We start from the raw sequence: 144,179 nt of genomic DNA, 5'->3' as shown, positions 1-144,179 counted from the left end.
TTTTTGCAAGGCAAATGGAGATAAGTGGTTTGCCCAAGGCTACACAGCTAGGTAATTAAATGTCTGAGATCTTATTTGAGCTCAGGTACTCCTCACTCCCAGGCCAGTGCTATATCCACGGCGCCACCTAGCCGCCCCCAGGCTTTTCTTTAGATAGTTGAAAATAGCTATTATGTTCCTCTAAATTTTTAAATTTAAAATTTTTAAAAGAATAAAATTAAATTCATTGGATTATAAAGGAAACTAATTATACAGGAATCGATATGTAGTTTTTAAAATTGATAGATCCAGGTTAAAAACTGCCCTAAAGTCATCTGTTTGCCAAATTAAACATGCTGAATTCCTTCCACAATCTTCATGTGGCATTATCCTAGTGTTCAACATTCTAGTCATTTTAACCTAGATACCTTCTTTACTACTGATATTGTCTGATTGGTGAAGGGCCTATCATATTCCTAATGCTGGTGACTAAATCCTCTTTTAATGCAGCCTAATATTGCATCAGCTTTTTTAGTTACTGTAATACCCTGTTAATTCACAATAATGAGCTTTCAATCCACTAAAATATCTAGACTATTTTCAGAAGTGCTCTTTAAACAGAATTCCATATTGTAGTTGTGGTCAATCTTTAACTAAAATAATTATTTCTGTAGACCACCAAAATCAATTTTTATAACTTTTATTGGGGGGGAGCAATCAGGGTTAAGTGACAAGCTTAGGGTCACATAGGAAGTGTGAGGCTGGATTGGAACTTCAGGAACAATGCTCTATTCACTGTACCAGCTATATCCACTACCTCTAAAATTATTTTTATGGGAAATTCTCATTTTAAATCATTTTCATTTCAACTTTCTCCATTCTCCTTCTCCAGAAAAATAAATTAAACATTTCTGAGTTTCAGCTATCTCATGTATAAAATGAAGGGGCTGGCCAACTGATCTTTAAAGTCCTTCATACTTCTAAATCTTATGTTGTATGAGTAATATAGTATAGTAATATTGTAAAATGTTTAATTTAAGAGAACTTCAACCAAAAAAAGTTATACCTGTTTAAATAAAATACAGATAATTTCTTCTAGATCTAACAATAGGTTATGTTTTTTAAAATCTATTATAAATTTTTATCTGCTTTTAATATTCACTATGGAGGATTTGGGAAGGGTATCCTGGAAGCTTTCAGATAGCTGGGAAGATGGCAGAAGAACCCCACCTTCTTCTGAAAGCCTTTCCTGGTCAACATTCCCCTCTTTGGTATGAGATTTGATATGAAAGTTAAGAGTAAGAAAAGTTAAAAAATAATGCAAGATTTCAAATGGGAGACAAAGTGAATGATGATATCACAGAAGTGGCAAAATCAAGTAACAAAGCAGATTTGGAGGGGAAAGATAATTGCCAATTTTCAAAGGAAGAAATTCAAGCTATCAACAGTCATATTAAAAAAAGTTCCAAATCATTAATAAGAGAAATGCAAATTCAAGAAACTCCTTCCAACTACCAAATATCAATCAATTTGTTAAAGACAACAAAGAGGAATGACAAATAGGGAAGCTGTATGAAAAGCAGGCAGTGGAGTTGATAATGTTGAACATAACATTGGGAAAAACTAGAGTTATGAAGTGCTCTGGTCATTTGGGAAAGCAATTTATAACTAGCCCTCTTCCACCACCCCGACCCCCAAATCACTAAATTGTCCATGCCCATTGACCCAGTGGTTCTTACTCTAGTACAAGAAGGCTTATTCCCCTAAAAGAGTTCAAAGAAAGAGGAAATGGCCCATTTGGACAAAAATATTTATAGCTTCTCTTTTTGGAGTGGTGAAGAAACAAAAGCTATGGTACATAAAGGAATGGAATATTATTGTACTTAAAGACTTGTTTGAACTGATGAAGATTACAAAGCAGGAAACAAGAACAATTTATATTTTAAAAAACTGGAAAAAAACTGAAAAAACTTGATAATTCTGATCAATGCAATGACCAACTCCAATTCCAGAGGACTGATAAGAAAGCATGTGATTCATCCATCTCCACACAGAGAAGCAGACTCAAAATGTAGAATGAGACATTCATTTTTAGACATGGACAGTATGGGAACTTATTTTTGCCAGGTATCTGATTTTTGCTTTGTTTTTTCCTTTGGGATGGGGAGAGGCAAGATTTAAAAAGAAAAATGGGGGTGGCTAGGTGGCACAGTGGATAAAGCACCAGCCCTGGAGTCAGGAATACCTGGGTTCAAATCCGGCCTAAGATGCTTAATAATTACCTAGCTGTGTGGCCTTGGGCAAGTCACTTAACCCCGTTTGCCTTGCAGAGAGAGAAAGAGAGAGAGAGAGAGAGAGAGAGAGAGACTTGCCCCAGCTAGGTAATTAATTATTCAGTGTCTGAGACCAAATCTGAACTCAGGTATTCCTGATTCCAGGGCTGGTGCTCTCCCTACTGCACCATCAAGCTGCCCCAATCTGATCCTTTTTGTTCAAAAGACTAAGACATTGATTTTTGAATGTATACCTAGGATTTGCTAGGATTCCTAGCAGTTTTTCCAATTGAGGATTCCCTCTTGATCTTATCTTCAGTCCCTCCCCATTAACTTAGTACTTTACCATAGCTTAGAAACTTTCTCAGGTGTCTCATTCTTTTTTTTTTTTGCAAGGCAAACGGGGTTAAGTGGCTTGCCCAAGGCCACACAGCTAGGTAATTATTAAGTGTCTGAGACCAGATTTGAACCCAGGTACTCCTGACTCCAGGGCTGGTGCTTTATCCACTACGCCACCTAGCCGCCCCCAGGTGTCTCATTCTTAAAAAAAACCTTTACTAGATCCGTTATACTCCCTAACCTTCCTTCTACTGCCAAATTCCTACTTTCTCCTCTCATTCATTACCTATTCACTTCTCAGTACTTGGCAGTCTGGTTGCTGATCCTCCCTCCCTATTTGCTCTATAGAAACCTCTTTTTCAGGTTCATCAATGATCTCTGTGCAATGGATATAAAGCCCTGGACCCCTCCCCCATCACCTGTAGCTGGTGAACATCTAGAGCATGCTTAGAGTTGTACCCCTTCTAACCACAAAGGATGTCCTTGGAACTAGGTCCTTTTCTAGTGTGCCAGTATCTTTTACCTTTGTGGGAGAGCCTCATTATTTCCATTGTCACACTCACCCAAATATGCCAGGCTATCTATATTTATATTTGTGTCTCTCTGACAATCTATAGGTAGATATTAAAATATTTGTGTGTGTATATATATATATATATATATATATATATATATATACATGACAGTAGGTACACACATATACATATCTTATTTGTACACAACTCTGTACATATATATATATTTTATTATTATATATATTATTTCCTCCATTAGATAGTGAGCTCTTGAAGTTCAAGCCTTGTTTTGTATCCCTAGTACTCAGCAGAGTGCTTCAAGCAATAAATACTTGCTGACATGACCTCTCTGGGCCTCAGTTTCCTGGTTTGTTAAACAAGGTTTAAACTAGATGGCCTCTGAGCTCCCTCCCAGCTCTAACTCTTTGATCCTGACTTCAAAATACACCTACTGCCTTCCTCAAACATCTTGACCTCCCAATTCCCCAAGTTCTCCACGGTACATAACCTACTCTATTATTCCAACCCAGGGACACAGAGTAATGATCATAGACTAGATTTTATCGCTGTCCAAATGTATTTCAATACCATGATCAAAGCTCTGGCTTTCCTTTTCATTTCATCTCTCCTCTACTCATTCTTATCCTCACGGAGACCTCCAATTCCTGTACGATTAGATCTCTTCTGCCTTGATTTCATTTTCCTTTCCTTTTTCCCAAACTGGACCCCCAACTCTACTGACCTCTACACTAGAAGTCCATACCCCCCGTTCTATTGCTGCTAAGGCCTTGCCAAATCCCAAATCAGGATGATTCCTACCCTCCACCCCCTTCAATCCTACTCAGGTGCTTTAGAGTGACACTAGAAGTCACCCAACCCAGATGATTGGATCTTCTAGAAATTTTTGTTATCTAAACATAAATTTTCCCCAAACTTCCTCTTCTTTCCTTGACCCAATTCCCTTATCTCAGGACCATTACCAAGAAAAGAGCTTAACCCTGAGCTTCCTCTTCCTCTTCCCTTTATTTCAAAACACCTTGACATCATTCTTTACTCCTTTACCCTAGTCTCCGATAATGAGTGGTCCTTCTCCTCAAAAAAGGACAGCACTTCTACATGTGCCCTTTATTCTTTCTCCTATCTTCTCCCAGTATATTGTTCCCTCAATAACCACCTTTTTCTCACTAATCTTTCATATCTACCTTTCTACTAGTTCTGACCCTGCCTACAAACATTCCTAATTCTCCTTAAAAATATTTACTATACCCTACCATTCCCACTCAAGTTTCTCAGCTAAACTGGACAAAGTTCTTTTCACTTTACCTTCACTTCCTCACATCACTCACTTCTCAAACCTCTTCTACACTCATCAGACTATAAAATTGGTGGCTGTTTCTCAGGCTTCATCCTCCTTGATCTCTGTGGCATTTAACACTGTTGATCAACTTACCCCTGTATCTCTCCCCTCTGATGATGTTTATTTATTTTTTTTTAAATTACTACCCTCTGGTTCTCCTATCTGTCTGATGGTTTTTCAGTTTCCTTTGCTAGCTCATCATTCATATTACCTCAAGGCTATGTCTTGGGCCCTTTTCTCTTAATTTCCTTTCTAATCATTTTGAAGACTTTAAATATCACCTCTAGACTATCTACAGAGGTATATATATATATATATATATATATATATATATATATATATATATATATCCAGTCCCTGTCTCTCAATTACCAATTGACTATTGAACAATTAAAAGTGGATGTTCTAAACCAATTAGCAGATCAAGAAATACTCTGTCAGATCTATGGAAAAGGGAGAATTTTATGACCAAGCAAGAAATAGTGTACATTCTAAATTGCAAAATGGATGATTTTGACTACATTAAAAATTTTTTGCACTAATAAAACCAATGCTGCCCAAATTAGAAGGGGAAAAAAGCTGAGAAACAGTTTTCACAGCTAGGGCTTTTGATAAAGGTCCTATTTAATCAAATTTATAAGGTTATAAGTCATTTCCCAATTGATTAATGGTCAAAGAATGAGAACAAAGAGTTTTTGAATGAAGAAATTAAAGCTATATATAATCTTATGATATTCTCAACTTTTTGTTCCTCCATATGAATTTAGTTATCATTTTTTCCAGATGACTAATTTTTTCTAAGTTTGATTGATATGACACTAAATAAGTAATTTAATTTATGTAGAATTGTCGTTTTTATTATATTAGTTGCTACCTACCTTCTTTATGAGAAGAGGTCTTTCCTGATTCCACCAGTTGTTAGTGTTGCCTGCCCAAATCACTTATTTTATACATATTCTGAATACCAGTAGATTGCAAGCTCCATAAAGGCAGGGACTTTCACCTTTGCATTTAAATCCCAATATCTAGCACAATTCCTGGGATATGTGCTTAATAAGTGCTTGTTTACTTGTATTCATGTTAAAGAAAATTTCAAATATATTCCATGATTTTTTATTTTTTAGTGGGGGAAATTTGGTTCAAAAAGAGGTCTCACAGTACAGCAGAAATAATTACTAAGTGTTGGAAATGGTTTCTAGTCCCAGTGCTATCCATCTATGTGAAACTAGGGAATTCAAAATCTCTCCAGACCTGTTCCTTTTTCACATATAAAATGATGAGGGTGCATTAAATTACCTTGGAGGGGTTTTTTTTGGTAACACAGCTTGTAAGTATCAAGTGTCTGAAGGTAGATTTGAACTCAGGTCTTCATGGTTCCAGGGTAGGTGCTCTATCCATTTCTCTTCCATGAAGTTCTCTTTCAATTCTCTTGAACTGATCTGACAAATAGTCCCAAGAAACAGTTCTCGTGGCTTCTCTGTTTTTTTTAATCTCTTTGTTGTTATTCCTCTCCCCCCCATACATCCCTCCCCTTCCCTTCCCCTATTTAGTGAGGCATCCCTTGTAACAAAGATTTATAAACGAATACATAGAATTTGAGAGCAGGCAGCCATCTGATCCAAGTAACACACAAAAGGAATCTCTACTCTAAGGATCAGACAAGTGGTCCTGCAGCCTGGTTGAAGAGGTGTGAAGGGTGGGGAGTAAGGAACTCACTTACCACTTCCCAAGGCAGCCCTCCCCATTTCTGAATAGCTCCAAATGTTAAGAAGTTTCTTTTGACTTTGATTTTTTTTCAATTTTTACCTTATATTTACTTCTGCAATTTTTACTTAACGGGTTTATTGCTGAATCTCTCCAACAAGACTATGTTCTTAGAGGCTTCTCTTCCATGAAGTTTCTTTACAAGAAGAAATCATCTCAGCAAAAGTAACCAATATCACTCAGAAAAGATGCAGCTCCAGCAAAACCTTTATTACAGGAAGCATTTCTTGATTCTCTCCACCACCCTCTACCTCTACCTTCCTCCGCCAAACTATCTTACTGTAACCATGGCACATATTTCTATGGTGTATTGTCTCCAGCCGAGTTGCAGTTTCCAAGGTAAACACCTTTTTTTTTTATCTCTAGTACATGTTTAGTCATTTTTTTTTCCAGTCCTGGTCTTCATGTTCCCAATTTGGGGTTTTCTTGGCAAAAATATTGGAGTGGTTTGCTTTTTTCTTCCAAGTTCATTTTACAGATGAGAAAACAGAGACACACAGGGTTAAGTGATTTGTACAGGGTCACACAGCTAGTGAGTGACTGAGGTCAGATATGAATTCAGGAAAACGAGTTTCACTCTTGGTCTGGCTTTCTAGCCAGGAGGTGTTTAATAAATGTCAGCTGATAGTTTATCCAACATTCCACATGCAGTCTCTTGCCTCTGCTATGAGAGGAAAGTGTTTTACTTACTTTCTGGATCCAAGCTTGGTCATTACAATTCTGTGGTATTTTCCTTTACATTTACACATTTTGAAGCACTGACATCTCTTATTCCTGGTTCTGTTATTTTTCCCCATGATATCAGTTCCAGAATTTCCACATTATCTATGAACTCATGTTTCTTTTTTCAAACATTTGTTGGCAAAACTTTTACATCTTTACAGAGCATCATTTTGACTAAACCTGGCTCAACTACATCCCTGTTTGGACAGCATCAATTTAACACTGAAATGCCCTTTATTCCTTCCAATAGATTCAATTGCCATTTCTTTGTGGGTCAGTCTTGCAACTTTTGTGATGTTTCTCTTCCTAATTTTGCTCTACATCTCCTGATTTGGCTCAATTCCAATACAGTAAAGTCATTTATGGTAAGTGAGCTCAGGTAGATAAATTAATATCAGTAGAGTTACAATCATTCTATGGGGTAGCTGTCATGCTAGTGAGAATGAAGTTAACTTGGGCATCATTAATGGTTTTCAAAATTCCTGTGTGCATACAACACTATAGTAAGTTCTTTATCCAGAAATGGGTGTTCAGTAGACTAAGCTAGAGTCAGAAACTCAAGGGCTAAAAATTCTAAAATCTGATATCCTGTGTATAGATACTTCTCCCCAGGCCTACTTTATAGGGCATCCATAGACAGACAAAAGTCAGAAATTTGAAGGCAATGGAGAAGTTATTGTTTTTAATAATATTTTTATTAAACAGGCAAATATGCTATGCTTTCTAATCATTTCATACAAATTATTAGTCATTAGACAGGATCCCATTTAGAATGCTCTTCAACATTATGAAAAGTGAAATTTGTCCTCAGGTTAGTGCATAATAGGAGTAGGAAGGGTGAAGAGAGAAGGACCTGGAATTATCAAGTGTCTGGTAGAAGGTAAAGAAAGAATAGAACTATGGCTATGAACATCAAGCCAGCTTTGCTTGAGCAACAGAAAAATCTTGAGGAAAGGAGAAATTGTTTGACTTTTTTATGAGCCCATAACATATAATAAAAGCACTAAGCAAATAACTATTTACAGTAATGTGACTCAATAATATGAACTTAGACAAATCGATTGTGGTGACCAATTGCATCTCTAGACATAAACCAGGTAAACCTCAACACTTTGTATCTTTAGAAAAATAGGTCTCCCCTCCATCCCATCCCTCCCTATGTTTTTTAATTTTCTAAAGGAAAAATATTCTTTCAATGAAAGTAAAACCCCTTTGATGGATGGGTAAGATCAATATTTATTTAAAATGCTTTTGAGGGAGCAGTTGGGTGGCACAGTAGATAGAGCACATGCCCTGGAGTCAGGAGGATGAGCAAGTCCATCAAGGCTGACCATCACCTCCATGTTGCTGTTAGGGTGTACACTGTTTTTCTGGTTCTGCTCATCTCACTCAGCATCAGTTCATGCAAATCCCTCCAGACTTCCCTGAATTCCCATCCCTCCTGGTTTCTAATAGAACAATAGTGTTCCATGACATACATATACCACAGTTTGCTAAGCCATTCCCCAACTGAAGGACATTTACTTAATTTCCAATTCTTTGCCACCACAAACAAGGGCTGCTATGAATATTTTTGTATAAGTGATGTTTTTACCCTTTTTTCATCATCTCCTCAGGGTACAGACCCAGTAATGGTATTGCTAGAGAAAAAGGTTATGCACAATTTTGTTGCCCTTTGGGTGTAGTTCCAAAAGAAATACACATTTTAAGCTTTGGAAATCACTTTACGGAGGTGATCACATTTGATTATAAAAATAATCTTGTAGGGGGCAGCTAGATGGCACAGTGAGTCAGGAGGACCTGAGCTCAAATCCAACCTCAGATACTTAGTAATTGCCTAGCTGTGTGATCTTAGGCACTTAACTTCATTGACTTAAATAAATAAAAATAACCTCCTGAAGTAAAAACTATTATCATCTTAATGGGCTTGCTCATTTCATGAGTGCAACAACCAGGGTCAATTTTAGGGTATCTGAGATGGAGAATACCATCTGCATTGAAAGAAAGAATTGTGGAGCTTAAACAAAGACCAAAGACTATTACCTTTAATTAAAAAAAAAGGTATCTTATGTATAAAAAAAAGGTATCTTATGTATTATATAATTTTGCCATCTCTTATATTTTATTTTTTCCTTAAGGATATGATTTTGTTCTCAACACGTTCAATTTTGAGCAATGTATAGCATGGAAACAATGTAAAGACTATCAGACTGCCTTCTTTTGTGGGGGAGGGAAGTGAGATGGGGGGGAAATTTTAAAATTTAAAAAAAAATCTTAAAAATTACTATTATCATCTGATTCCAATACAGGATTCCAGTTACTGTTGAAAGGGAGATTAACCAAGCTTGCCTATAGCATCCTTGATTCACAAAAACTGGTCTTTTGATGGCTTTGTGAACTGTCCCAAAAATTTTGGAGAATAATTTGGAAAGGATACCTAAAAGGCTTTCAAATTGTATATACTCTTTGACCCAGCAATACCTCTATTAGGTCTATATCCCAAAGAGATCAAAGAAAAAGGAAGAGGACTTCAAGCACAAAAATATTTAGAATAGTTCTTTAGAAATTGAGGGGAGGCCTATCAATTCGGGAGTGACTGAACAAGTTGTGTATATTATTATGATGGAAAAATATTGTATTATAAGAAATGACAAGCAGAGTGGGTTCAGAAAATCCTGAGGAAACTGAAACAAACTCATATAACATGAAATAACAGAACCAGAAAGCACTGTATATAGTAACACCAATATTGTAGGATGATCACCTGGGAAATTCTTAGCTATTCTGATCATCAAGGACTTATAATGAAAAATGCAATCCATCTCCAGAGAGAGAGAGAGAGAGAGAACTGCGAAACTCTGAACACAGATTGAAGAATATTTTTGCAAATTTATCTTCTTTTTTGTAACATGACCAACACAGAAATATGCTTTGCACCACTTCAAATTTTAAAGCAATATCATATAGCTGCCTCCTAAAGGGATGTGGCTCCAAGAGTAAGGATGGAAAAAATTTGTAACTCAAGATTTCAAAAAATTAATGCTAAAATTTTTTACATGTTACAGCAAAGGACTTAACCAAATAGAATAGAAAAACACCATTAAGAAGATGCAACATGGGCACACAGCCAGCAGCAAGTGGCCAAGGCAGTCCAGATTCAGGAAACAGAAGCAGGTGGAGCTGGTAAGCAAGAGCCCCCAGGGCATGAGCCCATTGAACCTAGGGAGGGGAGTGAAGAGAGAGAGACTGCAGAGCTCTGTCCTCTGCTCCTAGAACAGGACTCTGGGGCTCTGAACACATTCAGATCCTGATTGCAGTCTAGGCTCCCCCACAGCACAGCAGGACCCCCCCCCCACTTCAGGCCTGTGGCAGAGGGAGACACATATGGTCATCCACAGACCAGGAGGGAGGACAGAGCCTCACACACTGAGACCCTTGTGGGAGTGTCCCAAAAGCTCAGGAAGCACCCAAAAACAGGCTAAGACTGGGAAAATGAGCAAGCATAGAAACAAGAGGAACACCATTGAGAAATATTTTGCCTGTGAGCCTAAGAAGGATCAAAACACTCAATCTGAAGATGAGAAAGTCCAAGATCCTGCATCTAAACCAAGAAAAACAGAAATTGGGCTCAGGCCATGACAGAGCTCAAAAAAGACTTTGAAAATCAAATGAGGGAGTTAGAAGAAAAACTGGGAAAAGAAATGAGAGAGATGCAGGAAAAAAACATGAAAATGAAGTCAGCAGCTCAGTCAAGGAAATCCAAAAAAATGCTGAAGAAAATAGCATGCTAAAAAACAGCTTAGGTCAAATGGATAAAACAGTTCAAAAAGTTATTGAGGAGAAGAATGCTTTAAAAAAGCAGAATTGACCAGATGGAAAAAAGAGATAAGAAAGCTCTCTGAGGAAAACAAATCCTTCAGACAAAGAATAGAACTTGGGGAGATTGATGAATTTATGAGAAATCAGGACTCAATACTTCAAAACCAAAAAGAATGAAAAATTCGAAGAAAATGTGAAACATCTCATTGAAAAAACAACTGATATGGAAAAGTGACTTAGTGTTGTGTCATATGTATTCCAGGCTAAGAGCTATGAAGGGTTAACACAGAAATAGTTATGTGCTTTAACAAGCAAGATGTGCTTCAGAGCTTAGATAAGGGAGTAGCTGTATATCTGAGCTAACTAGGTGTATTCCCAGGCTCAGATAGATAGGGCATTCTGAGATAATTACCTTCTGCACTTTGTTTATCAAATCACTGTTTGGTTCTCAAAACAATCTTCACTCTGTTTATCAAAACACTGTTTGGTTCTCAAAACAATCACCTAAGACATACACAAGATATGCATGTGAAAAAAAATGCTTGCTAAAACGCTTATGTAATTGGTTACGTAAATGTAGAGTATAAAAGTATGTATCCTGTGATCAATAAACAAACCAGCTTATGCATCATATTGATGTCGGCCTGAGTTCCCTCCTTTGGACTCGACAGACTTAGGAAAGATAATTTAAAAATTTTTGGAATACCTGAAAGTCATGATCAGGAAAAGAGCCTTGACATCATTTTCAAAGAATTACTACAAGAAAATTGCCCTGATATCCTAGAAGCAGAGGGCAAAATAGAAATGGAGAGAATCCACAGATTCCCCCAAGAAAGAGATCCCAAGAAACCAACCCCCAGGAATTATAGCCAAGTTCCAGAACTCCCAAGTCAAAGAGATAATATTACAAGCAGCCAGAAGAACACAATTCAAATACCATGGAGTTGCAATCAGGATCTCACAGGACTTAGCAGCAACTACATTAAAAGCTCATAGGGCTTGGAATATAATATATCGGAAGGCAAAAGAGCTTAGAATGCAATCGAGAATCAACTACCCAGCAAGGCTGAATGTCCTCTTCCAGGGAAAAAGATGGACTTTCAATGAATCAGGGGAGTTTCAAATGTTCCTGTTGGAATGGCCAGAGCTGAACAGGTTTGATCTTCAAATACAGGACTCAGGTGAAGCATGGAGATTGGAGGAGAGGGGGGGAAATATGAGGGACTTAATGAGGATGAACTGCATGTATAGAAAAATGATACTGAGAATATTCATATGAACCTTCTCAGTTAATAGAGCAGGTAGAGGGAGCTTTTATAGTTGAAGCACAGGAGAAAGCTGAATTCGAAGATAAAATATGGTGTAAAAATGGAGTCAATAGGAAAAAAAAGGGAAATGGAATGGGAGAAAGAAAAAGGAGAGGGGGAATAGTCCAAGATATTTCACATAATAAGATTTTTTTTTATTACAATGAGCTATTGCAATGATATGGAAGGGGGGAGGCAAGGGGGGAATGAGGGAACCTTTGCTCTCATCAGAGATGGCTAGGAGAGGAAACAGCAAATATACTCAATGGGGTGTAGACAACTGGAGTAAGAAGGAGGGGGGGAGCAGGGGGAAGGGGTGGGGATGTGAATAAAGGAGGAGAGGATGGACCATGGGGGGACAGTGGTCAGATATAACACATTTTCTTTTTTACTTCTTGCAAGGGGCTGGGATTGGATGGCCTGCCCAGGACCATAGGGCCAGGTGGATTCTGGGCCTAAGGGGTGGTATGGGGGCTCAGGGCTTCTTGGCCCTAGGACCAGGGATCTGTCTGCTGTGCCACTCAGAGACCCTACAGCAGAGTCAGAGTGAAAGGAGAGAGAAAATATAGTACATGGTAGTGGAGAAATAAGAAAGGAGGGAGTTGCGATGAGCAATGGCAACACTGGAAAAATATGGAAGTAACTTTTGTGATGGACTTATCATAAAGAATGTGATCCACTCACAACAGAGTTGATGGTGTTGGAACAAAGACTGAAGCACATTTTTTGTTATTATTATTTGGGGGAGGGTGCAGGGCAAGTGGGGCTGGGTGGCCTGCCTGGGGCCACATAACAGGGTGATCTTTGCGTGTCTGGGGCTGGATTCGGACCCAGGTGCTCCTGGCTCAAGGGCCAATGCTCTGTCTGCCACCCAGCCATCCCTACTATTATTACTATTTTATTTTATTTTGGGTCTTTTTTTCCTTCTTTTTGGTTTTTGCAGGGCAGTGGGGATCAGGTAGCTTGCATGTCACATGGCTGGGTGATTATTGGGTTTAATGTAAAAAAATATTTGTACAAAATGAGAATAAAAAATAAATTTAAAAAAAATTTAAAAAATACAAGCTTAAGAAAGTGGGTAATGGCTAACAAATTATGGCATATAAAAGAATGGAATATTACTGTTCGGCAAGAAGTATATAAAGTTATAGTTTCATAAAAAATATGGAATGACTTGTATGAACTGATGTAGAGAACAATTAATATAACAAAAACGCTGAAAATAATAACTGGAAAAACTTGAGAATTCTAATCAATACAATGAGCAAGTCCAATTCAGAGGATTGATAATAATGTGTGCTTTCCATTCACCTCCTCACAAAAAAGCAATGACTCAAAATGTAGAAGGAGAAATTTATTTTTGCATCTGGCCAATATGGGAACTCATTTTGCCTGACTTTTTTTGCTTTTTTTTCCTTTGGGGGCGAGGAGAGGCAAGATTAAAAAAATGCTTGCTATATGCAAAAAAGAGAAGAAAAATTGTGAAAAAATGATAATTGTCAACTTTTCATTTTGAGATTAGTTGGCTAGAACTGGCCAAACATACTTTCTGGGACATAATCTTTATTCTTGTTTTTTTTTCCATTTAAAAAGATATAGCTGGGGAAAAAAAAACAGATATAGCTGGGGCAGGTAGGTGGAACAGTGGATAGAACACCAGCCCTGGAGTCAGGAGTACCTGAGTTCAAATCCAGCCTCAGACACTTAATAATTACCTAGCTGTGTGGTCTTTGGCAAGCCACTTAACCCCATTTGCCTTGCAAAAAGCCTAAATAAACAAATAAAAGCTACTAAAAATTTTATAGCCTCCCTACTTCCAGGCAATGGAAAAAACATGAGAAATGCATTTAAAATCTATATTAAACTCATGAGATGGTCTTTTTTATTCAAGCTAAGCTTTTGATTTCACTGCTTTAGGAAATCTGTTCTAACAATGTAGATTATCCCCTTCTCTGCAATTTATATTCTTAGAACTTGAGATAATAAGTGTTCACATAATATTTTTCAGAGTTGAAACTTGAATCCAAGTCTTCCTGACTCTGAAGCCAGCCTTCTATGACATCATGCCTTAATAAGGTATTATAGAACAAGTAAGGAATCTTTTATATAGAATGAGGTGAACTATGATTTATCTTATATTTCATTCTAACTGACTCTCCAGAAGACCCTCACTACAAATGTTGTGTGCCTGCCGGATAGCTTATCTTTCCTCATAACCTATTATTTGACTCAGTTCAGCTGTAGTCAAGTTCTCAGGTGAACACTGAAGAAGCGAGAGACAAAGATGACAAGTTCTCTAAATTTCACAGAAATACAAGAGCTTAAATATCCCTTTAGTCCCTGGTTTATTCCCAATTCACATGACTTCTCCAATTACCCAAATAAACAATGCCTCTGTACTCAGTAGACAGCAGATGGTAAAGTTTACTTCCTCAGGCTAGCACTCCCACACAATATTGCTATCCCAGGCTTAGTGTTTACACACAATCCTCCAGAAAGTGCCAAAACACAAGGAGCAGATAATATCTGGAGAGCAACCTAGGTGAGTAGGCCATTGATGCCCATGGGCAAGAGGACCTTTAAGTGATTCCCAATCAAGCAATGACCTTCCTGTGATCCTCAACAGTCTCTTACATACAAATCTTTTAACAATTGCCTCATTAACTCTTTTTTTTCTTTCATTTTTCTTTTATTAAAGATTTTATTTGAGTTTTACAGTTTTCCCCCCAATTTTATTTCCCTCCCCCCCACACCACCATGGAAAGCAATCTATCAGTCTTTACTTTGTTCCCATGTCGTACATTGATCCAAATTGAATGTGATAAGAGAAAAATCATATCCTTAAGGAAGAAACAAAAAGTAAAAGAGATAACAAGATCAGACAATAAGATATCAGGTTTTTTTTCTAAATTAAAGGACCAGTAGTCCTTGGTCTTTGTTCAAACTCCACAGTTGTTTCTCTGGATACAAATGGTATTCTCCACTGCAGAGAGCCCCAAATTGTCCCTGATTGTTGCACTGATGGAATGAGCGAGTCCATCAAGGTGGATCGTTGCCCCATGTTGCTGATAGTGTGTACAGTTTTTCTGGTTCTGCTCATCTCACTCAGCATCAGTTCATGCAAATCCCTCCAGGCTTCCCTGAATTCCCATCCCTCCTGGTTTCTAATATAACAATAGTGTTCCATGACATACATATGCCACAGTTTGCTAAGCCATTCCCCAATTGAAGGACATTTATTTGATTTCCAATTCTTTGCCACCACAAACAGGGATGCTGTAAATATTTTTGTACAAGTGATATCTTTACCCTTTTTCATCATCTCTTCCATGTATAGACCCAGTAGTGATATCGCTGGATCAAAGGGTATGCTCATTTTTGTTGCCCTTTGGGCATAGTTCCAAATAAGAAATTTTCTTTTAACATTTACTGTCATATGTCCAGTTATAGGGAGTTCATTAAAAAAATATTTCTTGGGGTGGCTAGGTGACACAATGAATAGAGCACCAGCCTTGGAGTCAGGAGCACCTGGGTCCAAACCTGACCTCAGACACCCAAAAATTATATAGCCATGTGGCCTTGAGCAAGCCACTCAACCCCATTGCCTTGAAAAATCTAAAAAAATATATTTCTTGTACTTCCAGAGTGAGATAGATTCCACAATCTAAGATGGCATCAGAACTTCCCGTTTTGGGGCACATGCCATTCTCTGCCAGCCCATTCAGTCTTTTTTTAAAATTTATTTTATATTCTCATTTTGTACAAATGTTTTTCTTTACATTAATAAAATATACTTGTTTACAAGTAAACAAAATACCCCTCCCCACATTGAATATAGATAGGCTTGCTTGGGCAAAAAAAGTAAAGGGGGGAGAAAAAAATTAAAATAAAAAAAAATAATAGTAATAATTGTAGGTATGGCCAGGTGGTGCAATGGATGAAGCATCAGCCCTGGAGCCACAAGCACCTGAGTCCATATCCAGCCTTGTAAACCCAATAATCACCCAGCCATGTGACATGCAAGCTACCCGATCCCCACTGCCTTGCAAAAACCAAAAAGAAGAAAAAAAAAAGACCCAAAATAAAATAAAATAGTAATAATAGTAGGGGTGGCTGGGTGGCAGACAGAGCATTGGCCCTTGAGCCAGGAGCACCTGGGTCCGAATCTGGCCCCAGACACCAAACGATCACCCTGTTATGTGGCCCCAGGCAGGCCACCCAGCCCCACTTGCCCTGCACCCTCTCCCAAATAATAATAACAAAAAATGTGTTTCAGTCTTTGTTCCAACACCATCAACTCTGTTGTGAGTGGATCACATTCTTTATAAGTCCATCACAAAAGTTACTTCCATATTTTTCCAACATTGCCATTGCTGATCGCAACTCCCTCCTTTCTTATTTCTCCACTATCATGTACTATATTTTCTCTCTCCTTTCACTCTGACTCTGATGCAAGGTCGCTGAGTGGTGCAGCAGACAGATCCCTGGTCCTGGGGCCAAGAAGCCCTGAGCCCCCATACCACTCCTTAGTCCCAGAATCCACCTGGCCCTATGGTCCTGGGCAAGCCTTCCAATCCCAAACCCTTGCAAGAAGTAAAAAAAGAAAATGTGTTATATCTGACCACTGTCCCCCCATGGTCCATCCTCTCCTCCTTTATTCACATCCCCACCCCTTCCCCCTGCTCGCCCCTCCTTCTTACTCCAGTTGTCTATACCTCATTGAGTATATTTGCTGTTTCCTCTCCTAGCCATCTCTGATGAGAACAAGGGTTCCCTCATTCCCCCTTGCCTCCCCCTTCCATATCATTGCAATAGCTCATTGTAATAAAAAAAATCTTATTATGTGAAATATCTTGGACTATTCCCCCTCTCCTTTTTCTTTCTCCCATTCCATTTCCCTTTTTTTCTATTGACTCCATTTTTACACCATATTTTATCTTCGAGTTCAGCTTTCTCCTGTGCTTCAACTATAAAAGCTCCCTCTACCTGCTCTATTACCTGAGATGGTTCATATGAATATTATCAGTATCATTTTTCTATACATGCAGTTCATCCTCACTAAGTCCCTCATATTTCCCCCCTCTCCTCCAATCTCCATGCTTCACCTGAGTCCTGTATCTGAAGATCAAACCTTCTGTTCAGCTCTGGCCATTCCAAAAGGAACTTTTGAAATTCCCCTGGTTCATTGAAAGTCCATCTTTTTCCCCTGGAAGAGGACATTCAGCCTTTCTGGGTAGTTCATTCTTGGCTGCATTCTAAGCTCTTTTGCCTTCTGGTATATTGTATTCCAAGCCCTATCAGCTTCCAATGTAGCTGCTGCTAAGTCCTGTGTGATCCTGACTGCAGCTCCACGATATTTGAACTGTGTCCTTCTGGCTGCTTGTAATATTTTCTCTTTGACTTGGGCCTTCTGGAACTTGGCTATAATGTTCCTGGGGGTTGGTTTTTTGGGATCTCTTTCTCGGGGGAATCGGTGGATTCTCTCCATTTCTATTTTGCCCTCTGCTTCTAGAATATCAGGGCAATTTTCCTGTAGTAATTCTTTGAAAATGATGTCAAGGCTCTTTTCCTGATCATGACTTTCAGGTATTGCAATAATTTTCAAATTATCTTTCCTAAGTCTGTTTTCCATATCAGTTGTTTTTTCAATGAGATATTTCACATTTTCTTCTAATTTTTCATTTTTTTTGTTTTGAAGTATTGATTCCTGATTTCTGGTAAATTCATCAATCTCCCTGAATTCTATTCTTTGTCTGAAAGATTTATTCTCCTCAGAGAGTTTTCTTATGTCTTTTTCCATCTGGCCAATTTTGCTTTTTAAAGCATTTTTCTCCTCAATAACTTTTTGAACCGTTTTATCCATTTGACCTAAGCTGGTTTTTAGCATGCTATTTCCTTCAGCATTTTTTTGGATTTCCTTGACTAAGCTGCTGACTTCATTTTCATGTTTTTCCTGCATCTCTCTCCTTTCTTTTCCCAGTTTTTCTTCTAACTCCCCCATTTGATTTTCAAAGTCTTTTTTGAACTCTATCATAGCCTGAGCCCAATTTCTGTTTTTCTTGGAGTCTTTAGATGCAGGAGCTTGTGCTTCCTCATCTTCAGACTGAGTATTTTGATCCTTCTTGGACTCATTTGCAAAATATTTCTCAATGGTCTTCCTCTTGTTTCTTTGTTTGTTCATTTTCCCAGCCTAAACCTGTTTTTTGGGGGTGCTTCCTGAGCTTTTGGGATACTCCCACAAGGGTCTCAGTGTGTGAGGTTCTGTCCTCCCTCCTGGTCTGTGAATGACCATAAGTGCCCCCCTCTGCCATGGGGCTGAGGTGGAGGGGGCCCTGCTGTTCTGTGGGGGGGGGCCTAGACTGGGATCAGGATCTGAATGTGGTCAGAGCTCCAGAGTCCTGTTCCAGGGGCAGAGGACAGAGCTTGGCAGTCTCTCTCTCTTCAGTCCTCTCCCTCAGCTCAATGGGCTCATGCCCTGGGGGCTCCTGCTTACCGGCTCCGCCTGCTTCTGTTTCTCTCTGGGCTGTGAAAGACCAGGCTGCTGGCTGTGTGCCCTGAGGGCTGGGCTCCACGTGCTCGCTCTGGGAGAGGTCCCCGGCTGTTCCCCCACTTTGTGCTGGTGCTCCCTGGGTGCTGCTCAGGAGACTCCCCTGCTGCTGTGAGCTGAGGCTCCCAGCGCAGCGCCTTGGGGCTGCCTCCGGGAGGCTGAAGTTCTTTGGCTCTGGCAGGCTACCCCTCTGACCCCAGAGAACAGAGCCTTTCTGCTCTTTTCCAGGTTACCTTGAGTAGGAGAACTGCCTCACTGGGTCCCTTTGTGGGTTCTCTCTCTCGAAAGTTTAGGTAGAGTCCTTAGTTTATGAGTTTTTATCAGAGAGCTCCTAAGACTCGATCCCTTCATGTCGCCATCTTGGCTCCGCCTCATTAACTTTTTAACTCATTAACCACACAGTCTATATGAAGTCTTTCAAAACCTCCTAAACTCCACAATATCACTCCACTTCTTACCAGATGATCCTTCCATTTTATGAAAAAAAATCAAGACTGTCCATCATAAACTCCTTAATCTTTTTTACATGCCACACTTCAATCCTTTTCTGCATCTTTGCCCCAGTCCTCTTTGTTCAAAAGAATGACAATGATTTTTGAATGGTTCAATTTCATTCTAGGATTCCTAGCAATTTTTCCAATTGATGATTACCTCTTGATCTTATGATAATCCCTTCCCATTAACTTGCTACTTTTCTGGCTTAGAAATATTCTCATTGTCTGGTCTCATACTATCATACTCCTCACCCTCAAGCTAGCCTCCCTTTTACTGCCAAATTCCTTCTATCTCTGCTCATTCATCACCTATTCATTTCTTTTTTTGTTTGTTTTTTTTTATAAGGCAAATGGGGTTAAGTGGCTTGCCCAAGGTCACACAGCTAGGCAATTATTAAGTGTCTACATGAATTTAAAAGAAAAAAAGGAGTATTTAGCACACTCCTGTCTCAGTGTAGTCTTATTCACTTCACTTTAACTTCCTTTACTTTTCAGGATAACGCTGTCTCTCAGGTTCTTTGACCACCTATAGAACTACTCCTTCTTAATCTCTTTTTCTGGATCATCATTTATTAGGATTCTCTAAAAGTGAATATCTCTCTCCCTGCTCTCCCCCAGAGCTTTATCCCAGACCATCTCAATGCATATGATTGAAATCTACTTATCCAGTCTTAATTTTTCTCTTGAACCATAATTCCAAACTTTCATCTTCCTATTAGATTTCTCTGCCAGAATTTTCTGTCAACATCAGAAAATGAATGTATACAAAACTGAAATAATCTTTTTACCTATATCTAAATTTTTGTTTCTACTTAAGACTACCACCTTCCTTCCAGATAGTTTACACCTTAGAGACAATATCTATTAGTTCTACTTCAGCAACTGCTGCCCCATTCATCCCCCTCTATCCACTTGACATAGTGACCACTTGAATTCAATCCCTCTGGCCTGAATTGCTGCATTAACTCCCAACCAACCTTCCTTTCGGTCTCTCCTCTTACCCCTCTCCCTTTTCAATCAAAACAATCTTCCTAAGAAGGACACATGGTAGGTGCTTCAAACTTTAGTACTCTTTATCCATTAAGTAGTATGATATAAATATTTAACTAGACTTCCAGGTCAGGAGGGTGCTGAAGCCACTTCAAACTGGCTCAGGAGAGTCCATTCTTAAATATTCGGTGGGTGCATTTACAAATCAGGACTTGACATCAGTTAGTAATCATTCATTGAGCACCTACTATATGCAATCACTGTGCTAAACACCTGACATCAAAAAAGGAAAAAGGCAGTCCCTGCCCTCAGAGCTCACAGTCTAATGGAGGAAAGAACAAGCAAACAGACAAGTATGAACAAGCTATCTACTGGAAAAATGAGAAATAATTAAGAAAAGTCCTTGAGAAAGGTTTTCTGTAGAAGATGGAATTTTAATTGGAACTTAAAGGTATCCAGGGAAACCAATAGATGAAGATGAAAAAAGAGAGCCTTCTTGACATGGAAAATGGTAAGAGATAATAGCTGGAGCTAAGAGATAAAGGTTCTTGTTCATGGAAAAGCCAAGAGGCTGATGTCACTGGTCAGAAGAGTATGTGGAAGAGAATATGATAGGAAAGGTAGAAAGAGGGTAGGTTATAAGGGACTTTGAATGCCCTACAGTGATTTTGTATTTTATCCTAGAGGCCAATAGAGAGCCACTGTACCATTGAGTAGTGGGTGACATGTTCAACTCCATGGGCTTTTTAGGAAAATCACTTTGGTAGCTGGATGGAGGTTGAATGGGAGTGGGGAGAAACAAGTCAGGCTGACACATCAGCTGACTATTGCACTAGTTCCAGCATAAGGTGGTCAGTGCCTGTGCCAATGCAGTGACAGTGACAGAGATGTGAAGGGGCCTGATCAAGAGATGTCAACATGAAATGGAGTGACAATGGAGGGTGAGAGCTAGGAGTCAAGAATGACACTTAAGATTTAATGCAGCTAGTGGATAGAGCACAAGCCCTGGAGCCAGGACCTGAGTTCAAATAGGGCCTCAGACACTTAATAATTGCCTAGCTGTGTGACCTTGGGAAAGTCACTTAACCCCATTGCCTTAAATTAATTAAAAATTTAATAATATATATTTAAATATATTTATATAATATAATATAAAATATATATTAAAAAATAAATTTAGGAATGACATTTAAGGTAGAAGCTTACAGGACTAGCAGGATGGTATTGGGAAGGGGGGTGGGAGGTATTAGATAAGGAATTTGGCTTTGGACATGTTGAGTGTAAGATGTCTATTAGTAGATAGGCCATTCAAGATATCTGAAAGGTAATTGGATATGTGAGACTGGCAGTCATCAGAGAATTTGGAGCAGGATAGGCAGATTTGAGAATCATCAGCAGAGATAGTAATTAACTCCATGGTATCTCATGAGATAACCAAGTTAAGAGGGAGAAGGGAACAAAGCCTTTGATGAACCTTATGGAATATCTATGGTTGAAGGGTGTGATTGGATGAGGATTCAGCAAAAGAGACCATGGAGCTGTCAGATATGTAGGAGAAGAACCAGGAATGAATGAGTATGGAAACATTGTGAATTATCTTCACCTGGTGTCCTTGAGCATCTGAATCTTATCTTACTAAGTGCTATGGGAGCGGGAGTGGATTAGAGACTGGAAAGGTATTTAGGCCCTGGTGTTGTGGTGAATGAACACAGCACTTGGAGATCTTGATGGAGTACTTGTCTCTTTTTGTCATCCTTGTCTCCCACCCCTCCAAAGCTCTCCTGGAGAAATTGAGGGAGTCCAGAAGTGGGATTCAACAAGAGAATAGTGTCCTGAAAACCTAGAGAAAAGAGTTTTAAAGAGAAGGTGGTGATCAATTGTGTCAAAAGCTACAGAGATGGGGCGGCTAGGTGGTGTAGTGGATAAACCACCAGCCCTGGAGTCAGGAGTATCTGGGTTCAAATCTGGTCTCAGACACTTAATAATTACCTAGCTGTGTGGCCTTGGGCAAGGCACTTAACTCCATTTGCCTTGCAAAAAAAAAAAAACAACCTAAAAAAAAAGCTACAGAGACATCAAGGAAAATGAGAATTGAGTAAAGGTCATTGAATGTGGCATTTAAGATTTGGTGGCTTTAGAGAGAGCAGTTTTGTTGGAATGAGACCAGAGCTACATTGTAAGGGGTTGAAAAGAAGCAGTCTCTTGGAGCAAATGGGATGGAATGGGTTTGCCAGTGGAGGTAGAGGAGTTGGTCTTGATAAGTAGTAATCTCTTTGTAAGAGAAATGGGTTAAAAAGGAGATAGTGGCAAAAAGATATATGAGTGATATGAGGTGAAGAGAAGAGAGAAGAATGCAAATAGGCTGATTTTTTTTTCCTGTAATTTATGAGACATCCTCATATCAGGTATAGAAGGATTATTGGGTAGCTAGGTGGCTCAGAGCACAGAGTGCCAGATTTAGAGTCTGACTCATCTTCCTAAAGTCAAATTTTGCCTCAGACACTAAGTGTATGACCCTGGACAAATTACTCAATTTTATTTGTAAAATGTAACTGAAAAATGATCTGGAGAAAGAAATGGCAACCCCCCCCCCATCTTTGCCAAGAAAACCCTAAATGGGGCCACAAAAAGTAAGATGTGACTGGGGAAAAAACTCAATAACCAAAGGATTTTTTTTTTTTTAGGATTTTGCAAGGCAAATGGGGTTAAGTGGCTTGCCCAAGGCCACACAGCTAGGTAATTATTAAGTGTCTGAGACCAGATTTGAACCCAGATACTCCTGACTCCAGGGCTGGTGGTTTATCCACTACACCACCTAGCCGTCCCCAGCACTTTTTATTTCAATAATCTAATTGGTCTTCTTGCCTTGTGCTTTCATACAGCTGCCAAAGTCATTTTTCTAAAGAGTAATCATGGTACCATGAATCATATCACTTTCCTACTTGACAAATTGCTGTGGTTCCCTATTGGACTCTAAGATCAAATGTATTCTTCTCTTCTATTACTGAATACCCTCTTAAACCTAGACCTATCTTTTGGGCTTTATTTTAAATTACTCCCTTTCTTGTGCTAAACTGCTTTTCTTGCTGTTCCTGAGATACACAGTTTGGCATTCTCCCATTCCTGAAAAGCACTCCCTACTTCCCTCTGCTTCTTAGAATCCTTTGCTTCCTTCAGAACTATCTTCCATATGAAACTTTTCCTAATTCTTCCGGGACTCCCAGATCTGTCCCCTTTTCTCCTCAAATTACCTTATATTTATTTGTAGCTATTCAGTATGTAGGCAGCAGGTGGTGCTAGTAAGCAAGGCTGATTGTACAGAAGCCATGGGGAACTTTCTTCTATATAGAGATGTGACTCAAATCCCTACTCACTCATGGGGATGGTTTTCCTTTCAAGCTGTCCTACCAAGAATGATAGCCAAGTGTTCAAAAGAGAGGGAAAAACATTTATATGGCACCTACCAGGTGCCAAACACCAAGCTAAGTTCTTTAGAAGCATTGTCTTAGATTATCACAACAACCCTTTAGGTTCCGTATACAGTGCCACCAACTGCCTCAGGTAAAGACCTTCCCTTAACATTTTCTCTGTCCCTTTCCTTTTCCTCCTCCTGGCTTGATGCTGCCAACTATACTACTTCAGGAAGGAATTCAGAGATTGATCCATTTAAGTTCTTGAGCCCTCTCTGTCTTTCCTAGTGACAATGAATTGAACCCTTCTAGCCCCACACCTTTTACCAGGTGGACATAGTTGCTTCTATATGGATTCTGAAGGAATCACCAAGTACAGTATTTCCTGTGGGCTGCAAAATTTCCAGACCTTGTTATCTACTTTGTCACTCCATCCTCTAGTCCACTGAGTCATAAGCTCCTTGAAGGGAGGACCTGCCTTTTGCTGTTTTTTTGGATCTAGTATTTATTAAATGTTTATTGAATTGTGAATTGGATTACCAAGCTGTCTTACCACTTATCCTCACTGAACAACCAGAAATTGCTATCTCACCTTTCTTTTGCTTAGGGTGGGATCATTTTATACATTAAAAACATCAAATAATATCAATTAATTAAGAGAAAACAGTGCTGATTTTTAATTGGAGGAAAGATTGAGGACTTTTCAGGTTTGAAGTGGGAGAGTAAACATGTAATTCCTTGAATTCAGAAAAAGATGTCCCACTCTCTCCAAGGGTGTAAGTAAACAAAGGAGCACGAACATAATAATTGATTGTTCAGGGTAGGGTCTGTTTTCAGATAAGATATAGGTTGCCTGAGATGTACAATTGTGAAAAAATTCTTTGAATCAATCTTTGGATTTGACTGGTTTCTGGTGAGCATTAACTTAGGTCCTTGGTTAGAGGTCTCTAAACAGTTGGTAGGGATGGTCCAGTTTACCAGTCATGCAGGGCTATGTTCAAACAATACAATTCCCACTTCCTGCCTTCACTTTGCTATCTTTGTTCTGCCCCAATTTTCTCCCAATTCCCACAATTGAATAAAGTTTTCTCACAAGACAGAATCTGAACTAGACCCACAACTGAATTGAAAGAATTATCTCCAGAATCAGGATGGTGTCAGTGTGGTTAAGTCACTTCCACAATTAACCACTTGCTGACTTAATCCCCTCAATTTTCTCACTGATAGATCAATTCACAATCAAAACAAGTCTCATGGATTATCTTTTTTGGCAGTTGGCAACTTCCATGGTCAGTTTTCGGCATTTTTTTGACTTGCCCAGGTCTCATGCCTAACTCTAGCTAAAACATCTTTTTACTTTTTCCTAAAGGTGAGGGGAGACTTTGCAGTCCATCCAGTAGTCAACCCTTCCCTTGCCCCAAAGAAAGATTACATGTATGTGCTTATTTATGTGCCTCCAATCTCCCATAATAGTATGTAAATTCCTTGAGGTCAGGGACTGTTTCATTTAGCAATTAGTAGGTGCTTCTTGAAAGATTTATGGATTAATCACTGCAAGGTATTTCTGAATTGATGTGGTCTCAGATCTGTTTGAGGGATTCAGTTCCTTGGTTTCAACATCTACAAACTTAACTGAATGCTTACGCTCATGTAACACTCATAATATGGTAAGATATGTATATATGAAAATTATGTTAGAAGAAAGGTAATACACAGCACAGACATTTACGTAATTCTATTATTAGAAAAATAACATCAAATATTGTTGCAATATAAAGATTTCATTATGAAAATTTTTTTTGTAAGTTCTACCAAAACAAGCACGCAAAAAACCCAAAACACTTTTCCTCCAAAAAGTTTGATAATGTCTATATTTTCTCTATGCAGATTATGTTATAGGTTCTCTCTCCTGGCAAAGTAACAAAGTTATTAACCTTAAATATGTTATGCAGTTTTCTTTTACAAAAGACAAGTGTCTTAAGTTTGCTGAATTTTTCCTGTATGAACACATAGCTATCAGTTATATACTAACAAGAGACCTTTTTTTTTTAGTCTTTTGCAAGGCAAATGGGGTTAAGTGGCTTGCCCAAGGCCACACAGCTAGGTAATTAGTAAGTGTCTGAGACCGGATTTGAACCCAGGTACTCCTGACTCCAGGGCCAGTGCTCTATCTACTGAGCCACCTAGCTGCCCCAACAAGAGACTTTTTAAAAACACACACACACATTTAATGTATGCCTTCAAGAAAAAGATGAAATGGGTAGTTAGTACAGTGGATGGTTATTTAGATTTGGAGCCAGGAAGACCTGAGTTCAAGTCTAGCCTTCAACTTTTTCTAGGTGTGTGACCCCAAGGAAGTCATTTAACAGCCTCAGATTATTCATTTATAAAACAAGCATAATAATTTAGCATCTACTTCCTAGGAAATTGTGGGATAAGGTGAGATAAAGTGTTTTGCAAATCTTAAAGTGATATATAAATACTAGCTTTTACTATATAAAATTTTTAATCACTTTTAATCACTTACCCCCCAAACTGTCTCTCCCCTTCTTTACACAGAAAGTCATTCATTAAAATAAGAAATAAAATAGAAAGAAGGAACATCAGTTAAGTCTGACATCAGGTATGATGTTCCCTGTCCACCGTCATCTGTCTTGACAAAGAAGGCAGGCAGATGCTTTCTAATATCCTTTGGAGGGGTTGAGATCGGTTATTATTATTATACAGCATTCATATTTGTTGCTTTGCTGTTTTTAATATTTACATTGTTACAGCTATCATTTATGCTGCCTTCTTGGCTCTCCTTACTTTGTAAATCTTTTCATCTCTCCTTATATTATTTCATGCTCATTATTTCATACAGTACAGTAATATTCCTTCACATTCATGTACCACGATCTCTTTAGCCATTCCACAATCAATGAATATCCATCTACTTGTTTTCAGCACTTTGCTACCACAAAAAGTGCTGTTATAAAGATTTTGTTGTATATTGGCACTTACTTTCTTTGAAGTGGGAACTCAAAATCAAAGGATGTGTACATACATATGTGTATGTACAAGTATGTACATACACATGTGTATATAATGTTAATCATTGTCTTAGCTTGATTCCAAGTTACTTTCTGGCATGATTGGTCTAATATACAGATCCATCAACAATGTTAATGTGGCTATCTTTCCAGGACCCCTACAACATTTACCTTTCACATCTTTTGTCATCTTCACTAAGTTGCTGCATGTTAACTGAAAATTTTGCAGTTACTTTGAATTGCATTTATCTTATTACTAGTGATTTAGACCAATCTTTCATACAATTGTTAATAGTTTGCAATTTTTTAGATAAGTTTTTGTTGGTCTTTTTTCAATACATTACCAAAATTTTTCACCATTTTCCTCCTCTTCTCCCTCAACTATATCCTTTTCTTTTGAGAACTGTTGTTCATATTCTTTGACCTACTTATCTACTGGGGGATAATTTTTGGTGTTACATATTTGTTAGCTCTTTATACATACATACATACATATATATATATATATATATATATATATATACACATATATATTAGAAATAGAAAAAAAGGCAATTTTTAGGACTCAGTGCAAAAGTAATGTTTTTTTGAAAGAAGAGCATACTACCAAAGAGCCTTTTGGAAATAGATATTTGGAAGTATTGATGTCATTATATACTTTTTTTTTGCTCCAAATGATGTCGTCCATAAATACTGGAATTTTCTAATTAATTTTAAAACCTTTCAAATGAAGATTTTGAAAAAGTAACATCTGACCAAGGTGGCGCAGTGGATAAAGCACCGGCCCTGGAGTCAGGGTTCAAATCTGGTCTCAGACACGTAATAATTACCTAGCTGTGTGGCCTTGGGCAAGCCACTTAACCCCATTTGCCTTGCAAAAACCTTAAAAAAAAAGAACAACTGACCAAGATGCAAGAAGATATTGCTAATAAAATTTCAAACAAATCCTTCATTGTATAATTGGAGGATGAAATTAATAATGCCTATCTTGATTTAGTAAATATAATTATTGGTACATTCTTCCATATGAAGGTAGAAATCCTTGTGATGCAACATTTTTTTTAGCAATGACAGCCATTAAAACCAAGTATCTAAATAAATTGAACCGTATACATAAGTATAATTTATAAATAAGTGAATATACATATTTATGATTGAAGTGCATGTTAATTTTTTTAATTAACAAGAATATAGAACCTAAAAATTTTGTATATAATTGTGGAAGGAGAATGAGTAAGTATACTCATGATAGTGCACAGTACTACATCACATCAAAATACAGTTAATGATAGTGCACAGAGGACATCACATCAAAATACAGTTAATGAGGACAAAATATTTCATTAGCTGGTGATATTGAAGAAAACTTCATAGAAGAGGTATCAGTATAAAGTATGTGTAGGATTTTAACAAATGACACAGGGGGGAAAAAAGGTAGAGACTTAGTATAGAGGAGTAGAAAAAAAGACTGGACTTGATATCAGGAAGCAGAGTTCAAATCCTGGTTCTGATACTAATCTGTGTGGCCTTGAGCAAGTCATTTACGTTTTCTCACCTTGACTTTTCTTTTATGTAAAATTAGGGATAATATTAATATTTGTTCTGCCTACTTTATGGAAGTGATATTGGATAAATGCTAGATAGCAAAGGTGTGAACAAAGGTGGAAGTGGTAAGCTATGAGCCCTCAATCCTCATATAGCTCATGACTTCCTACTAGTGCACTTAATTTTAAAAGTCTGTCAGATATAAAAATATAAAAACAAAGGCTAAATTTTACTAAGCTAGCATAGTAACAAGAATAGCCACTAAATATTCTTCCTCCTTGCCAAACCTAAGGCACCCTCTTTAGTAGATATATACATTTGTGTGAAGTCTGGGCACAGACTTAGAATGCAGTAGCAATGGAACACATTTGCATGGAATATGTGTGGTTCCATACAATTTATTTCTCTGTGATTGTAGGCTCCCAAATGTCCTTCTCTTGGAATCCTGCTTCTCTCTACACTGTCCACCTGCCTTGCCCACTTCCAGTACAGTTTCTGGGTGGATAGGTCATTCCCTGGTTCTGTTCTTCTTTGCAGCTTACTTTCAAGTTTGGAGTCCTTTTTTTCTCTCCACATCACAGTAAGCTCTTTTCTCTGTGGCCAGAAGTTTACTCTTTAAAGCTGCTTCCTTTCTGAGCATGTTACTCTTCTCCCTTTAGGATATGACTCCTCTATGACCTGAATTCTCTCAAACTGTTGGATTCAAGGTTTTCTACCAGAGAAGGGGCTCTGCTGCCTGGTACCACAGCTGATGGAAAACTACTTCTCCTATCTATTAGTAGTACAGAGGTCAAACTCCACAGAGCTCACCTATGCCTTGATATCTCACCTAACCTTAGAATCTGAAAGATTTGTTTTTTTATTTTTGTTTTTTGTTTGGTTTTTGCAAGGCAATGGGGTCAAGTGACTTCCCCAAGGTCACACAGCTAGGATCTCTGAATCTGTACTTGAACTCAGGTCCTCCTGATTCCAGGGTCGGCGTTCTATCCACTGCGCCACTTAGTTGTCCCAAGATTTGCTCTCTAAAGGCTTTCAGGAAGCTCCCAAGGGCACACTACTATACAAATTAGTTTATTGTTAGGCACATAAAGACAAACACCCAGTTTCTCATGATTATTGATCATTACTTCCTCAAATTCAGGCTTGGCTTTCTTTCCCCCTCTTGGACTGACCATCTAATGTTAACACAGCTCTGTTTCTACTATTCTCACAGGATTGGTAGAATGCCTGAAACTGATGTAGCTGGGCAGTGCCTACTTTGTAAACAAACCATCATTTGTTACTTTCTAAAAGTAAGCCTTTTAATTTTGTGGAACATCATGTCCCATTCCCTGGAGCTGAAAGGTTTTATTTTTTCAGGCTAACAAATGGTGGTTTTTAGCCTCCCCCAGAGCTGCTGCAATCTCCTTAGATTTTGTCAGCAACTAATAGTTTCATCCTGATTGCAGTGGCTGTGGCATATACATTGGACTTGATGTCTCTTTTCAGTTTAGTTTACTCCACCAGAGCTAAGCTTTAGTTTAGCAAATGAAGTGGTGTATTATATAGAGTTGGAGAATTTTAGGAGTGTGTGCGATGATGACCACCAGAATCAAGGATTCGGAATCTCAGTCAGACAGTAGAAAAGGTCTTTATTCTTTCTCATGGGAAAGGGGCACAGTCTCCATTGCTCAAGCAGCATCAGCTAGGGAGTGCCAAATACATTGGCTTGCAGGCTTCATTTGCCCTAGTCCTAATCCCACCTCTAAATTCTGTCTTATTCCACCATTGACTGGTTAGACAAGCTCACAGTCTTTTCACTAATACTAATCAACTGGTGCAAAGCAATTCCAATACTCATTATCCTAATTATTCATGACTATTCTCTATCCTATCTCAAAGTTATATTTTCAATCCCTTACTACTCTTATTACCATTACAATTATTCACAACTGATCTGTATCCTACCGGCACAAAGCAATTTAGAAAACCTCATTATGAATCTCCCTTCACCAAATTTAGAGGTGTCCAATCAAAGAGGAAGCTAGTTTGATACTCTTTAAAATTACCTCATTTCTAGGAAAACATGGATTATTATGGAACCGAGACTAAGCCATTTTCCAAAGTTTAGAAAAGAGTTAAGAATATATTTGAGGAAACTTCACTGAAGGTAATCTCTCTCAATTCCCCCCTATTCTTTTATTCACTTTGAAGTTTTCTCACACCATTCTTGATATACCTCATCAAGTTTTTCTAACAAAACTTTCATGTTTGTTCCCATCCATATTTTTGAGAGGGGGCCATCCTTGTGTTTTCATAATCATAATCTTCATCACTTCCTATAAAATCTTCTTTTCTTGATTGGTGATGATCTCTATCACTGCCCATACTCTTTTTAGTCTGTTGGGAGGAGAAATGGAGTTTGATAGTCCCACCTCTCCTCCTCGTTCTTCCAGGCAATGGGCAGGCAACAAACATAAAATTTAACTGCAAGGAGAAGGCATGAGTAAGGGTGGCACATTTACAGAGTCATGAGGAAAATTACAGATAACAAAGGGGCAGATACCTGTGACCAAACAACCTGTCCACAAGATGGAGAAGATGAACTGGTCCAGTCTCTCTCTTTCCCCTAGAGACATCCAATATCTTTCTGTATCTTCAGAGTCTGTTCCAAGAAGTCCTTTCCAGCTCAGGTGACTTGTTGAGATCTTCTCATCTGGTAAAGGAACTTCTTAACACATCGTATCAAATCAAAACTCATATTTTCATCATTAGACAATAAAATTATAGAGCTATTACAATGTACATTTTGTCATTGTCATGTCAATATACATACTTCACTCTAAGAAAGTAGACTTCCATAATTGTGTCACTACACTAGTGAATTTGTTGAAAATTATCAGATTAATTTGAACTTGTAGCATATACATTAGATGATCATCTTAGTACAGAGTTCAGTAAGTGACTTACAAATAGTCTTAACTTTTTACTTCTATTAAAATAATAACTTATACACTGTTAACAAAAATGAATTTCTCTTCTCAAAATATTTCTAAATATACTATATGTTATTCTTCTGATATACTCAGTTGACTCACATTCCTTTCTTTAAAGCAGATTAGAAACTGCTATTGCACAAATCATATCTTGAGATTACCAAAAAAGCTTTTTTATTCTTCTTACTTAAAAATCCCCTTTAACATAAAAATTAAGGGATCCTAATTCTTTTTTTTTGTTTGTTTTTGCAAGGCAATGGGGTTAAGTGACTTGCCCAAGGTCATACAGCTAGGTAATTATTAAGTGTCTGAGGCTGGATTGGAATTCAGATCCTCCTAACTTCAAGGCTGGTGCTCTATCCACTGCATCACCTAGCTGCCCCAAGGGATCTTAATTCTTGTCAGAATATATAGCTAACATCAGATGTCAAAACCACACACTAGCCTATCTGGCTATTAAACTCCAATTGACCTAAATTTTCTATATCAGATTTGTTTATAGTGGTTGACTATAAAGATTCAGGACATCAAAGGAAAATTCCTTTATAGATATAATTTTGAATGTCAGTTTCCAGGCACAGGTCATGTGAGTAGTCAAATGCCTTAAGTCAAATTTTAAATCTAACCAGTGAGATATTATCTGAATGTCACTTTTGAGAAATCAAATGAGAAAGGGGCCAACCTCAGACTGTACTGAAAAGCTGTCTCTTCAACTGTTTATCCCAGCACAACTGTCTCCTGTAGTCCTCAAGCATCCATTGGGCCTCCTGACTTCAGAAGAGCATTGACCCAACATCATTTCCTTTGCTGATTATATTTGGTATGAGATACAGAACAGAAACCAATTTAAGAGTTCTATATGATCTTAAATAGTAACTCCATCTAATTAGGCCTCCAAGTGAACCCAGTTCACCAGGACAAAATACCAACTATATCTTGATGGAGTCCCAATCCCCACCACTCAGAGCTACTCTGAGCTTCCCTCCTGGGTCCCTGTCATCAGAATACGCTAGATAGATTTTCTTCCAAACCCATGCAAAGAGCAGTCAAGTTCCCCCAGCATCTGGAATATTCCCTGACCTATAAAAACCCCTTCACAAGTTATTTTTTATAACTCAAAGAGAAGGTCTGGCCCTCTGGTCACACCAACCCCTGGAATTCATTCCCAGACCTTCTAGGCAGTTTTCATCCCCATCATTCTCATATCACAATTAGCTAGAGATTATCATAGCAAATATCAAATTATTGCTCCTATTACTTTTTATCTTTCTCATGTTTTTCTCAGGTGCTTTTATTTGAAAATCAATCTTTTGGCTGATAGAAATCCTACAGTTTGGGGATATATATATCCACCATAATCCCAATTTACATATATATATATATATATATATATACCATCACTGATCAATATTTCTTCATTATTAAATTAACATTTACATAGCAATTGCTTTCATGTCAAACATCTCACATTATGGGGTTTATCACTGTCCAGTCAATTCATTGCCAGATGTTGCAAAAGTGGCAATCTAATACTGTTTTCAAATTACCCCAATCTCATTTAAGAGCACATCTCTAGTCTAAATCTGGGTTATGTAAAACCAGAAGACATTCCCTAGCTAATCAATTGACTTATAGCTCTTTATACTCTTTCTCTTCTTACATTGATTTATAAATTAATTTTCAAAGTTCTCAAAATCAATTTTTTTTACTGATCCAAAGTTAAAATTGCTCATAACTTCTTTCTATATGGTTTAACTAAGTTCCATAAATTTGATCTACTTCAAATACCCAACCTTCTCTATGTCTTTTAATTTTTCCTTGCAATCCTTTAATTATTATCTTCATAGATCATTCAAACTCATTATTCAGACTGCACAACTTGCATTTTCCCTTAATATACTGTTTATCCATATTTCACACTGTATTCACTATTCTTTTCTTTTTCTACTTGATTTTAGTAAGCCTATTCTTAACCAGTTCAAATGACATATTTAAAAACCTTACTTTTACAGATATATAAGCCATATTGCAATTCCACTTTTCATAATACATCTTTCCATTCAAGTCTTAATTTCTAATACTCCTTGATTTTAACTATTATAATGTTTGAAAAAGCAAACAGCCACTCAAAAATCCCACAACCTAATTGAAATATCCCTTGTTTCCCCCCTCAGACAGACTAAAGCAAATAGCTTCTCTTATATGGGGACAGACCTAAATCTTTTCCAGGGTCTCTTCTGTTCTTAGATTCCCCAATTGTTCCATTATTTTCTGTAATATTTTGGAAATGAAATGACTAACATTGCCAGAATCTATATTTTTCACTAATAAATTCCTTAAATGATAATGTTACCATAGGGTAAACTTCAACTCACCCTATTAAATGATCAACTATTACCAGTACATGCTTCAGTCTCCCTATTTTGGGCATTTCTATATAATCAACTTATATACTTTTGAATGGACCAAGACATGACTCTTGTCTTCCTTGAATTTGAATCCTCAACGCTTTCTTAATGTAAAATAGAGTTTCTCTCTTGATTTGTTTATTTATCATATCTTTCCTATCTTTCCTTTCTTTCTGTTTCTATAGCTCTTAATGTTGTTAGATTCCTCTTTTCTTGTTCAGGGAATGTTGGCACAACTTCAATTTTAGGGACCTGAGGAATCCTGACATGCTTTTGACTGAGGAGATAAAGTAGCTTCTGTAGCCATTTTTTCAGCTAATCTGTTTCTTTTAGCTTCAAATGAATTCCCTTTTTGGTGTCTCTTCCCATGCACAATTGCAATTCATTTGGTAACATTTATTTTACCAAGCCTTTGTGAAACAATTCCCTCTCTCTACTATTAATTAGTCCTCTTTCATATCAGATTTTTTCCAACACATTAGACTATACCTTAGGCATATTTGGAAGCAGTGTAAATGATTCTCTCCTATTCATGAATTAACATCAAAGGCCAATTTGGAGCAAATACTCGCAAGTCTGAGCTGACCAGTGGTTTGGCATTCTTTCAGACTCTCTTATTATTCCCATCAACTTTCACATACTAGTTGTGTTTTTACCCCCCTTCTATTGCCCTTAGATCCTTGAAGACTCTTCAGTGAAAAGGTCGTGCCCCTCATGAGAAGGATGTCCCAAATCAGGATGCACCTTCATTTGATATTCAATGTGTCAGACAATTATATCTAAGCCCTCATTCTCAGTTCCTCCCTTCTACTCCTCTTTCAGGTGGCAAGATAGGAGTAGAGGCAAACTGTAGAGGAAAGCAGGTGGAAGGGAGGGGAATTTGGCAGCAGAGAGTTATAGGGAGGAAGCTGGGGAGACAAAGTTAGCAAGAAATCCTGTAGGTGAGAGGGTTTTTTTTTTTAGGTTTTTTGCAAGGCAAATGGGATTAAGTGGCTTGCCCAAGGCCACACAGCTAGGTAATTATTAAGTGTCTGAGACAGGATTTGAACCCAAGTACTCCTGACTCCAGGGCCAGTGCTTTATCCACTGCACCACCTAGCTGCCCTGAGAGGGTTTTTCAGTTTCATTTACATAAATTATTAAAATCTAGCTTACCCAATCTTCATCATCTGTGCCCTAATGGGTAATCTTGAGGTATTTGTGGAAAGGGGGGGGGGATTAATCACCTAATTTTGACTGAGGGTTCCCATCTCAGACCCTAATTCCACTCATGAGCAAAGAACAGATTTGTTCCTTCCTTGTTTCTTGTCAGTAAAACACCAGATCTCTGAACTCAGTCGCATCAGCTGGAATCCTTTATGAGATGCATGCCTCTACCAGACCAACAAAGCATTGACTCTTGTTTCTTGCCCTGGGTGTCTTAGTGCCAAGCCCTAAGGTGCCAAGAAACCCCTGTTAGGGACACTCTCAGATCATGTACTTGGTCTCCTCAACACAAAGGACTCAACAGGACCTGCCCTGCCCATACAATCACCCAGGTACATAGACAACCTTACCTGTGTCTGTGCACAGTCTCATGTGACTTCAATTATTCACCCTCTTTGTAAGTGGGTTCTATTTCCCCCTTGGTCGTTTTCTGCTCTCAGCTCCAGCCCTCCTTTGGGCCTCACTCTTGTCAGAGGAGAGTCATTCCCCAGCCCCACCAATTTGTTTCCTCTTCAGAGAAGAGTCCAGGAACCTCAGTGGGACTTCCAAATTGTGTGAGATGGGGACCACCAGAATCAAGAGTTCAGAGTCTGAGTTAGAGAGCAGAAAAGGTCTTTGTTCTCAAGAAAAAGGGGCACAGCCCTCAGGGCTCAAGCAGCATCAGCCAGAAAGTGCCAAATACAGAGGCTTGCAGGCTTCTTTTATTCTAATCACACCTCTAAATTCTGTCTCATCCCACCATTGGCTGGTGAGACAAGCTCATTAATTTTTTCACTAATACTAACCAACTGGTGAAAAGCAATTCCAATCTTCATCCTAATTATTCATGACTAATCTCTATCCTATCAGAAAGTTATGGTTTCAGTCTCTTATTATCCTTATTACACAATTACCATTACCCTTATTACCAATACAATTATTCATAGTTACTCTGTGTCCTATAGGCACAAAGCAGTTTACAAAACTTCATTATGCATTTTCTTTTACCAAATTTGGAGGCATCCAACCATAAAGGAAGCTATTCTGCTTCCCTTTGAAACTTCCTCATTCTGGAAAATCATGGGTTACTATAGGGAAATGAATGAGCCTAAGCCTTTTTTCCAAAGTGTAGAAAAGAGATGAGTGTATTCATGAGGAAACTTTACTGAAGGTCATCTCACAGGAGACAGGGAACTCCTTGATATTGTCCATGATAAATATTTAAGAAGAATGATGACTTTGTTTAAAAAGATTATCTAAAGCCTTTAAAGAAACTAGGATTCTTATCACAATTTTTATTCTCCCAGGTGAGTTGGGTCCCCAAAAAGGCATATCTCCTTCTCTGAGATATAGGGGTACCCCAAAGGGTTAGTAATATCTTTTTTTTGTAAGGTAATGGGGTTAAGGGGCTTACCCAAGGCCATACAGCTAGGTAATTATTAAGTGTCTGAAGCCAGATTTGAACTTAGGTACTGCTGACTCCAGGGCCGCTGCTCTATCCACTGTGCAACCTAGCCACCCCTAGTAAGATCTTTTTTAATGTCATTTGCTCAAGCCCTCATCTCAAAATCAATTGCCAGTCACTTCTTTGCCAGAGACTAATTGCTAGTCCTCTTATATCATCAATACCTTCCAGTGAAGTAACCCAAGTACTGTTTAAACAATTTGCCAAGGGATATTTCCATGAAGATAAATGATAAGAGAAATACAAGAATATATAGCCTCATACTCAGGGAGTACTATGGCCTCTGGAAAGGGTGGGCTTAAACTTAAAGCTGTTTTCTATAAAGCATCTTCCCCCAAATTAAGCGCTATATCCTTCCCAAGGCAGGGCAGTCAATGCTATTTCTTCTAGTCTACCTTCAGTCTACTGCTATGCTGAACTTGGCTTCTCATTAGGCTTGGCTGCAAGTTCATGCAAAATATGGCATGACTTAACTCCCCTATTTCTAATGGTTCCCTCTCCTGTCCTTTTAAACTTTACAAAGTCACAGCCTAATTGGATATTCCTTCATCTCAGATCAGAAAAGAACAAATATAAAGAGGCAAAGAACAGAGACTCATATTCACAGGTCATATGCCAGCTCAGACGAAGTATATTCCCATTTAGAAGCTTACAGCATGCTTTTTTTACTTGAACCAGTCAGTTCTTCCCAAAGAAGAACTGAATCGTGCACTCCAATGCTTTCAACATTTATTAAACTCTTACTGTATGCTAGGTACTGTATTAAGTGCTGGGGACACAATCAATAAAAAGAGAATCCACACCCTAAAAGAGCTTACAGTGTAGGGGAGGAAACAATACCAAAAATAAAAAGAAAACAGGAAAGGAGGAGGAGAGGAATCAGACACTAGGGGGTGTATTGTTCATGTGGAGTTGAAACCAGGCAGGCCAACAGATAATCTAAATCCAGTTTCTGCCTTCTGTAACAGAAGCCATTGAGAGGAGATTAGTGTTCCACCCTACAGTCCCCCATTCAGAAAGAAGAGGCTGATGAAGTTGGTATCAATCAAGGCTTGAGTTGATCAGTTCTATGAAGACCTACAATGGCTCAAAAAATTAAACTAAAATAGATAGCTCATTCATTGGAATGCTAAAGTAGGTAATCAAAAGATAATTGGAATAAGGGGCAAGTTAGGTCTTAGATTACCAAATGAAGTATGGCAGAGAATAATAGAGTTTTGTCAAGATAATTCAGTGATCAATTCTGGAGGACTTGATGAATACCCAGAGAAAGAGCTAATGGTGTCTGAGTACAGATTGAAGCACACCCTCTTATACTTAATTTTTCTTGAGGTTTGGTGTAAGGGAAAATGTCTATGTTTTCTTTGACAACATTTAAATGTTTTACATGACTATATATTTATAGTGTATTGTCTCAGTAAGGCAGGGTGGGGAGGGTGCAAGAGAGACAATTTGGAGCTAAAGTTTTAAAAACAAATATTAAAAGCTGTTTTTACATGTTGCTGACTAAAAATAAAATACTAAATAAACACATTTTTAAAAAGATAACTCACTGGTCATAGAAAATATTTTTCCAACAACCCAAAGGTTACTCTGCACATGAACATCACCAGTTAAGTCAATATAGAAATCAGATTGATTACGTACTTTGCCACCAAAGGAGGAGCAGCTCTATGCAGTCAGTTAAAACAATACCTGGAATTGATTGTAAATCATAAGATTCTTGTTGCAAAATTCAGATTTAAGTGGAGAAAATATGCATGACCTAAATAACATTCCTTATGAATATGAAGTGGAGGTGATGAATCTATTTTAGGGATTATTTCTAGTGGATCGAATGCCTAAAGAACAGACAGAAGTTTGCAGTATTATCTAAGAGGCAGCAAACAAAAACATTTCCAAGAAAAAGAAGAGCATGAAAGCAAAACAACTGTCTGATAAGGCTTCACAAATAACTGAGGAAAGAAGGAAAGTGAAAAGGAAAGGAAAAAGGACAAGCTATACCCAAATGAATACAGAATTCCAGAGAATAGCAAGAAGAGTAAGATTTTCTTAAATGAGAAATATTAAAGAAATAGAAGAAAACAATATAATGTGGAAGACCAGATCTCTTCAAGAAAATTAGAGATATAGAAGGAGTATTTTATGCAAAAAGGGGCATGATAATAGACAAAAATGGTAGAGGCTTAACAGAAGTAGAAGAGATTATGAAAGTGTGGCAAGAATACACAAGAGAATGAAGTCAAGTGGACCTTCTGAAGCACTGCCAACAATAAGGCTAATCAATGGTGCTCTTATAGTGCTGCATTCTATATGCCAACAAATTTGGAAAACTCAGCAGTGGCCACTGGATTGGGAAAGATCAGTTAATATGCTCAAATTCCTGAACAATCACATTCATTTCACACACAACAAGATTATACTTAAGAGTCTGAAAGCTAGACTTCATCAATATATGAACCAAGAATTACCAGAACAGACTCTTAAGTATAATCTTGTTGCGTGGTTTTCAGAGGCAAAGGAACTAGAGACCAAATTGTCAACCTTTGCTGAATTATGGAGAGATCAAGGCAGTTCCAGAAAAGTAGCTACTTCTGGTTCATTAACTATACTAAAGGCTTTGATTCTTGCTTTGCAACAAAATGTGACAAATCTTCAAAGAGAAGGGAGTACTGCCAGATCATCTTAACTTTTTTCATGAGGAATTTATATGTTAGACAAGAAGCAACAGTTAGAACAGAACAAGGAACAATTGGAGCAACCAAAAGTATTTACCCTCTCTTTGCATTAGACCTGAGACCAGGGCCCCTGTTTTCTTGTTACTCATTCCTCCCTCCTAGAAGCTAAATTGCCTATAGTCTTCCTCTTTGCTCTGGACACAAACCTTCACTTAGAGGGTTTTCATAGGTTGTTCCCTATGACTAGAACTCTTTAAATCTCAACTAAAGTCTTACCTTCTGCAATTAGCCTGTCCCAGTCCTACTTAGGTTTACTGTATTCCCTTTGAAATTACCCCTCAATGGATCCTGCATGTCTGTTGTTTGCACAAAATTGTTCACACATTCTCTTTCCCTTTAGATTGTGAGTTTCTTGAAAACAAGGACTGGTTTTTTTAGCCTTTCTTTGTATCCCTAGTGCTGACATAACACAGTGTCTGACTTGTAGGAGGTGCTTAATAAATATTTGTTTACTGAATGAGTGCCATTTTAGGAGATTGGAATGCTAAAGTAGGTAATCAAAAGATAATTGGAATAAGAGGGAGGTCTTCTCCCTCTAGAGAACCTCAGGTATAGTGATAATTACAAAAGAGTAGATTATTGAAGATCTTTTAAAGGAAAATCCCCAGTGAAAATGATCACAAAGATCTTAGTAGCAGACAGAGACTGAGGAGTCCCAAAAGAAGCAATACATCTGGGAGACTCTCCAGGAAGATTCTAAATAACTGTGCTACTCATGGTTAAGTATCATTATTAGTTGAGTGGTAAGTAAATATGTTCATTTTTTTCCTTACACAATGGGGTTAAGTCACTTACCCAAAGTCACAAAGTTAGCAAGTTTCAAACATCTGCAACTAGATTTGAACTCAGGTCCTCGGGACTTCAGGGCCGGTGCACTATCCACTGGACCACCTAGCTGCCCCATTATGTTCATTCTTTAAGGTATGTAAACTGTATCCTTTCAAGGGAAGTTGGTAACAGCATTCTAAGGGGTGACAAATTGTGATGTTCCCAGATTAATCTATATGAGGGCAACAACTCAGAGAAGTAAGAAGGGTTCTTATGTCTCTGTCTTATGAAAGTTTCAGAGCCAAGGAACACATTCATCATTTGAGGCTTTTCAAGATGAATAGAGGTGGAATGATCACAATATTAAAAGATTTAGAGCTGGAAGGTACCTGAGATAGAGCTGCCTTATTTTAAAGATGAGGAAACAGACCCAGAGAAGGAGAGGACAAGTGATAGCGGTTATTAGTTTAAACCCCCAATTCAATTACAACATAAAGAATAAGCAGGATATGGAATGAGGAGAAAGGAAATCTAAAAGATTTTTGTTCATTTTAAAAGTTTCAGGGCAGCTAAGTGGCGAAGTGGATAGAGCACCGGCCCTGGAGTCAGGAGTACCTGAGTTCAAATCCAGCCTCAAACACTTAATAATTACCCAGCTGTATGGCCTTGGGCAAGCCACATAACACCGTTTGCCTTGCAAAAACAAACAAAAAAAAGTTTCAAAAATCATTAAAGAATATTTTAAAACTACTGAGTATTGTCTTTTATTTAGCCAGTTCTCTTCTCAATTGGAGAAAGTTGGGGGAGGGGTTGGGATGAGGAAGGGGATCTAGTCAAAAGTATGAGAATTGTGATTCCAACAAGAAATAACCACTGACAACCATATGATGTGTGTGACTGGACCATCCATCTCTTCTGGGCTGCACACCAGTGTAAACAGAGAGAACACCAGGGGACTATTGGTCTGGAAAACAAGGCCTCGATGAGTTTCGAAACTCTTTTCCTTTCTCTCCCTTACCCCCCCCCCCCCCCCCCGCCCCGTTTCCTCAGTCCTGACTCGGGGCTCCCAAGTTCCCTCTCTTTTAATTTTAGCCAAGTTCTCTCTAATGTGAACTTGGTGAGGGGGCGGCTGGGTGGCACAGTGGCTGGAGCCCTGGCCCTGGAGTCAGGAGGACATGAGTTCAAATTCAGCCTCGGACTCTTAATACTTGCATAGCTGTGTGAACTTGGACAAATCACTTAACCCCATTGCCTTGGAAAAACCAAAACCAAAAAGGGAAAAAAAGGTGAAGCAGTAGAGATAGCAGCTGCCACAGAGGCAGCCTCTAGACTGCCGCACTGAGCACCTTACACACTTGGCAGCCTTGCTCAGGGCTTGGGAACACAACGTGACTAAACTCCCCGTCGGTGGTCTGTCTGTCTGTCTGTCCCACTAGAACTAGTTCTGCCCCAAAAGGTTGGGGTCTAGCGGGTCAAAAGCCACAAAACACGTCCACATTGCCATCTGCCAATCACACCACTGTGTCTCACACACACGTATGTGAATATGCGTGTGTAAGAGTGCGTGAGTGTGTGTGCGTGTGAGGCGGCGTGGGACGGACAGGGCAGCTGGAGGCTCCTTCTGCAGCTTTCCGCGCCCTTCCTCGGAGCCGGCAGAAGCGGCGCGCCTGGCGCCAGGCCGGCTCGCCTCTCTCGGACCCGGCTGCCCGGTCCCGTCCCGTCCCGTCCCTCCCGGGCCGGCGGGCGGGCATGCGCCTGAAGCCCCGGCCCTCGCTTGCCTCCTCGCCCAGAAGTGCGTCACGGCTCCCCAACTGGAGACGGGGCGCGCTGGGCTGGCCGGGGCTGCGCCCCCTCGGAGGGAAGGGGGGCCCGGGCCCGGGGCGCTCCTGGCGCGGCTTCGCTTCAGCTGCTCAGTCGAAGCAGTTCTTTCCTTTTTCCTCTGCTTTAGAAACCCCGCATCTGCTCCTCCTCCTCCTCTTGCCCCCCCGCCCTTCCTCTCCTCTCGCCCGGCGGCCAGTCGCTGCTTTTTCCTCCCGAGGAAGTGCGGTGCGCGGCTCCCCGGGGCCCCCTTGTCTCGGAGCCCCGGCCGGGCCCGAAGTGAGGAGGGAGGGTCCCGCGCCGGCGGGGGGGCGAGCCCGAGGGGGCTGGGAGGGGAGCGGCTGGCCCCCGGCCCTCCCGCCATGTGACCCGCCCCCCGCGGCGGCCCGCCCTCCCCGCGCCGGCTCCCACTCTCCGCTCGCCCCGCACCATGTCCCGGCGGCTCCGGGGGCGGCGGGGAGAGCCCGGGCTCCTGCTTCGCCTCTTCTGCTGCACCTTCCTGGTGTGCGCCAAGGAGACCGCCGGCCTGGCCGACTTCTCCGGTAAGAGGCGCGCTCCGCCCTGTCATTCTGCGGCCACCTGCCTCCCTCGGAGCCGCAGGTGGGCCGGGGGGGGGCGCGGGGGGGCGCTCCGGGGTCCCTGCAACCCAGAAAGCCTGCCTCTGTTGGCCGGGAAGAGCCCCGGCCCCCTCGCTGCCACGGAGGACAGAAGCGGAGCCGGACCGAGAGCGGCGCCAGCCCGGGGCCGCGGAGACCCATTTTAGGAAGTTCACGGCCGTGGCCCATTACGGGGAGAGTCGGGGAGGGGGCGGGGGCGTCTCTGTCAAGCCCTGCAGCCGGGGTCCGACTCTGTCTCGGGGCAGAGGGGCAGGGCAGGGCAGGGGGCATCATTAGCACCTAAGGGGCAGCAACGGCCGCCGAGGCCGAGCGCTTGGACCGCGGGGCTGGGTCTGGGGGCTTCGGGGGCTGAGCCGCTCCGCCAAAGCGGAGCCAGAAGCGCCCGAGCCTGGCGGAGGGCTGGGTGACAGCCTCGGTCCAGAGCCAAGGCCCGGCGGCGGGGGACAGAACACCCCGGAGGACCTGACTGTGCGCTGGAAGTCTAGGCTTGGAGATCTTATTTACTTGGAGAGAATGTGTCATTGTTAAGTGAGAGAACTCGGGCCGGTGATTCTTCGCTTTGAATATTTAATACCAACTTAATGTTCCCACGTGGCAGTAACCCTGGCTGAGGAAGCCAAGAGATGCCTATTTGGCAAGAAAGCCACGGCCCTCAAAATCAAACAGAAAAGGCAAGATAGCGTCGCTAAATGGCTTGGCAAAGTGTACCGCGTATTTTTTCAAGAATTATTGACTTAAAAAAAAAACCTCTTAGTTGCAAAAAAAAAAAGTTCTGCTCCTGTCGCTGGCTTGAGCTAGGGTAAGCACTTAAGTTTAAAAATACATAGGTGGCAGAGCTAATCAGCCCGCGGTGATGACAGAATTGAAACTGGACAAATCTTTTAGGTAAACTGGGTCTCCATCCTTAGATTGTTCTCATAGATTCCAAGTGAAGATTACTATCTTGGTGGGGTTTTTTTCCATATCATCAAACTAATGGCAGAAAAAAATTATTTTTATAGGAGAGCTATAAAGTTTTGAATCATAATGATTGTCAAATTCACTACAGAAAGTGTATATTGAAGAGAATAGAAAATGAAAATAGAGAATCCATCCTGTCAGAGCCATTACTGGAGTGCTATGATGAGAGTTTTGATAAAGGCAGCCAAAATTTCAAGGGTACAGAAATTGAAATAATGATTTGAAAAGCCTGAGCACTTTAAAAGCCTATTACATTAGTTTTTTTTTATAGCACATTCACTCTTTCAGCAGTGTGGAAAGACTCCAAAGAAGTATGTTGAGAGAGAATAGATTTGTTTCCCTTCTCCCCCAGCTAGCTGAGGTCTTCACAGAAAGTAAGGGACACATTCCATATTTGTCAATAGAGTACAGTGTTTATTCCTTTACAGTGTGTGAAAAAGGTCTGAGTGAATCCAAAGGGGAGCTTGGCCATCAGTTGGAGAAAAGATTGGTTATGTCCCTGGTGAGCTTTAAAAAACAAAGCCTGCCAAACCTGGGGACAGTTGGAGAGTTCAAGATAGGGGGCAGCTTTGTAGAATATGAACTCAGTGATTCCATTAGAAGGTTGGAAGGCAGAGATCTTTCTTCTTTATCCATCCCATCTCTTTCAGCAAAGTTTTCTACTCATTAGGAAACATGCAACCAACATGGAACAGTTTGGAGAGTTACACAGTTTGAGGCAAGGAGCAGAGACTTATACTCCCTAGACAGATACAGCCCCCAAAATACATACAAAAGGAATGGGGGGGGGTTACAGGAGTCCTCAGCCCCTCCAACTGGGCACACACACACACATACACACAGACAGGTTTCCAAGGAATCATTTTTGTGTTGTCTGTCCTATTAGAGTGTGACCTCCTCAAGAGTAGAGACAGTCTATTACCTTCCTTTGAATCCCCAGCACTTACCACAATGTTTAGCATATAGGAGTAAAAGATATTTATTGACTGTCAACATAGTGACTACTCCTATCTGCATTCAATATTATTAGTCTGTTTGTCTATCCTCTTTGAATATAATACATGAGCCCCCCACTGGGGAGTTTGTTATTGTGGTGTCATTTTTCAGTCTTGTCCTATTCTTCATGATCTCATTTGGGATTTTCTTGGTAAAGATACTGGAGTGGTTTGTCATTTCCTTCTCCAGATCATTTTACAGATGAGAAATGGAGGCAAACAAGGGTAAATGACTTGTCCAGGGTCACACAGCTAGAATGGGTTTGAACAAGAGTCTTGACTCCTGACCTGACAATCTATCCACTGGCACCTAGCTGCTCCTAAACTGCTGAGTTTACCTTGGGTAAATGTCAGACAATAGACACAATTAACTCAAAACAAAGCTGTTTACTAAAATGACATACTAAGAACACCAGTTACAGTACAAAGAGTAGACATGAACTCAGACAACAGCAGCAGATATCATAACATTTTAAAATAAGAAACTTTTTCACCAGTAAGCTGCTGGTGATGCCTTCCTCATATTCTCCCCAAGTAACACCAGATATAGAGGCCCTCCTCTGTGCCCCACCCTTTCTTCCCATGGGGAAGTGTCTGGTGTCTCTCAAGATATTTTCCTATGGGTCAGCATCAGTCTTCCCTATATTCCCCAAACCCCTCCTTCTCGGTCAGTTGATTCAGGGGTTAATTTAGTGTTGTTTGCCCAGACCTCATTTCATCTGTTCAACTCCAGTGCTGAAAATGGTACTTAGGGCTCTATATGATGCAAAAAAACTCGTGATTTTTTTTTCATCTAAATCTAAATGATTTTCCCTCTCCATCATATCCCAGCTTTGAGAGTGAAATATATGCTGGTTCAGGGAAGACTGTGACTAAGGCTGAAGCAGATAAACTCTAGCAGCCCAGGCTGGGTGGCAATACTCTCAGCTCTTGTTCCATCCAATGGGACAATTCAGAAATCTTCAGAGAAGCGAAAAAGTTGTGTGTGTTTTACATATACTTCAAGAAGTGGGTGGGAAAACTCATTCCCTAAAACATATAAAGTAGATTTAAATTTTAAAGCAATTCATGTAAAACAACCAGAAAATAAAATGGAAGGGGGAAAATTTGTAGAAACCTCAAGGAATAAGATTAGGCCTGAAATTGTCCTGATCTGTCCTAATCTAATATCTATTCTGATCCAGCCCCTCTCACACAAATCCAATACCCATGTTTTCAGATAAGAATTTGAGTGTTTTTTTGGGGATGGGAAGGTTTTGATTCTGACTGAAGAACTGCAAATTCTGCTTGAACTTCAAAGCTCCAGTCATTCTTCAGGGCAGGACCTCTAGTTTCCTTTTTATAAGCTTGGCAGGGTTTTTAAGTTGCATGCTATAAAGAAACCTTGCAGCCTTCCCCACTGAGAGAGCCCTGTACTAATAACTGGGCCTTTGTGACCTGCTTATACATTTGTTTTGCTAAATAAGGACTACATTAAAAAAAAAAGGAGTCTGAAGAGGGAGGAGGACAGAGGGAACAAGCCCCTCTCCTTTATCTTTTTTCCCCAGAGGTGGAAGAATCACATCAAAAGGCAGCAGCAGAAGGTCAAGAGGTCACAACCAACTTTGTGGAGCATCCAACAAAGCAAGGTTTTTGGAAGGAACTTTCCCTAGTTTTTTTCTTGTTTTTTGTTATTCTTTCTTAAACTGCAATGATTGTCAGCTGAAACATTTTTTTCCTGCTTTTCTTGCTTTGGGTGATTTTAGCATCACATTCTAGCTCCCTGCCTTTTCCCCTTTCTGCCCCTCCCCCGACTCAGTTAATTTATATTTCCCCCCCTTGATTTTTCCACATAGACTCACATGCTGGTAACTATTCCTGAGTTTGGTTTGAGACCCTATGTAAAATCCCACACCCACTTTTCTTCATTAAATATATTATAAAGGTGCTGCCAGAGTTAACTAGAAAACTTTCATCACTCCATTAAAAATGTATCCCAGGGAATCCAAGAGAATTTCAGGTAAAATTGGTACTTCTGTTCTTTAATCCTATACTCAGAGGTATTTGGACTTCATCCATTTTCCTCTTCTCAAACTTATTCTGTCCTTTTGAAAGCATTCCTGATCTGAGAACTGAGCTCAAGAAGTCCAAACTTTTCATTGACTTTTCCCCTAAGACAAGTTAACATCATTTCCAAAAATCCTTTCTGTTGAGAGAGCAGTCCTATGAAGAAGGGTCCTAGTTATAGCATGAGAGAGAAAGATAACCAAGACCCACCCTTTTGGTATCCCTTTTAAACTTTTCACTCCTTAAGGCTGAGATTGAGACAGCATCTCCAGCTTGGAATTCCTAAAATAAGCACATAAAGAAGGGAAGCAGTTGATGACTTAAATTACCATTCTCCTTTGGAGGGAGCAGACTTCTTCCTTTTCCTTATGTTCCTCTCCTCATCCCTTTCCTTTTCCCTCTGGCTTTACTGAAGCTCTAAGTAGTTAGTGAGATTGTGGTTGCTCTGGGAGGAGAGTTTTTCCAGATTCTCTTTTCCCTTCCTCAAACAGAGTGTAATTTCTGTGCCCCCCCTTAACTGAATGCAGATAAATTATAGTAAAGATGGTCCTCAATCTTCACTCTTCTCTCCAGGTAGTTGCCAGATCTTGTCAATTTAACATCCACAACATCTCTCATAGCTGTCCACTTCTCTCCAGTCACATGGACACCACTTACACTTCAGGCTCTCATCTTCTCTTCCCCTGGACTATTCAGTATCCTTTCTATCTCTCAGCTTCATATGTCTTCCCTCTCCAGCATAACATGGCTATCTTCCACACACATGTGAAAATGATATTCCTAAAACAGGGATTTGACTATGACACTCATGTTCTCATTAAACTAGAGACATCTTATTTATTCTAAGATTAAAAACAATCTCTTTGGCCATTTAAAGTTCTTCAAATCTGTGCTCTAAGCTATTGTTCCAATCATATTATATATTACCCTTTTTTACATAGATGTAGCTAAATGATGCAGTGGATCATGTCCTAGCCCTGAATCCAAATGTGGCCTTAGGTATTTACTAGCAAGGTGACCATGAGCAAATAATTTTATTTGCCTCAGTTTCCTCAACTGTCAAATTAGTGCAGTGGATAGAGCACTGGCATTGGAGTCAGAAGGACTGGAGTTCAAATCTAGCCTCAGACACTAGCTAAGGGCAAGGCATTTATATCTGATTGCTTCACTTCCAGGACCATCTCCAGTTGTCCTGGTTTATAGCTGGCCTCTGAACCTAGATGATTGGAGGGGAAAGTTAGGCTGGTGACTTAGCCCAGCTCCCCTCACACAAATCCAATTCATGTGCTTGTCATGGCATCACCTCCCTGATGTCATGGTCTTCTTGGAGAAGGAAGGACAAACATCACATCATCAAAATGGGAATAACGACTTTACTTGCTTTCTTTCTGGGGTTGTTATGAGATGGAAGTGAAATAATATGTATTTATTTGTATATGTTTTTGCATATGTTTAGGTATACTTATCCTTTAGAATTTAAGTTCCTTGAAGACAGAAACTGATTCATTAGTCTCTATATCACCACTGCTTAGAACAGGGCACAATACAAAATAGGTTTCTTGACTGATTCAATTTTGCCCTAGTTCATTCAGTATAGTAGACAGGGGACAGTATGATTATTGAGGCTCTCATTTTGCAGAAAAGGTTCCTTCTAACTCAAAGAAAAGTTTCTAGGTGGTAGTACTGTTGTTTTTTTTTTTTCAGGGCCAAGCAAAGGATACTTAATGTAGCAGGAGCTGATTGGGAAATCCCAGATCAATTAGATCTAGTCATCTGACTGATAAAATTAAGTGTCAAATTTTGATTTTGAGTACATTGGCTGCATATGAAAGGACAATAGATTTGCCCCAAGGTGCATTTTATGCACCCTTCCATTGATTTTGGGCAAACTGCTCAGACTGGGAGTTTTAAATTAGTGAAACTGATCCTATTGAAGACAATGAGTTCTTAGGATCTCTTCTAAAAGTATCAGCAAGAGAATAGGGAGGAGATTTTTTTTTTTTGCTTCCCTCATAAGCAGGAGCATCTTGCAATCTTGTTCTTGAATTTTCTTGAACACTGGATTTAGGCACTTGTTTCCCAGAGACATACACTTCTGTTATATTTGAGCCTGGAAATTATATTAATTTCCAAATAAATAGTTATACTCGTTCAATAAAGAAACTATATACAAAATTCTCAAAAGTTGTCATTTGTCTTTGTAGATGTAAAACTTGCCCCAATCAAAAAAGAATTAGAAAATATATTTAAGCGATAAGAAAATGGAAATAGGAGTGGGGGATGGAGAAATTACCTTTTGTTCTTAGAGTTCAAAAATGATACCAAGTGAGTTCCTAGAGCATGTAATACTTTTCCAACAGGTAGTGGGGGGGGGCTGAGATCCCCCCCCCCACACACACACACACTGTTCTAAGAATACAAATTATCCTGGGTGAAAATTCCCAGTAGTGTAGAATTCTTTTTGGCTGCTGGACTACTCTTGTGGTTCATCTTATGTCTAGATTATTGCACTGAACTTCAGACACTTGCCACTTATTAGCTGTGTGATCTTGGGCAAGTCACTTAATCCTGATTGCCTTGAATCCGAGACCATCCCCAGTCATTCTGATTCTAATCTGGCCCCTGGGCTCAGATGACTCTAGAGGAGAAAATGAGGCTGGTGACTTAGCTCAGCATCCCTTTAACTCAAAATCCAATTCATGTGTTTGTCATGACTTCACCTCCCCTGATGTCATGGTCTTAAGGACAAACATCATCATCACATCATCAATATTCCAGCAACCTGAGTTTGACTATCTCAAGTCTCTCCCCTCCAAATCATTCTCCATTCAACCCCCAAAGTGATTTTCTTAAAGCACAGTTCCCACCAAGACCCTTCCCTACTCAATAAACTCCAGTGGCTCCCTATTGCTTACAGGATCCTAGGACCCTCCTATATTTCCAGTCTTTTTTTAAAATTTTTTTTTTAATTTTATAATTTTCCCCCCAATCTCACTTCCCTTCCCCACCCCCCACAGAAGGCAGTCTGATAGTCTTTACATTGTTTCTATACATTGATCAAAATTGAATGTGTTGAGAGAGAAATTGTGTCCTTAAGGAAAAAATAAAATAAAAGAGATGGCAATATTATGTAGTACATAATAATAACTTTTTTGTTTCAAATTGAAGGTAATAGTCTTTGGTCTTTGTTTAAATTCCACAATTCTTTCTTTGGATACAGATGATATTCTTCATTGCAAATACCCTAAAATTGTTCCCTGATTGTTGCACTGATGAAATGAGCAAGTCCATTAAGGTTGATCATTGCCCCCATGTTGTTGTTAGGGTGTACAGTGTTCTTCTGGTTCTGCTCATCTTGCTCAGCATCAGTTCATGCAAATACTTCCAGGTTTCTCTGAGTTCCCATCCCTCCTGGTTTCTAATAGAACAATGGTGTTCCATTACACACATATACCACAATTTGTTCAGCCATTCCCCAATTGATGAACATTCATTCAATTTCTTTGCCACCACAAACAGGGCTACTATGCATATTTTGTACAAATGATGTTTTTACCCTTTTTCATGATCTCTTCAGGATATTTCCAGTTTTTTGGCACCTTACTTTCCCCTATGTAGACTCATAGACACAGGGATGCTGGTCATTTTTGCACAAACAAGATGGGCTGTCACCCTTCTCATCTTTGCCTGCTAACTCTCATGACTTCCTTGAAGTCCCAGCTAATATTCCATTTCTACAGGAAGCTTTTCCCAACCCTTTTCCCTTCTAGTATCTTCCCTCTCAATTATTTCCTATTAATCCTATATAAATTTTATTTGTACATATCTATTTGCTTGTTGTTTCCTCCATTAAATTGTGAGCTCTTGGTGAAGGGTTTGTCTTCTTTTTGTAGCCCTAGTTCTTAATTTAGTCCTTTCACCTAGTAGGAGTTTAATGTTTATTGACTATTTGACTATTTCCCCCTTTCACTTTCTAGTTAAGCCTCCCTGGAGGCAGGAGTATTCTACTTTGAGTACTTTTTGAGTCCCACATTAGCCCCTTCCTACCTGAGACTAGTTGTATTGCTTTATTGAATTTAGCTTGGCCAGTTAGTCACAATTTCCTTGGTGCTGGCTAAACTGAATTCTGACTAAGCACAAAAAACTAGAACTTTTATCTAAGGATCAAGTGGAATGTCTTCTCAGTTGCTCTGTCTGTCTGTCTCTCTGTCTCTCTTCTTTCTCTCTTTCTCTCTCTGTCTCTCTCTTTCTCTCTCTGTCTCTCTCTGTCTCTTTCTGTCTCTCTCTGTCTCTCTCTGTCTCTCTCTGTCTCTCTCTCTCTCTCTCTCTCTCTCTCTCTCTCTCTCTCTCTCTCTCTCTCCCTTCCTCCCTTTCCCTCCCTCTCTTGACAAACTTAGATTTTAGAAAGCAATATCCTTGGGCAGCTAGGTAGTACAGTGTATAGAGAACCGACCCTGGAGTCAGGAGTACCTGAGTTCAAATCTGGCCTCAGACACTTAATAATTACCTGGCTGTGTGACCTTGGGCAAACCACTTAACCTCATTTGCCTTGCAAAAAAAAAAAAAAGAAACCTAACAAAAAAAATGAAAGCAATATCCTTGAATTCCCCTCTCATATTGAGTATAAACATATCTTTTATTGTTTCATGCTTCTACTACAAGATGCCATTGTATGGGAAGGTATGAGAAATCTTCCCTTCTTTGCTGCTTTGAACTCTATATAGATAGAGCACCAGCCCCAGAGGCAGAAGGACCTGAGTTCAAGTCCAGACTCAAACATTTAATACTTACTTGGCTGTGTGACCTTGGGTAAGTCACTTAACCCCATAGCCTAACAAAAAACAAACTGTCTTTTTCTTTAATTTGCCTGTCTACATGAGTGGGTGTATAAAAAGCCTCATGACCGTTCTTGGGACTATTTCATTGTTTCTGTCAGTCCCCAGTAGAGTTTTCTGATCCTTTAAGATACAAAAGGACTGCTAAAATCAAACACCCTTAATTTCCTCAAGTGGGTCAGATCTCTTGCTCAGACTCACCCTTCCTATTACAAGCATAGCCAGGACACTATCTCTTCTATATTTTAGCCTGAACAAGTCTGCTGATGTTCTCAACATTTCGAGATGTTACCAATGATCTCTTAATTTCCAGCTCTAATGGATTCTTAATTCTCATCCTTTTTTACTTTTCTTCAGCATTTGATATTATTAATCACTCTCTTGTCCTATACTGATTCCTTACTGATTCTGATTCTCCTGACAACTCCTTCACCATTTTCTATTGCATATTCATTATTCATTTCATGATGATGATGATAATGTTTGGCCTTCATTTTCAAAGACCTTGACATCCAGGAAGTGATGCCATGACAAGCACATGAACTGGTTTTGAATGGGGAGGTGATGTGCTGAGTTACCAGCCCCACATTCTCTTCCAGAGCCATCTGTCTGGGTCCAGTGGTCAAATATGAGTGAACACAACTGGAGATTGTCCTGGATGCAAGGCAATCAGAGTTAAGTGACTTGTCCAAGTCTAGTAAGTATTAAGTGTCTAAGGCTGGATTCAAACTCTGGTTTTCCTGACACTGTGGCCTGTTTTCTATCCACTGCACCACATAGCTGCTCTTTCCAGAATCTTCTTTTTTTTCCTCTGTTGTCACTCATATGATGTCTCATTTAGATCTGATTAGGTCCATTACTCTCAAATTTGTATATTTTGCTCTAGTCTCTCTCCTGAGCTCAAACCTATTAGAAACTTCCCATGGATGTTTCAAACCAAATGCGTTATAGTTTTCCTAGAACAGAACTCATCTTTTCCCTAAAACTCATTTTGTTACAGACTTTCCTATTATTGCTTAGGATACCACTATCCTTTCAGTCAGCCAGGCGCTCAGCTTTGGTATCATCCTTGACTCCTTACTTTTATCCAACACACATACCAACCAGTTACCAACCAGTTGTTCTTTGTCCACATCTCTTGCATCCATCCTTCCTCACCACTCATACAGTTGCCCCCATCTTTCAAGTCCTCATCATGATTTGGTTGGACTACTTCAGTTGTTTTCTATTTGGTTTCCCTACTTCAAGCTTCTCCAACATTACCTCCACACAGTTGTCAAAGGGATTTACTCCAAGGTTAGGTCTTCTACCCTAAATATGCCTTTTCTCTCAATCTACCACATTTCCCTATGTATAACACACCCTTTTTCAAAAAATTTGGGGTCTGAAAACTGGGAGTGCCTTATACAGTGGTTGTAGATTTTTTTACTTGCATTTCCTGCTTTGTTGTCTTTGCACTCATTGTTTTGCATTCGTTACTGGTATATTAGGTTACATTTTGCCATGTTCTGCCCAGAAAAGGCTCAGAAAAGATTTTCTTACAGTGCTGAATTCAAGTTAAAAGTGATCCAGTTTGCAAAAGTGAATGGAAATCCTGCTGCTGAAGGTAAGCTTGGTCCTCCTCTACTGAGAAAACAATATGAGACTGGCTACGGGAAGAAGAAAACTTACTGAAAATACTACAGCAGAAGGCAGCCATGAAAGGCAAGTCAACAAAATATCTTGATTTAGAGAGGAATTGAAAAGATGGATTGAAGAGCAAAAGGCCATTGGAATTCCTGTGTTCACAAAGATGGTTCAGCAGGAGGCAAGAAGAATTGCTGATGAAAAGGAAGTTACTGATTTCAAAGGAGGACACAATTAGTGCATCAGGTTCATAAAACTGAATGAACTATAAACATGCCTCCACGCACTAGACTTGCCCAAAAGATGCCTGAAAGCTACAAGTAGAAGGTCCATGAATTTCATGATGAAAATACTTGAGTGTAATAACTTTATGTAATACATTTTTTTTCAGATTTTGGGCTCCTAAATTAAGGTACATATTATACATGGGGAAATATGGTAACTATTTCTGTTGCTAGTACCACCAGCTTTCTAGGCTTTTATATATCTTCCAAAATAATCTTCCTAAAACCACATTCCCATGTTCAAAAACTTGCAGTGGTTTTGAACATCTTGTTCCATGTTGTTTCCAGAAATAATACAGAATTTTCTGGCTTTAACCTATCTTTCCAACCTTAATTCACATTACTTTATTTTATAAACTCTATTTTCCAGTCAAGCTGAACTAGTATTTTTTAAATAGTATTTTGAATTTTTAAATAATTAACAAGAATTTATTTTCCTATTCTCTTTCACTCAACCCTCATTGGAAAAAAGAAAAAAAATAATAAATATGTATAGCCAAACAAAAACAAATCTTCACATTGATTATTTCCAATATATCATTCAGTATCTTGAATCTCTTATTGCTTTCACAAGGTGGGTAGAATGATTTATCAATAGTCTTCCAGAATCTTGCCTTGTCATTTCACTGATCAGAGTTCTTAAGTCTTTCTGTTGTTCGTCTTCATAATGTTATTGTTCTACAAATTATTCTGCTGGTCTTCTTTACTTCATTCCTCATCAGTTCATAGAAGTATTCCCAGGTTTCTATGAAGTCATACCTATTGTCATTTCTTATGGCACAATAGAATTCTATTATATTCACCATTTCCTAATTTATGGATAATTCTTTGCCACTATTAAAATGGCTGCTGCAAAATTTTTTCTTTTCTATCTTTTTTTTTTTGCTTTTCTTTAATCTCTTTGGAGTATGGGTCAAGTAATGGTTTTTTTATTTTATTAGGGCAAAATATTTTTAATTTAATATAGTCAAAATCATTCATTTTGCAGTTTATAATGTACTCTTTTTCTTGTTTGTACATACATTTGTCCCCTTTCCATAGATCTGATAGAATATTTCTCGGTCTATTAATTTATCTATGATGTCTCCCTTTATGTCTAAATCCTGTACCCATTTTCACCTAATTTTGGCGTAGGGTGTGAGATGTGGGTTTATGCCTAGTTTTATGATACTATTTTCCAGTTTCTCAACAATTTTTGTCAAATAGTGAGTTTTTAATCTCATAAACTGATGTCTTTGGGATTGTCAAACAGTAGATTACTATAGTCATTTACTTTCGAACCTATCCTAATCCACTGATCTTTCACTCTTATTTCTCATCTAGTACCAGGCAGTTTTGATGACTGCTGCCTTATAGTATAGTTTTAGAGAGCTGGGTCATTTTCATTTACATTTTTTCATCAGTTTCCTTGCTATTCTTGATCTTTTGTTGCTCAAGATGAATTTCGTTACTATTTTTTTCTAGTTCAGTAAGTTAATTATTTGATAGTTTGATTGGTATGGAACTGAATAAGTAATTTAATTTGGGTAGAATTTTATTTTTATTTTATTAGCTCAACCTAACCATGAACATTTTTCCAGTTATTTAGATCTGACTTTATTTGGGTGAGAAGTGCTTTATAATTGTGTTCATACAGTTTCTGAGTTTGTCTTGGGAGGTAGATTCCCAAGTATTTAATGTTGTCCTCAGTTATTTCATTTATTTATTTATTTTAGGTTTTTGCAAGGCAAACGGGGTTAAGTGGCTTGCCCAAGGCCACATGGCTAGGTAATTATTAAGTGTCTGAGGCCAGATTTGAACCCAGGTACTCCTGACTCCAGGACTGGTGCTCTATCCACTGTGCCACCTAGCCACCCTTCTAATTAGTTTTTGGTTTATCTTCTGGTGACCCTTTATTACATGTAATTTTTATTATATCATTGTCTGAGACGTGTATGCATTTATTATTTCTGCCTCTCTGCATTTGATTATAAGATTTTTGTGCTCTTGTACATGGTTAATTTTGGTAAAAGTGCCATGTCCTACTGAGAAAAAGGTATATTCTTTTCTATCCCCATTAAATTTTCTATAGAGGTCTATCTTATCTAAATTTTCTAAGATTTCATTCACCCTCTTAACTTCCTTCTTGTTTATTTTGTGGTTAGATTTATCTAGATCTGGGAGAGGGAGATTGAGGTTCCTCATTATTAAAGTTTTGCTGTCTGTCTTTGTCTCCTTGTAATTTTCCTCTAGGAATTTGGATGCTATGCCACTAGGTACATACATGTTTAATTATGATATAGCTCCATTACCTTTGGTGCCTTTTAAGATGTAATTTCCTTCCTTATCTCTTTTAATGATATCTATTTTTGCTTTTGCTTAATCTGAGCTCAGGATCGCTACCCCCCGATTTTTTTTTTTTTTTGGTGTGGCTTACACCAAATAAAAGTTTTATTACACTGGAAACAATCTTATGTATAGAGGGGTGGATCCCAATGGACCAGTCTTTACAGTATATTCCTTTTGCTTTGTCCTCTGACTTTGAAGATCTGCTGTGATATTGGACAATGCATATTAACTGATGTTTATGTGTAATTGTTTATGTGGTAGAAGGCTAAGGGGAAGAGGGAGAGAAGGCAGGAGAACTTCAAATGAGTAGTTAGGTGATGGTCCAAGGAAGGAGAGATGAATATGCCTCTTGATTTAAAATGCAGACTCTTCAGGCAAACATTGTGTTTTAGTAATTTAGTTCAGGTTCTCCTGATAAATACCAAGGTCTAGGATTGGCCCTAGAAATGCTTCAGCTGAAGTATAATATATTTTGTTCTATTCTTTTACCTTTACCCTGTGTGTATCCCTCAGCTTCGGATGTGTTTCTTGTAAATAACATATTGTAGGATTCTGGTTTTTAATTCATTCCGCTATCTGCTTCTGTTTTATGAATCAGTTCATCCCATTCACAATTACAGTTAAGATTATTAATTCTGTATTTCCCTCCATGCTATCTTTCCCTATCTATATTTTCCCTCATTCCTTTCCTCTTATTCTTCCTCACCAAAGGTTTACTCCCTTTCCCTTTTAACTTTTCTTTTAAAATTTAACTTTCAGTTTATTTACACTTTTATCTTTACCTTACATTTTCTCAGTCCCTTCTCCCTTCTCCCCAACTCTACCCCCCACCCTGTAGAGTAGGATAGATTTTTAAACCTAAGTGGGGATGAATGGTATTCCTTCTCTGGGCCAAATCTATTGAATAGAATTTGCTCAGTGTTCACACCCTCCCTTCTTTCCCTTTATGCCTCTTTACCTGGTGTATCTCTCAAGTACTATTAATTATCATCAATTATACCTTGATTAATTGATTGCTTGATAAGCTCAGATATTATCAAAATATCATTACAGATTGATTGATTGCTTGATTGTTTGATGAGCAGCATTGCCTCAAAGTCACCAAGTACTCTCCCCTCTTTTGTCTCATTAGAAGTACACTTTTCAAGAGTCTTGAATTACATCAAATTATAATCATTTTTTAACCTTACTCCCTTTTCAAGGACCTTCAAAATACACAAACCTCATGAGCCAAAGTATCATTGAAAGACAAATCATTTCACCAAATATTTGTTCCCCTCTCATCAAGCATATTTTCTCCCACATTCCCCCCCCCCCCCAATTTAGGGTACTTAATCCTTTGCTAAGTAAAGTATGGATTAAGTCCAACCCTGATTTAATTAACTGTAAGAATTTCAAAGGACTCTGAGTACTGGGAACTCTGAATATCTCACTTAATAACTTAATAATTGATTATAATTTATAAGAGACATTGACTCAGGATTGCCCAGCTTATGATGTCTTCATCAGAGAAAGTGTTAAGCTTTGTGAGCAGGTCAAAGGATACTGAGACACTTGAGTTTAGAGTAAACAACTGATTTTTTCATCAGGGTTTTTTGTCTCAAACATAGTGATGTCATCATGGACCTCTTTAATGGAGAGACTAGATCCAACCATATCTCTATCTTCTAAGTCCAATTTCTTCAATTACCATATTTCTTCATGTGTATGATGCACCTTAATTTTGAGACATGAAATTTGAAAAAAAGTATTAAAGTTATTGTACTCATTTTATTCATCATAAAATTCATACAACTCCTTATCATTGTCAAAACTCCCATCCATTAGCTTGCCCTCATCTGATGATGAATCACTGTCTTCATACATTGCCTCATCCTCAGTTCCATCTATGATATTTGAAATACCACATTTTTTAAATGACTTGACATCATTCTCAATCCTGATATTATATCAGGATCTTTTCACCCAGATACAAATTTCTCCTATAGTTGGTTTCTTTACTATTCCTCCTGATGTCAGATTGTCTCCAGAAGACTTCATCCATTGGTTCATTTGTCTCTCATGGCAACTTTGAAGGGTTTGTTAATGCTGACATCAAGTGGTTGGAGCTGGGATGTCAAGCCTCCAGGGATGACAGCAAATTTTGTTTTTGCTCTGCAACAGTCTTTGTATTTGTTGCTATATATGCCCTGAACTGATCAAGGACCAATAGGGCAGGTTTGTATAAGAACCCACCTGGTCTTATGCTCCAAACTTTCTCGAACCAGATCTTCATCCCATCCTGATCCATCCAACCCTTATCATGAATGTAGATTCCTCAAGGAATGTCTTCTTTTAGCATTGTTTTGCATTTGAAAATCAACATAGTAGGCAGCTTGGTTCCTTCAGCACAAGCTAAAACAATTGTATAATGGCTCTTTTCATGTCCACTTGTCTTCACAATTACAGTTTTCACACCCTTCTTATCAACAGTTCTGTTACTTGGGACATCAAATTGAAGGGGGACTTTGTCCATATTTGCAATCTGTCCCAATTCAAACTGATGTATCTTCTGACATTGAATGACAAAATGAAATTCAAGGATCTTCTGCTCATAGTTTTCAGGCATATTTTGGACAAGTCTGGTGTATGGATGCATACTTATAGTGCATTCGGTTTCATGAACCTGAAGCACCATTTGTATCCTCCTTTAAAATCAGTCACTTCTTTTTCATCAGCAATTCTTCCTGCCTCTTGTTGAACCATCTTTGTGGACACAGGAATTCCAATGGCCCTTTGCTCTTCAATCCATCTTTTCAATTCCTCTCTAAATCAAGATAGTTTGTTGACTTGCCTTTCATGGCTGTCTTCTGCTGTAGTATTTTCAGTAAGTGTTCTTCCTGTAGCCAGTCTCATATTGTTTTCTCGGTGGAGGAGGACCAAACTTACCTTCAGCAGCAGGATTTCCATTCACTTTTGCAAACTGAATCACTTTTAACTTGAATTCAGCACTGTATGAAAATCTTTTCTGAGCCATTTCTGGACAAAACATGGCAAAATGTTTTCGCAAAGACAAGAAGTTTGGAAAAAGTGGGAAATGCAAGTAAAAAATCTACAACCACTGTATAAAACCTTCCCAGTTTTTAGATCCCAAATTTTTCGAAAGAGTGTGCCTCCTATACATGGGGAAATATGGTATATTCAATCCTTTAATTATTCTAAGAGAAGTATATTTCTCAAGAGTTATATGTGTCATATCTTCCCTTTTAGGGTTACATATAATTTAATGGTCTTGACTACTATTTGTTTTATTTTGTTTTGTTTTTCCTTCCCCTTTTAATTTACCCTTTTATGCTTCTCTTGAGTCATGTATTTAGTGATTGAATTCTCTATTCATTTCTCGTCTTTTTGTCAGGAAATTTTGGAAGTCCTTTATTTCATTTAACATCTGTCTTTTCCTCTGACAGTATATGCTGCATTTTGCAGGGTACTAAATTCTTGGTTGTAATCCCAGGACCCAGATGTATGGTACTCCAGGTCCTGCAGTCTTTCAGTGTTGAGGTTGATGGGGCCTGTATGAATCTGATTGTGTTTTCTTTGCATTTATTTATTTGTTTGTTTGTTTGTTTATTTATACATCTATCTATCTATCTATCTATCTATCTATCTATCTATCTATCTATCTATCTATTCATTCATTCATTTGTTGGCTTGCTTTTATTTTTTATGTTTTTGCAAGGCAATGGGGTTAAGTGGTTTGCCCAAGGCCACACAGCTAGGTAATTATTAAGTGTCTGAGGCCACATTTGAACTCAGGTACTCCTGAATCCAGGGCTGGTGCTCTATCCACTGTGCTACCTAGTGCCACATTTTCCTTTTTATTTAAATTTTTTTTGCTGCTTACAGTATTTTCTCCTTTATTTGAGAGTTCTGGAATTTGGCTAAACAGCCCTTGGAGTTTTAATCCTGGGGTCTCTTTCTGGAGGGGTTCTGTATATTCTTTCAATGGCTATATTGTCTTCTTTTTCTAGTCAATTTGGACAGTTTTCCCTGATAATTTTCTGCATGATGTTTTGCAGGTTCTTTTTTTTAAGTGGGTTTTCCAGTAGTCTGGTGATTCCTTAATTATCTCTCCTGGATCTATTTTCCAGATTGTTTATTTTTCTACAGGGTCCTTTACATTTTCTTCAGTTTTTTCAGACTTTTTATTTTGTTTGATGGAATCTTGTAATTTCTATTTGTTCAATTCTAATTTTTAGGGTTTTATTTTCTTCAATTAGATTTTGTGTTTCCTTTTCCAGTTGGTTAATTTTACTTTTAATGGAGTTGATTTCTTTGGTCAATTTTTTCATAATTTTCTTGCATGACTCTCATTTCTTTTTTCCATATTTCTTGTTCCTCTCTTCTTTGGTTTTTAAATTCCTTTTTAAGCTCTTGTATGAGCTTTTGGATTTTGAATCAATTTCATAGATTCTTTTGAGACTTCCCCTGTGAGTGATTTTTCACTGGTTTCTTTTTTAGACATGGCATTGTCATAATCTTTATCTGCAAAGTAGTTTTCTATAGTGAGCACTCCTTTAGCTTTTTTGCTCATTGTTGTTGTTTTAACTCTGCTCCTGAGGTATGGGGAGTATAGATCCAAGCTTTTCATGCAGGGGCTGGGGTCTGATCCCTAACTTGTAGTTGTTGTCTATGCAGTCTAGGTCTTGCCTTTGCAGAGGTTTATTTCCTACTTTTTGTCTAGGTTTTGCCTATGCAGTGGTTTGTTCCCAGCCCAATCCTGTACTTTACCCGTGTTCCCAGGGTTCATACTTAGGGATTGGGACCTTCCGTGCTAGCTTGCTATCTAGCTGCCCATACCTATGCTGTTGTCAAGCTGTTATCAAGCTGTTGTCAAGTTGTCGAGACCTGGACTGCACTGTGGCTAAAAGCCTTCCACTGGCTTTCCCAGCTCTCCTACCTCTTGGATTTTACTTCCCCTTTCCCCAAGACTTTCACTGAAGATCCTCCAAGATGTCTTCCATGGAAAATTTCTTTGGATCTTCTCTTTTTCTTGGTGGGACCTGTAGCTTTAATGTCATTGCAATGGTTTCATTTATCTTTGGTACAGGAAAGCTCTGGGACCATGTTGGCTTCACACCACCATCTTGGCTCCACCCCGGAAGTCCATAATTGTCCATAATTTAGTCCATAATTTAACTGGTGACAAAACCAGGGACAATAGATAAAGGACAAAATATAAACATTACTCAAATGTTGATGTGGGGCTTAAATAAAAGATTCTTTGAAGGCTCTCTGTCTATGTCTTAATCCAGGTGTGTGTGAGTGGTGTGTCTGTGTGTGTGTGTGTGTGTGTGTGTGTGTGTGTGTACAGAGAGAGAGAGAGAGAGAGAGAGAGAGAGAGAGAGAGAGAGAGAGAAACTCTATGAAGATGTTAATACATCCAGGGATTGGATCATTACATTTCTGAGGAATCTCTTGCTAATTTCTCGCTTTCACTACTTTGAGTTTTTTCTCTTTTCTTTAATTTTTAAGAGCAGCACTAAGAACAATAGTTCATGCCTCAAAGAGGAGGATTTAGGCTAGTGGATATTTTCTTTTTAGGTTTTTGCAAGGCAAATGGGGTTAAGTGGCTTGCCCAAAGCCACACAGCTAGGTAATTATTAAGTGTCTGAGACCGGATTTGAACCCAGGTACTCCTGACTCCAGGGCTGGTGCTTTATCCACTATGCCACCTAGCCGCCACTAGTGCATGTTTTCAACAATTAAAGTTGAGTTGACTGAGGAGCTTCGGGAGTTAATGGGTTCCTAGCATTGGAGTTCTTCAAGCCCTATACAACTTGTTGGTAGAAAATTTCTTGGTTAAGTAGAGTGTGTGTGTATGTGTGTGTGTGTGTGTGTGTGTGTGTGTGTGTGTGTGTATAATAGAAGTATATATTAAGAAGTATGTATATATGGCATACACACACACATATAGATATAAATATATAAAATCTCTGAGATTCTTGTATTCATAGTAGATCACCTGAACTCCCAGGTTTGGCTCATCATAATAAACATCCTTCATTTATTTATTTATTTTTTTAGTTTTTGCAAGACAATGGGGTTAAGTTATTTCCCCAAGATCACACAGGTAATTATTATGTGTCTGAGGGTGAATTTGAACTCAGGTACTCCTGACTCCAGGGCTGGTGCTCTCTTCACTGCACCACCTAGCTGCCCCCTCCCCATAAGTATTCTTTATAGTGATGCCATGAACATTGTTCCAGCAGAAGGGACATTAAGGATGCAGCCAGTCTTCCCACATCCATTGCTTTAATTATTTTGGCTTCAGGTGTAGCACCTATATATACATCTAATTGTCTACTCCCTCTCCATATCCCTTACCTTCTCTGAATATAAATTTCTCCTAAAGATGAAGCCCCCTTTATAGTCATTTATTGTCTGAGACTTGGGGTTCCCACATATGAAAAACAGGAGAGAATTAAAATTCAAAACTCAATCTCTGGATCTGAAATGTGTAACTTTGCAAACTGTTTGATTTAGTGTTTGTTTAAAATGTGCTATGAATACAAATGATCTAATGTAGAGTTTGGGGGAAGCTGGGGGCAAGACATATAAGAATGATCTCCAAGACAAGTCTTTTATTCCAATGAGTATAATGGAATGTAATACCATTTCAAATCTTTCAGCATTCCTTTAATGAGTACAAATGAGTTCCTTTCCCTGTGCAATGTGAGGTGAATAATCTGGGTAAAATAACCCTTTCTGTTTGAAAGGGTCCATGCTATCCATATTTGTTACAGCTTTCAAGTAGTATTCAGAGGCAGAAGGAAATTGCCTTTTCTGTCAAGTTTTCCCTTTTTTTTTAAACCCTCTTGAGTGGTTACATTTTTTACTCTTTTCAGTAGCCCCTATTTCCAAAATTCTCAGGCTGTAGCATTATAAACAGAAACAAGAGAGATTCATTCTACATCAGAAGCTTTTCCTACATTAATTAAGAACAAGAGATTTATCAGAGCCCATTCTCCTTTCTGAGAATGAGAGAGAGAGAGGGAATGCCAAAAAAACAATGTTTCGTTTGAGTAACATTTTCTGGGCAAATATGACTTAGAATATGTGTTTCTTATTATATCTTCTCTATCATAAATTCATTTACTAAAAGAAAAAATATACTATTTAAAAATTTTACTTTTATTTATTAAAAATTTAATTTCAATTTTTACATATTTTATTGCTTTCCTGATATTAAAAAGGGAAAATAATAGAACCCTTCTATCAAATATGTGTAGTTGAGCAAAACAGATGTCCACTTTGATTATGTCCAAAATGCATTTTGGGACAGCTAAGTGATTTAGAGGATAAAGGACTAGACCTGGAGTCAGGAAGACCTGAATTCAAGTGTGAGCTATGTGACCCTGGGAAAGTCACTTACTCATTTGCCTCATCTGTAAACTAAACTAGAGAAAGGAATGGCAAACCTCGCCAGAATCTTTGTCAAGAAAATCTCAAAAGGGATCTCAAAGAGTTGAATGTGACTGAAATGAATGAGCAATAATACTAAAAATGTGCTTCTCCTTCTGGATCTTGTCCTTTTACCTTTCCACCAGGAGGTGGATGGCATTCTTCATGCTGTGATTGAGCCCTGTATTGAGCAGGTCCCTTAAGTCTTTTAAATTTGTTTGTCTTTATAGTGCATTTATTGTAGAAGTTGTTTTTCTGACTCTGCTCTCTTTGCCCAGCATCAAAATGAACCTAAAGAATTTATGAATAGGTAAATTTATAGCAATTGGTGCAAAATGAAGTGAGCAGAACCAGGAATACAAAATATATAATAATACAATAATAAAAATGGAAATGGAAAGAATAGCAAAAACAAAAAGAAAAAACAATGCTGTGTAATTATAATTGTTCTTCCCTTGCCTCTTCCCTCTCTCCCCAAAAAAGAAGAGATGGTGTAGTAGAATAGAAACCAGACTAGTAGTGGAGTCAGGGAACCTGAATTCAAATTCCTGCAATGATGTTTACTGTCTTTGTAATCTTGGGTTAGTTGATTAACCTTTTGGGGCATCAATTTCTTCATCTGTATAATAAAGAGGTTTAGGATTAGATGCCTACTAAATTCTCTCCAGCTCTAAAAACCATGATCTTAAAAAGTGAAAAAATGTGCTTTCCTTCATTTTTTAGTGAAGTTGATCACTATGACTGTGGAACATTCTATTTTCTTTTAAATTAAGTTGATGAATAGGTTGGTTTCATTAATTTGATTCTGTTGTTGTTTTTTGTCCAGTAGTCACAAGGGAGGAGTAAGTATATAGTTGGAAATAAAGGTGATATAAAAATATAAGATCCTAAAAACTAAAAAAAAATTCAAAGTTCAGGCATAGATTTTTGTTTTTGGCAATTTAATAATAAAATTAAAGGCTATTCATTTCTAACCATTCTTCAGGAGAAGAAAGAAGATTTAGCAAACTTTGGATTATGAATGCTATTTATAAAAGTAGCACTTTGACACTCATAAAAGTAAAGTTAGGCAGCTAAAGCTCTCTGAGCCTGATATTTTTCCTCGATAAATTAGGGATAATAACTGGGCACCTAAGTGACACAGTGGAGAAAGTACTGCCTTTATAGTCAGGAGGACTGGAGTTTGAATCCAATCTCAGACACTTGACTCTTACTAGCTGTGTGACATGGGCAAGTTACTTAATCCTGATTGCTTCATATTCAAGGCCATCTCCAATCATCCTGATTCATATCTGGCTCTGGAGAAGAAAGTGAGACTTGGTGACTTAGCACAGCATCCCCCTCACTCAAATCTAATTCATGTGCTTGTTATGGTCTTCTTTGAGAATGAAGGACAAACATAGGGATAATGATACCAGCAGTGGCTGCATCAGTGAAGCTCCAGTTAAAGATATTGTGCAGTACTTTCTGAATTCAGTTCATTCAGCAGGTTTTTATTAAGCAGTCACTGAATACAAGGCAGCTTGTAATACTGAAGGCACAAAATGAAGATCAGTTTCTGTTCCTAGGCAACTCATGCTCTCCTGGAGATGCAATATGAAAAACATGGGCAGGGTTGATCAGGTGGCCTGGTGGATAGAGCGCCAGCCCTGGAGTCAGGGAGACCTGAAACCAAACCCAACCTCAGATACTTGCTAACTATGTGACCTGGGTAAGTCACTTAACTTCTGTTTGCCTCACCTTTAAAATGGGAATGATAGTAGCACCCATCTCCCAGGATTGTTGTGATGATCAAATGAGATGATAACTGTAAAACTCTTAGCATAGTGACTGCCTGCACATGCTAAGTTCAATATAATTACTAGTTATTATTATTTATTAAGTGGAAGGTGATTCTTGGATAGAAAAGAACACTGATAGTATAAGAATAGCATCAGAGTTAAACCTTGAGGAAATTTTTAGAAATGCCAATTCTTATTATTATGATAATCCTGAGACCAAAGTGAGACCAAACCTTCCTTCTTCCCTTCCTTCTTTCTTCCCTTCCTTCCTTCCTTCCTTCCTTCCTTCCTTCCTTCCTTCCTTCCTTCCTTCCTTCCTTCCTCCCTCCCTCCCTTCCTTCCTTCCTGCTTGCCTACCTGCCTGTCTCATAATTTAACATAGGACATTGGTTTCAAAAAGGATCTCTGAGTTTGGACTCTGGGACACATTTTATTCAAATTGTATTCTAATTTGCCAAAGCTGAAAGATTTGAAGGTCTGTCTTTTTTCAGTTCAAGATACATAATGCATATTAAGTAACTGTTAGGTAAGTAAGGTATGGAGCAGTGTGGGGTAGTACTAGACCTCAAGTCAGGAAGACATAGGCTTGAATTTTGTCTCTGGTATTTACCATGGGTATCATCAAATTCCTTCATCAGTAATATGTCTCTAGTGCCTACAGGATTGTTATGGAACTTAAACAAGATAATGTATGTAAAGTACTGAATGCTCATTATCATTATCATCATTTTGCCTTCATATGTGTTTCAAAAGAAATCATCTAAATTATCAGTATCCAACTAAAATGTTGTCAGGCCCTCACTGAAGATGACAGTATTTTTTTCCATTTCTTTTTTATTAAAGATTTTATTTATTATGAGTTTTACAATTTTTCCCCTAATCTTACTTCCCTCCCCCACCCCCCACAGAAAGCAATTTGCCAGTCTTTACATTGTTTCCATGTAGTATATTGATCCAAATTGAGTGTGATGAGAGAGAAATCATATCTTTAAGGAAGAAACACAAAGTATAAGAGATAACAAGATCAGACAATAAGATAGCAGTTTTTTTCTAAATTAAAGGAAATAGTCCTTGGACTTTGTTCAAACTCCATGGTTCTTTATCTGGGTACAGATGGTATTCTCTATTGCAAATAGCCCAAAATTGTCCCTGATTGTTATACTGATGGAATGAGTGAGTCCATCAAGGTTGATCATCACCCCCATGTTGCTGTTAGGGTGTACAGTGTTTTTCTGGTTCTGCTCATCTCATTCAGCATAAGTTCATGCAAATCCCTCCAGGCTTCCCTGAATTCCCATCCTTCCTGGTTTCTAATAGAACAATAGTGTTCCATGACATATGTATATCACAATTTGCTAAGCCATTCCCCAATTAAAGAACATGTACTTGATTTCCAATTTTTTGCCACCACAAACAGGGCTGCTATGAATATTTTTGTACAAGTGATGTTTTTACCCTTTTTCATCATCTCTTCAGGGTATAGACCCAGTAGTGGTATTGCTGGATCAAAGGGTATGCACATCCTTGTTGCCCTTTGGGCGTACTTCCAAATTTCTCTCCAGAAAAGTTGGATGAATTCACAACTCCACCAACAGTGTAATAGTATCCCAGATTACGGCAACCCTTCCAACAATGATCATTATCTTTTCTGATCATATTGGCCTGTCTGAGAGTTGCATTTCAATTATATATAAGACATTATGCTGAGAATTGGAAATATAAATATAAAAGAGAGACAGTTCCTGTTCTTAGGGAAATTATTTTCTAATGAGACACAACATACAGAGAAGCGATAACTCGGGAAGCATGCATTGGCTTCTGTAATTAATGGGAGAATGGTGGAACCAGAGGGCAATTCATTGATTTGACCTTTGTAGATATAGTGCAAATGTTGGATTACTGTGTTGGGGGGACTGGTATAGCCTGCTTTCTGTTTTTGAAGAGTTGTGATTACATGGACTGGTTGGTGTCTTGGAAAAACTGTGGAGAAAGTGAAAATATTTTATAACTGATTCTGATCAGCTAACTATTGGGTGAAGAAGACCTCGGTTGTGGAGGTATTCAAAAAGGTCTGTCACCTTCAGATACTTCTTTGCCTTAATACCATTAATGAGGCTTGGTGACTATCTCACTTTTGACAGGAAGGGAGTGGAGCCTACAGCCTTAGGAGTTCAAAAAGTCTGGAAAACACCTTGATATCTGAAGCACTGCATAGTTCAGATTGGCAGCAAGAGCTCACAAAGTCATAGATTCCATTTTCTTCAGTTATAGGTCAAAGAAAGAAAATTTAAGAATTATAAACTCCCAGAAAATCACAACAATTATTGTGATCCTCTCCTAGGATGTTTATAGGATTTTTTCTAATTGCATGTAAAGATAAGTCTTTTTTTTTAGTTTTTTTTGCAAGGCAAATGGGGTCAAGTGGCTTGCCCAAGGCCACACAGCTAGGTAATTATTAAGTGTCTGAGACCGGATTTGAACCCAGGTACTCCTGACTCCAGGGCCAGTGCTTTATCCACTGTGCCACCTAGCCGCCCCCTAAAGATAAGTCTTAATGTTTATTTAAAAATTTTGAGTTCCAAATTTTCTCCCCCCCTTTCCTTACTCCCTCTCCCCTCCTTAAGACTTTAGATTTTAAGAACATTTCCATATATAAAAAAGAAAAAATATTATATATGAAATCACAAACGTCTATCATTTATATTTTTTTTAAGTATATAATTGGGGCAGCTAGGTGGTGAAGAGGTTAGAGCACTAGCCCTGTAGCCAGGAGGACCTGAGTTCAAATTCATCCTAAGACATTTAATAATGCTCTAGCTGCATGACCTTGGGCAAGTCACTTAACCCCATTATCTTATAAAAATAACAAGAACACAGTACATAATAAATATAATATATTAGTTCCAAAGGACTCCTTATTTTTGCCTACTTTTGGATTCCTTTCTCTTCTTTCCTGTGCTTTAAAAATAGTTTCATTTATACTATTTCTTTTCTTTATCATTATCACTAGTTTCCCTTCCTCTCTTTCTAGATTAATCCCCCCACCCCCCCCAAAAAAAACCCTCTTTGTGTAATAAGTACCTGCTGGACTCACTTCCCCAGAGTCAGGACTCTAGGAAGGGATTTGAGGTAGTTTTTTCTAAACTCACAAATTGGAGCCCTTACCAGTTGAGTTCCTCCCACTGTTAGCCACCAGTGAGTGACTAGCACTGCAGTTTCATTAATTAATTAACACCTATAAGCATTTTTTTAAAGGGGATATTTACTTAAAACATACAGCAAAACAAAAAGCACATTCATACTCTCTCAAAATCTTGGCCTTTGGTGAAAGTGGGCTTAGATGTAATGCAGTTTTTATATAGGATTTGTCCTTACAAATTGATATTCAAATGTAGCATTACTGCAGGATGATGAGTCCTAGTGTTAGGATTTGGATTGGGTGCTGAAAGTTGCTTTCATATATTCTGAGCATCAATGATGAGCTGGCTAAAAAATCTGATATAAATTCAATTTCTAGACTCTGGACTCCTGGACGGGTCACTTTTCCTTTTGAAACTCACAGGATTGTAGTCTCCAACTTCCTTCCCTAGAATAAACACTAAGGCAGGCTAAGAATTTAGACCCATATTCACAAGGCCAGATGTTGGCTTCTAATGAGGAATCTGTATCATTTTCTTTGACTAGACATCATCTAGTGAAAAGAAATCAACCAAAGAGAAATCTAAGAGAAAGAGGTTCAAAGCCAAGTAAAGCCTTTTGAAGGTGCAATGCTAGCCAAAGAAGCATCTGTCAGTCTTCTCACTTTATATAAATTCTTTGAAGAATTACCAGGTTTCTCTGAATCTATCCCTTGCATCATTACTTATAGTATAATAGTATTTTGTTACATTCATATACTGTGGTTTGTTCAGTTGTTCCCCTGGGTATCCCCTTAAGTTTCCAGTTCTTTGCTAAAATAAGAAAGAGCTGCCATAGATATTTTTGTACATCCAGGTCTTTTACTTCTATCACTTCTTATTAGGGGTATATGATTAGCGGTGGAATCTCTGGGTTGATGTATGCACAGTTCTGGATTCTGAATGATATAATTTTATATTTTTTTCCAAAATGGTAAAAAACATCCTCAAGTTATTTTCCATATCAATTGGTTTTGATAATGGATACTTATTTTTTCTCAATTTCTTCAAAGTTTTACTTTGTTTTAATATTTCTTATTGTTTTCATGGAATCATTGAGTTCTATTTGCATTATTCTATTTTTTTTTAGGGCATTCATTATTTAAGGGAAAGGTTTTCTACTTTTTCTTCTAAGCTATTTTAATTTCTTTCCATTTTTTTTCAAAACTTCACAACTATGACTTCATTTTTTAATCTCCTGCTTCATTTCTTCTAACCAGTCTAGTAATCTTATGGTCAAGTTAATTTTTTTCCTCTGAAAGGGGAAAGTAGTTGCTTGTAGTTGCTATGGGATTACTCTCTTCTCAATTCATTTATTGAGCTTCTATTGTACCAAAGTTTATTTATTTTGGTATTTCTAAATTTTTTACTCAAATTTTCAAATTCAACCTTAAAGTTTCAAATTTGGACTAGTACCTTTCGGCTTTCTTAGATGAGTTTGATCCTGTCCTCTCAGTTACTTATATGATACTGCCATTAAGGATGGAGTAGCTGATTTTAGGACCCACCATCTGCCTCAATCCCTGACTTTTGTCTCATGATCCATGGTGGGCTTAGACCTTGGCTGGTCTTTTTTTCCTACTTGGGAGTTGGTTCTTTTTCTTGTTTTGGGTCTGACAATTACTAGTGGAATGATGGAGATGATAACACTAGTTTTAGCCTTCTTAGTGTTGGTATCCAGGCACTGAATTGTCCTTATCTCCTGATGAGAGATGGGCTCCTAGTGCTCTAGGCATGACTGGATCCTGTCCAGTGATCTTTTGGAGCTAGTTCTGTTCTAACAGAACAGGGCCAGTATCTAGCTTCAGGTATCCATGCTACTTTCCATGCTACTCTGAAGAGCACTGGCTGGGTTCAAGTTCATGAAGCCATATAGTAGTTTGAGCTTGCTCCCACCATCTTCTTGCCTCCAATCCCAGCCTGGTTATTCAAGTTGGAGCTAGTGTTTGTTCCTGTTTCCACTTCTGCTGCCACTTCATGTTTGACTGAACTCATCCTGGCTTTCCTGGTCCCTATACCAGTCAACACTGTCTTCTGTTTGTATTTTTTTGCAGTTCTAGATTAGGTAGAGAGTTTTGATTCTGCTTCTTTTTTCTTTCTTTTCTTTGGATTTCTTTATTATTGGTTTTTCTAGGATCATTTATAGGTATTTGTTGGGGTTTCTATTTGAGAACTGAGCTTTTTCTATGATCATTCATACCCCTGTCTCAACCAAAAGTCTTAGTTAGTTTTTAATGTTTACAACAAGTGTGTGCTGTGTCTGTAACCTGAATGGGGAGAGAGGAGGGAATCCATGATACAATTTAATTCACTCCCCCATTTATACCCACCTTCCTTGCTCTCTCTCTTTCTTTACCCTCTTCCAACACACATATACCCATATTGGTACATGTATAACTTGGTTTAAGGTTCTAGTTTGATCAAAAAGGTTCCCCTGAAATAGTCATCTTGCTTTGTCTCCCTGCATCTTGACTTAGATTTATGCTCAGACATTGCCTAGGATACAAGGTACAGTGTAAGCCGTCACTGGCCCTTAAACTTTTTCTTCCTCCTTCCTCTATCTTTCAGTCAGTTGACAGGTGTAATTAAAATATTTTCCCCCTCTAGCCAAACACAGAGAAAATATTGTATTGTTTCAAAAGGATTTAAAGTACAGGATCATGGTAGGATGGGTGTGCATTCTTTGCAAAGGACTGTGAGTCACTACTCTTGAATTTCTAAGTATTTTAAGAACTTTGTTGAAAAGGGCCTATTGTGTGGATCTTGGCAATGAGGAAAATACCATGCCTATCCAAACTCCATTTCAAATTTAATTTTAAAGTGGGTGAGGTGTCCAATTAAAGGACAATGGATTTATGCACACATCTCTCTCATTCTCTCTCCTTTTACTGAGAGAGGACTTAGATTTTTCAGAATCAGTGAACTTTCTGGAATGAGGCTTAAACAGGGGCCTTTTGATTCATTTGAAAGGTGACTGTGTGCTGAGCTGTTGTGCTGAAGAATACAACTGGAGCCAAGAAAACTCCTTGCAGTTTTGTCCAACAGCTACTGTGATAAACAGGTTTCTCTCTGCCCACCCTACATGTTCTAGAGCTCTCTAATCCTTAGTGAAATAGCTACTTCATCCTTGTCTTCCAAAAAGCTCCCATAAAGGCCCAAATTAACACAGATAGCCCAGACATAAAACACAATAAACAGGCCTAAAATAAAGCAAAAGTCAACAAAAAATAAAAAGTCATTAGTGAAAAACTAAAGACACAGATTAACCCCAATGGGTCTGTCTGTTCCTGCTAAGAAGAAAAGGCTAGTAAAAAGGTTGCCAATTACAGTCTATAACTAAATACGAGAACTGAGTCTCTTGTTTTGAAAATGCATTTGGGGGCGGCTAGGTGGTGTAGTGGATAGCGCAATGGCTCTGGAGTCAGGAGGACCTGGGTTCAAATGCAGTCTAAATAATTACCTAGCTGTGTGGCCTTGGGCAAGCCACTTGACCCCGTTTGCCTTGCAAAAAAACCCTAAAAAAATGCATTCAGAATGTAAGCTAGAATGTGGAAACTGCAAAAATTTTGTCTTCTGTATCCCAGAGCCTAGCACAGTGCCTGGAGTTTATTGAGCATTTAATTGGTGTTTATTGCTTGCACTGTCATCATCACGGTCAACAATTGCAAAAGACTTAATAAACTTTAATCAATGCAATGGTCAATCAAGTCCAGAAGACTAATAATGAAGCATACATTTCTTAGCAGAGAGATAAATGAACTAGAGGTGCAGAATGCAACATACATTTTCTGACATAGCCTATACGTAGGACTCCTCCTTCTTCTTTCTTAACACACACACACACACACACACACACACACACACATATATACGTTCATATATAAATGAAGAAAAGCTTGTTTATTAGTGATCATGATCCCTCGCCCTACCCAAAGAACTAAAAGAATATCAATGCATCATTAAGAAATAAACTACTAAAGGAAGTTCAGAAGGGGACATAAGCAATATAGTGTTACAGTTACTATGATAAATTTTCAGTATACTTTTTTTGTGTAAGGCAATGGAGTTAAGTTACTTGCTCAAGGTCACACAGCTAAGTATTGAGTGTCTGAGGCTGGATTTGAACTCAGGTCCTCTTGATCCCAGGACTGGTTTTCTATCCACTCTTCCACCCAGTTGCCTGCTTAAATATACTTTTCAAAAAAAAAAGACCATCTTAGAGAAACCTAGGTGGCACAGTGGATAGAATACTGGCCTTGGAGTCAAGAGGATCTGAGTTCAAATCCAGACTTTTACTAGCTGTGTGACCCCGGACAAGTCATTTAACCTAGACTGCCTCCCAAAAACAAACAAACCCCCCCACACAAGATGAATATATAGTGGAGGTTCACATTTTAATGTCCTTAGTTTGTAAAAAGAAAATCTTTAGAAAAGTAAACTCAAAACACATGATGGTTATAGAGATAGGAACTGCTGCAATTAGGTGGCTAGAAGAGAGTGGCTCTATGTAGAAAAGGAGTTAGGGATGGAGAATGCAGGATGAAAAGTGGACTAGGTGACTAGACTATGAGCTATAGACCATGAGATATAGAACACTCTAAATAATTCACAATTGGAGGACCCAAAATTAGAAGTCTGCATTTTTAACAGATGACCTGTGTAGTTGAAAATAAAACCTGAGTGCCATGCAAGGTTCTTCTAGTATATTAAAAGGTCCCTTTACATAAGCTACAGTGTTAGCAAAACACTATCAAGAGCAGTGTTTGAGTTCTGTTTATCAAAGATAACCATTAAATTTCCTGAGCTATTTTAAGTGTTTATCATGTGTAATTTAGTGGCAGTTGTTTTGTTATCCTTAAACTAAGCATTGTACACAATGATGAAGGCATTTTTTTATTCTTTTTTTTTTTAAGGTTTTTGCAAGGCAAATGGGGTTAAGTGGCTTGCCCAAAGGCCACACAGCTAGGTAATTATTAAGTGTTCGAGACTGGATTTGAACCCAGGTACTCCTGACTCCAGGGCCAGTGCTTTATCCACTGTACCACCTAGCCTCCCCGATGAAGGCATTTTAATAACACATTTCAGTGGCACTTTAAATGTCATTTGTCAGATGATAAAGTAGTGTTTTGAGGTTTTTAAATTTTTTTTTACAATTGGTATTCTTTTTTGAGTTTTCATAGCTTTAACAAAATGAGAGCAGTTTTCTTGTCAGACAGAATTGAGCAATTGTTGAGAAAGATACTGGATTTCAGGAATTTGTAAGATCAAAAACGAACAAGTAAGATGTCAGGGAACTCATCCAAACAAGCACATTATTTTCTTTGGAAAATAATACTGTGTTATTTTCAAATGAAAATATTTCTGATTCCAAGTACCTTCAACCTGAACCACTTTACTGATCCTGGGATTAAGACCGACTCCCTGTCAGGAAGATGAACTTTTATGATTTTTACAAGATAAAAAGAAAACAATTTGCTCTTTTTTAGGTATCTTAGACCTAGCATCAAGTCTCCAAAAAACTGAAAAACAGGCTGATATTTGTCTTTGGTCTGCCCCACTCTGTAGGCACTTCTCATTTTGGGATTTTCCCTACTGATGTCCTCTTCTTCAGGTTTATTTATGTTATTTCTCAAGATCCAGTGCTCCTCATACCTTTTTGTTTTTTCCCAAGTCCTGTGTCCTTAAACTACCTCTATCTTCATCCAGAATCTTCATACAATTTAAAGATTACTGAAAATAAAAGCACCATTAGTGTTTTTATTTTTGGATTATAAAGACTCTAAAGGGTAAGGAATCACCTGTATTTACTTTAACTTACTTTGTATAGAATCTGGCCCAGCATACCACCCTGACTGAAGCTTAATACAATTTTAAGAAAAAGTTTTATTGACATATATATATTTGTATATGTCTGTATTATCACCGTCACTCTACCAAATAGTGCAAGATATACTTTTTTTTTTTAGTTTTTGTAAGGCAGTGGGGTTAAGTGACTTGCTCAAGGCCACACAGCTAGGTAATTATTAAGTGTCTGAGGTTGGATTTGAAATCAGGTCTTCCTGACTCCAGGGCAGTTGCTCTATCTACTGCACCACCTAGTTGCCCCTCAGACTTTTTAAAAAATTCCTTCTGGGGCAGCTGGGTGGCACAGTGGATAAAGCACTGGCCCTGGAGTCAGGAGTACCTGGGTTCAAATCCAGTCTCAGACACTTACTAATTACCTAGCTGTGTGGCCTTGGGCAAGCCACTTAACCCCATTTGCCTTGCAAAAAAAACTAAAAAATTCCTTTTGTTTTTAAAGACATTCTTTAATTATTTATCTTTTTTGTTTTTTTGTTTTTTTGTTTTATTTGTTTTATTTTGTATTTTATCCCAGAAATATCTGTTTTCTTCATTTTCCCTCCAGATAGATGTTTTTCCTTATAACAGATAATATTTTTTTAAAGAAAGAGAGAAAAATAATAAATCAGTATATATGAAATGTCTGAAAATATATTCCATGTGGCACACATATTTGCAGACCTCTCACCTCCTACCCCCTGCCTATTGTCATAACTCTTTTGGGGGACCATATTCTTTATAATTTTGCAGCATACTCTCATGACTGTTTTGTGATTCTTTTCTACATTGTTGTAATCATGTGTAATTTTTTTTATTGGCTCTGCTCATCAGATTGTGTAAATTCTTCCATGTTTCTTTGTTTTTGGCATTTTTCATTATGCCTTTGAGTAAAATCATATTAAGTACATTCTTCATCAATCAACAGTAAACATTTATTAAGGGCCTGCTGTGTTCCAGGTTCTGTGCTAAGCATTAAGGATATCAAAAAGAGGTAAAAGACAATCTCTGCCCCTTCAATCTTTCATTTCCTGTTCTTTGCTATCATAAAAAATGCTGTTCTATATATTTAGATGTATGTGAGGATTTTCTTCTTAATGACTGCCTAGGGAAGGTTCATGAAGATGTTCTTAATTCATTTGTCTTTCAAAAGATATCTATGTGAAAACGAAAGCTTTCAGGCTATTGGTAGTTATTGGATATACAACATTTTTTAACTTTGAACCTATTTAAATATAGATATTTGAGATTTAGAGTTTTGAAAGTCTATTTTGTACTGATATTTAGAAATAAAATACTCTTTTTATATTATATCAGGTTTCAACTACTCTGCTTTTCTTATTCTAAATGCTTTTGCTCTTTCCTGGAAGAAACAATAAATGTGATAGAATAATTGTTTGTCTATTTCTTTTTTGAGAGCTTTAGTGCCAGTTATTTTTTTTATGTGTTTTGTATATATACATATACACATGGGTAGCTAGGTACTGCAGTGGATAGAGCACCAGCCCTGGAGTCAGGAGTCCCTGAGTTCAAATCCGGCCTCAGATACTTAATAATTACCTAGCTGTGTGGCCTTGGGCAAGCCACCTAACCCCATTGCCTTGCAAAAACCTAAAAAAAAATTAAAAAAAAAGAAAATGGACAGGCGTTATTATTATTATTATTATCTCTATCTCTATATCTCTATGATATCCATATCTGCCTATATCTAAATCTCTCTCTCTCTCTCTCTCTCTCTCTCTCTCTCTCTCTCTCTCTCTCTCTTCCAACTCATGGTTTGAGAGGAATCATGACAAAGTTGATTAGTCAATGAACATCTATCGCTCTATGGTAGGCACAATGCAATTTAATAGGGATTCAAAGCAAAGTAAATAATATTCCAATACCTTTCAGTCAGTTTTGTGACTGCAAATATGTGGTCTGTTATAAAATAGCATTTGCAAGAGTCTTCCTGTTCCCTTTTCCAATCTTAGTCAAGGATATGCTCAGTGAATGTGTAATTAATCTTAAAAAGATTTTTTAGGCAGATAGAGCAGTAGGTATGAGTGACTAGTTTTATACTTTTGGTATTGATAAAGTCTGTGGTTTTTCCCATATTTTGTATTCTCCTCTCGTTTAGATAATCTCAGACTTAATCCCTGAATGCCTCCAAATTGAATTTCCCTAGTCATTTGCCACCTCTGTATTTGCTCTTCCTAACTTTATTGTCAAGCTGTCACTCACATAGTAGTGCTATCAAGATCTTGATTAGCCTTTATAATATTTTATCTATTTGTCTTTCTATCAATAAATGAACTTAGTTGAGTTTCTTTCTAGGCTTATAAACTTGTTTCCCTACACAGTTTATTGATTTATATTGGTCAAACTTTGTTAGGGAGTGATATAGACTATCTGTGTCTTTTATCCATTGCCCATTTTTACAATTCACTAACTTGTTTAAATAGATCATGTTGGAGTTTCCTTAATTGAAGTCATATAATATTTTTAGTTTTCTTTTAATAAGACATTGATTTCAAAATTTTTTTTTCAAAAAAATTTCTTAACATGTCATTCTTCCATCTCAGACATTCCATGGGCAACTCATTCAAAAATGTCAAAATAGAAACAACTTTTTGATATCATTTGATATACCCCCTGCCTATTGACTTCTTTTTTAGAGAAAGTTTATATGATACATAAATATGAAGCTTCTCTTGTTTCTTGCACCTGAACCATGTTTGCCAGCATACTTTAAAATTTTTTTTTTAATTTATTTAAGGCAGTGGAGTTAAGTAACTTACCCAAGGTCACACAGCTGGACAATTATTAAGTGTCTGTGGCCTGTGGCCAGATTTGAACTCCGAGGTCCAGGGCCAGTGTTCTTTCCATTGTACCACCTAGCTGCCCCACCAGCATACTTTTTGATGTGCTCCCCCATGTCCACTTTGGTTGTCGCTAAAGACTCATCTATACTAACTTAATTTATAAGATTTTTTGAGTTTCTTCTAGAACTTCTCTGCTTCTTCATTCTAGACAGCAGATGTTGGTTCATAAGTGAAGCAACTAGATGGCACAATGAATAGCATGCTAGACTTGAAGTCAGAAAAAACTGAGTTCAAATCCTGTCTTAGACACTTACTAACTGTATGATCCTGGGCAAATTATTTAAACTCAGTTTCATTACCTGTAAAATGGGCCTGATAATGGCATTGACATTGGGGAGATCAAATGAGATGTGCGTAAAGTAGTTGGCAAACTTTAAAGCACTGAATAAGAGCTAGCTATTACAATTTCTACATTGTTGAAACTGTTTGAGCTTGTATTATTCAGCTGTCATAACCTTTGAAAATCTGAGATCACCTCCAATGATATAATGAGGATTTGATGGAAAGGCAGCTCTTGACTAAACAAAACAACCTATTTTCCTCCCATTTTCACAGATGAGACATGATGAACAGCTGGCAGAGAGATTCCAATTGGCTCTGTGTTGTGAACATATGGAAAATAGATAAGGCAATCTCAAAGGGCTTGTTATTCATTTCACCTGCATCTGTTCTTAAAATAGCAAAAAGGTAAACTCTGAGTGACTGTTAAGTGATGTTGAAGTGTTTCAAGATATTCCATTTTTGAAATTTCTAACCTTGATAAAAATCACGACATATATATATATATATATATATATATATATATATATATATATATATATATTTACACAGACATTGCTAAGTTAAAAATATTTTGAAAATAATGAAGCCTCAGGGTCAGGTGAAAAAAGATGAAGAATGCTTTATATATTCTACCATGGGTTCAGTCCTCTCTTTAACAAGATTCAGAGTCTGTGATTTATTAATTATTGTGTGTTTCTATCTTCCTTACAAGCAGTAAATATATGATTACACATGAGCCATGGAATCGTACAAGCCTCTACCTAAGAAATAAAGTATTTTTGACTGACCTTACATGATTAAGTATAGGATTTAAAGAAGTTAATATCAAAATAATATGGTGTTATTTGTGTTTTCCTTCTTCAAAACTATCAATCACAAAATATACAAGGAGTAATTGAGTGTTTTGCCTTGTCTTGTCTATTGATAGCAACTTGTCTTTTTTAATGAACAAAAATTGATTTTCTTTCCAACAAAACAAATATGTACAGTAAAGAAAAATAAATTCTCACATTGGCCATGTCAAGAAATGCATATCTTAGGAACAGCTAGGTGGCGTAGTGGATAAATCACCGGCCTTGGAGTCAGGAGTACCTGGGTTCAAATCCGGTTTCAGACACTTAATAATTACCTAGCTGTGTGGCCTTGGGCAAGCCACATAACCCCGTTTGCCTTGCAAAAAAAAACCCCAAACCTAAGAAATACATGTCTTATTTTTCACCTCGAGTTGGGTAACATGCTCTGTCATCTGTCTTCTGGAATTGTAGTTGGTCATTAACTCTTTCTTAGTTGCTTGTTCTTACAGTAATGCTATTGAACAAATAGTTCTCTTTATTCTGCTTACTTTACTCTTTATCAGTTCATACAGGTCCTTTTGGGTTTCTCCAGAAACATCCCCTTTATCATTTCTTAAGGCAAAATATCATTCCATTCTATTCATATACTATAATATGTTCAGCAATATAATGTGTCTTCATCATTTCCTAACTGATGAGCACACCTTTGGTTTCCAGTTCTTGAGCTACTTTAGTTTTCTTAAAACTATATGGATCCTTTTCCCTTTTCTTTGACTTCTTTGGGGGTATAGGCATAGTAATGGTATCATTTCCATAGTGTCAGTGAGTTTCTCTGTGTCTCCCACTGCAACAGTTTTATTCTCCTCTAGGAGAAAATGTGGCCAGGACAACTTATATCTCTGATCCTACCAGGCCTCAAAGGTGGACGCCTCATGAAGCTCCACTGAATTTAACGATTCTACCAGATAAGTTGCTCAGCTGGGTACCCAGCTCTGTTCCACTTTGAGGCTTGGTTCTGAAATGTCAGAGTTAACTCTCTCTTCAGTTTATAGCTGGCTCTCTCCTCTTCTGTCAGAGGTCATTTTCTTTGAAGCTGGTTTTGACTTTGAATGAGAGTCTCCCTGGATCAGTGTCTTGGTGGGGATGTGTATACTTCTGGAGATTCCTGGCTCCTACTTGAAGGTCCCCAAACTCTCAACCTTGTGAACCATGTCCTTCTGACAGGTAACTCTACTTCTGAATACCATGGCAGAGGGGGGAAAGATAGAGAAAAGCTCCCTTTGCACCCTCCTGGACACACAGGTCTCTTCTGTTGACAACTTTTATTTTGTCCTCCCCTAAACTGCCACAGGTTTAGCTATGTAAGCTTCCATAGATGTGGTTAATTTTCATTCTATGGGAGCCAAGATGGTGACATGAAGGGATCGAGTCTTAGAAGCTCTCTGATAAAACTCATAAGCTAAGAACTCTAACTAAATTTTCGAGAGACGGAACCCACAAAGGGACCCAGTGAGGCAGTTCTCCTACTCAAGGTAACCTGGAAAAGAGTAGAAAGGCTCTGCTCTCCAGAGGGGTAGCCCGCCAGAGCGAAAGAACTTCAGCCTCCTGGAGGCAGCCCCAGGGCACTGGGAGCCGAGGCTCACAGCAGCGGGGGAGTCTCCTGAGATGAACCCCGGGGAGCATCGGGCACAAAGTGAGGGAACAGTGGGGGACCTCTGCCAGAGCGAGCACGTGGAGCCCAGCCCTCAGGGCACACAGAGAGCAGCTTGGTCTTTCTGCAGCCCAGACCCTGAAACAGAAGCAGGTGGAGCCGGTAAGCAGGAGCCCCCAGGGCATGAGCCCATTGAGCTGAGGGAGGGGAGTGAAGAGAGAGAGAGAGAGACTGCCGAGCTCTGTCCTCTGCCCCTGGAACAGGACTGGGGCTCTGACCACATTCAGATCCTGATCCCAGTCTAGGCCCCCCCATAGAATAACAGGGCACCATGCAGAGCGGGGTGCTTATGGTCATTCACAGACCAGGAGGGAGGACAGAGCCTCACACACTGAGACACTTGTGGGAGTGTCCCAAAAGCTCAGGAAGCACCCCAAAACCAGGCCCAGGCTGGGAAAATGAGCAAGCAGAGAAACAAGAGGAAGACTATTGAGAAATATTTTGCAAATGAGCCCAAGAAAGATCAAAATACTCAGTGTGAAGATGAGAAAGCACAAGCTCCTGTATCTAAAGACTCCAAGAAAAAGAGAAATTGGGCTCAGGCTATGACAGAGCTCAAAAAAGACTTTAAAAATCAAATGAGGGAGTTGGAAGAAAAACTGGGAAAAGAAAGGAGAGAGAGATGCAGGAAAAACATGAAAATGAAGTCAGCAGCTTAGTCAAGGAAATCCAAAAAAATGCTGAAGAAAATAGCATGCTAAAAACCAGCTTAGGTCAAATGGATAGAACAGTTCAAAAAGTTATTGAGGAGAAGAATGCTTTAAAAGGCAAAATTGGCCAGATGGAAAAAGAGATAAGAAAACTCTCTGAGGAGAATAAATCCTTCAGACAAAGAATAGAATTCAGGGAGATTGATGAATTTACCAGAAATCAGGAATCAATACTTCAAAACCAAAAAAATGAAAAATTAGAAGAAAATGTGAAATATCTCATTGACAAAACAACTGATATGGAAAACAGACTGAGGAAAGATAATTTAAAAATTTTTGGAATACCTGAAAGTCATGATCAGGAAAAGAGCCTTGACATCATTTTCAAAGAATTACTACAGGAAAATTGCCCTGATATTCTAGAAGCAGAGGGCAAAATAGAAATGGAGAGAATCCACTGATCCCCCTGAGAAAGAGATCCCCAAAAACCAACCCCTAGGAATATTAAAGCCAAGTTCCAGAACTCCCAAGTCAAAGAGAAAATATTACAAGCAGCCAGAAGGACACAGTTCAAATATCATGGAGCTGCAGTCAGGATCACACAGGACTTAGCAGGAGCTACATTGGAAGCTTGTAGGGCTTGGAATATAATATACCGGAAGGCGAAAGAGCTTAGAATGCAGCCAAGAATGAACTACCCAGCAAGGCTGAATGTCCTCTTCCAGGGAAAAAGATGGACTTTCAATGAACCAGAGGAATTTCAAATGTTCCTTTTGGAATGGCCAGAGCTGAACAGAAGGTTTGATCTTCAGATACAGGACTCAGGTGAAGCATGGAGATTGGAGGAGAGGGGGGAAATATGAGGGACTTAATGAGGATGAACTGCATGTATAGAAAAATGATACTGACAATATTCATATGAACCTTCTCAGTTAATAGAGCAGGTAGAGGGAGCTTTTATAGTGGAAGCACAGGAGAAAGCTGAATTCAAAGATAAAATATGGTGTAAAAATGGAGTCAATAGAAAAAAAGGGAAATGGAATGGGAGAAAGAAAAAGGAGAGGGGGAATAGTCCAAGATATTTCACATAATAAGATTTTTTTTTAATTACAATGAGCTATTGCAATGATATGGAAGGGGGGAGGCAAGGGGGAATGAGGGAACCTTTGCTCTCATCAGAGATGGCTAGGAGAGGAAACAGCAAATATACTTAATGGGGTATAGACAACTGGAGTAAGAAGGAGGGTGGAGCAGGAAGAAGGGGTGGGGATGTGAATAAAGGAGGAGAAGATGGACCATGGTGGGAGAGTGGTCAGATATAACACATTTTCTTTTTTACTTCTTGCAAGGGGCTGGGATTAGAAGGCCTGCCCAGGACCATAGGGCCAGGTGGATTCTGGGCCTAAGGGGTGGTATGGGGGCTCAGGGCTTCTTGGCCCCAGGACCAGGGATCTGTCTGCTGCACCACTCAGCGACCCTACAGCAGAGTCAGAGTGAAAGGAGAGAGAAAATATAGTATATGGTAGTGGAGAAATATGAAAGGAGAGAGTTGCGATCAGCAATGGCAACATTGGAAAAATATGGAAGTAACTTTTGTGATGGACTTATCATAAAGAATGTGATCCACCTGTAACAGAGTTGTTGGTGTTGGAACAAAGACTGAAGCACATTTTTTGTTATTATTATTTGGGGGAGGGTGCAGGGCAAGTGGGGCTGGATAGCCTGCCTGGGGCCACATAGCAGGGTGATCTTTGGGTGTCTGGGGCCGGATTCGGACACAGGTGCTCCTGGCTCAAGGGCCAATGCTCTTTCTGCCACCCAGACACCCCTACTATTATTACTATTTTATTTTATTTTGGGTCTTTTTTTTTCTTCTTTTCGGTTTTTGCAGGGCAGTGGGGATTGGGTGGCTTGCATGTCACATGGCCAGGTGATTGTTGGGTTTACAAGGCTGGATATGGACTCGGGTGCTCGTGGCTCCAGGGCTGGTGCTTCATCCATTGCGCCACCTGGCCATACCTACAGTTATTACTGTTATTTCTTTTTAATTTTAATTTTTTTTCTCTCTCCTTTACATTTTTCACCCAAGCAAGTCCATCTATATTCATGGGGGGAGGGGTATTTTGTTTACTTGTAAATAAGAATATTTTATTAATGTAAAAAAAATCTGTACAAAATGAGAATAAAAAAATAAATTTAAAAAAATTTTTTTCATTCTATGCATTTGGATTTGCTCTGCAGACTCTGTCAGAGAGAGGTAGTTACTGGACATTAATAGTTACTGCATCCATACCTCATACATCTTTTGACAAAAGAAGTTAGCTGAAGGTAGGGTCTAACATAACACATCTAGTAAATGTTCCTAGTTAGGCAGAAAGGCTCCTCCTGGACAAAAATTCTCCTATGGAAGTTTTGAGTGAGGTTTAGAGGATGCAAAGTCTCACTTGGAGGCATTTTGCTACTGAACACAGTAATGTGAAGGATTTTTAGGAAAATGGAAGAAACTCAAACACAGATCATTTTTAGTAGAAATCTGGGTATTAGAAGCAATCTTAGCTCCTCCAAGAGAGGACTCTTGTCCTTTTACTTTAAGAGTGACTTCTCCCTCTTCGAAGCCAAGAGTTGCCAAACTTATCTCCCACATACCTCATCAGAAAGTCCCTGGCTCTCTTCCCAGCTACCTCACTCTCTTGACCTCATTAGGTGTGAGAGGGAGGAAAGGGATTCAGTCAGCTTGGATGAACTTTTTGTCCTCATGAGAAATATTCCAGACCCTCCCATGTCTATTCACTCTTCTTCAAAGGGGGAGAAAGGCCCCCCCATCATACTATCCCAGTAGCTTCTGAATGATATTCATTCAGTCTCTGGCACTAGATGCCAAGTACCTTATATACTTCTTAGAGGCTCTGAGACATTGGCCTGTTTTTATTGTTGAAGTTATTCAACACCATCATAATGGAGAAAATATTGAGTAATTATGACACTTTCTGTTCTCCTCATTCCTATATTTCCTACCACCTCTTCTTCAAGGATCTTAGCCCCAACAGGTCTTCATTATGTGTAACTTTCCTGGACTTTCATGACCCAGTTGTCACAGGAACTGTTCTGTAATAAACATATATCCTGTCCATACAAGAATGCATGGCACTTGCCAGTGGAGGAAGATAAGAGAACTTGAGTATGATTCACCTAGGGCAGGCAGCTACGTGCCTAAATGGCATTTACATAGGAATCCTTGAATTTGTGGAGGTGTTTCTTCCTGAAACAGTAGGTACTTTAGAACCTTCATGAAAATTCTAGATCTTGACTTAATTCTCACTGTTAGAGAAATTTTTTCTCTCCAAGTATTACAAAACACTAGACCCTTAGGCGCTATACACTGTCTGAAATTTTATAGCTTCCTAGGACCCCAGCCTCTAAAACTTTGACTTTATTCATATTTTCCTAATGCAGCTTAAGCCAAGATAAATCTGCTACTGTTCATAATGAAAACTAAACTTTTGACTATTTAAAATTATATGGCTTCCATTGAGTGGCTATGAGATTCCATTTACATGATGTATTAAGTTTACAAAGCAAACAGAGGTTAAGTGACTTGCTTAGTCAGATTTGAACTCAGTTCTTCATGACTGGACTTCAGATCCAATTCTCTCTAACCACTGTACTACTTAACTTTTCTCAATAAAATAGTTATAAAAACATTTTTTAAAAAGAAGTTCATGTACCCCCAGTGTAAGAACCCTTGAGTTTGCTAGTGTGCCCCTTGTTTTCCTAGTATTTGAAGAAATTGTATTCTTGGAAAATTATTAACTATTAACTGTTTTCTAGGTTACCTAACGAAACTTCTACAGAACCACACAGTATATGCTTGTGACGGTCACCATTTGAGTCTTCAGTGTCCTCGACATTCTACTATTAGTGTCCAGTCAGCATTTTATGGTCAAGATTACCAATTGTGTAATTCACAGAAGCCTGCAACCATGATGAAGGACCATTTAACTTGTGTTGCACCCACAGCTCTGCAGGTACTACACTTCAAAGATTTCTTTTCAATGTCAGAATGATTTTAAGACATATATACATACATGTATGCATGTATATTAAATATATATTATAAAATTCAGATGTATCTCATTTTCAATCTGATCTAATCTTTAAGAATCTATACAAATGAGAAATTGGTGGTTGGGAATGGAAGAATCACATACTTCACAAATTGATTTCAACAGAGTACTTCCTGAGAATCATGTAAATATTATTCAAATTATAAAAATCCAGTACTTTCCACATACTTCTATTACATAAAGCTATATTACATTTCACTTTTACAGTTCATGAGTTCTTTAAGTTCTCTGAAAGAGAGAGAAGATTAATGATACTTCAAGATAAACAATATATTTTATTAGGCAAAACACAAAAGGCCTGCATTTATTCAGGGACACACAAGGACCAATTCATTGCTCAATACATTATACAGCTTTGCCTCTAGAAGTTACTTGACTTTAGATAAAAAAATATACTCCTGAGGTATTATTTTAATTTTGTTGAAATAAATTTGCTATTAATTGGTTGTGCTAGAAAACAAACAGGAAAATACATTGATTTTATTAACTTATAGGAACCTTGGGTACCTGTGTAGTGCATACCAGAAAATTAAAGGTCTGAAGTGTTCTTTCCCATTACTATGTAGAGATAACACCAAGCAAATCAAATTGAAAAAAAAATGAACCTGTCGTGTTTAAGGATAGGTAAAAAGGAGGGATATGATTAATAATAATAACAATGAAAATAACTAATATTTAGATAGTGCTTTAAGTTTTACAAATTACTTTATACACATGAACTGATATGATCCTCACAACAATTCTGGGAAGTAGGTTATTATTCCCATTTTATAGGTGGGGAAACTGAGTTTCAAAAAAGGCTATATGACTTGCCCATAGTCAGGCAATATATATGAACATCAGCAGGATCCTACCCCAGGGATTGGTCTCTTGAGTTCAAGTCCAAAAGCTCTTTTCACTATATTATATGCAGTGAATTAAGTTTTGGATTTAATTTTGGGAATATCTGAGTTCAAATGTGACCTTACTTGCTGAATGATCCTGGGCTGTTTCCTCAGCTGTAAAATGGAAAGAATAATAGCAGGAATCTTGAGGATCAAATGAAATAATATGTATAAATGAAATATGTATAAAGTCTTAACTTAGTTCAGTGCCTTTTCCCTCCCTCCCTCCCTTCCTCTCTCTTCCCTCTCTCCCTCCCTCCTTCTTTCCTTCTTTCCTCCCTCCCTCCCTCCCTTCCTTCCTTCCTTCCTTCCTTCCTTCCTTCCTTCCTTCCTTCCTTCCTTCCTTCCTTCCTTCCTTCCTTCCTTTTTTTCCCTTCCTTCCTTTATAAGTGCAATTTCCCTTCAGACTTAGAAGTGTTCCTCTGAAATCATCCCTGACATAAGAAACCTATACCTTTTTTTCATTCTTCTTTATGACTTCCATTGAGTTTCTAGAATGAATATGTTTGAGATGAATTTACTGATCTAACTTCTATCTGTCAAATACTCAGCCCAAGGGCCATTCCTTAGCATAACTAAAGCCAGATTAAAATATAATTGGAAAACTTTTAACAAAACAAATAAAAATACAAAAAACATAGATAATGTTGCATTTTTAAAAACTAAATAAATATATGGTCCACAGGGGGTCCTTAACTTCATTTCCTCTTGGCCTTTCCACACCCCCTTAACTATCAATTTTGAAGGCAGTTTGATTTATAATCTGCCTCTATTATGCTCTTTTGCCATACTAGTTCCTGGCATTCTAACCCCTGGCATATCAAACTGTTGTACCTAGGCAGTCTATTGCCTTCCTCAATCCATTCAAAAAACTTGTGGGAAATTCCAAAAAGCTGAAATTTTACCCCTTTCAAAGTTTTGCAGCTGATACCTTTCTAATTTTATAGTACAGTCAATTAATTGCTTAACCCACTGTACAGACTATTGACCAGGAATAATAAAAAATGGTTATTAGCATATTCTTGTTTGATATAAACAGCTCAAAATTTAGTCATTTTATTATAGAAACAAATGGATATTTTGGTACCTTTTAATTTGACCTTGGTAACTTGAGGCCAGGCTGAATGTCACCACAGAGAACTGGTCCAAGTGTTCCCACAGAAATGATAAGTTGTTGGAGTCCATGAGTGAATGTCAACAGGAAATTTCTACTTAAAGTATTTATCAGACAAGAAGAGATTGTAATGTACTTTCAATAGAGCCTTTACTGAAAGTACAGCTTGCTTCTCCTCCAGCATTATCTAATGATTGCTTAATTTAACAATGACCCATAGCCCATAGGGGAGTACAGATATCATCAGAAAAAAATTGCAATCTCATGAAATTTTACAGTTTCCTGAATCAGGTTCTTGACTTAGCCAGGAGTCTTGCTTTATGGCTGCTGTGAAAAGTGCTGTTGTTTGATGTGGACAACCAGGCCCACAGAGACATTTAGTGCATTGTGATGAAAAAATAAATATGGGGAAAAAAAAACTTGAAAATATTTGCTAATTTCTGTTTGACATTCAGTCACAGGAATGCTGGAAAGCATGGACAGAATTCTCAGAGAGTAATTTTATAATAGTAATGCATGTATACACATAAATACATACACACATACACATAAACAGAAAACAATTGTCAAACACTTATCAGCATGTCACTGCTCCTAGTTCAAACATTCCATGATTCTGATCTTGGTATCTAGTACTTGGTCTTTGGCCTTTTTTTTTTTTTAAAAGGACTGCTATCAGTGGTATAATAAACAAAACCTTTTGGGGATGGTTTCCTAACCTGGCTTGCCACTATTTGACTAGGCATTTTTCCTTTAATTAAGTAGTATGAGATAAAAAGAACCAACCTGATTACCCACCCCAAAATCAACAATTGCTTTATGTTGTTTTGTAGCAAAATGTTTCATTTCTTACTTAGAATATAATTGCAGCTCAGGTTTTAACAATGTTACAGATATGCATATTTTTCAAGCCTATCCCTTTTTACTTTTTATTTTAGAAAGTACTGGATGAGTGCCAGAACCAGAGAGCCTGCCAACTTCTTGTCAATAGTCGTGTTTTTGGACCTGACCTTTGTCCAGGAACTACCAAATATCTCTTGGTCTCCTTTAAGTGCAAACCTAGTAAGTTACTTTCTTGGTTGTCATACATTTGAGGGGTGTATGACTTATTATAGTTATTCGTTTTATTCAAAGTCATGTTGAAAGTTCTATAATTTCCAGTCCATGCAATTTTTAAAAATATTCTATATTATTGTAAAACTCTATCAACATATCTAAAATCAAGATAGAGATGGGAAAAGTGTATAAAACTGCCTAAGGTACAGAAGAGGACAATGATGAACATTTGAAAAATATTACATTGTACCAGTTATGTTAAATGTCTGAAAGTTCTGATCTCTATTACTTGTAGATATTATTTTTGTGATGTTAAATAGTATGCATTGTGGTGACTGACTAGATCCTCTCTGGAGAAAATGACACAAAGGAGTATACAATTTTTCAAAAACAAAGGCTACAGAAATACCTTTTCTCAACTCTGTCTCCATCTGATTGTATTTCACTGCTTCACTTTTTAACATTGAGAGGTCCTGTATTTAATGCTTCCTCCCACACTAAAAATCAGTTTGAAAAACTTTTTCTGGTGTTCTTAAGATAATAGTAATATAATTATGTTACTTTGTGTTTGTTTTGTGCTATGTTCTTATCAAAAGTAACTCATTTGTTACTTTTAATAAACTGGAGTGACTTTTACTGTACTTCAACAGATTCATGATATCATCAGTGTGGGTACTCCTTTCACTGATACAGATGCACTACCTTTTTAATCCATTCATTTCTTTCCCATGTCTTCCTTCACAGAAGAGTTATGCAATAAACTAAAGACTTTCCTCTAGTTCTTTTATGATTCCTAAGTATCAGTTCTGAATGCTACCTGTTCAAATGTTAACCTTCACTCTTATGATATGAGCAGTCCATTTATATCATAGAGCAATTTATACTTGATCTTACAGGTATTATGGAATCACTGGGCTACATTGAAAGGAATGACATAAACAGGTCTATGCTTTAGGAAAATCAGTTTGGCAGCTATGTGGAGGCTGAATTTGAAAGAGACCTGAGGAGGAAAACCAACTAGGAGGTTGATGCAATAGTCCAAGCCAGAGGTGTGAGGGTCTGAATTCATGCAGAAGCTATGAAAGTAAAGAGGGGAAAACATAGATAGATGAGAGATATATGAAGATAAAAATGACAAAATTTGGTAACTGAGCAGATATGTGAAATAAATGGAAAAAAGGAATTGAAGATGACAAGGAAATAATGAACCCTAATGACTAGTCTAAGCTGTTCTCCAAACTTTCTCTAGATCTTCATCCTGAAGCCTTATTCCAGCCCTGGGATTCATACATTGGATGTACCTGCTGCCTCTGTGTCTTCTTTTCCTGATTGAGTGTTCTCTTAAAAACCCTCATTTAAAGAGATTACTAAGAGCAGTCATGTCTCATTCTTTTCCAGCTTGCAATCTGGACTTCCACTACATCTTCCTATAGGGTACCTTTCTCATCACTACAACCTCTTCAGTTTCCATTTATGTGTTGTCTTTCCCCATTAGAATGTAAGCTTGAAGACAGGGACTGTCTTTCTTTTCCCAGAGAGTAGTACAGTGCCTAGCATATAGTAAGGATTCTTAAATGCTTGTAGATTGACTAGCAGATTGAAGGGAAAAGTATTGAGTTCTTCTGTGGACCTGTTGAGTTTTGAGACATCTGACTCTAGGACTTCTAGTTTGAAATGGTAGGAGGCTACTGATGATGTGATTCTGAAGTGGTGAAGACCTCCTCAGAGAAGTACCAGCACTTAAAGGATGTTCCATCTGAAGGGGTCAAGAAAGGACCAGCCATGTCCTGCCTGGACTGGAGATCTGGAGTTCATGAATTGCTCAGAGATGAAAATGAAACACCTACCTTTCCAGAGAATATAATGTATATGATGAGTTACTCATTTAATGTTTGTCTATATTTTTTAAAGAACAGAATTAACTATGTACTCAAGAAAGGACTATACCTGGTAACTGAGAATTGCATGCGACTACTTTCAGGTTCTAATATTACCCTTTAAGGTTATAGTCCTCATACAATAAATCACAAGTCCCCACTGTTCAACCTGTAGACACATTAGCTCTTAGAATGGCAGTAGCTATTTAATATTTACCCAGTAAATTCAGGATCTACTCTCCCAATACACAGCATCCTTGGGAAGAGTGAGTTCAAATTCATAGTATAGTGGTAGTGAGGCATACATACACATAGGGAGCATTTGAGGTCAAGGCTACTCCCTCTTCTGGTATTGCTGGCCTTTGAAGCTCTTTTTGGAAATTTATAGCTCCCAACTCTCCATTGTCAGGGCTCACCCTTTTTTTAGTCTATAGCCAGCTTTCTTCTTTGTGGACAGAAGTGACACTCCTTGAAACTTCTTTCGGGGTCAGGGGATAGAATTTGCATTTGTCTAGAATATGTGTCTTTATTTCCTCAACTGCACCTTGGGCTCTCTTCTTGAAGTGATCTTCAAACAGCTAGATGAGGTGACTGCTTCTAGGCAATGGGGAAAGAAGCTTTGCTTCCTACCACTGGTGGATTAGGAGCCTCCTTTAGAATAACCTCAAACTGATAAATGATCTGTCATTTAAGATCTCTATCGAAGGCATGAGCAGTGAAATCATCCATTTTGTAAAGGTATTACCAAGAGTTAACCCTATGTTAACGTGCCCTAGCATAATATATTATTAATTATATTTAGCTGACCTAAAGGGAAACTGAATTCTTCTTTTGTACATACATTGGAAAAACCTTATTGAGAGAATGAATGAAAATGCATGCATTAAATATACGAACATTATGCTGAGAATTAGAAAAACAAATTGAAAAGTAAGCCATGCTTTCCTTTTTTTTCAAAGACAGGATAATATGGAAATGTTCTGCATGATTTAACATATATATATATATATACATATATATATATATATGCACATATTGCTTGCTTTTTTAATAGGTGGAAGGAAGAATCAGAAACTCAAAAAACTTTTTAAAATGTCAAATGCATGTGTAAAATATACATGTGTGTATGTTTGGATATACCATATATATCACACATGTATGCACATAAACATTTATACATACATTTTACATCCTTATAGGAGAAGTCAGAAAATGTAGCAGGTTTCAGTGGTTAGTCATATTTAAAGGATACCTTCAGGATACCTTCAGGTTTCACCATTTTAAAACTGGTGTTAATGCAATTACTTGCATGTCATTTCCACTCACGACACCAACCATTTCTGACTTTGAATTATTCAACAGTACCGAAGATTTTGGTGGTTACTGGTGACTGAGGAGGCAACTGCTGCAATACCTGTAGAAACAGTTGATAGTTCACATCCCTGGAATGAAATGAGCAGTATCAGGGAAATAATGAAAGCAATTTATAGTTCCTAGCATATAGTAGGTATGTAATTAATGCTTTTGGATTGATTGAGTAGATTCTTTATGAAGGATTTATGGAGGGACATAGGCAAAAACTGAACAGGATAAAAAGCCATGGATCAGTTGTAATGTTCACTAGTAAAAGATCTAACTTTCTGAGTTATATTTCAGATCCAGTGAAAAATCTGTCTACTTCAATGCCTCCTGCAATCTTTGTGGCAGGGTGACAGAAAATAGTCAAAGGTACTAGGAATCATTAAGCTTTCATTTATTGTTTGGATGGCCAGATTGAGAACTGTTGGGAATTTATTAAAAAAAAGAGATAGTTAAAAAACCCACTTTCTTATGGTGCCACCTCATTTTGTTTTGGTTTCAGATGAATTCAAAACTAAAACTGTCTGTGAAAACCAAGAGCTGAAACTTCACTGCCATGAGACAAAGTTTCTTAACATATATTCTGCTACCTATGGTAGAACAGCATCTGAAAAGGACATCTGCTCTTTTGAAAAAGATTATCTTCCTCAATTTGGTAAGTGTTGCTATGATTGTAGCACTTTGTCAAAATGAATTAACTACTGAGATAAGATATCCCCCTTCCCCCAAAGATACAGATTATACATAACTATTGAAGATCAACTCTATGTTAAGTTTATAGTAAATATATAGAAAAAAATTCAGTGGAAAAGAGATATAATAGTTCGATTTCCTTAAAATTGTTCCACAGTTTGTAAAAAACTCAGAACTGGGAGTCAGGAAACCTGCCTTGTATTTCAATTTCTAGTTAGATTTGTTAATGGTAATTTATTTTGTAATTTGGGGTCAAAGATTTTTTCAGCCCGTCCCTATAGAAACATTCATTAGGATTAGTGGGTATGAGAGGCATGATGTTATGTTGAAAAAGCCACTGTCTCTAAAATAGATCATCTGTTTTCAAATTCCACAGTGTTTTCCCCCAACCCTCAAGTTACCTGTGTTACCTTGGGCAAGTCACTTAATCTCTTTGGTTCTCAATTTCTTCATCTGTTAAGTGAGGGGGTTGGATTAGATGGTCTCTGAGGTCCCTCCCAGCTCTGGATGGATTAGTCTAGCCTATGGAAAGTTTTGTTGTTGTTCATCCTTCATTTTCAAAGAGGATCAATGACATCAGGAGGGTGATATCTTGACTTGAAAGTGAATTGGATTTAAGTGAGGAGAGGGCTGTGTAAAGTCATCAACCTCAGGATCTCTTCTCCAGAATCATTCCCAGTCCAGTGGCAAGATATAGGTCAGGTAAACACATGATGGCCCCAGATGCAGTGGAAGACCTTGGTCTTTTTAAGCTGAGAAAAGCATCAAGTAGGAATATCTCTTTTTTTGTTAGTTAAGGATAGGGAATATAGACATTTGAAATTATTTTATCTAACAAAGCCTAAGAGGCTAAACCAGGAAGTCAGATTAGTAAAAGAACATTAGAAAATTTATGAGGACCAGGCATTAGGACAAATTCTACCAAATCAAAAAAGTCTGGTATCCTGAATAATCCCTTCTTTTTTTTTAACTTTTTAATCAATCAATTAATTAATTAATTACTTTTGAATTTTACAATTTTCCCCCTAATCTCACTTCCCTCCCCTTCCCCCCCCCCCACAGAAGGCAGTTTATTAGTCTTTACATTGTTTCCATGGTATACATTGATCTAAGCTGAATGTGATGAGAGAGAAATCATGTCTTTAAAGGAAGAAAAATAAAGTATAAGAGATAGCAAAATTACATAAGATAACTTTTTTAAAAAAGTTAAAGGGCAATAGTCTTTGGTCTTTGTTCAAGCTCCACAATTCTTTCTCTGTATACAGATAGTATTCTCCATCACAAATATCCCAAAATTGTGTCTGATTGTTTGCACTGATGGAATGAGCAAGCCATTGAAGTTGATCATCACCCCCATGTTGCTGTTAGGGTGTAGAATGTTCTTTTGATCTGCTTATCTCACTTAGTATCAGTTCATGCTGGCTTCCCTGAATTCCCATCTCTCCTGGTTTTTAATAGAACAATTGTGTTCCATCGCATACATATACCACAGTTTATTAAGTCATTCCCCAATTGATGGACATTCATTTGATTTCCAATTCTTTGCCACCACAAACAGGGCTGCTATGAATATTTTTGTACAAGTGATGTTTTTACTCTTTTTCATGATCTCTTCAGGGCATAGACCCAGTAGTGGTATTGCTAGATCAAAAGGTATGCACATTTTTGTTGCCCTTTGGGCGTAATTCCAAATTACTCTCCAAAATGGTTGGATTAATTCACAGCTCCACCAGCTAATACATTTATTAGTATCCCAGATTTCCCACATCCCTTCCAACATTGATCATTGTCCTTTCTTACAAGAGTTTTTGCAAGGAGAATTAGAAATCAATATTGCTAAAATACAAAACCAAACAAGAATAAGTATTAGCATCTCGTGGATAAACTTTTAAAATGAGCCAATCGTCAAAAGTGAACAATTTATTGTTTTTCATTAAGTTGACTGCCACTTGGTTATAGGAATACCTTAGTGTAGTCTTAAGAGCTCCAGAAAGGGATGCCTGTTTGTTGAGGATCCAGAATCCAAAGCAATGGAGATCAAGTGAGAGATTTATGGGAAAAATTGAGAGCATTCCTTCTATGCTCTTCCTTGATTCCATGGTCAGTGGACTTTGTACAAATCATTAATAAGTCAGTTAAAAGGTGATGGCCATTTTAAGTGTTATATCATTTTATAAGATATCAGTTTTCAGTCTGAAAATTAATGGCTGACCTTATGTTCATCCTGTTACTAACCCCCTGACTAACCCATGTGAAGTAGAGATTCTTATATTCATTTTATTCTTTTACATATATATCTTCTTATGCACATTTTACTGATAAGGAAACTGAGGCACAGTGCCTTAACCCACAACATCAGAAAGAGCAGGTGTGGGTTTCAAACTCTGGTCTTTCCTGACTCAAAGCCTACTGCTTTTCTCACTATGCCATTTTTGTTGTGGTTACCATTGTTCAGTTATGTCCAATGCTTCATTATCCCATTTGGGGTTTTCTTGGCAAAGATAATGGAGTTGTTTGCCATTTCTTTCTCCAGCTTATTTCATAGATGAAGAAACTGAGACAAACAGGATTAAGTGACTTGCCCAGGGTCACACAACTAGTAAATGTCAGAGGTCATATTAGAACTCACAAAGATGAATCTCCCTGACTTCAGACCCAGCCCTTCATCCACTGCATCAGCTGCCCCTCTATTATACAATATTTCCCTCTAATTTTAACCTCTGAAGATATCTCTTCCTCCCCACAGTTCAGTCTCTAAGGGTATAATAAATTATGTTTGAAGGGGGGAAAAAAGGATCCTCAATGAAAAGTATATAAATACAGTTTGTTTCTTTAGGGTGAGAGACAGATTTTGACAAGCACAATATAAGAGACATCATGGGAGAGTGAAATTCTGATTTCTAATTAAGACATATGGATTCTAATTCTAGCACAGCTTCTAAGTAGTTGTGTGACTTGGGGAAATTTACTTAACCCAACAAGGCTAGATGCAGTTAAGAATACATGTGCCATACTTTCTCCAGTCATGTTCTATGATTCTGTCATAAGGGAATGGGAGGAGAGGGAAAGCCCTTCATGATAGGTCTACTAAGGAAGACAGATTTAATTAGCACCAGAAACCAAGAAAAGGCAATCTCTCTTTGAAAAATAATTTAATGTAAAAAAGATGCTTTCTTCATCCTAATGCTTGACTACCCTGATCCCAGACTGAATCCCAATCATCCCTCTGGGTAAACAATTTTTATTCCATCTGAATCACTCCCCATTTGTCCCCATGTAGTCAGACAAACCTGTAGTTTACCTAACCACTATATATGTATATGTGTGTGTGTGTATACAGATATGTATGCATGTATGTGATATATTTTGCTAATCCTGTGATTTTGTTGTTACAGGAAACATGCATGTTGACACAATCCACAATTTGTTGTTACCATTCACAATTCTTTTATCCAGTAAGGAAGATAATATTGCCCAGAAGGATAATATTGAGAATATGATAATTAATCCCAGGGGTAAAAAGAGAGCTATTATGTTACTCCCACTAATCTGAAAGAGATTTGCTAAAATCTTAGCAGAGAGAAAGAAAGTGATTACGGAAAGCCAGTATTTGCTACAGGTAGGACCTCGGGTCTTTCAAAGGCCACCTTCCTATCTACTATACCAGTAGTTCTCAAATTTTTTGCTCTTAGGACCCTTTGCCCTCTTAAGTCATTGAGAGCCCCAAAGAACTTTTTTATTTATATTATATCTGTATGCTCTAAAAACTTTTAAAAATACATATGAATTGGGGCAGCTAGGTGGCGCAGTGGATAAAGCGCTGGCCCTGGAGTCAGGAGTACCTGGGTTCAAATCGGGTCTCAGACACTTAATAATTACCTAGCTGTGTGGCCTTGGGCAAGCCACTTAACCCCATTTGCCTTGCAAAAACCTAAAAAAAAATACATATGAATTGATATACAGATATGCAAATACATACATAGTTTTGTTGGACTTTTTTTAACTGTGGAAGTAGTATCATTGCATTCTCTGTTCTGTGGAGAATTTTAGTGAGAATCTGTACCACAGAGCATTTTCTCTGGCTTCATTTGTGATTGTGGAAAAGGCCTACTTCTAAAAACAACATTCTGGTGTTGTGTGGGCTCAAATTAAATTAAAATCATCATTAAGTCCTCATCATGAGGTCTGCAGGAGATTGCCAAAAGGTTGCCCAAGTTCAAAGCTTTGAAACACATATAATTGAAGAGCAGCAGATAGATCAAAATGGGACCAAAGAACTCCCCTGAACAAAAATGAATGTAGAATTAATCATTGTTTCAGCCTAAGGAAACCAAAAATAAGCAGTCCAGGAGACATGAACATGCATGGTATTTGGCAAATTCAGTGAGCAGGTAGGCTGTGCCTCATTTTCTTAGCTATTTTCTAGGGAGGCTCCAGGCAATCTACTGTTTCCTGGAAGAAGAGAGTGAGAAAACCAAACAATGATCATCAAAGGCCTCAATGAGTCTCATCTCAAGGCCAAGTGTGGGCAAGCTTGAATTTTTCTTTAAAGATCAAGGAGCCAGTGGTTTCTACTACCAGGAGTTTCCCAATGAGGAAGACTTTGTCCAATTATCTCCATAAACATAGGTTGTAAAATACTGCTAATTTAATTCTCAGAATTAAGCAGTGGCCAAAAAATAATAATAGTAAGGTGGTTGAAATATCTTGTTATCACGTGTTAGAAACACATAATCCAACAATTTGAGAGTTTGCCCAGAAGAAAATGTATAAATATCAACCCAAGAGCAGAAAACTGTTTGGTTGATTTTTAAAGGGAAATAAGTCATCAGGCACATGACATGACATTGGAATATCCTGTGGTTTCACTCACTCTCATCTCAATTCAATGCATATTTATTAAACTCTATAGAACTAAATCCTAGAAATAAAGGGGTATAAATGACAGTTTCTGCTTTCAGAGAGTTCCTATTTTACTGGGAGGAGGGAATATGATGCATAAGACATACATAGAGAAACAAATACAAAAATATATTAAAATGTTCTCAAAAGGGAGATAATAGAAAAAAATGGAGTCAGTAACAGCTCTATGTGATAGGGAGCATCATATGTTTTGAAGGAAATTAAGCATTATTTAGAGAGTATTCTCTTCCTCCATTCCAGATGTGGAGGTCCACATATGCAAAGGAAGTGAAGATAGACTATAAAAGGCCCCACAAAGTGAATAACTGGTGGGATAATTTGATAGAAGAGTACATTAAGAGGAATAATTTGAAATGAAATTGAAATGTAGGCAGGAATCAAATTGGGAAGCTCTTTAGATGCCAAGCTAAGGATTTTGTATTTTATTCTAATAGCAGTGGGGAGCCAGTGAAGATCACCAGGATAAATTCTTTCCTTTCCTAAAGAGTCTTAATATAAACATGTGTACTTTAAGTGATAGACTGTTATGACTTTGGAGCTTAAAAAAGGAACATTGGATCGCAAGATCATAGATTTATGTTGAGAAGAAAATTTACAGATTGTCTAATTCAACCCTGAGGTCAAAAGTGGTGAAATAAATTTCCCAAGATTACACAGGTAATAGAAGTATGTTGTGGTGTTACTTCTAGTCTTTCCTACTAGTCTAAAAAATATAATTCTGCTCCCTAATTAATAGTAAGATGTCTAGGAGAATATGTGGGCTCCTATTATTGTTCTTAATTCATAGAAACCACCTAGAATATAGGATATAGACATAGAATGTCATTGTGGGATTTCACAAGCTGTAAGCTTATTTTAGTCTTAGGAAATCTGATAAACTTTTAAACTAAATTATCTTTTAAACTAAATTAATTTCTGTTATGCATTATGGCATATCATTTATATGTTTGTAGCAGAAACAAAAGAAGTTTGTATTTGAAACCACAAAGATCCATTTCATAATACTTTCTTTTAAAAAGGTATCTAACAGAATCCTTGCATTTATTTTAAACACTCTTCTCTATGCTTTCTTCTGAAATGTTGGTTTTTTGTGCATTTTAAAAATGTTTCAATGGACCACTTTTTAAAGCATCATTATTTCTAACCATCTTCTTTCTTGAAGCCCTCACAATTTCATTAAAAATTGACAGGGGGAAAAAAAAAACCTTCCCAGAACAAATAAGCAAAAGTACTCCATATAGTTGTTGTTCAGTTATTCAGTTGTGTCTTGACTCTTCATGGCCTTGTGGAGCATAGTATGACAATACTGTCCATGAGGTTTGTTCCAATGAAGGTACACAGAGATTAAGTAACTTGTCCAGGATCACATAGCTACTAAATATCTGAGGCCAGATTGAACTCTGATCTTCCATGACTCTAGGCCCCAGCACACTATCCAGTGACTGCCCCAATCCTTATAGTAGACATAGGCAAAAATATGTTTCTATATCTTGAGTCCATAATTTCTCTGTTCCAAGGTGAGTGGCATACTTTGTCATGCTTGAGTCTTTAGAGACATGATGATTGCCTGAGGCAGAATTCTTTAGTCTCTCAAAGTTGTCTTTCTTTAGAGTGGTGTTTGTATAAATGATTCCCATGGTTCTTCTGCACCAGGTCAGTTCTGCACTCAGTATTCTTTGAAATGATCTCATTTCTAATTCCTTATGGTGCAGTAATTGCCATTACGTTTGTTTGTCACAGTCTGTTTAACCATTCCCTGGTTGATCAGCCCCTCAGGTGCTCTGTCTTTTCTTTTTAATTCTCTCAATAACCTTAAGGTTCTGAATACCAATGAGATTCTAGGGGGTACTTTCTGAGTTGCCTAATAGGAATGGGGAAGGAGGAACAGGGGACCCAAGAAACTTAATTTTAATTGTTCAAAAGCAAACAAATGGTTGGGAAGAGGCCAAAGCCCAGTCTGCCAGCTGAACCTTAGGATGTATACACCCTGGAGGTTTTACCTCCATACAAGCAAGTCTGGAGCATTACCTGTCATACCAGTTTTTACCAGGCTTACAGTGGCACTACATTACCATGCAGTTTCTTCCAAATGATCACATAAATTTACCTTTCTAGCTTTCTCTCATCTATTGTTTTTGTATTTCAAAGTTTCTTCTCAGCTCTGGTCTTTTCATCAGAAATGTTTGAAAGTACTCTATTCCATTAATATCTTTTCTTTCCTGTAGAATTATATTTGACTTTGTAAAACTGTTATCTTTTGCTTTTTGAAACATTGAATTCTAATATTTCTTCTCATTTATATTAAGTCTTTTGCTTGAAGTGTATATATGTATTATGCATATAAATATGTGTGTACATGTGTGTTTCTATGTACATATATGTGCACATATACATATGAATATTCAGGGGGTGTGTGTGTGTGTGTGTGTGTGGTTTATGAATTCTGGATTCTGACTATGACTCTCCTGGAATTTTTCCCTTTTAGATTTTTATTTCCACCTCCCTCTAACAGATCTGGGACACTTTTACTTCATCCCTCCTTGGGACTTCTTATGGGGGCCCTCCTTTCTTGCTAGCTGGGTTTTCTTTAGACACAGAACTTTACAGACTTTGCTTGTTTCTGGTCTTGCTAGGAGGTTAAGTCTTATACTGGTTGTAGATTTCCTGGTGGTCCTATCCCTATTACCTTTGAGCTTCTGGATAAATTTTTGTATAGTTATAAGAGGAAGAAAAAATTTACTATAGTTTCTCAATGGATGTCTTGATCATTATTGAATTTAATGGAAATTTCAGGTTTTTGGTTTTTGCTATTTTTGTAGTTGATGTGGATGATTCCATTTAGGCAGACTATATAGTCCCAAAGCAAGATGTCTTTATCTGCTTACTCCTATGACAGTCATTCCCCAGTCATTATCATCATCATCAGCATTATGAAGCAGTCTTCATCAATTATAATTATTCATGGAGCTGGTAGAAGTAATCTAGGGGTAAAGATGATAATAATACCTAGCTTTTATAGTGCTTTAAGATTTAAAAAAATTTTTTTATTTTGGTTTTTATAAGGCAGTGGGGTTAAGTGACTTTCCCAGAGTCACACAGCTAGGTAATTATCAAGTGTCTGAGGTCACATTTGAACTCAGGTCCACCTGACTTCAGGGCTAGTGATCTATCCACTGCACACCTAGCCACCTGGTTTATGAAAATCCGATCCTCACAACAAGTTCCCTAGAAGGGAACTAGTTCTATCCTCATTTTTACAGATGAAGAAACTGAGGTTAAATGACTTGCTCAGGACCACCTAGCTATTAAGGGTGTGAGGCAGCATTTGAACTCAGATCTCTTTGACTCCCAGTCTTGCTCTCTTGGGGCACCTAGATGCCCTAAAGATAAGTGGCACATAAAGACCATGGCTCAACTGTATTTTCCTTCCTTAAAGATTTATTTAACAACTCATTCTTTTGGGGTTGGGTTTAATACACATGAGAAGTCAAAAATTACCAACAAAACTTAAGTCTTTAACTACAAGATCCGAAAAGTAACTTTTAAGGTTTAAAAAAACCTTATTTTTCAGTAAGATAGCTTGTAATCTAACTTCATTGACAATTTTCAGCTACCAGTGGGTAAATATCCACACTCAGTTTAATATCCAGCAAATGATTTTTTCAGGTTGAGGCAATATTACAGTGACTCTTCAGCTTCATTGACACCTCTGCCTCAGAGGGCTTAAATGCCTTAACTAGAGTTATGGAGCTTATTAATGGCAAAGCTGGGGATAGGACCTCCTGACCCTCCCACCTCCTCCAGAAGTCTTTCCATTGTGGCTTGCTAGTTTCAATCTGATGGAGAGAGAAAATGGGCAAATTGAGCAACTTTGGAGGGACTTCCAAATCAGATTCTAATTATGTGGTTTCATCTGGACTTGAAGTCAAGAGACACTTGGGCTCAAATTGTACCTCTTCATTTGCATACACATGTACCTGCAAATATGCATGTATGTGTGTGGACGTGTGAGTTTATTTATAGGCAAGTCAAAAGCTCTCTATGCCTCAGTTTCTTTATCTATAAAGCAGGAGTCATAAAACTGGAGGTGCCTATCTTCCAGGGTTATGCTGAGGATAAAATAGATAATGGAAGGAACCTGCTGTATTCCTATTAGCTGTAATTATAAGTACAAAAACATAACAATCAAACATCAATGACTTTTCTAATTCTCTTCCTTTCTGGATTATCCTTGCCTCTGTTCCCAACAAGTCAATCTGAAGTTCAGCTAAACAAACTGATTGGAGGTTCCTGGAATCTAGTTCATCTCAATCAGTTAACTAGAACCTTCTTATGTTATTTAAAGAGAACATTTATGTAAGACCCTTGAATTTGGAGTAAAGACACCTACAGTCATATACTAGTTCTGCTCTTATTACCTGTGTGATAATGACCAAGTTATTGAACCTCTTTCATCCCTACCTCAATTTCCTCTTCTGTTGGACTAGGTAACCTCTAGCACCCACTTCACAGGTTTTTTCTGAGGATCAAATGAGATATTTGTGAAATGATTAACCCGTTGCCTTGCATATAGTAGGTACTTAATAAATACTTTGTTCCTATCTCTCCTCCCCAACTTTAAAACAATAATCCTTTGATCTTCTATTTCCTTCAATTGACAGTGTTATACATTATCTTTAAAAAATAATTTAAAAATATTTTTAAAATAATCCCCTGCATTATTATGAGATTTAAATGAAACTATTTGTGAAAGGACTTTGTAAATCGTACAATGTCTGTAAAGTGTCTGCCGCTTCATTCCCTACCAGTCCTAGATCTTTTTCTGTTCTGTAACAACTCTTTTTTCAATCATTCATTCATTCTGCCATATTACTTAGCTTTTTCTAAGTCTCTTTGTTTGGCTAGTCCAGTTTGTTATCCAGACCAAGAATTCCTTTTCCCACCCTCTTGACTGTTTCTTCACTAAGCTCTGATTTCCACTCTAATTGTATATTTTGTCAGACAACTTTGCTCTCTTTCTTCCTTTTTCCATTCTACCAATTCCTAACCTTAACTGGTTGTTTTACCATTTGCCACTTTTGCTTTTCTTCTGGAGCTACTGACTGCCCCCAGAGGAAATTCATGTTTCCTTCCGGCTCCAACTCATTAAAAATCCCACTTTTTTGACTCAACTTGGAGCTAGCTTTTGCCAAACCACAAAAGAAGAGAACCGCTCCTCTTTTTTTGAGTCTTCCCACAGTCCTCACTGGTTATGTTCCAACTTCAGCTCTTCAACCTTTCTCTAAGAACTCCCATTTTTCTTATCTTGCTGGTGAGAATCAGATCCAGAACAAATTTTTCACTTTATTGGTTCTTCCACCTTTTAAATAATAAAAATATCATAAATAAAGTCAAAAAATGTTTGCTCTACTTTTTGACAGAGAATTCTTATCCTACCAACCAGAAACCTTATAAAGGTGAATTTCCACCCAATGTATTCTGCTTCCATGGGGATAGACCCCCTTGTCTAGGGGTTCTAAAATGGGGGGGAGTAATTCTGGGTACAGAAGAGTAAGAGTGGCATAATCAAACTCAGGTCCTCTAGCCCCTCATTAGAATAGGTTCATCTCTCTTATAAAATTCTTTAATTATTAACCAATCAGTGATGATTTCTGCCTGTTGGGAACACACATTCTTACAGGGGCATATAACCTTTGATGGACCTCCATGATTCATCTTTAGTTTACAAGAGAAAGTCAAATGACCATTCTTTTATTAATTATTCAGTAGTTATTAATTACCTAGAAAATTATTAATTACCTAGAAACTAATTCTTTTGAAATTTTCCATAGTCACAACTTTAAAGCTTGTATGATACTATTATTATCATCCCTAATTTTTATATATGAAGAAATTAAGGCAAATACTAGAGAAGGAAATGATAAATTAATCCTGTATCTTTGCTGAGAAAACCTCATGGAAAGAAAGTATTGGCATGCTACAACAGAGTCACAGAATCATGACTGAATACAACAGCAACAATCACAAATTTGCTGGAATGATACCAGCTAAGAATTTGACTGAATGGATAAAGTTTTTCTAAAGAAATAGGATAGATTAAAGGGTGGGGTAGAGTAGCACTGGCAACCATTTTTATGTTCTCCCTAATACCTCTCACTAGAACTTTGGAGTCTGCCTTTCAGATGGAAGCTAGATTTGAGTACGTTAAGTTTTTGCTTTTATTCTTACCCTGTCCCTTGTGGCCATCGTTTCCAAACCAGACCCAGGCCATCATTCTCGTCCCTCTCCCACTGGAACTTTGGGCTCTGCCCAACTCCTTTCTAACTCTGATGAATCACATTTCCCCTTATTATTTCTTTTCTCTCCATCCAGAGAGTCATCTGTACAAGAAAAAAATTTTGAAAAAAAAGGATAAAATAATTAAAAGAAATCATCATATTGGGAAAAAACCCTGATATTATATGTAACAGATCAGTCATTCCTTCTGCCCTCTGCTAAGGAGGAAGGGGAAGTGCCTTCTCATAGCTCTTCTTTGGGACCAAACTTGTTCTTCATAATTCCATGATATTCTGTGTCAGTCGTTTTTTGGCTATTTGTTCTTTCCAATTAGATTGTTGTGTTCACTGTGTACATTGTTTTCCTGATTCTGCTTCCTTTACTCTGCATCAGTTTGAAAAATCTCTCTGAGCTTCCCCATATTTTTATCAGTTTATTGTTTCTAACAGCCCAACGTTATTCTATTATTTCAATGTATCACAGTTTCTGTTGGAGAGGTTGTTACTTCCAGGATTAAAAAGTAGCTTCTTAATTTCATCAATAGGGGCAGTTAGTTGATGTAGTAGATGAAGCCCAAGACTTGAATTCAAATCCTACATTGAACACTTACTAAATATGTGACCTTAGACAAGTCACTTGACTACTGCTTCAGTTTTCTCATCTGTAAAATGGGGATTATGATAGTAACCTTTAGGGTTGCTGTGAGTATCCAATGAGATAACACTTAATAAGAATTTATTGTTGTGCCACAATGTGGCACAACTTTAAGTCACCTATCTCTTAATAAATCAGGGGAGGAGTGCTTAATAAATGCTTCTTTAAATTAAAAAAAATTAATCCATGGGGCACTCTGTCACCTGCTGCTTCAGTTCTCTCCTTATTTCCCACTATTGCCTTAAATAAAGCTTTTCCAGTCATTTTGGTCTAGTCATTGTTTTGAGAATATTCCATGTTCTTTCTTAACTCATCACCTTTTTTGCCCATCATTCCCCTTTTCCTGGAATGTCCTTTACTCCTTTTAGATTCTACCAATCCTGGTTTAAGAAGTCTTTTTTATCACCATCCTTTTCTCCCCCCCACCCTTCCTTTTACCCCCTCTCTCTTCCCTCTCTGGAATCTTACTTTTTTTTTTTCAAGATTAGAGTACTTACTTTCTGATATGTATTTACTGCTTTATTATGTCTTGCTAATGTTTCTAGATTATGTTTTGCTTCCCCAATTCAATTATAAATTGCTTTCTTTATATGCATGTGTGTTCCTCCACAGTGTTCAGCATGCTCTACCTAAATATAGGAGGTAATAAGCCTATAATGGGTTGGATGGAGAACCAATTAGTGGGTTATGTGAATCTACTTTCCTATCTGAGAATAAACAGACCTACCCCCTACATAGGGCAGTTAGATGCTACAGTGGGACTGGATTCAGAAAGACTTGAGTTCAAATCCCAACCTCAAGACATTTACTGACCATGTGAAACTGGACAAGTCACTTAATCCTTTTTGCCTCAGTTTCCTCACATGCTCAATGAACTAGAGAAGGAAATGGCAAATAATTCCAACATCTTAACCAAGAAAAACCCCAAAAGTGGTCATGAAAATTTGGACACAGATGAAAATAACTAAATAACAATAACCTCCTACAAATAATCTCATGTTAATTCTTCTGAATTCCTTTTATTATACAATGATACAGTATATGTGGGTATCCAAAGGCATAATTTATATGGGTTAAGGTTAATCTCAAAAACACAGTCTTAGCTTTTGAGATTACTATTTGATGATCAGATGTTACAGTAGAAATTCCTTTTGTGTATGGCATAGACTAGATAATGACTGAGGTTCTTCCATTTCTTAAACTAATTCTGAAAGAGAGAAAAAAGCTCTCTATCTTACAAATAGCTAAGACCAAGGGAAAAAGTAGTGTCCTGTTGAATTAGAGAATAGTGGGATGGACTAGACAGGTGATTTAATTTCTGAGGAAAGACACTAAGTCATGGATAAGGCTCATTAGAGTATTGGATAGGAGACTCAAATCTAACCTCTGCTCCTCTTACAACTTATTTGAACTTGGGTAAATTACTTCACCTCTCTGAGACTTAGTTTTCATATATAAAATGAAGGAATCAGACTAGACCGGTGGTGTCAAACACTAAATCATACATAAAGATACATACATACATACATAAAGATCCCTAGGGGCTGCATATAGACTAAGAAAAAAGATTAATTAATATTATCTATGTTTTATTGTATTCTTATTTATTTTGTCAAATATTTCCCAATTCCCAGGTTTGCTCTCAGTGTTGTAGGTCATATGTGGCTTATGAGTTACACCTCTCTAGCCTAGATGATCTCTATGTTTCCCCTTCATATTGAAATCTAGGATTCTTTGAATGTCAGATTACTGTTTGAACCCTGAATATCAATGTCAAATTCATTGAGTTGGTCTGAAAAGTGGACCTAAAACTTGCATAACCACTTCTTCCCTTGCAGATTGTTTATCTTATTCAGCCTTGGATGTATTATCAAAGAGGTGCTATGGAAAACAGAGATGCAAGATCATTGTCAACAATCACCATTTTGGAAGTCCTTGCTTGCCAGGCGTGAAAAAATACCTCACTGTGGGCTATGCATGTGGTAAGATTTACTCTTGTACAATTTTTTTTAATCCCTTTCCCCTTTGGTAGGGTGAAACCATGTAGAAAAATGTAATAATAGCATTCTTCTAAAGTCTTCACATGACAAGCCAACCAGTTCACAACTCAGCTCTGTTCTGTCCTTCCTCAAATTTCTAAAAGGCTTTTTTTTTCATTCTTGAACACAGTTATTATATTCACATCAGATAAGCAACAGACTCCTCTTTAGTAAAAATTTGGTTTAAAAGCCTTTTATAGCAATCAGATTGGCCATGAATTGGTGAGGTATAAAAGAACAAATAACTGTAGGTAAAATTAATGTAGCCAAGTATAGAAGGACTTAGACCCCTCCAAAATTTGTCATGAGAGTTTAGCAAAAGCTTTGGCAACCATTTAACCCCCATGAGCTAACTTCTGTGTCCTGAATGTACAGCCCTTTCTCTTGCCAGCAATTAATTAGACCATTGTATATATTTATATATGTATATATATATATGCCTAAAATAATAAAGATATTAGGTAATGATATTTATTCTGGTTTTTGTAAATCCTCTTGAAATTCCATAGAATGCTGTTTCTTCTTTCTCAGATTTTAGTTAATTCGTTGTAGTCACTTAAGCATTAATAGGAAATAATAATTCTTCATTGCTTATCGATTTGTATTCTTTTATTTATTAGTGTTGGAATAGTCAAAAACATTATTTATTTTAATAGTAAAGCATTCATACCTAAACTTCCTATATTATATTTTGCCCATCTCCACTCAAATATCTCTCAATGATTTCTACCTGAATGAAAAAATCTGATGTCTTTGGCAAAAACCAATTCTAGCATTTTCAAAATACAGGGTGACCTAACTGCACTAAGACTTTTTGGAATACTCAGTATATTTACAAAATTTAAAAAAAGAAAATCATACTGCACTAAGACTTTGGGACACTATACTATATAATGTTAATATTATATTATATTATATTTTATCATTGGCCATAGTAACATTATCAATATTATATAACATATTGCATATTAATTACTAAGACTTTGGGGAGAGCCTGTACATGTAACACTTACCCAACTGCTCTTGTTTATGCTTGATCCTAGAGAGCTCATCTAAATTGAAAGAAATTTTTTTTCCATAAGCAATTTTTCTTACTATCTTAAAGGATCATGCTTACAGCCCTGTATGTGTTGATTTAGGTAGGATTAGATCTAGAATAAGTTGGGGGTTTTGTTTTCTTACCGACCTATTATCATGTAATTGGGTTAGATTACAATCTTATTATTATCTATACACAGATTTCAGGATCTTCAGATCTCTTTTGCAAATAAATACTTAGATACAATTCTAGCATGTGCATTAATTGACTTTTCAAAAATACTTTGTAAGTCTAGTCTGACTCAGGTTTTAAATGAGCATATATATTCACCAAGACCATTATTGATGCTGGTCAGTGATGAGATGACTTTTTGTCTTCCAGTATCCTGCTTTAATTTGTCCTAAAGATAGTCTCCATCTTTGTGGGTGTTCTTCACTTCTCTCTGCTGCAAAACCTGGAACAGCCTGTAGAATGCTCCAAAGTGAGTTATTCTTGAGGGAGGAGACTTTTACTCTTGGGCATTTTTGTGTTTTTTCAAAAGCAGACAGATTAAATGAGTCAAATCTTCTAAGTAGCTGACTTTTTAAAGTGTCTTTATCTCTGCCAAATGTCCCTTAACTGTGTAACCTGAAGCATTCAAAAAAGATTTGCAGCTTTTAAGTATTTTTCAGCTAGCTTTAATGGCCTTACAAGTTTTAACATTTTTGAAATTCACCCAACAGAGACAAGAGTTCATGTTGATTTAAAAAAAAAAAAACTTCAGAGAGTAATTCAGTAATCATTTTTCAAAGCAGACCTTTGTGGAAAAGATTAAACTTAAGAGTTTAATTAGTTTTATTATTTCTGCCCCCTTTTTACCTTTTGCTATCTCCTAAACCATGCTAGCTCTCTTGCCCTGCATACCCTTAGATCATAGCCCTGTGTGTGTGTGTTTGAGTGACGGAAGGTAGGAGTGAGGCAGCATGTACCCTTTCCACTTCCATTTTTGTAAGATATGCTGATAATATTGTCAGAAACAGTTAATAACTAACAACATACCAGACTAATTTGAGGTACCTCAAAATTCACTTTTCAATGAAGATAATGTTCCATGCCTGACTGTCAAAAAAATCATGAGTCTTCTTTTTTGTAGCCATTATTGACTTCTTATATTCAAATACTCCTGGCCCAAGCTAGTCTGTGGCAAAAAGAAATGTTAAAATATTTATTTCTTCATAGCTTCACTCAGCTTTTTGTACAAGGTCATTTCTTTCAGACATGTTTGAAAATTTGTACTCATTTGCACTGACAACAGTTTATACATGTCAATTAAGTTTAAACTTTAGATATTCTCAATATTAGTCTCATTTTAACCAGGTAGGTCTTACTGATATTGCATCTTTCAAAGAATAAGTAAGGAAAGTTTTCTCATTAATTGATCTTTGTCTCAGACACTTTAAGTACTAATCATTGCTTTTTAAAATACAGTAAATGACTTAGCAAATGATTTTCATGAGTTGGTGTGGCTAAAATAAATATTTCTCTGATAGCTAATCTAGAGATGAACTTTTTCAATATTAGGATGAATATAGGTGGTTCACTGGTCTTTGATTCAGTTTTTCCAGTTCGGAAAAATGTAGGTGCCGCAAAAGCTTGCACTCTATCTACCACAATCCTTAATGGAATCCAGGGAGACCTTCCTCTAAGATGAAACATCAGGATTTCAATGGTGGTATAAAAGGATTAATGTTAAAGAGGGTTGGAGGGATGTCAAGGTGGTATACTGAATAGAATATTGTATTTACAGTGAAAGTCCTTAAACTTGAATTCCCATTGGGCCATTTTTTGCTACTACCCATGTAGTCTCTAATGGGCTGGTCATTTAATCTCTCTGGACCTCAGATTCCTCCTCTGTGAACTGAAGGAGTTAGACTCAATGACCTCTTTGAGATCATTTTCTAGCTCTAAATCTGAAGGAGTTAGACTCCATGGCCTCTTTGAGGTCATCTTCTAGCTCTAAATCTATGATACTGCAGTCTTTCCAAAATACAATTTTAACCGTACCTCTCTGGCTAATGTTGACATTATCATAGTTTCAATTTGAAATATGATACAGAAAGAACCGTACTGCATTTATATCAGGCCAATTTCTTTCCCATTGAATTTTGCAGTGTACAAAAATGTACTTGCTGAGCTATGGAAAGAAAAATTCACATATCTCATCATATTTTGCACTCAAATGAAACATAACCAGTATAAAATACCCACAACTCTAACCCTGTCCTAGGAGCCAATCAATAATACACCCTATCAGGACAGCTAGGTGGTGCAATGGATAGAGCACTAACCCTGAAGTCAATAGGACTGACCTGAGTTCAAATTCGACCTTTGACACTTGACATTTATTAGTTGTGTGACCCTGGGCAAGTTACTTAACCCCAATAACCCTGCCCCCCCCATGAACTGTATAATTTATCAATCAATGAATTTCAGAGTCAGTTATCACAGAGGCCATCTAATTTGATTTCTGTCTGAAATCTTTAGAATCTTTAGAAAGAATCTTTTCTATGGGATATTTTGAAGATGTCCATTGCAAGGTAATCTGCTCTCTCCTGAGCTCTAATTGTTAGGCTTGATGTCTTTCACAATCTGCTCTACCAATAAGCTAAGCATTTATTAAATGCTGACCACATATCAGGCACTGGCCTTGGAGAAAGTCCAATTCACTCACACACACACACACACACAAACACACACACATATGCACATACACACATTTTCTGCCTTAATGGAGTTTAGATTCTGATGGAAATAGAAGGAATAATTTTAGAAGGGAAGCTGGTAGAAAGGGCAAGGAAAAGCCTCCCATAGAAGGGAGCATGTGAGATGAATCTTGAAGGAAACCAGGAATGCCAAGAGGGCAGGAGAGCATTCCAGGTATAGGACCAAGATATGGAAAAAGAGTTTCTGATGTGAGGAATAGAAGTAGGCTACATCACTAGAGTGAAGAGTAGTTGAAGGGAATAAAACATAAGAAGACTAACTAGAAAGGTGGGAAGGATCCATGGTAAAAAGAGCCCCAAGTGCCTTGATCACGGAAGCAATAGAGAACTTCAGTTTACTGAGTAAGACATGATATGGTCACACTTATACTTTAGGAAAATTACTTTGACAGCTGAATATTATGTGAATTGGCATAAGGAAAGAGTTGGCAGGAACCAATTAGAAAGCTACTTGAGTAGTTCAGGTAAGGTAATGAGGACATAAATCAGGGTGGTGGCCATGTGAGTGGATAAAGGAGGTTATGTGTGAAGGATGGCTTTGTTTGGCTGTTTCAGTTATGTCTTACTCCTCATGGCCCCATCTAGGTTTTTTTTTCTACTTTAATTTTTTTTTATTCTCATTTTGTACAAATTTTTTTTACATTAATAAAATATTCTTGTTTACAAGTAAACAAAATACCCCTCCTCCCCCATGAATATAGATAGACTTGCTTGGGCGAAAAAAGTAAAGTGGAGAGAAAACAATTAAAATTAAAAAAAATAATAGTAATAATTGTACCACCTGGTACCACAAGCACCCGAGCCCATATCCAGCCTCGTAAACCCAACAATCACCCAGCCGTATGACATGCAAGCCACCCAATCACCACTGCCCTGCAAAAACCAAAAAGAAGAAAAAAAAAGACCCAAAATAAAATAAAATAGTAATAATAGTAGGGGTGGCTGGGTGGCAGACAGAGCATTGGCCCTTGAGCCAGGAGCACCTGGGTCCAAATCCGACCCTAGACACCCAAAGATCACCCTGCTATGTGGCCCCAGGCAGGCTATCCAGCCCCACTTTCCCTGCACCCTCCCCCCCAATAATAATAACAAAAAATGTGCTTCAGTCTTTGTTCCAACACCAACAATTCTGTCATGAGTGGATCTCATTCTTTATGATAAGTCCATCACAAAAGTTACTTCCATATTTTTCCACCATTGCCATTGCTGATCACAACTCCCTCCTTTCTTATTTCTTCACTACCATGTACTCTATTTTCTCTCTCCTTTCACTCTGACTCCACTGTAGGGTCGTTGACTGGCTCAGCAGACAGATCCCTGGTCCTGGGGCCAAGAAGCCCTAAGCTCCCATACCACCCCTTAGGCCCAGAATCCACCTGGCCCTATGGTCCTGGGCAGGAACTTCCAATCCCAGCCCTTTGCAAGAAGTAAGAAAGAAACTGTGTTATATCTGACCACTCTCCCTCCATGGTCCATCCTCTCCTCCTTTATTCACATCCCCACCCCTTCCCCCTGCTCCCCCCTCCTTCTTACTTCAGATGTCTATACCCCATTGAGTATATATGCTGTTTCCTCTCCTAGTCATCTCTGATGAGAGCAAAGGTTCCCTCATTCCCCCTTGCCACCCCCCTTCCTTCCATATCATTGCAATATCTCATTGTGATAAAAAAAATCTTATGTGAAATATCTTGGACTATTCCCCCTCTCCTTTTTCTTTCTCCCATTCCATTTCCCTTTTTTTTTCTATTGACTCCATTTTTACACCATATTTTATCTTTGAATTCAGCTTTCTCCTGTGCTTCAACTATAAAAGCTCTCTCTACCTGCTCTATTAACTGAGAAGGTTCATATGAGTATTATCAGTGTCATTTTTCTATGCAGGAATGCATGCAGTTCATCATCATTAAGTCCCTCATATTTCCCCCCTCTCCTCCAATCTCCATAGTTCACCTGAGTCCTGTATCTGAAGATCAAACCTTCTGTTCAGCTCTGGCCATTCCAAAAGGAACATTTGAAATTCCCCTGGTTCATTGAAAGTCCATCTTTTTCCCTGAAAGAGGACATTCAGCCTTGCTGGGTAGTTCATTCTTGGCTGCATTCTAAGCTCTTTTGCCTTCTGGTATATTGTACTCCAAGCCCTATGAGCTTCCAATGTAGTTGCTGCTAAGTCCTGTGCGATCCTGACTGCAGCTCCACGATATTTGAACTGTGTCCTTCTGGCTGCTTGTAATATTTTCTCTTTGACTTGGGAGTTCTGGAACTTGGCTATAATATTCCTAGGGGTTGGTTTTTTGGGATCTCTTTCTCTGGGGGATCGGTGGATTCTCTCCATTTCTATTTTGCCCTCTGCTTCTAGAATATCAGGGCAATTTTCCTAGTAATTTTTTGAAAATGATGTCAAGGCTCTTTTCCTGATCATGACTTTCAGGTATTCCAAAAATTTTTAAATTATATTTCCTAAGTCTGTTTTCCATATCAATTGTCTTTTCAATGAGATATTTCACATTTTCTTCTAATTTTTCATTTTTTTTGTTTTGGAGTATTGATTCCTGATTTCTGGTAAATTCATCAATCTCCCTGAACTCTATTCTTTGTCTGAAGGATTTGTTCTCCTCAGAGAGTTTTCTTATCTCTTTTTCCATCTGGCCAATTTTGCTTTTTAAAGCATTCTTCTCCTCAATAACTTTTTGAACTGTTTTATCCATTTGACCTAAGCTGTTTTTTAGCATGCTATTTTCTTCAGCATTTTTTTGGATTTCCTTGACTAAGCTGCTGACTTCATTTTCATGTTTTTCCTGCATCTCTCTCTCCTTTCTTTTCCCAGTTTTTCTTCCAACTCCCTCATTTGATTTTTAAAGTCTTTTTTGAGCTCTGTCATAGCCTGAGCCCAATTTCTATTTTTCTTGGAGTCTTTAGATGCAGGAGCTTGTGCTTCCTCATCTTCACACTGAATATTTTGATCCTTCTTGGGCTCATTTGCAAAATATTTCTCAATAGTCTTCCTTTTGTTTCTCTGCTTGCTCATTTTCCCAGCCTGGGCCTGGTTTTTGGGGTGCTTCCTGAGCTTTTGGGACACTCCCACAAGGGTCTCAGTGTGTGAGGCTCTGTCCTCCCTCCTGGTCTGTGAATGACCATAAGCATCTCCCTCTGCCATGGGGCTGAGGTGGGGGGGCCCTGCTGTTCTATGGGGGGGCCTAGACTGCAATCAGGATCTGAATGTGGTCAGAGCCCCAGAGTCCTGTTCCAGGGGTAGAGGACCTAGCTCGCAGTTTCTCTTCACACCCCTCCCTCAGCTCAATGGGCTCATGCCCTAGGGGCTCCTGCTTACCAGCTCTGCCTGCTTCTGTTTCAGGCTTTGGGCTGCAGAAAGACCAAGCTGCTCCCTGTGTGCCCTGAGGGCTGGGTTCCACATGCTCGCTCTGGCAGAGGTCCCCCGCTGTTCCCCCACTTTGTGCCCAGTGCTCCTTGGGGTGCAGCTCAGGAGACTCCCCCGCTGCTGTGAGCCTCGGCTCCCAGTGCCCTGGGGCTGCCTCCGGGAGGCTGAAGTTCTTTGGCTCTGGTGGGCCACCCCTCTGGCAGGCCGCCTCTCCGATCCCAGGGAGCAGAGCCTTTCTGCTCTTTTCCAGGTTACCTTGAGTAGGAGAACTGCCTCACTGGGTCCCTTTGTGGGTTCTGTCTCTTGAAAGTTTAGTTAGAGTCCTTAGCTGGTGAGTTTTATCAGAGAACTCCTAAAACTCTTTCCCTTCTTGTATCCATCTTGGCTCCGCCCCATCTGGGGTTTTCTTGTCAGAGATACTGGAGGGCTTTGCCATTTCCTTCTCAGTTCATTTTACAAATGAGGAAACTGAGGCAAACAGGGTTAAATGACTTGCCCAGAGTGACACAGCTAGTAAGTATCTGAGGCCAGATTTCAACTCAGAAAGATGAGTCTTCTTGACTTCAGATCTAGTGCTCTATTCACTGTGCCACTTAGTTACCTTTGGAGATGTGGTAAAGAAAGAAATTATACAGATTTGGCAACTGGCAAAACTTGTGGAGTGAGTGGGAGAGAAGAGTTGAGACTGATACCAAAGTTGTGAACCTGGATGACTAGAAGAATAATGGTTCCCTCAACAGTAAACAAGAAAGTTTAGAAAAGGGAGGACTTGTCAGGGAAAGATAATGAGTTTTGTGGATTTGAGGTCCTCTTTATTGTGACCCCATCTGGGATTTTCTTGGCAAAGATAGAGCAATGGTTGGCTACTTCCTTCTTCAGCTCATTTAATGGAGGAGGAAACTGAGCAACTGGGGTTTGAGGCAACAGGATCAATCAAATAGCATAGAAGTTATGAGGAGTCAAACAAGACTGAAACAGCTACATCAAATTCTAGGCAAACATCTAGAGTACTGCCCTTATCGACATAAGAAGGAATGTCATTAATCTGCCATGATGTGTTTTCATCAAGCTGTGCTGTCTTTTTCTGATGCCACTTCCCCTTGTAGGAGTTGCTTCCTAACTAACTAGACTACTATATTATAGAATTCTACATATTTAATGATATATTGCCAAAAAACTGACTTTAGGCAACTTGGTATACATGTTACTGGTTCCATTCTCTTCCTTTTTTAAAAACAAGGGAATCATTACCCTTCTCCATTTCTATGGAACCATACCCATTCTCCACAGTCTTTTAAATACTGCCAACAAATCCTCATCTACCAGAACTGTCATAACTTAAGAATGCTGACTAGGGGACTGTAGCTCATAAAGAGTACTCAGGTATTCTCTATTCTTGCTCTCTATTTCTCAAGGTTGTCCATTAACCCTTTTTTGTGTGTTGACCTTTACAAATGTCTAAAAAATATGTTTCTTTACAGAGAAAATGAAAGCAAAATAAGGGACATGTACTTCTTCCTTCTTTCCTTCATTGATTATTATCCCATACAACTTGACTTCTTCTTAGAGCCTTCTCTTTTGATTTATACACTTAAACCTCCTTTGTTGTCTACAGCATTTTAAACCATGCTCGCCATCTTCTGAGTTGTAAGCACTGCAAATACTGTTCAATAGGATTCTGCAAGATGTGCAAACTCCTCTCTTCCTTGCTCTTGTTTTGGTCTTATTTTTTAAAAAAATGAAGTAGTCAATGCCAATGCCAGTTGGTCTCTCTAGGTTGGCTTTCCTTTTCCTTCTTGTCAAAATGTTTTCTTTCGATGTTTTCAAGATTATATTTCTGGGACTCTCCTGAACATCTTGAGCTAACTTTCTTGTTAGCTCTTTTAATTTGTGGGATCCTACCCATCCTTTTTTTGATCCTCTCTATTTTTACAGTTTATGAAATAGAAAAGCATCATCCCACCAAAGGTCCTGTCATTTTCACATCTAATTGTTAGTTCTCTCCTCTTAAATGCTAACTTCCACCTCTAAACAATTTCAGTGAGTATTTATTTTGTAATGTTTTAGATCAAGTACATATTGGCTCAAAATACAGTCAATATTGGAGAGGTTGAGTCAATGAAGCAGGCAGTTACTAACAAAAAACCTTTTTACTAAATACAAACCATCAACAAGGATGAATAATAAGTGCTATTCTCCAGTTCCCCATTCAAGGGAGATTAATCAGTGCAATGGTTCTCTTGGAAACAAAAAGTTCCTTAGGTCTGAAGAGCCACACCTCCTTCTCAATAATGTTTTAAGCAAGATATACCAAAACTTGATCTCATTTAAACTATTCCTGTTCTGGGTCTCCAGGATGAAGGACTTTGCAGGCCTTTTCAATCACAAATACCAGGTGATGTAGGTAGTCTTTTAGGACTCTTCTCCTTGAACTGAAAAGGACAAACAAAACAAGACCAAAATCTCAAGCTCACTTTTGGGAGGTCACAAGACTTAAGGGGAGGGAGGGTTATCCTTCCCCCTCCCAACTTCATGCATGGTGCCCATGCTTCAGATGAACAGAACTTCCACTCCTGGATGCCACTAAAGAGAGACTTCTTGTGCAAGTTGGTAGTGGCAAGTTTCATACACATATATATATATATATATACATATATGTATATATATATATATGTATACATATATATATATAATATACATTGTACCTTTGCACAGTGTAATATATATATATATACACACAAATATACAAACACAGGTACAGGTCGACACAATACACATTTAGATGTGTAAATAAAACGTGCTATAAAAGCAATAGAATAAAAGCTACTCCTTTCTATATTGTAAGGAAACACAAAAGTCCTTTCCTAGAAGCATATCCTTGTTGGCATAGGTGTGTGCATGTGTATCTTTGTACACATATTTAAACATACACATATACACAAACATGTGTGTGTACTCTCCACATATATATGTGTATAAACATGCACACAGGGCTATATAGGTGTATGAATGCATGCTAATGAATATGCATATACAGTCATAGATGTGTACCTATTCACAGTATAACATACCCATTGTACACAAAGATAAATACATATCTATGTGTACAAATAAAAGGTGTGGGTAGTATTGCTGCTAGATTTAAGTTTGATCCTGCCTGCAAAGAATCATGATTCAGACCCAGGAATTCAGGTGTGGAAGAAGTAGATATTTATTAAAAGAAGGAAAGGAAAGGACTCTTTGTGTTTCCTTACAATATAGAAAGGAGTAGCTTTTATTCTATTGCTTTTATAGCACGTTTTATTTACACATCTAAATGTGTATTGTGTCGACCTGTACCTGTGTTTGTATATTTGTGTGTATATGTAAGAAAGTGATAGAAGAGTTTAAAAGGAAGACCTCATGAGTTGCCGATTGAACTGGCAGATCAGCTGAAGTTTGGAAAGGAAGAGAGGGAGAGAGAGAGAGAGAAGGGCAAGCAGCCATGAGGCTTGGGTTAACCAGGCCACATGGTGAAGCCCAAGGAGCTCTATGTGGGTTAAGGAAGAGCCAAAGGAGAGCCCATCCTTCTGGTTGGGAGGCTAGAAGCATGAGCTCTAAGGGGCAGTGCTTCCTGTTGAATACCCCTCCACTGGAGGTTGGACAGGGTGGTATTTGCTGTGTGGTCTTTTCACTCAGACCAGGTAACTTCCAATGGCAATCTACGAGCTTGTCCTTAATGTCCACTTTTAACATGTCATTTCCTGCCTGACGATGTTCAGGCCAAGTAGGGTCAAGGTAGAAATACAAACCAGTGTCCAAGAGAGGCAGAATTTCAAGAGCAGAGATCTCCACCTGCTTGGAAAATTGTTTCTGCTAGTTCACAATTCTCAACATCATTTCCCTGCATTATTAGTATATATACACATCTGTTAACTGCATATATGTTCACACATACACACACACATACAAACACAAACAAAACTTAGAGATTGATTCTTTTTTTGTATTTGAATCCCCAAAATCTGGGGCACTTGTCATTTCATGGGTACTTAAGAAATGCTGATTTATCAATTGATTGGTAGGAATCAGATGATTCCTCAATGATACTTCTATCTTTTAAATGCTAAGGGTACTCTATTTTGGGCAGTTGAGCTCCCACAGATATCTCTATAGTTGAAGTCTTCTAGTTTTGTTTCTAACACCCCTCATCTGTTTTTCTTTCTGTCTAGATATTCTGTTATTAAACACCAGCTAATAAGTACTTTCATTTGTGCCTTTCTTAATGACTTCTCCCAAAGGTTCTCTGCCATCATTCTGTATATGGTTTTTGAATTTCCCCATACAAATACACTTTTTTAATATGCAGTGCTACTTTTCACTTAATGTTTTTGCATCTTATTCCTATTAAATAAAGTATTACCTTTCCAGGATGATAATTTCAACAGCATATCTCTTCCCATCAAATCTCAGTGATATCCATGCAGAAAGATTTGCCTCATTGCATCAGCATATCTGACTCAATTTGCTTGTTAACTCATATTTTCTGCATTCACGTACAATTTATCTAAGGCCATGGATTTTATATCCTTTAAGTTTCCTAGTTATTTTTACAGCTATCCTTCTTTTTTATATAGTTGCTCTAATATTTAGATTCTTTCCTGGGTATTTATGGTCAGCAGTCTGTCTCCCAAAAGCATGCCCAATCTGAGAGAAATGATTATCGATAACCAAAGATTTGGGGAGATACAGAGCTTTCCCTTTTTCTATAGTCTTCATTTTAAAGTTTAGACTCCTATTTTTATTTTTTATTTTATTTAAGGCAATGGGGTTAAGTGACTTGCCCAAAGTCCTGCAGCGAGGCACTTATTAAGTGTTTGAGGTTGGATTTGAACTCAGGTCCTCCTGACTCCAGGGCTGGTGCTCTTCTACTGCACCACTATTCCTAAAGTTTAGACTCTTGAAGGCAATAGCTGATAAAGATATTGGATTAATTTTCTTAACAACCTAGTTCAAGCCCCACCCAGTTAGGGAAAACCATTGTGTTCTACTCTATTTTGGGTGGGGATAGGTTCTTTGACTAGATTGCCTGAGGCTGTGGGGGGAGGGGTGGATAACTTAGATGTAAATTACATAAAGAAAGTTCTTCAGAATAGGCCCAATTCTCAATATAATATTCATTCTCTCATTCATTGTTAACTGAGCCTGCTGCCATGGAATTTAATAAATTGACTTTTTTTTATTAAAATACTGACATTATTAATAAAACGATTAATTACCCAGAAGTTATATCTCTGGAAAGTCATAAATCCTTTTGCTCTTACAAAATAAACCAGAAACAGAGAAGATTACAGAAACCCACTTCATTCCAACTGACAAAACAAAAAAAAAGGCCTGGAAAAAAAAGTGAGGGGATTAAGCATTTTTAAACTTGCAGGGATATAGTTCCCAAAATTTTTGCTTTTTTAAAATCCCAGACCCCATGGATTGGAGTATCATATGCAGAAAGTTTTCCTGCTCAAAAATAACCAGGTGGAAAGGCCATGTCCTTTCATGTCATCAGTATTATTATTAACTCCAGGTCTAGTTAAAATGTACTAAATGATTCCCTGTTTGAATGTGAACTACTTTTGGTGTTTTTCCTTTATAAAAGTCAACAAAGTCAACAACAAAGCTGTTAAAGTCAGACTATCTCCTATATCCCTTTAATGAATTTACTGTTTTGCTATAGCAAGAAAAAAAAACCCTTTTGTTTTCAATTACTATCAAGTCTCTTTAAAAAGATGCTAAAAATCAATCTACATAATGATTTAATTAAAATCTGGCTCTTTGCACTTAGTGGATGGATAGGCTTATTTTTTAAAATGTATTTGTATTTACATAAATCATCTTTTTAAAAAGGTCATCTTGACATTTCTATCACTTTGGGCTTCAACTTGGATAAAGTTGATTTCTTTCTTCTCTTAAAGGCTGCCACTATTCATCAAGGATTAAGGTGCTTTTCTCCTTTGGACCATGTTTTGAAATCCAGTTTGTAGATGGACAGATAGATATATGAAAGGATAGATAATGAATGCAGGTCACTTCCTGGCTGGGAGAGAACATGCTATATTGATAAAACATTAGGAACTGAAGGGAATTAGTAGCTATTTAATTTAAAGAGCATTTTGTACCTGTGCAGCTGAGTTTTCTCATTCAGTGAACTGATTCATGAGCCATCCTAAGAGTCCTAAGAGTCACTTCTTTGCTGGGAAGCTAGGAGGTACAGCAGATAAGGAATAGGGACTGGAGTCAGAGATTCCTGAGTTCAAATCCCAACCTCAAATACTTAACTAGATCTATAATCCTTGAACAAGTCATTTATCTCTGTTTACTTCAGGTTCCTCATTGTAAAATGAACTGGAGAAGAAAATGACAAACCATTCAAAGTGTGGCAAAGAGTGTCTTTGCCACCCAAAATGGGTTCATGAAGAATTGAACTGGACTGAAATGATTAAACAACTTTTTTGACTGCATGAAAGATAGATTTCAGCTATTTGACTCTCCTAGGATGTGTATTTTGGAACAATACAGCAAAAAAATACCTGGGTCATGCTGCATCTGAAGACAGAACAATTCTTCTTCTTTTGCAAGGCAGTAGGGTTAAGTGATTTGTCCAAAGTCACACAGCTAAGTTTATTAAATGTCTGAGACCAGATTTGAACTTAATTCCCTGATTCCAAAGCTAATGCTCTATGCACTGCACCACCTAGCTTCCCCTAAAATAGAACAATTCAAAGGCTCTTTATTTGGTCCCTTCCCCTAGATGAATTCCTAGAAAGTTTCAGTTGAGAATAATTTTACCTGTAGATCCCTTGCAAATATATTATTTAAAAGTCATCAGTTTGTAAAGATTCCTTGATTTAGATAGCTATTATCCACCTCACATTTCTACCATCATCATTTCCTGATCCCATTGCCCTTCCTCACCATCATCCCGCTCTGAGACAGTTAGTGATGTAGGAAATGGAGTGCTAGGTCTCAAGTCAGAGGAGTTCAAATCCAGTCTCTGGTATTGACCAGCTCTGAGATCACCTTGGGCAAATCACTTAAAAAAAGATCTGCCTAAAGTTTCCTTAACTATAAAAATGAGAGTATGTATATAAAGTGATTAGCACAGTAGGCTCTTAATAAATGCTTGCTCTCTACCATTAAAAGAGGAAAAAACCAAGCATCTATCTTTAATAAACAAAAACCAAAATGAGGCAAAGGATGTCCTTTCACACTTTCCATGACACTCAATGCAAAATTTCTGGAACATTGTTAGAGCTATTCTTCTTGATGCTGTACAATGGAGGTAACAAAGGGCCATACTTAGAAGACCCTGATGACCCTCTGTCTGCATTTTGTGGGTGTTCACTTTAGAGTGGAGATGAAAACCTTTTTATATAGTAGTCTTGTTTGACCATTGTTCTTCAATCGCCTTTGCATTTTCTTCCTGAAAGCTAGAGATCAGATATACTCTTAGCATCTTCAGCCTCAGACTCTTGATCATTTTCAAGGATTTGGCTGCAGTCAGTGAAGGCATTGATTCACTGAGAAGCAGTTTTTTTTGTAATTTCCAGGAAAATCTTCATATTTATTTGAAAGGAAGAGTTTTGAAAATCACTGAATTAAAAGCAGATTAGACCAAGGCAGTTGTGGGAGGAAAGAACTAAATTTTGGCATTGGTGACTATTGGTCTTTCATTTGAGTAAAAGTAATATCCCTGAAGTGAACTAACTTCTGTTCTATAGGGAAACCCACATTCTAAGAAGGTATCTGTTAGATTTTTCTTTCCTTTTCTTTCCTTTCCCTTTTTATTTGTCTCTGTGATTTCATCAGTGTGAGGAACTCTTAGTTTGGAAATTCCCTCCAACAATGTGAATGAATACCTCTTCTGTAACTTAGAGTCTTGAAGAGTTGCTTAGAATACTGAGAGGTAAGGCTACTTACCCATCATCCCATAAACTGCATGTATTAGTGGCAGATCTTGAACTTAGATTTTCCTGACTGCAAGGCTAGTCCACTATTGACTATCTTGAGACCATCTATCTGGGTTTTAAGATTAAATTATAAATGCAGTTTGTCCAGAATAGTCAATTTCAATTCAATTCGGTAAACATTTATTAAGTGCCTACTTTTTTGTATACACATTGAATTTTTGTGATTGATAGACACAGTGACTCAAATGCTTTTTTGAAAAGTGATCCCCAATCTACACTGCAATTCAAAGAAAATCTCAGATATAACTACTTTCAATTGACAGTTTAAAAATTTCTCTTTTTTATTTTTAGTTCCCCAAAACATACTTACAGCGGTTGATCCAATGGTTTCTAATCTAAACCCTTCTTTGAAGCAGAAAGATGGTGACTATGGTAATATTTATGGCTTTACTTAATTGACATCTCTTTAAGTAAAGGTAGACAGTTCATGTGACCACAGTTAGGTACATACCTATTAGAATGAAAGGAAATATTTGGAAAAGACATGTTTGATTGGCTAGTAATGGATAGTAATCATGTTACTACTAATAATGTGGTTGGCTGATAGGGAGGGGTGGCATTAGTCACAAATGCCCTTTTGTAAACACAAACATACACACAATTGAAAAATAGGCACAGTATACACTCAGGATTCTGAGATTTGAGGTTAGTTCTACATCTATAAGTTTGATTAGCTTTTTGGTAAACTAGCCACAATCCGTAGGAACCCACTTAAACTAGTTCAAGATGGTAGATGGCTTTATGTATCACTGGAAGTAGTGTGCAGCTTCTTCTTTAGGATTATCACCTGAAATCTCATCAAGTTCCTTTTTTCTTTTTCCATGGATGAAGATCAGGCCTTCATATCTCATCTAGATTGGAATTTCCACCTCCAGAATTCCTGAATGGTTTAGCATTTCAGGAGATCTTTCAAAAGAAAAAATTGAGCTTTTGATAGCTAGAGGCTCTTACATTACAGAGATAATGAAAGTAGATGTGTGTAGAGATGAGACTTGCCTGACCCATCTCTACTTGGCTGCCCCACCCATATATGCCATAATTTAAGATTGTGAATCCCAGCCAGATGCCAGCACCATTCATTTCTCTCTGGGTGTTGCTTGTCACTATCACCCAGTGAGAGTAGTTGCATGTTCTGGGAGTAACTTGTTGGGGTTCATCTAAAGCACTTAGGTCCTCCCAAAACATCCATGGATTTACAGGATCACTTGACTGATTAGATCTTGGCCTTTCAATTTTTGAGCATCTCCAAATACTAATGAAACTAACCTATGCTTAACACCAACCTTAGTATAGAGTAAATTAGAGGCAAAATCTCAAGGTTGAGTGGGGACTCTGAAAAGTTATACCACCTCTCTCTCCTGGGCCATTAGGAGGGAAACAGAAGTAATAGAAGCTGGAGGGCCCTTTGATATCTCCATGGAAAAATGAGCAGTCAATATGAGTATCAGAGAAGAATATTTCCCAGGACTCTACCAGCCTCTTTATACTTATCCCCCACACAAACTCTAGAGGATTCTAGAATCCTCTAGAAAGAGATCCCTGCCCCAGCTGTCCAGCCTAGTTTTTTCCATAAGAGCATGAAGGATCAGGATATTTCCCTTTTATCTCCCTTGTCCACCTCTTTAGTGCCTTATAACCTGGAGCCCCTAAAGCTGCTCTATTAGATATGGATAGGAACTGAATTTTTTCCTATTAATATGTGAGAAAACTGCCTCTATTGATACTGGTTGGTACTTTCTCTGTCATTTATAATCTTAGAGGGCCTTTTAAGAAGGTGTTTAAAAAAGTCATGGAAGAAACCATTAAGTTTTCTTAAACTTACATTTTTATAATTTTTCAATCATTACTAGAAAGCTAACATAACAACTATCCTTCAGTAACTCTCTAGGTTTGTCTTTAACTGTGGTCAAAAGATGTAAACAGCAGAGCTTGTTTGTGATGTTTTTGGACTGCCTCTTCTTCAACTCATAGTTAGATGAATGGATGTATGGATGGATAGATGGATAGATAGACAGAGGGATAGATGGACAAATAGACAGATAAATGGACAGATGGACATATGGATGAATGAATGGATAGATGGATGGACAGATGGATGGATGGATGGATGGACATATGGACAGATAGATGGATGGATGGACAGAGAGACAGATGGATGGACAGAGAGACAGATGGATAGATAGACAGAGAGACAGATGGATGGATGGATGAGCAGAAGGATGAGCAGATGGATGGACAGATAGATACATAGACAAATGGATGGTCAGACAGATGGACAGACAGACAGATGAATGGATGGATGGATGAATGGATAGATAGATGGATGGATGGATGGACAGGCAGACAGACAGATAGATAGATGAAAAGATAAACAGATAGATAGAGCATGTATTAAATGTCTTCTGTTTGCCAGGCACTGTGATAGACATTACAGATGTGTGATGCATGCTTTTCTTTTCATCACTTCTTGCCCTAGTGAAATGAATGGCTCACAGCATCACTGCCCCTTGTGACTTTTTCTAACTTGTTTCTCTATATCTTGTCATCTAATATGTTACAGGGTCCATTGACACTCCTGACAAACTAATCTGTTGCTTTGTAGCTTAGAGGCTTTGTTTTCTGTTCTGTGCTTAATATTATATAAATGAGTATGATTTAGCAGCATCACTTATAGGTCTGTGTCATATGAATCAATTGTGATTAATTGGTCTTACATCTTCATAAAACAGATTTAAATTTTGATCCAAGCGAATCAAAGGCTCTGCCGAAAGATGGAGTTATTGTCAGCAACTCTTTGGCCACATTTGCTTACATTAGAGGTAGGTCAATGAATTGAGGTTATCTACAATGTGCTAATATGGGTTTATCTAAGTCTTGCTAACAAATACACTGTTTAAAATTATAGAATTAGAATTTGAATAATTAAAAAAAAGAAGTTTTTTTTCCTTTGACTTTTGATCTCCTCTCCACAACCCTAAATCACAGACCACCCAGATGTAAATCATGAAATAAATGGGGAAGACCAGTAGAAGAATACTATAATGAAATAATCCATTTGGGAGACAATGATGAAAAGATGGTTTTCCCTCCTTTAAAATAGCAGACAGAACTTGATATACACTAAGATTAAAATTGGGGATTGTTGTTAGGGATATTCAGTCCCTCACTATGGCTAGGAAAATAGTAAATTGAAAGATTAGTTCATACATCAAAGACACCATACCTGATTTCGTTAGCCCAGTGGCAGAATCATGTATTGCCAAGGTTGCTTCACTATCGGAACCAACAACGTTATTTTTTTGAGCTTCCACTTATGGCCTTATTAACCCTACCTTCAAGTACCAAGACTCAATTCTTCTGAATTAGCAAGGACCAGTAAATTTTTAACTTAGGGTAGCCTTGCTGCAGATTTTCTTCAATGAATAAACATTTTATGACAGCAGCCTCCCTGCTCACTTTTTAAATGAGTTGGGATTTTTGCATCAAGAAGTTTTCATAATGCCTGGTTCTCTTCCTCAATTTTAAAAAATATATATAGTTTTGTTAATGCATTTTACCTTTACACCACAATAATTTCTGGGAGGAAAGCTTTCCTTCCTAGCCCCAACTGAACTCTCTTTCGTGACAAAGAATTATAATTAAGTGAAAACCACCTAATTCAATTTCTATGGCCAATTATATATGCCACATTTTCTTTCTTTTTTTTTTCAGGTTTTTGCAAGGCAAATGGGGTTAAGTGGCTTGCCCAAGGCCACACAGCTAGGTAATTATTAAGTGTCTGAGACCCGATTTGAACCCAGGTACTCCTGACTCCAGGGTTGGTGCTTTATCCACTACATCACCTAGCCACCCCACATTTTCTTTTAATAGTCCTCTGCCCTTCTACTATGAATGGAGAGATAATTTTGATTTAAAAGTCCGGAATGCTGCAAATTTATACTATCTTTATGTGGGGATCATTCCAATTTTCTTCTCAAATCATTCATAAAATTTAGGTGTTACTTTTAAGTCATAACTTTTAAAATGTATAAATTGTATTCCCAATTTAGCAGAATCATAAATATATATATATATTTGTATATATGCATATAATGCCATCTAAATGCTATATACATATGTGAATATGTATGTGAATATACACACACATAGCCCTATATAAGGCATATAAAAACTTTTCAAGAGCTGTTACCTTAACTCAGTTTTTGGATTACATTATTTGTCATTAATGTTTTGGCTCTGTCAATATTCACAGCAAATAGAGCTATGATTGTTCAGTCATATGAATCATATTCAAGACTTTGCAACTCCATTTGGGTTTATTTTGGGAGAGAGAAAAAATGCTAAAGTGGTATGCCATTTCCTTCTCCAACTCATTTTATAAATGAGGAAACTGAGGCAGAGAGGCTTAAGTGAGTTGCCCAGGATCACATAGTTAGTATCTGAGGCCAGATTTGTACTCAGGAAAATGAGTCTTGACTTCATATCTGGAACTCTATCCATAGTGCCATTTAGCTGCCCAGTGCTATTATAGTAAGGAACAAGACTTCTTTTTTTTTTTTTAAGATTTTATTTATTTTGAGTTTTACAATTTTTCCCCCATTCTTGCTTCCCTCCCCCCCCACAGAAGGCATTCTGTTAGTCTTTACATTGGTTCCATGTTATACATTGATCTCAGTTGAATGTGATCAGAGAAATCATATCCTTAAGGAAGAAAAATAGTATGAAATAGTAAAATTACATAATAATATAATGGGTTTTTTTTTCTAATTTGACAGTCTTTGGTCTTTGTTCAAAGTCCATAATTCTTTCTCTGCATACAGATGATATTCTCCATTGCAGATAGCTCAAAATTGTTCCTGGTTGTTGCACTGAAGGGATGAGCAAGTTCATCGGGGTTGATCATCACCCCCATGTTAGGGTGTACAATGTTTTTTCTGGTTCTGCTCATCCTGCTCAGCATCAGAGGAACAAGACTTCTAATGAGAAAAGAAAAGCTTTAATAAAGTGGTTCAATTATAGGAAATATTTTTAAATTGTATTTATTTAAGCAATGAGGTTGAGTGACTTGTCCAAGGTCACATGTCTGAGGCTGGATTTGAATTGAGGTCTTTCTGGCTCCACTGTAACACCTAGCTGACCCAATATTTTGGGAAATTTTGCAACTAATCTTAAACTTCTGAGATTCTCTCAGTGTCATATATTTGAATAAGAAATTTTGCATTATTATTTTACCCTCTATGAATTTTCTCTTCTCACTCCAGCTCCAAATTTTGCCATTCCCTCTCTTCCTGATAATTTTCAAGATTACTTACTTACCATAATCATATAGAAATACTATTATTGTTGTTCCTAAAATTTCAAAGTTCCTCATCGTTAGAGCCATAATGAGGATAAGGTTGTTGGGGCTTTGCTCAAGGATGTTGAATTCGAAATCCTTCAGAAAAAAAAGAATAGCAATTAGAACAAAATTTGTAAGGATAACTAGTTAAAATTAATTAAAATAAGATAATTAGGTAGTAGACTGAGGTAAGTGATTCCATTGTTCTAGTCCATCCTTCATAGCCCTTAATTGAGGGTCTTTGTGCAACATCCCCTAGGTGCTGTTTGTGTAGTAGTATGGTTGCAAAATTTCCCAGCTATGACTACTCTACATTATCCTTAGTGAAAGGCACAATTGAAATCTTCTAAGTAGATAATGTAAATAAAAAAACAACACTTTTTTTTAAAAACTTGGTATGGAATAATGTAATATCTAAGGTGGCCTTCTTGTATGCTATTTATAGTTCTAAAATTCTCCACAAAATTATTGGATGTTGTGGTGCAAGAAAATTTTCCTTAGTGAGCAAGGCACATTTTATATATAAATATATATTTTTTTCATTAAAGATTTTATTTAGAGTTTTAAAAATTTTCCCCTAATCTTACTTCCTTCCCCCCACCCCCACAGAAGGCAATTTGTCAGTCTTTACATTGTTTCCATGTTATCCATTGATCAAAATTGAGTGTGATGAGAGAGAAATCATATCCTTAAGGAAGAAACATAAAGTATAAGAGATAACAAGATCAGACAATAGGATATCAGTTTTTTCCTAAATTAAAGGGAATAGTCCTTGAACTTTGTTCAAACTCCACAGTTCTTTCTCTGGATATAGATGGTATTCTCCTTTGTAGACAGCCCAAAACTGTCCCTGATTGTTGCACTGATGGAATGATTGAGTCCATCAAGGTTGATCATCACCCCCAGTTGCTCTTAGGGTGTTCAGTGTTCTTCTGGTTCTGCTCATCTCACTCAGTATCAGTTCATGCAAATCCCTCCAGGCTTCCCTGAATTCCCATCTCTCTTGGTTTCTAGAAGAACAATAGTGTTCCATGACATACATATACCACAGTTTGCTAAGCCATTCCCCAATTGAAGGGCATTTACTTGATTTCACATTTATATTTTTTAATGTCCAATCAAACATAGAGATCATATCAGAGAGCGGTGAAGGAAAGAGAAGAGGAGGAAGAGGAGGAGGGGTGTGTGTGTGTGTGTGTGTGTGTGTGTGTGTGTGTGTGTGTGTGTGTGAGAGAGAGAGAGAGAGAGAGAGAGAGAGAGAGAGAGGAGGGGGGAAGGACTGGGGGGGAAGGAGGGAGAGGGAGAGAGATTGTATTAGGGTGGTCAGGGTCACTGAATATCTTAGTGACCTTGAAACTTTGCTTACTTTTCTGTGTCTAAGTGCCCTGTTGTATGAGAGGGAAGGTATGGTTTATACACCGATCCTCAGGGACCATATTTCTACCTCTTTATAAATGGGTTTAATTTAAAAAAAACCTGCCACCAAGGAAATAATATGTAATTAGTCTGTTTCATAACTTCCTCAGTCAGACATTTTTATTGTTTGAAGTAGAACTTCCTCCTGCTAGGATTGGAAGGAGTCCTGGTGTTAGATTCCAAAGACCTGGGTTCAAGGCCCAAGTCCAACATCTATGAGTGATATAAACATTGACAAATCATCTAACTTTTCTCAACTGCAAGATGGGGTAATATAATTTTTGTACAACTTGCATCACAAGCTACTTATTAGGAAAACACTTCATAAATTTCAAATACCTAGTACTTTACAAATGCAAATTGTTATTAAAGAAATGTGGTTTATTATATAAGGGGCAGAATTTTCCTCCCTACCTCAGATTGTAATCACACATCATGAAGTTGAATGTGTAAATAGGATATATCTATGAGGTGTATATATAATCTCCCCTGCCTTCCACCATAGTTTTGGGAATTGGTGTAGTAGTAAGAGATGGCATGTACAACAAAGAGCAGAGACACACACCCAAAGACAGAAGTGGAAATAGAGGTAGTCTATAGAGAATAGAGAAGATTGCCAACTCTGGGGATAAGAAGGGAGACCATGGTAGTTCAGACCTACCCACCTAGCTAAGACCCTCCCCTGAAACAGAAATTCCTTTGGATTCTAAGAAGAGAGAAATGACTTCTGGGTTGTGTGGCATTGTTTGTGTGGGGGAAATTGTGCCTCAGGTTTAGGGGAATCATTTTTGTAATTCTCTTGTTTTGTATACTATTTGAGTAATGACTTTTAATAAAAATTTATTAATTCAATTGTATAATTGTTCTTGGGTAGTACATTGGTTGGGGCTAGGAGTAGCAACCAAGAAAATGAAAGCTCCTTGAGGAAAGGGAAAGGTTTTTTTTAATCTTTCCTTATATCATAAGTGTTTAGCATAGTGCCTAGAATATATTATTTGCTTTTAATAAATGTTTGTTAATTAATGGACTGAGAAAGAAGAAAATCATGACAAGGTAACAAGGGCTGCTTATCCTTCTTTTTTATCCACCTTCACCCAACTCTCACCTGTGGCTCCAAGAAGCTGTAGCATGTGCGGTAGCCACACCCTGAGAAAACTGTCTTGGCAGATAGGCTAACCCAGATTGGGGGGGTAGTTGACAGGCCTGAAACCCATCAGTGAGTTAGGGGGATATCTACCCCAACTTTGTGAGGGACTTCCCTCAGCAGAATGGGCAGATGAGAACTAGTTTCCAAGGACCATGAAAGTGGTTGAAGGAGAGACTGTGGAGCACTTAGAGTTTGGTCAAACATCAAAGACAGCAAGGCTATTCATTGTATCCTTTGGAATGTCTTAACTTTTGTTTTGCCATTGGATTTCAGTAATTCTGGAAGAGAGAGTGAGTTTGACGACTTTTTTGCAACTCCGTCTTATTTGAGCCCAATTCACATGAAAGTTAAGACATCTCTGATCATGTCATTGGTCCTCTTTGAAAGGAAGTTTCACACAGAGGATAGAATTCAGAATAGCAGCCACTCTCTGGAGACTCCCACCTGCAAGTGAGAATAAGTTGGAAAATAACTCATAAGAGATCTTTCAATTACTCCTGCCAGAAACGTTGGGGCTTTATTGAAAGGTCTGGATATTCTGAACCAGAGTTCATAAATTCAGAAGAATGTGGCAAATTCAGGGTTAGTTCTTGGGAGGGATTGGGAGGGACTTTGAGAATTGGACAGCTGGCTCTCATATGTATTATGACAGAAGATGGAGGAAGAAGACAATAAAATGTTGAAACCATGAAAAAAAATGAAGACAAGCAATGAGGACTTGGGCTGAAGATAACCCAAGTAAATAGGATGAGTGAAGACAGACATTGCCCTGCCCAGTCTAAAAGACTGTACAGTTCCCTAGAAAATAGAAGAGCCACCGCCCCACATGAGAGGCATTTATTCCATTCAATGACCTTTAATAAAGATTATTGCTTCCTGGAACAAGTTAGCATGACCAAGAAGAGAGAGAGAGAGAGAGAGAGAGAGAGAGAGAGAGAGAGAGAGAGAGAGAGAGAGAGAGAGAAATGTTTTTAAAACTGCCCTTTCCTTTAGCTATTTAAATCATCTTTCAAGTTCTTTTCTTGGTGAATGAAGAGCAGCATTTTCAAAATAGTTTGAGTTGACATTTGGTCAGTAAACACATTTTTATTCCTGGATATCATGTTAGATTAAAGTTATATAAAAAATAAGGTAAAGGAAAAGCCTTTGAAAGGGGAGTTACTTGCAAATTCAGTAAACGAGTTGAAAAGCAATGAAGAATTACTTAAAACTCCCTGTAACCTTCAATAACTACTGGATGACACTTTCTTCAGTCTAACTCTAAATAACAGTTTTTAAAAAAAAATCAATGAACCTTTATGGAAGCTTATCTTCAGAAAAACATCTTTTATTCATATTCTGACAGCACCTATTCAACTTTATTATTTGATTTTTTTATTTTAGATCATTAGCTCTTTCCATTTATTCTTCATACAGGCTGTAGGGATGCTTTTTGGAAACCTAAATATAGCTACAAAACATTTTTCATTTGGAGGGTTTGAGGTAAGATAGGTAAACACTTCTAGAATTGAAACCATAGAAGAAACCATACTTTCTGTCCCTTGCACAGTGGGGTTTGCCAGCAATAATTGATTGGATTCAGGTGAGGATATTAGTTTTTCTGCTTTTCCTCAATCCTTCTTTATCATGTTACTATATTTTGTATGAATTCCTCAGATACTAGACATATCGATTCTCAAATATAATTTCTTGAATTAGAATATTTTTGGGGCCAGAGAGTATTGTTGTTCTGCTTCCTCTATGAACAGAATTACTTTATCCTTTTTTTTCCTTTAATCTACTTAAAGGCAATCCTGTTCCCACAGAATTTTCCTTTTACCCTGAAAATTCTACATCCCTCCTATTTGTCATCCCTTTTCCCAGTTTTGGAATTTTGCTTAACATTCATTCTTTTTTCTTTCTTCCTTTTATCTAATTATCTAAGTTTTTCCTTCTTTTTTTCCTCCTCTCAGTTAAAACATAAAGTAAAATCCCCCTCCTCCCCTTCAATTTTTGTTAGTTTTTAAATTTTGGGCATCTTTTTCTTTTAAAGATGATTTTTTTTGTCTCATTCTTTACTTAATTCTTTTTCTATTTATCCTAGTTTGTTATTCTTTGATTCAAGGTCTTCATGCTTATTTGTTTTTTCTTTTGTTTCCTTGTTTTTCATGGAATTAAGCCACATCTTTTAAATTATTTCTATGGTGTTATTTTGTAGATCTTAGCCTCTTTCCTCATTTTTTTGCCTTTTTCCTAAAGATAACAATTCTTGGAAGAATTAGAGAGTAATAGGAATATTGCTCCATGGGGGAAATTTTCCTGTGTCCCTGATTGTACAATTCATGATAATCTCCTTTCTCCCACTCTTCTGGATGTCAGCTGGCCCCTTAGGAATTCTCTTACCCTTTTCCTGAAATAAGACACTGTCCATGGAGGCACAACCTCATAGATATAATGCTCTCTCTAAGCACAAAATCTCTGTAGATTACAACCCATTGTAAGAGCCCATCTTCCATTATAGAATATTTTTCTCCCACTCCATGGGAGCATTCTTCTGTGGGACCTCCTCCTTCTTTTGAATTTCGATCTCCTCCACCTTTATATCTCTGTTTCAATACTTCCCTTTGCCATCTCAGACATTCTCCCATAGCCCCTCTTCTTGAAAGAACTACAAACATTATTTTCCCTTCATTTGTTTACCATTGATGTGATTAGTATACATCTCACATCCCCCACTTTTCTTCCTCCTCTCCCTGCTTTTATGCATCCTCTCCTTTCTTCAATTTAGTTGCACAAAAAAAATCAGTTCCCCTATTTTCAGAATGTTAAGAGTTTTAATACACATTTGTCTCCCTTTTACTTTCAGAAAAAAATCTCTTAATGATCCCTCTCTTGTGATGTACTGGACCCAGTTTATACTGGCTTCCAATAATGGTTAAATTTTTCAGTATTATCTACCTCTTAGAAATCCAAAGAACTACAAAATCTGGGCTTGATTTATTGTTTTATTGATCATCAGGGAAGTGATGGAAAAATGTTAATAATACTTGTTAAAATTCTGTTATGGGGGAAGAAAGGTGGCACAGTAGATAGAGTACCAGCCCTGGAGTCAGGAGGGCCTGAGTTCAAATTGGGCCTCAGACACTTAATACATAGCTGTGTGTCCTTGGGCAAGTCACTTAACCCCATTGCCTTGAAAAAACAAAAGTAAATCTTTTAGGAATGCATTCCCTTCCTTTTCTCTCCCAAGCTGGTTGTTAAACACATACTAGCCTACTTCTATTTAAGGTTGTCAAATCTGCTGCTCATTCATTGGATTGTTACCTCATTAGAGCTCTTGGTGGGTTTGTTTTTGTTTTGGTAATTCTTATTTTGGAGGTGATGAAGAAGTTGTGAGGATTGGAGAAAATATCTAATCCTTCATCTTGTTGGTCATGTGACCCATCTCCTAAAATAGAAACTTAATAACATATTGGAAAACTAAATATAAATACAGGTAAGTGTGTGTATACTTGCTTTCACTGCTATAGATAATTGAGTTGACACTACTAGTTTGCACCCATTGTCCATGACTTATCAGAACAAGGTTCTGCACAATTTATACTTCTTCTGAGAGACTTCTGTATGTACCACTTCTGTCTAATTTGGTGGGAAGGCTTCATAAGCCGTAGAAAACCAGATAAGGTTGCTGATGCATTTTAAGTCATTCATTCATGATTATAAACTAGTAAGTATATTTTTACCAAATAGATAGTACCCTCCTTATAGCCAAAGTATTTAAAATAATAACGTACTGGTATGGAGAAGAAATATTGATAATTGTCCAGTAGGTGAAGATTATTTTAAGAAAGATCAGAGTAAATAAAGTACTTAAAAAATATTGGCCTTGCTGGCTATAGAAGCAATTGTTTCAGATGTGAATTAGGTAGCTAATCATTCTAGGAGGTATTCCCAGCACTGTCCATTTTCTCTTTAAGTTGAGGATATCAGCTGAGTGATTTTTAATGATTAATGGCCAACTTCTGACCATTTAAAAAAGTATTCTTTAGGTCTTTTGATTATCTTCCTTTGAAATGTTATAGTAGGGGGCAGCTAGGTGGCACAGTGGATAGAGCACCGGCCCTGGAGTCAGGAGTACCTGGGTTCAAATCCGGTCTCAGACGCTTAATAATTACCTAGCTGTGTGGCCTTGGGCAAGCCACTTAACCCCATTTGCCTTGCAAAAAACCTAAAAAAAAATGTTATAGTAACTGTATAAATTGTTCTCCTGATTATTCTCCTGATTATTAACTCTGTATCCATGGATGTAAGACCTTTCTCTTTGAAAATGTCTCTTTTGTCATTTCTTACTATATTCTTTGAATTTTTGACAAAATTTTTATAATCTGGACATTATATATTTTTACAAATATTTATCCACTTCATTTAAATTATTTTGCTCCATGAGGAGGCAAAATACTTTCTAATAATTTTCTTTATTTCCAGTTCATTTATTGAATGTTTTATGAATGGTGAGATTTTCTTGATTATCTCTTTTAATTATATCCATTTTAAATTTTTTTCTGTGATCATGAGATATATATATATATATATTTACCTCTACTCCAAACCCTTATTTTAATTCTTTGGGAATATTAGTGTTGCATGTATGTTTCTTGAAAACAACATATTGTTCGATTCTGATTTATTTTAAAAAAATTTTTTTACATTTATTGTCTTTATTTATTTATTTACACATTACTAAAATATTCTTGTTGTAAGAATAAACATAATCCCCCTAACCCCCATAAAACTATAAAACCTCATGAGAAATAAAGTGAAGGAAAGAAGGAAAAAATGTGCTTCAGTCTGTATTCTGATACCATCAGTTCTGTCTCTGGGGTAGATCTCATCTTTATCATAAATCCATTAGAAAAGTTATTTCCATATTTTTCCACAGTTGGTGTTCTTGATTGCAATTCCCTCCATCCATTCCTCCCCACTACCATTTATTATATTTTCTCCCTCCTTTCATTCTGTCCCTCTTCAAAAATGTGGGGCAGCCGAGTGGTGCAGTGGACAGAACACCAGCCCTGGGGTCAAGAGGCCCCAAGCCTACATCCCACCCCAGAGACCCAGCAACCACCCAGTCCCTTGGTCCCAGATTTACCACCCAATCCTACCACCTTGCAAAAAAGTAAAAAAGAAAATGTGTTATATCTGACTATCCTCTCCTATGATCTACCTTCTCCTCTATCACCCACATCCCCCCTCCCCTCCCCAGTCCCCTTTTTCTCCTTTTTCTTCTAGATTTCTATACCCTATTGAGTGTGTATGCTGTTTTCTCTCTGAGTCATTTCCTATGAAAATGAAGATTCCCTTATTCCCCCTCACCTTCCCACCTTCCATACCTTTGCAAAAAGCAATTTTTTGATTCTTTTACATGAAATATCTTAGCCTATTCCACTTCTCCTTTCCCTTTCTCCCAGTACATTCCTTTCTCACCATTGACTCCATTTTTACAATATTCAAATTCAGCTCTCTCTGTACCTTGTCTACATGTGCTTCTTCCAACTGCTCTAATAAATGAGAAGGTTCATATGAATATTATCAGTATCATCTTCCCATGCAGGAATATATGAAGTTCAACGTCATTAAATCCCTCATAATTAACCCTTCCCATCCACCCTCTCTATGCTTCACCTGAGTCCTATACTTGAAGGTCAAACTTTCAGTTCAAGCTCTGGTCCTTTCAACAGGAACATTTGAAATTCCCCTGTTTCATTGAAAGTCCATCTTTTCCCCTGGAAAAAGATGTTCAGTTTTGCTGGGTAGTTGATTCTCAGTTGCATTCCAAGTTCTTTTACCTTCCAGAATATTAAATTTCAAGTCCTACAAGCCCTTAATGTAGATGCTGCTAAGTCCTGTGTGATTCTAACAGCAGCTCCACGATATTTGAATTGTTTGAGATCGGTGGATTCTCTTAATTTCTATTTTGCCCTCTGCTTCTAGGATATCAGGGCAATTTTCCTGTAGAAATCCTTTAAAATTGAAATCATAGCAGGCAGCTAGGTGGCTCAGTGGATAGAGCACTGGCCCTGGAGTCAGGAGGACTGAGTTCAAATCCAGCCTCAGACACTTAATCATTACCTAGCTGTGTGGCCTTGGGCAAGCCACTTAACCCCATTGCCTTGTAAAAACCTAACATATAAATGAAGCCAAGGCTCTTTTCCTGATCATGACTTTCATGTAGCTCAATAATTTTTACATTGTTTTTTCTGGATCTGTTTTCCAGATCAGTTATTTTTTCAATGAGCTATTTCACATTTTCTTCTAGTTTTTCATTCTTTTGATGTTGAAGTACTGTGTCTTGATTCCTCACAAAGTCAGCAGTTTCCTTTACCTTCATTCTATATTTGAAGGATTTATTTTCCTCAGAGAGCTTTTGTATCTCCTTTTCCATCTGGCCAATTCTGCTTTTTAAGGCATTCTTCTCATTAACTTTTTGGATTGTTTTATCCATTTGACATAAACTGGTTTTTAACATGTTATTTTCTTCAGTATTTTTTGGGATCACCTTGACAAGTTGCTGACTTGATTTTCATGTTTTTCCTGCATCTCTTTCATTTATCTTTCTAATTTTTCCTCTACCTCCCTTACTTGATTTTCAAAATCTTTTTTGAGCTTTGTCATAGCCTGAGACCAACTTCTCTATTTCTTGGTGTCTTTAGATGCAGAAGCTTGAACTTTCTTATCTTCTGAGTGTATTTTGATCCCCCATGGGACCAAAATAATTGTCTCTGCACAGGTTCCCTTTTTTTTCTGTTTACTCATTTCCCCAGTATGTGCCCTGGTTTTGGGGTGCTTCCTGACACCCCCTGCAAGGACCCCAGTTCCTTCAAGGCTTTGGGAGAGGCTCTAACCACTCTCCTGTCTGTGGATGGCCATAAGCACTCCCCTTGCCCCAGGGCAATGGTGAGGGGGTCCCAGACTGTGACCAGGGTCTGAATATGGTCAAAGCCCCAGAGTCCTGTCCCCCTACCCTTTACCTTCCATGGGCTGAGTGCTCAGGGGGCAGCTGATGCAGGGCTTTGCTTGGCAGCTCTGTGTGCCTGCTTCCACTTCCTGGGATCTGGGCTGCACCAAGGGCTGTGGCTGCACTGAAGAGGGCCATGCTGGCCTGGGCTTCATGCTTCCTCTGGCAGAAGTTTCCCTGCTGATCTTCCAAGTTCTGCATGTTGGCAGGCCAGGAAACTGCTTCTGCTGCTAGGAGCCTGTGTTCCTAGGGACCCAGGTGTCCTGGGGCTATTCCCAGAAGTAGATTTTGCTTTCTAATCTGTTCTACTACACTTAACTGTTTTATTGGTAAATCCCTCCCAGTCACATTCACTACTATAATTGCTAATTGCATATTTATCTATAGGTACTTTCTCCCTTATTCTTTTTCATCTTTCCCTCTTCCTGCTCTCCTCTTTACATGGAAATAGAAAGAACCTGATAAACACTAGTCAGCTATAAATAAAGTCATGTCTTCCTACATTGTTTTCCCTTCTCTTCATCCACTGATGTTTGTCCTTCTTTCTCAAAGAAGACCACATCAGGGAGGTGATGTCATGAAAAGTGCATGAATTGGATTTGAGTGACGGGCTGCTGGGCTAAGTCACCAGCCTCACTTTCTCCTCAGGAACCATATGGGTCCAGTGGCCAGATATGAATCAAGAGTTGGCCCTGGATGCAAGGTAATCAGGGTTAAGAGACTTGCCTAAGGTCACACAGCTAGTAAGTAGCAAGTGTCCAAATTTGGATTTGAACTCCCATCCTTCTGACTCCAAGGGCAGTGCTCTATCCACTGTGCCATCTAGCTGCCTCTCTCTTCACCAAACCCAGACACAGATGCCTGGATCTTACCCCCCACCCCAACCTAATCCAGCCTTTGTGATCAATTCTGAGAAGTTGGAATTTGTTTTGTTTGTGACTATTCCTTTTATTCTACACTCTCTCTTAGCTCTTTGTTGTTATCTGTCTATCTGCTCAGTTTATTTTTTTTAGTACCAGATAGTGGTGTGTGGGTGTGCACATATGTTTGTAGGAAATTTCTTTTGTTCAAATCTCTTTTGTTTGGTTCAGATAAGAATAAGCTTTGGGTGATGCTCTTTCCTCTACCTTTTTTTCTTTGTATACCTATTTCTTTAAATTCTTCCTTACCATTTACCTTTCTCTCTCTTTTATTTCTTCTCTTAAAGCCAAAAAAAAAAAAAAATAACATTACCATACCCTGGCTCTATTTTTTTCTTGTGTAAATAACTCTGCGCCACTTGAAAACATTATCATTATTCAGGAACACTTGTCTTCTTTCCCCTAGCAGATTGTAATCATAGTTTAGTCTCTTTTAATTACTTAATTTAATTACTTAAATATTATGATCTTCCCAGGCATCTCTTGAATCCTTCCATTGCTTTTTAGCATTTTTATTCAGTTCTGCTCTTTCATCAGCAGAATTTGAAAGTTCTGATTCATTTTTTCTCCATGTAGGGATTATATTTATTTTTCAACTTATATTGTAATTTTTCTAAGTCTTTATCTTGTGTTTTAGAATATCAGTTCTAAGATTTTCTTTTCATTGTAGTTGTAGCTGGCAAGTCTTGTTCATTCTGAAATTCTTTTTTTGACTGTTTATAATATATTTAACTTAGATATTGACTGTGACATTCTTGAGTATTTTTCAGTGAATTTTCTTTGAAGAAGTGATTAATGAAATCTTCTTTTTCATTTTTCTATGGTTCTGATAGCATAAGCAGTTTTCTTACAGGATTTTTCAAAATGTGAGGTCCAAATTTTAATTTAGTAACAGTTTTCAGAGAATATGATGATTCTTAACTTATTTTGACCTTCCCCCCCGATCATTTATTTTGATGTAGATACCTTTTTTCTGCTATTTTTTTCCAATCACATTGTCTTTCCAATATTTGTGATTGTCTCATGAAAACATTGAGCTCTGTTTGCTTTGTTTTAATTTTCAGAAAGTTCATTACTTGGGTAAAGTTTGTCATCTTTGTTTTAAACATTTTTGTCCTCAGTTCTGGGTCAGTTCTCTCCTTCCGTCAGCACCACTGATGATTTGAATAAACAGTGGTTATTATTCTACCATCTCCTTCAATCTTTGGTGTCTGTGTTAGTGTCCTGGTAATCCAATGTAGATGTAATCTTCTCTTTGCAAGATCCTAAGATGGGGGCTACTTCCATCTTGTGCTGTGGTCTTTTCTGAAAACTAAATGTATATCCTGACTGATTTATAAGGGAAGTGCCTTTATTTGAACTCACAGTCCATGGAGATGCAGCTTTCTGAGTTCAGGGAATTAGCTCAGAATGGGTATCACACTGGAGATGGCTGTCCATTAAGACCCAGAAGAAGACCTATAGTGGATCAATTCATCCCACAGAGATACTGCATATTGTGAAGAACCCAATAGCAGCAAAGAAATCTTCCCTCCCTAGTTTGGTAGCAACTAACCCTTCATAAGCCTTGGACAATTGATTTATTTGATGTGAATACAAGGAAGATAATGTGCCAGCTTGATGACCCAGTCTTCTCTGGGATTATTTGCCTAAAAAGGTTAGACCTCCCAGGCCTAATGTAGCAGTCAAATAGCAGAAGAACCTGCCTATTTTTTTTTAGCTCCCTGATGGCAGAACTGTCTTCCTGTCCCATCATGGCAGCAACCAAGCTGGATGAAGTGCCAGTTCAGCAGCCAAGTGACCTCAGCAGCATATTGATCCAGTCAGCCCCAGTGCCACAAGCCCAACTAAGCCCCTCACACATTACAGATTTTTGTCTTTTGTAAGGAGTTAGCCCAGCCCAGCAATGCAGCAACTTGGCAATCACCAATGTCAAATGTACCCTCTTCACAATGAACTTCATGGGGCGACTAGGTGGTGCAGTGGATGGAGCACCAGCCCTGGAGTCAGGAGTACCTGAATTCAAATCTGGCTTCAGACACTTAATAATTACCTAGATGTGTGGCCTTGGACAAGCCACTTAACCCCATTTGCCTTGCAAAAAGCCCCCTAAAAACACAATGAACTTCATGATGAATTCCCAGAGAAAGAAAGGGTATCAAGACCTACCATTCCTAAGTTGTGAATTGCCTTGTCCACAGAACTTCCCTGCCTATAGATACCTTAATGCCACTGTATTTGTTTGTTCTCCTGTTTCCTCATGTGGATTCTATGTGTGGAAGAAGGTATCCCAGGGTTTAGGAGAAACTGCTTTATAACTACTTTTCTAAATTGATATTTGAGTAGATATCTTTTCTAAAAGTTAATTGTGTTTACTGGCTGATTTTTTTAAGGGGGAGTGCCTTTATATGGACTCATTAGCTTGTCACAGTGGTAGGATAGCCACCCAAAGAGTACCCTAGATCCTAAGGTTGCCATTCTGCCACTGGAGATGCAACTTTGTGAGTTGGGAAAATTATCCCAGAGTAGGTATCACACTGCCTCAGTGACAGGGTTAAGATTATGCCAATAGAAGCAAGGGGGAAATAGGTGGATAGAATGCCAGCTCTGAGGAGGACCTGAATTCAAATCCAGCCTCAGACACTTACTAGCTATGTGGCGCTGGGCAAGTCAGTTAACTTGTTTGCCTCCATTTCTCATCTATAAAATGAGCTGGAGAAGGCAATGACAAACCACTCCAGTGTCTTTGCCATTAAAAACCCCAAATGGGCATGACCAGTTGACTACCCAACAACATTAGAGGCAACTTTGACAGTAATAAACATGTGTCAGTCTAATGAGAGATTGATAAAAAAAACCTTGACAACAAAGATTTGAATGTGACAGTTTTAGACTTTACTAAATTCAGCTTATATCATTGAGAAGACTCTCAAGAATGAAAAAATTACCAGTTTTCAAAATTTTTATTTGTGTATTGTGTTGTATTTTTTAAATCATCAACTCACTCAGAAGATATGCAATAAATAGAATCAGAATTCTGTGTTATACAGTTCTTCTGTAATAAAATTCCTAGAAAATAAGATCTAGAGGTAAAAATTAAGAAACCTGGATTATAGTTTTAGGATTTCCACTAGTTAGCTGTGTGACCCAGTACAATTTCCCTCACTTCTCTGGATCTCTGTTTTCTCATCTCTGAAGTCAGAGGTTTAGATTAGGATTACTTAAACAGATATGCAACTATGCATTTTAATGACTGAAATTATTGATGCTGTTTCTTAAGATGATTTTTTTCTGAATGGCCAAGATCTTCATCAATTTTTTTTTTGTTCATGTTTCTCTCCTCAGCTCACTCTGAAAGAGCGGCTCTTCTGTTTGTGTCCAGTGTTTGCATTGGTTTAGTCATCACACTATTTGCAGTGGTGATCAGAGTATCATGCACCAAAGACTTAAAGAAACTAAACCAGAAGAAACTCTTAGTGCCGGAAATCAACAATGCAGAGGAGGACAGTGAGAATGAAGAAGTGGAAGATTCTTCAGATTCAGACTTTCCAGATGAAATGACAGAATTTTTCCGGACTCCTTATCCAGTCTATAGTTCCACAGAAGCTGCTGAGGTGGCAGAAAGGATAGAGCGAAGAGATCAGATCATTCAGGAGATATGGATGAATAGTGGATTGGAAACCTCTTCTCCAAGGAATATGGATCAGTATTATTGAAAATCAAACATGGACCAAGGAGAATGTCCTTTCCAATGAGGGGTGGAGGGAGGATCATCAGTATGAGAATTATGAGATTTCAAAATCTTCCTTTAAGGTTTGTCATTTGTACCTTCTGTGAAGGCAGATTTGCAACAACACCTAATATTAATGAAATGGGAAAAAATGATAATAAAAAGGAATGATTTTAATTATTTGGTACCATGAAGCACATTCCAGAATAAAGGATAAAGGGAAAAGTATTCCTTAATTGTGCTTACTTATATACTGAAGCTCCCAAAACATCCTTGCTCTTAAAAAGACAATGAAGAAACCAGGACAATAAATAGAAACTTAGATAAGGTGTTTGCCAACATTAGATTTTATCATTCTCTTTCATCTAATTCTATTTAAAACTCATGTACTTCTTTTAACAGAACATCAAGTTATTGTCCTTACCATAATCCTAGCAGGAATAATGAGAAGTAACTCAATTAAAGAAGGTCAGAATAAGCAATGACCAGAGATGAGTCATGGACTATTAAGCAAGATCAAAGAGCTCTGCACCAGGAGTCAGGAGACCTGGGTTTCAGTACTGGGTTGATGGAGAAGTAAGAGGACTCCTTGTGTACAAGAGGTTAATAATAATAATAATAATGATAATAATAATAATAATAATAAATCATATCCATAATTACTATTAGTTAATAATAGTTTAAGATACAGTGTTTAAATAGTGATAATGAATTGATAAAGTGTTGTCAGCTTTGCAAATTATTTCATTTTATCAGAACAACTCTGGGGGAGGGTGTCAATGCTCCTATCTACAAAATGGTATCCCCATTTTTAGATAAAGAAACTGAGACAGACACAGGTTAAGTGAATAGCTCAGGGTCACAGTTAATAATATCTGAGACCAAATGTGAATTCAGGTCTTCCCAAACCCAGGTCTAGTGTGCTAACCACTGTACCACCTAGAGGGGACCATCTAATTCTCTTTTCATTAACTACTCATGGACTAGCAGAATACCTTGACACATAATGGATAATTGACAATGCTAGTTGACTGAAGAAGTCTAAATTTTAGGATATACCAGATAACCTATGAAGTCCTTTCCATTTCTATGATTCTGTGATGGGCCAGTTTAGCTAGCTCTGTGACAATTGATATATAACCTCAGCAAGTCTATTTGCTCAAATATAAAAAGGAAGAGATCAGACTGATGAGATTGGTGGTCTCTGTTCTAAAGTTCCTTTTGTTATTCCCTAATTATAAAATTTGCTGGAACAAGGAGAAGGTTCTGGTAGATGATCACTCCAGTTTAAGTGTGGAGGGAAAATGGAAGAGGGGGAGTTCCTGCTCTAGAGGGCCTGAGTGAAGCACCATTTCTCAGACAGGTAGAAGGAAACATTTGGTATTTCCCACATATCTATCACAGCAGCTGGTCTCAAGGGGATGAAAAGACCTCACCAGCTCTCTGTTGTGTGACCTGAGGCCAAGGCATCTGCCCTAGGCTTCTTTGACTGTCAAGCTGATATTAGAAAGTCTTATAAGCATCTGGTCTACATCCTCTTATGGAGGATGGGAATTTTTTTTTATTGATGGGGGAAATTAAGACCCAGAGTAGTTAAGGATTCACAAAAGTAGGAGTCATTATTCAAACCAGTATCCTCAGACACTCAATCCAGTCCTTTTCCCAAGGCACCATATTGCTTCCTCTACCAGTGTCTCCTGATGCTGCCTGCAAAAAACTAATCAAACATTAATTTGATAGAGGCTGAAAGCTGGCAGAAACACATTCTGCCTGTTCATATTCATGGTGTCGTGGGTGAAATTTATGCTGTATCCACAGTTGTGTGTGTCTAAAAATCATCCCCTCAAAACCCTTTTATTTAGAATTAGTAGAAAGCCCAAACCCTACAGCAAATCCAGTTCCTCTATACTTAGTTTTAACACTGCAAAAAAAAAAAACCCAAACAAAACAAAAATTAGAAAAAACAGTACCTTCCGGATTCTTAATAAATAACAGCTGACTAACTGTGCAACCTTAGCTTCTGTGGAAGAGGGGATGAGGAAGAGGTGCAGGCAGTGCATGCTACTATATGAAATCCCAGGGATCCTACTTTTAGTTAATATTTCCATTTAAAAATCCTTTCATCCAATTCTAAGATACTCCTTTGTTATAAGATGGGGAAAAGTGGAGGGGCAGCTATAACACTTTTTTTTGGAGGCAATCAGGATTCATTGACTTGCCCAGGGTCATACAGCTAGTAAGTGAGGCTGGATTTGACCTCAGACTTCCTGACTCCAGGAACGATGCTCTATCTATTAACCACCCAGCTTCCCTTGGCTAAACACCTTCTAGTTTTTTCTGAATCCCAGTTTGTTCTCCATTGTAAGCAATGTTGAGCCCATCTGTCACTGTTCTGATGCAGGTGACAGTTTATCTTCAACTCCCATCATCTATCTTTCTTTCCAGTTCTTATCCTTAGCATCTCATTGGGATGATGGGATTCCTGGTCCAGATTTGTAGGATTATCCCTCAGTTATTGTGTTTATTAAATGGTATTCTTCTTACCCACTGAAAAAATCCCATTGTTGAAACACCACCATCCATGGCAGTCTTTACTGTAACCCATATTTCCTTTTTATCATCAAAATCCTATAGTCCCCCTGCAGAGGCATCTGGATGATGTACCTATTGCTCCTCGAAGCTCTATTATGAGAACTCAGTCAGCATTGGTTTAGAAATGACAATGCTTTAAATTTTGTGATATTTGAATTTCATTTAGCATCAGAGAAAAAGGCTTGGTTTTGTTGGTCATGAAAGGGTTTTAAACATCCTGTCGTGAATGTGTTTATGTGGGCAGAAAGCCCAGAAGAAAAACAACAGAGACAGATTTGAATGAGTTGGAGCTGGCACAATGCAAAGGCAGGGGGAGAAAATACCCAAAGGAGAGGGGATAGGGTAGTCACAGCATGATCCCTCATGCAACTGATGTGGTCCTTCACAACAAGAGACCACCTGCTTGATTCTGAGCTAATTGTTGATAAAGCCTCAAAGACATAAGCCAGCACTTGATGGAGCAGCGTTTTAACTTCTGTTAAATCCATGTTTGTGAGAAATAGGTTTCAGTGGAAAGTCTAGTTTGAATGTTGGTAATTCTTTTTGTAAAACCCAGTGTTTTCAAGTATAGTTAAGTGGGAATGCACCAGAATACACCCAATGTATTAGGATTTAATAGTTTTACCTTCTTTTGGACAAGTTCCTAATGTAGAGCTCATGGATAGTTTTCAGAGGATGTGTGAACTTGCAGCTTTATTTTCACTAGCCTTTAACTGAAATTTAGTATTTCCTTTAATTAATTTAGTAATTCCTTTAATTATGAACATAGGCATCTATCCATGGTAGTATTAGGTTTGTGAAGTTCATATAGGAAAACATATTGTATAAGCTATGGATAGACATAAGGACAACTCCAGAAATAACTGCTCCTTTGAGGCCACTATAGTATTAAGGAGCATCTTTTTGAACAATTTGAACCAACCTACTAAGTTGTACAAATTTGAAAAACAAAAATAACCAGTGTCTTCAGTAAGAGCAAAAATGAGGGGTGGCTAGGTGGCATAGTGGATAAAGCACCAGCCCTGGAGTCAGGCGTACCTGGGTTCAAATCCAGTCTCAGACACTTAATAATTACCTAGCTGTGTGGCCACTGGCAAGCCACTTAACCCCATTTGCCTTGCAAAAACCTTAAAAAAAAAAGAGCAAAAATGAGAGACCATTGGTATAGTGAGAGAGATTGGTATGGTGAAGAGAAAACTGGCCTCAGTTTAAAATGATAAGTTGCAGGAATATTGCTAAAATACATTACCCCCTTTGTTCATATAATAATTGCTGAAGAAATAATAAAATAATACTGCCCTGGATGAGATAGAAAGGACTAGAGTTTTTAGAGATTGGTCTGAACTTTCTTCAGTCACATAGTCAAGTTGCTTGAAGTGATGCTGCAAACACTTGAAAGAAGCAGCTTATCACTAGTCAGAAATCTTACACTATGAGCACTGAATTTTAAACTCGAAATTCCACCTTCTGCCAAGACTTACCCCTCTGTTGGGTGATTAGCATGCCAAGGTGTCCTTTGTAGCTCAGAGATCCATCTAAAACATGGCAAAGAAAATTGTAAGACAGTAAATAAGCATTTATTAAGCTCCTTCTGAGTTCCAGACACATAGTATTAAGCACTGGGGATGCAAAAGACAGACCCTGCCCTTCAAGGAGCTCACTATCTAAAGGAAGAAACAACATGAAGACAACTATGAACAAAAAAAGAATCACTCAAGATATATTGAAGTTAATAGAGGAAAGGCATAAAATTAATTCTATTAACAAATCTACTACTTTAATATATATTACAATAATATTTAATGTATTATATATTAATTAGTAAATCTATTAATTGGTTAATAGAATTAAGGTGTTTTTGCAGAAGATAGAATTTTACCGGAAGACATAAGGCAATGAGTCCACACTTAGACATGAGTTTTACAAGAATCCAAGAAGCTGACAACTAAATGTCACAGTAATCTTTTTTTTTTTTTTTTAGGTTTTTTGCAAGGCAAACGGGATTAAGTGGCTTGCCAGTGGCCGCACAGCTAGGTAATTATTAAGTGTCTGAGACTGGATTTGAACCCAGGTACTCCTGACTACAAGGCTGGTGCTTTATCCACTGCGCCACCTAGCTGCCCCCACAGTAATCTTTTAAAGGAAAAAAGAGGAGGAATTTTAAAAGTTACTAATAATGATA

The 144,179-nt window shown here is 37.9% G+C and overlaps 1 protein-coding gene across 3 annotated transcripts; it reads left to right on the top strand.

Moving 5' to 3' along the window:
• The first annotated feature begins 41,743 nt into the window (after window positions 1-41,743).
• On the top strand, window positions 41,744-143,932 carry EVA1C (eva-1 homolog C). 3 transcript variants are annotated; one of them, XM_074214113.1, is made up of 8 exons: window positions 41,744-41,993; window positions 83,510-83,706; window positions 86,742-86,865; window positions 90,598-90,750; window positions 104,480-104,623; window positions 120,152-120,232; window positions 122,590-122,679; window positions 139,021-143,932. In XM_074214113.1, exons 1-8 carry the CDS (start codon window positions 41,882-41,884, stop codon window positions 139,389-139,391), a joined length of 1,272 nt encoding a protein of 423 aa, XP_074070214.1. In that variant the 5' UTR covers window positions 41,744-41,881; the 3' UTR covers window positions 139,392-143,932. The 3 variants fall into 3 exon arrangements, with proteins under 3 accessions (XP_074070214.1, XP_074070212.1, XP_074070213.1); XM_074214111.1 differs by lacking the exon at window positions 120,152-120,232 and having other exon boundaries at window positions 41,779-41,993; XM_074214112.1 differs by lacking the exons at window positions 120,152-120,232; window positions 122,590-122,679 and having other exon boundaries at window positions 41,780-41,993.
• Window positions 143,933-144,179: the final 247 nt, after the last annotated feature.

Source organism: Macrotis lagotis, chromosome 1, assembly GCF_037893015.1.
Source record: "Macrotis lagotis isolate mMagLag1 chromosome 1, bilby.v1.9.chrom.fasta, whole genome shotgun sequence".
In the NCBI taxonomy this organism is placed as follows: Eukaryota; Metazoa; Chordata; class Mammalia; order Peramelemorphia; family Peramelidae; genus Macrotis; species Macrotis lagotis.
Note: the sequence above shows the minus strand (reverse complement) of the source record. Positions and strands in the feature narration are given on the sequence as shown.

What these genes read in the sequence shown, in the direction of transcription:
- EVA1C (XM_074214113.1), top strand. Translation starts at nt 41,882, where the DNA reads ATGTCCCGGCGGCTCCGGGGGCGGCGGGGAGAGCCCGGGCTCCTGCTT. An exon ending in AGATTATCTTCCTCAATTTG is followed by an intron (nt 90,751 to 104,479) that starts GTAAGTGTTGCT and finishes CTTCCCTTGCAG; the next exon opens with ATTGTTTATCTTATTCAGCC. An exon ending in CACATTTGCTTACATTAGAG is followed by an intron (nt 122,680 to 139,020) that starts GTAGGTCAATGA and finishes TTCTCTCCTCAG; the next exon opens with CTCACTCTGAAAGAGCGGCT.